Source organism: Rhipicephalus microplus, chromosome 2 (genome assembly GCF_043290135.1).
Source record: "Rhipicephalus microplus isolate Deutch F79 chromosome 2, USDA_Rmic, whole genome shotgun sequence".
NCBI classification, from domain to species: domain Eukaryota; kingdom Metazoa; phylum Arthropoda; class Arachnida; order Ixodida; family Ixodidae; genus Rhipicephalus; species Rhipicephalus microplus.
Genome location: NC_134701.1, coordinates 190,630,659 through 190,774,837, shown reverse-complemented (window position 1 = coordinate 190,774,837; position 144,179 = coordinate 190,630,659). Strand labels below are relative to the sequence as shown.

Below are 144,179 nucleotides of genomic sequence, written 5' to 3'. Positions count from 1 at the left end.
GAAAGCACTGCAAGGGCTTGCTGGGCGCTATTCTAAAACTCCCTAATATCCAGCAGGTACACTTACGCTGCGTCACAATAGTCAATTCCAGGAACTGGATGCATACCTCACTAAGAATTTCGAAAGCCAAGCTCAAACCTCACCACTTCCCGTTCAGAATACATGTTGTCTGTCGTTTCCATTTCTCTAAAAATGGGATAAAAGGTCTTAGGGCAAGCTGCTTTCCGACGCAGTTTTTCTATGGCGTAGGGGAGCAGCAACACCCTTCCTTACATGCACGGCTTCGGGCTGGCCACCGTATAGTGCCGTAAATGCTGGCCTATCAAAAAAATATCTCAAAACCTTACATGCTTCTCCCCTACTCAAGCTTCCGCTGAAACAACTAGTGTTACATCGTTCACCATTTCCCTCTTTATCTTCTTATGACCGCTTTAATTAACGGTGGAAATTCTTTCAGCTAAATGCACATTTCAAGTCATTGAGCTCTTCTACTTTTCATGTTCATTGTTCTACATTTGACGTAAACGTAGCACAGCGACCCAACTCGCTTCCGCGTCGCTGTTGCAAACACCGCTTACGCTACAAAGCCAATGCATGCATCGCTGCCCTTGCACGCTAAAACTTGTTCTCGCGTACCCTCACTAGTGGCAGGGCAAAATTTACCGCTCTGCATTGCCGAAAACTGATGCACATTATCGATTGTGAACGTGCCTAGGGGACACTAAAACTGCAACTCGATCTCTGATGCAATTTATAGCGTGACCGCACTGTACGGGGTACGACGTGGTGCGTACGTGTTTTCCTGGTAAAGCTAACTGAACGCTCTCCGCTGCTGAAACAATTAATCAAATGATATTTTAAATCGAACGCAGCATTTGCTGTCTGCGAATTGTCATTCCAGATTTTTTTTTCAAAGTTACACATGCATTGCTGCAAGTCAGTTCTATCTGTGGAAATCACAAAAGTGTTAGAAACGCATGTAGTAAGCGAAAGTGCTCCGTGTCCTCTGTTCGAGCATTTGCTTTGCCAGTGGAAGCGAGGCCGACGCCTTCAGCTTACAGAAGCAATTTACCAAAGCTGAAAACAGCAGAGGCTGTGATAGTAGTTCATAAGCATTTGGTGTGAAAGGTTAGCCAGTGTGAGCCGAATCGACCATTAAAAGTCGCTTGCCCTTTTGCAGTGGCGCATGCAACTGGTTCTTATATATTTAATAGGTCTACTTTAATAACTTACCTACAGAAATGTCGCTGAGTTTGCCGGAGCGTTTCGCTAAGTTAAACGTCCGGGCAGTTTACTTTCACTAATAGGCGCAAAGAGACTGTCATCACCGTTGGCATAACATCTTGTATTGCATGCACTCTCAAAACGTGTCCCCGTTTAAATAAAAAGAGAGAGAGAAAAAAAAGAGAGAGAGATTGCCAGGTACAGTTCAAATTATTTTTTAAACACAAGAATATTTCACAGCGCACGCAAACACATAAACACGCGCACGCGCCCACATGTACACATAAGCAGAAGTTACATAAACTTGATCGGCATATGTCATTGTAAGTAGATGTAGGGCTGCTTGGAGTAAAATGTCACAAAAATTTTAAAATTTTATATATACTTATTTTACTCCTTACAATTAAACATCCGTGCAGAAACTTTTCTTTGCTTACAAGGTGTTTCCTACACAAATATTGCCATGTTGCCATCGTTCAAAACATTATTTTAAAAAAAGTTTTCTTGGCGTCTCATTTTTCCACAACCTGCTGGTCAAAACAAGACGTTGCGCGAGAGCAAAACAAGACATAGTGAAAAAAATTTATTCCTTCAATTTTTGGCAGTAAAAAGACATGAAATTATTTTTGAAGCTTAAACGCACTTTTAAAAAACCCAGTTTTTGGGCTCCACGCATTAAATTTAGACAGAACACGGTGTTTTGTTGCTCCGAAACTCCTTAAAGATGAAACACTACCAGTCTTTTTGTGTGCTAATCTTGTCTCTTGCTGAACGCTTGCACCTCATTAAATTATTAAACAAATGGAGGCTAGATATGTTTTGACATATATTCATCTCTTTTTGCCGTTTTAATGTAGAACTTCTCAGGCATTTATTTGTTTTTAACTTCATTTCCAGGACTTCGGGAAGCAATGAATTTAAAAGTTTGTTAACCTTAGAATTCAAGCGCTTGTTTTTTTTTCTCAATTACGATATTGGACAAACATCGTTGAAATTCAAACCCCAGACGTGTTTGTGAGTGGCTTGACTTTGTTATTTCGCCATTTTTGAAGCGCCTCTTGGGAGAATCCCGGCGAACACGGAAAAACCTCGAGGCAGCGCGATTGCAGGAATTTATAAACGACTATCAGTGCTTTTGAATACGAAGCATTGCTTAGCGAACCTTGGTGACTTTGAGCGTATCTATCTATCTATCTATCTATCTATCTATCTATCTATCTATCTATCTATCTATCTATCTATCTATCTATCTATCTATCTATCTATCTATCTAGCCACCTACGACTTTTAGATCCCCTGACCGTTTCGATGATTGTATCGATACCAAACTTGGCATGACATAACATGACTGTATGAAGAACATATTTGACTAGTAATAACATGAAAATTATGACATGAATGTCATAGTTTACATTTCATGGTCCTGCAGCTCTTGCGATGGTTTCCTTCGCATGACATGTTGAAAAACTGGTATGGTATGATATGATTGCATGGCGAACACAAGCGACAGACCCTAACATTAAAAACATGACATGCGTTTCATGTAACAACAAGACTACATGCCACGCTCATGATGTGCTCGCGACCATTTCGATAGCGTCACTAATACCAAAATTGGTATTACGATACGTGAATGGTTGACGAAGTTATGTGACTGGTGCTAACACGATAGTCATTATATGCGTGTCATGTAACAACATGAACACATACCATGCTCGTGATGTGCTGGCGGCCGTTTCGCTAGCTTCACTTGTACCAAATTTGGTCTTACGGGACGTGAATGAATGACGAAGATATGATACTGGTGTAAACATGATAAACGTGAAATGCGTGTCATGTATCAACATGACTAAATGCTACGCTCATGAAGCACTCATGGCCATTTCACTAGCTTCACATGTACCAAAGTCAGTATTACGTGACGCGAACAGACGACATAGGTAAATCACACATTCAAACATGATAATCACGACATGCGTGTTATGTAACAACATGACTACATGCCACACTCATGATGCACTCGCGGCCGTTTCGCTAGCTTCACATATGCCAAATTTGGTATTACTTGACGTCAATGAATGACGAAGTTATGTGACTGGTGCAAACAAGATAATCATGAGATGCGTGTCATGTGAGAACATGAGTACAAGCCACAGTCAACGCGCCAATACACTTCGACGTGACCGGGCGTGCGTGTGTGCCGGCGTTCGTTTTGTTGCGTAACGCCGGCTTTGCAACGCCAGGCGGTGGTCCTGCCATCTACTCGCAGGTGCGCGCTGCGTTGCCTTGACGCATGCGCGATTGAGCGCGTCCGGCGTCCCCCCATCTTGAGATGAGGCAGACGCAGTGCTGTCTGAGTAACCCAGCGGCACGAAATGCAGCATGTCGCATTTCCCACCAGTTCCCGCCGGGCCGCGCCGACAGACGCTGGTCGCACTGGTCGCACCTGGCGTCAGACTATAGAGTGCTCACGTTTTACTGACGTGGCGTCGCTGTGCCAAGCGTGCGCGCGGGACAACACTACATTGGAGTATATTGGGCCCTTCATGATGCGCTCGTGGCTGTTTTGCTAGCTCTGTATATACCGAATTTGGTGTTATGTGACGTCATTGGATGACGAAGGTATATGATTGGTGCAAATATGACAATCATGAGACACATGTCATGTAAAAAGATGACAACATACCATGCCGATAGCGTGCTCGCGGCCGTTTCGCTAGCTCCACATACACTAAATTTGGTATGACGTGACGTGAATAGATGAAGAAGGTAAACGACACATTCAAACATGATAATCATGACATGGAAGTTATGTACGGCATTATTTACCTCCACCTCGTAAAGTTGTGCTGATTTTAATATGACATATCAACCTTTCTCATTCGCGCTTCGCATATCATCTATTCAGACTGTACGTGAGATTTGCCAATTTTTTTCACGTCATTTTGCCCCCAGGAAGTGGTATATGATATTATCTCGCATGTGCGAACCCTTCTAAAGAAATCGATATATTACATAATAAGTAAAACTTAATGATTCTATCAATACGACAGTCTCAAAGGTAATCGAATGCTTTTTTGTCGTGTTTTGCTCCTTTGGCATGCCAGAATGAATTTCCGCTGTGTCCCCGGCCACCAAACGAACTAGATCTTTGGTGTTATAGTCGAATTCACTGTTGCGCTAGTTGGTACATGTCTGAAATAAATTGTCTACTTCACGCCAAATCACAACCGCACATATATGCATTTTCTCCTTTTGTGTGGTTCTGATTTTGGCGCTAGGTTGACTATGTAATTTTTGTGTTACGTATATCTCGTAGTTTAAAGTAACAAAATAAATATTTACGTTTCTGTACGAGCTCAAAGTAGCTTCATGCATGGATATGAACATTTGGCCGAGAAAAATTTCGCCCTTTTTTGATGGGTCACGAACACACTGACACCAGCCGCGGAATTTTTCCCATGTGAACGCTGTGAGAAAGCATCATCTTTGCACACAAAAAGGAAGACAAGGACCAGCACTTATTGTTGGAAACGAGAAACAAAGAAAAGTAGTTTTTTGAATGCGAAACATTTCTTAGCGAACTTTGGCGAGCTTGAGCGTATCTATCTATCTATCTATCTATCTATCTATCTATCTATCTATCTATCTATCTATCTATCTATCTATCTATCTATCTATCTATCTATTTATCTATCTATCTATCTATTTATCTATCTATCTATCTATCTATCTATCTATCTATCTAGCCGCCTACGACATTTAGCTCTCCTGACCGTTTCGATAATTGTATCAATACCAAACTTGGTATGCCATAACATGACCGTATGAAGAACATATTTGACATGTCATAAGATGAAAATTATGAAATAGATGTCATGAATGTCATGATATACATGTCATGGTCCTGCAGCTCTTGCGGTAGTTTTGTTCACATGCCATGTCGCAAAACTTCTATGGTATGGCATGATTCAATGGCGAACACAAGTGACAGACTCTAACATGAAAATCATTACATGCGTGTCATGTAACAACATGAATACATGCCACGCTAATGATGCGCACACGGCCGTTTCGCTAACGTCACATGTACCAAATTTGGTATTATAGTACGTGAATGGATGACGAAGGTATGTGATTGGTGCAAACATGATGATCATGAGATGCGTGTCATGTAACAACATGACTATATGCTCCACTCATGATGCGCTGACAGCCGTTTCGCTGGCTTCACATGTACCAACCTCGGTATTACGTCACGCGATCGGACGACATAGGTAAATGACAAATCCAAGCATGATAATCATTACATGCGTGTCGTATAACAATACGAATACATGCCACACTGATGATGCGCTCGCGGCCGTTTCGCTAGCTTCACATATGCCACATTTGGTATTACGTGACGCCAATGGATGACGAAGGTATGTGACTGGGGCAAACATGATAATCATGAGGTGGTGGAGGTAAAAAACATTTATTAAAAAAAAGTCTACTAGAGAGTGCCGACGTGGCCCATCGGCGTGCTAGAGTGGCAAGACCCTATTCCGGGACGCCAGTGGAGCTGGAAGCTGCCCGTGCGCGCTCCACCAAGGAGCGTTGTGCAGCCAAGGTAGAGCAGCCGAGCAGGTGCTCCTCCCAAGCCTGTCTAGTTGGGATAGGAAAAGGGGATGAGAAAGGGACGGGATTAACTGGGCACGATGCTACGACGTGATATGTGTCGGCGAGCGCATGACAGGTCGAGCAGGTGCCATTGATTTCCGGCAAAAAGTGCCTGGCGACCGCCGGACTGATAAAGGTGTTCGTCTGCAGGTGGCGTAGCAGTCGTTCGTCCGCTTTCTCCAAACCGCGTGCGGGGTCCGGGTAGAGGCGGCGCGAAGCCCGGTAATAAGCCAAAATTTCGCGAAAGCGCGTCAAGTTGGTATTGCCAGATTCTGTCTTGGGACACGGAGGGGCAACGGCCCGGACAGGAGAAGCGCGGGCAGCGGCATTTGCCGCCTCGTTGCCGGGCAGGCCCGAGTGGCCTGGGGTCCACACTATACGAATGGGATGAGGGTTAAAGCGCCAAGAGGCTGCCTGTAGTAGGCTAGCCGCCAGCAGAGCAATGGAACCCTGAAGGTACTGAGAACAGGCCGAGCGCGAGTCCGTCAGGATGGTGCGTGAGGCAGGGTGAGAGGCGGCCAAAGCTATGGCAACCTCTACAGCGTGCGTTACTGTGTCTGCTCGAAAGGAGAGGCCATCTACGTGTTTGCCCTCTGTAATCACGGCAGCCGTGAAGTGACCCGAGGGGGAGGGACCCGAGACGTCCACGTAGAAAACACCAGGACGATCGGAGTGTCGCGTATGAAGGGCCGCGGCGCGTGCTAGTCTACGGCCAGGATGGAGGTCAGGGTTCATATTACGGGGTAGAGGTTCCACCCATAGCTTTTGACGCCAGAGCTCTGGTACCGGCTGCAGAGGGTCTTGGTCAGATATCGGGTTAAGGCCAAGTCTGTGTAGAAGACGGCGCCCTGAAGGCGTCTGCGACAGTCGATTGATTTGGTTAACGCGATGAGCTTCGCGCATCTCTGCAAAGGTGTTGTGTACCCCAAAAGCCGTCAATCGGCTGTTGGAAGTTGCAATAGGTAGGTCCAGAGCGCGTTTGTATACTGAACGAAGAAGGACGTCCAGCTGGTGCTCGTGTCGACGACGCAGGCGAAGGTAAGGCAAGGCGTAGAGGACGCGACTGGTCACAAACGCGTGGGCCAATCGGAGGGACTGAGACCCACGGAGGCCGCCGCACTTGGTAGAAACTCGCCGTATCATGCGGCTCACCTGTTCGCTGGTGCGTCTGAGGCCTGCTATTGTGCCCTTTGGATCTAAGGACGATGTGAGGTGAAGGCCAAGAACGCGAATATTTTGCACTGACGGGACGGGCCCGGACGGAAGAAAAATTTGAGGCGGCGGTAGCGGAGAGACTGAAAGAAGAGCCGATTTAGCTGGAGAGCACTCCAGGCCGCATGAACCTGCGTAGGTGTCCACCAGAAGGGCAGCCTTTTGCAGGCGTTCTTCGATTTGCGCTAAGGAGCCGGTGTTGGTCCAGATTGTGATATCGTCCGCATATAGTGCGTGTTGTATTCCCTCGACCTCGCTTAGAAGAGAGGGGAGGTTCATCATCGCCAGGTTAAAAATCAGAGGAGACAGGACTGCCCCTTGAGGTGTACCCCGCGTGCCTAATAAGTACGGGCCGTGTTCGGTAGAATTAAGGCGAATGAAGGCGGTGCGATGTGATAGAAAGGCGCGAATGCAGTTGAAAGTCTTCTGCCCGCAGTTTGTGGTAGACAGGTTAGTGAGTATAGTGCTGTGTTTGACGTTGTCGAACGCCCCGCGGAGATCGAGAGCGAGCACGGCTTTATCGTTATTGCGCATAGTAGTCGGCTCTATAATATCGTGTTGAAGCTGGAGCAGGACGTCCTGCGCCGACAGATGCGGGCAAAAGCCAAACATCGTGTCGGCAAAGGTCCTCCTGGCCTCCAAGTAGGCGGAAAGGCGTTCGCGAACCATGGTTTCCATGAGTTTGCCTGCGCAAGACGTAAGTGAGATGGGTCTCAGTGCCTCAATACTAACGGACTTTGCCGATTTGGGAATGAATGTCACGACCGGTGTGGTCCATTACGTTGGAAGCGGAGAACCGTCCCATATCGAATTTATAAGCTGGAGTAGCGAGAGGTGTGCTTGGTCGGGAAGATTTGCCATGAGCGATACTGTGATTCCGTCGCGTCCAGGGGCCGTGCCCCGTCGCATTTTCGTGAGTGCAAATCGTAAATCAGAAAGCGTGTATGGGGCGTCGAGGTCGGTGTTAGGGGCGCCGGAATACGTATATGCTGGGCCTGCGGGATCAATTGTGCAGCAGATGACGCGGTCACAAAGTTCTCGCGCGAGTTCATCCGTAGTGCCCTGAAAGGCATGCAGAACATGGTGGAGCTGGCGTTGCGTTTCTCCCCTGGTGGTGGAGGGATCGAGAAGGCTTCTAAAGAGTCGCCACGCACTCTTAGAGCTCATCTGGTTTGCAGCCTTCGAACAGGTGTCTGCCCAGTTAGCATCGGAAAGTTGTGCGGAGTATGCGGCCGCCTCTGCAGTGAGCGCCTCAATGCGAGCGCGAAGTTTCCGATTAAGTTTGTTGCGTTTCCAGCGCCTTATGAGCCCGCGGCGAGCGTGCCAAAGATGTAGGAGGTGTGGATCGATTGCAGGAGTCAAATTAGAGGATGCAAGGGTGCGAGTGTTCGCTTGTTTCATATGTAGAGCGTATGATGCCCACGCTGCATATTCGGTCGAGGAGAGGCCGGCGGGGAATGGTTGCATTCTGAACTGAGTCCAATTGGTGAGACGGGCTTGGCCCCAGTGTTGGCGCATTTTCTGCCGCGGTGTGAACGAAATGCGGAGTAAAAAGTGATCGCTGCCTAGGGTTTCGCCTAAATTTTCCCATGTAGCATCGCGGATGTGACGGGTGAGGGAGAGGTCGGGGCATGTGTCTCGCGTGACCGAGTTACCGGAACGTGTGGGTTGTGCCGGATCGGTAAGAAGCGTCAGGCTCAGCGTTGAAATGAGCTCCTTGAGCTCTCTGCCCCGGGCCTTCTCGTAGTGGTAACCCCAGTGAGGGCTGGGGCATTAAAGTCCCCGACAATCACCAGTGGTTGTCGGGCCGCTATACCCAGCGCCCGATGGAAGAGATGCGCAAACGAAGCCCTCGCAAGGCGAGGGGACAGTACACGTTTAAGATATTGTTACGACCTCAGTAGGCGTCTGGGGGTTTATTGATACACGGTTCGAGGGACGAGCCGTATCGGCGCAGGCAGATGATGATGATCTTCTTCTTCCACACCCCTTGCTTCTTTTTCCTTCTTCGTCCGGCACATACGTGGCGTAACATTTCCCCCCTCGCAGACAAAGCGCGCCGCGCGTTTCATGCAGTGTCGCGTTGACTGAAAGGCTTCAGGCGAGCGACATGCGTGACCTCTGTCTTTCTGGAACGTCTCCCGCTAGCTGTAAGACGTGCGATGCGGTAGTCGACTGCGCTCAGGCGGTCAAGGATAACAAAAGGTCCGATGTAGTGCGCGAGCAGTTTTTGGCACAAGCCACGTTTGCGTAAAGGCTTCCACACCAACACGAGATCTCCCGGAATATATGTGGCCTGCCGGTGCTTGCTGTCATAACGAACTTTCGATCTGTCTTGCGAGGCTATTGTACGTAAACGAGCAAGACGACGAGCTTCTTCGGCGAGACAAAGAGTTTCTGCTAGGGAGATTTCTGATTGGTCCCGATCAGAGAAGGAAAATATTGTATCCAGAGTATAACGGGGGGGTCGAACATAGAGGAGGAAGAACGGGCTGTAGCCGGTGGTCTCATGTTGGGAAGTATTAAACGCGTATGTGACGAACGGCAAGACATCGTCCCAGTTCTTGTGGTTCGAAGCAACGTACATAGAAAGCATATTCACCAGTGTTCGAATTGTTCGCTCGACGAGACCATTCGTCTGCGGGTGATAAGGCGTCGAGTGTCTGAGCTCTGAGCCACACATACGGAGAAGTTGTTCGACAACGTCTGCCGTGAATTGACGTCCACGGTCACTTATGATGACGCGAGGGGGCCCATGACGCAGTATGATAGAATGGAGAAGGAAGGACGACACTTGACCAGCAGTCGCGGATGGCAGGGCAGCAGTCTCGCAGTACCGAGTAAGATGGTCAGCACATACCACAATCCATCTGTTGCCTTTCGATGAACGCGGAAAAGGGCCCACCAGGTCAATGCCAATTTGTTCGAACGGAGAACTGGGAGGCGTCACAGGTTGTAGATGTCCGGCCGGAGCTGCTGAGAGAGATTTGTGCGCCTGGCATTGCGCACAACTGGCCACGTACAACTCAACTGACTGGCGCATACGTGGCCAGTAGAAGCGTTCCTGGGTACGATGAAGAGTGCGCGTCGTTCCGAGGTGACCTGAAGTGGCGTCATCATGCATGGCGTACAAAACAGATGACCGTAGTGCCTCTGGAACCACCAGCAGGAAGCGGGAACCGGTGCCGGAGATGGATTTCTTGTACAGTAGACCATCACGGACGCAAAAGCGGCTTTCCGGAGTGGATGCTTGTGCGATCACGAATAACGGATTCAAACTCACGTCCTTCCGCTGCTCAGTTTCAAAGGTGGCCTTATCCGGGAACGCTGGTGCTACGGACGCAATCAGATGATCGAAATCGTCAGCGTCGCAAACTGTAGCATCAACTGGCATCCTTGAAAGGCAGTCTGCGTCCGCGTGTTTCCTGCCGCTCTTGTACGATACCGTGAAGTTGTACTCTTGCAGCCGGAGGGCCCAGCGTGCTAGACGGCCTGACGGATCCCGAAGGTTGATAAGCCAGCACAAAGAATGATGATCCGTAACTACTTGGAAAGGACGACCGTATAGGTATGAGCGGAATCGCTGCACAGCGAAGACGAGTGCAAGGCATTCTTGTTCGGTCACAGTGTAATTGCGTTCCGGCTTACTTAAAGTACGACTGGCATATGCGATTACGTGTTCCACTTGATTACATCGCTGTATCAGGACTGCACCTATGCCAATGCCGCTTGCGTCGGTGTGAACTTCAGTCGCCGCAGAAGGATCGAAGTGCCGCAGGATAGGCTGCGACGTGAGCAAGAACTTCAGTTGGTTGAAAGAAGTTTCACAATCAGGAGTCCATTCAAAACTAGCACCTTGGCGGAGAAGACAGGTCAGTGGAAAGGCAACTTCTGCAAAGGCGGGAATAAATCGGCGAAAGTAAGAGCAGAGGCCCAAGAAGCTCCGAAGCTCCTTCACTGAGCCAGGTGGTTTAAAAGCTCTAACAGCCGCCGTCTTATTCGGGTCGGGCCTGATGCCATCCTTGTTGACGAGATGTCCCAGCACCAGTGTTTGTCGAGCTCCGAAATGACACTTCTTTGCATTAAGAACCAAGCCAGCATTTCGAATACATTTCAAAACCAGCTCTACCCTTTCGTTATGTTCACTGAATGTACGCCCGAAGATAACAACGTCGTCAAGATAACACATACAGATGTTCCACTTCAGGCCGCGCAGAATGGTGTCCATGAATCTTTCAAATGTAGCGGGCGCGTTACATAGACCAAAAGGCATCACGTTAAATTCATATAGTCCATCCGGAGTAACGAAAGCCGTCTTTTCTTTGTCCATTGAATGCACAGGTATTTGCCAATAGCCTGAGCGTAAGTCTATGGACGAAAAGTAGGATGCTGAATGGAGGCAGTCTAGAGCGTCATCAATGCGTGGGAGAGGGTAGACATCTCTCTTTGTGACGGAGTTTAGACGGCGATAGTCCACACAGAATCTCCAGGTACCATCCTTCTTTTTGACCAGAATCACGGGAGCCGCCCAAGGACTCGATGATTCTCGAATGACACCCTTCTGCAGCATATCACGCACTTGTTCATCAATTATCTTGCGCTCAGACGGCGACACTCGGTAGGGTTTCTGGCGGATGGGCTGTGCTGTTCCCGTGTTTATCCTGTGGAGAATCCGAGACGCGGGAATCGAGGGCGCATGGTCATGGGAAAAATCGAAAATCGCCACGTATTTCGACAAAACGTCCAGAAGCATGCGGCGTTTGTCAGTAGTAAGTGACTTGTCGATCATAGGTAAAAGTTTTGAATCGGCCGTAGAAGTATTGGCTGAGGCCCCACCTGGAGCATCACTGAGGGCAGCCACTGCCATCGGTGAGTATGTTTTGAACTTGGCAAGCTTCAGTCCTCCTGGTAGAACCACCGACTCAGCTGAACAGTTTACCGCCCATAGTCCTGTGCGTCCTTGAACGAGTGACACTATGCAATGCGGCACCAATGTGTTCTTCTTAATGCAACTGAGATGAAAGGGCTCCACTAATGCGTCGAACGCACTGTCACTGTTTTCAATGCGTGAAGAGTATACAGGAACACAGACTGCAGAGAATGCCGGCACAATGCTATCTTCACTGACCCGGAGCGCACCGTGCTCCCTGTCTGAATTCTCTAATAGTTCTCCAGGGGCAGCATCACATATGTACACCTCTCCATTTCTACAATCAACAGTGGCGCCACACATTCGAAGGAAGTCAATCCCCAGGATTATGTCGTGTGTGCTCCTTGGAAGAATCGTAAACTCTGTGACAAACACTTGATCACCCAAGCACACTTCTGCGGTACAGACACCAATGGGACACAGCGAGTTACCACCAACGCCACAGAATGTTGTTGCCTTCTCCCACAAAAACATCACCTTTTGTCCTAAACGGTGTTTAAAAGCAGCACTCATAATCGAAACTGTAGCACCAGTATCCACCAAAGCCATCGTACACACACCATCAACAAAAACTTCTACCTTGTTCTTGAACATCAACACAGACGGGGGTATTTCGTTTTGCAGCAAGTCACCAGCGACCTCACCCCCATCGGCCGCACTGTTTAGTTTTCCTGATGTGGTGACGATGGGCGGCGCCGTGGCGATGGAGACCGGTGGGATCGAGGCGCAGGAGGTGGCGTCACACTTCGATCAGAGGCAGGGGAGTTGTTGCGCCAGTGTCCGTGCCAGAAGCTGCCGCCGGGTCTTGAGTCGGTGGGCCAGTGTCCTTGAAAAGGTGGGACAGCAGGTTTATCGGTCAAGCTTGTCCACTGATCATAGCGTGGTATGCGCGAACGATCGCAATACCTCGATATGTGACCAGTCAGACCACAGTTGTAGCACACAGGCGCAGGACGAGGTCGTCGCCGTTCTTCGAAGTGTTCACGTCTGCGAGCGTTCGCGTAAGCCCGAGATTCAATGAAATCAGTTGTCGGTGGGTGGTATGGGCGTACGGAACGGAAACGTTGAGGGTACTGTGATCGCTCGTAAAAAACCGGACTTGACTGCTGAATACGCCGAGGCCCTGCAACCTCCGTTGCGTTGACGGATGGATGTTCATAAACTGTAAGCTGTGGGGCAGTGGTGTCCTGCGGGAAATAGGATGGAGACGTGGCAGCTGCCCGTTCACGTGTCATTTCGCCATGTCTGAGTAACTCTTCCCGAACAATTTGGCGGATGGTTGCCGAAAGGTCACCAGTTGAGGCCGCTTCTATGCTGGCTACTGAGGTGACATTTGCCAGACGACCAAACTTAGGCGCTATTCTGCGCTGCTTCAGGGTTTCAAACGTGCGGCAGTGCCGTACAACGTCAGACACTGAAGTCAGGCTTTCCCTGCTAATAAGGAAGTTGTAAACATCTTCTGCAATTCCCTTCAGCAAATGCCCCACCTTGTCCTCTTCCGACATGCTGGAATCGACTTCCCTACACAGCCTCAAAATCTCTTCAGTATACACGGTGCAGGTCTCACCGGATAGCTGGGCCCTCTGTGCAAGACTCTGCTCGGCAAGCTTCTTTTTTGCAGCTGAGTTGCCGAAACACTTCTTGATTTCTTCAACAAAGCGTTCCCATGTTGTCAGAATATCTTCATGGTTCTCATACCAAACGAGGGCAACATCAGTGAGGTAGAAAACAACGCGTGACAGTTGGGAGGCAGCATCCCATTTGTTGCAGTTGCTTACTCGCTTGAAATGTTTGAGCCATGAGTCCACGTCGTCATTGGCCCTCCCGGAGAAGGTTCGTGGCTCTCTGTGATACGGCCAAGAACTGCTGGGGACTGGTTCCCGAGCTTCTGTTTCGTCAGGCATGATGGCCAAAGAAGGAGGCAGGCCGGCGAGGCGACGACTCCGGCGAAATCCGAGGGGTAGCGGTCCCGTCGTTGGTTCCTATACCCAGCACCTTCCACCACTCTGTTACGACCTCAGTAGGCGTCTGGGGGTTTATTGATACACGGTTCGAGGGACGAGCCGTATCGGCGCAGGCAGATGATAATGATCTTCTTCTTCCACACCCCTTGCTTCTTTTTCCTTCTTCGTCCGGCACATACGTGGCGTAACAATATGTATTGATGGTTGGCCCCTCCGCTGAGACAGCACTGATATCATGCAGTAGTCGTAAGGAAGATCCAGATCGAGGTCAACCTGTATCGCCGTGTAAGCTTTATGCACGAGGAGGCATGTGGTGGTGCCGCCTACATAGGAGCAGTATCCAGAAAGGGATGGAGCAGGGCCAGATTCTTGGAGCGCCAAGACGGCCGGCTGAAAGCCAAGTGAGCTGAGAAAAAGAGAAAGATGTGAACGTTTTCGCCTGTTCCCAAAGCCTCCGGGGTTCCACTGTATGATCTCGAATTTAGACGCAATGTTTGAACGGGACGTACGATTGGTAGCCATCGTGACTGTCCTAGGTTTTATATTTGGTCCTCCATATCCCGCTCGGAATCCTCAGAGGCAGGGAGGGGCACGGAGGCCGGATTGTCCGACGGCGGGGTGGTGGTAGCCACCTTACGACGACGCCGTGGAGCTGTACCCTCACTGCTCATCGAGCAGGAGCGGGAACGCGATGCCTTGGGTTGAAACTGGGTGATTGCCCAGGCTTGAATAGCCTGGGTAACCTCTACTACTATGCGTTGGACCGAGAAGCTGGTGAGGAGGTGAAAAATCGAAGCTTCGACGCGCGTGAGGCGTTCCTCTACGCGCGGGGTGCGCTCTTCGCTAGGGAGAGTTTGGTTAGCGGGCAAGAGAACCTGGGCTGCCCCAGGAGCCTCAAGAGCTTCTGGAGTAGATGTGGCACCAGTTCCGAGTGCTGGAGTACACATGGCTGCTTGAACCGGCGGTTCAATGGGAGTGGACTTAGCGCGAGGACTAAGCTTGGGCGTAGCTGGCGTAGCCGCCTGGACAGAGGAGGCAATACCGGATGGCCTTGCAGTACACTGTTGTTGGGGTTGAAGTCGCTTATTTAAGAGTTTGAGTTGTTTAGTTAAAAGAGAATTTTGCTTTTGAAGTGCCGCAACTTGCTGGCGAAGGGCCACAAGTTCGGGAGAAGGAGGATCGACAGAAGGGGGTGAGAGAGGGTTAGAAACAGCTTTCCCTGCCCAACTGCTCACCTGAGGTACCGCCGCTGGTGCTTCGAGCGGTGGGAATGCTTGAGTGTCGGCGTGGAGTGGTGGAGCCGAATGATGCAGGTTGGTGCTGCTGTCTGGCTGTGACGAACATGAGGTGGTCCCTCGAGATGTTGAGGGCTGCTTGTGTTTCCGATATTTTCGATATTTTGCCGTGCAGCCACTGGTACCAGTCTCATGGGCACCGTGGCAGAGGAGGCACTTGGGGTGGCAGTCATGGGAATTGAGACCTGCAGGTGCGGGGGTTACACATTTGGCACACTGCGTTGGAGCGGGGTGAGGACACTGAGGTGGTCGATGGCCGATGGTACCGCACTTGGTGCAAACAGGGACCGTTTTCTTGTAGGCGCAGATATACGTCGCTATGCAGTGGTAGAAGAGGAAGCGGGGTAACTTCGTGCCCTCGAAAGTCACCACCGCCGCCGCGGAATCTCCGAGTTTGCGGACCGCAAGGATAGTACCTCGAGGCCAATACAGTTCAGACTTTATCTGCTCCGGACTTTCAGCAGGGTTTACGTTGATGACGCCCTTGCATGTATCCCCTGGTGCCTTGGCGTGGCCTCGAACGGGCAGCTGCTGATCCCCCACTTGCAGCTGGAAGTCCCCGAGGAGTCGCTGTGCCATAGGCAAAATGGTGGTGCTACAGACCAAGATGTTCTGTTCCCAGATTGGCCACACTTGAATTTGCGTGGTAGTCCGGTCGCCGAGGTAGCTGCAGATGGCGTCGCCCGCGCGATCGGCCGGGACAAATGTGCGTAGCTCGCAGGGAACGCGAGGTTTAACTACTACGATGTAGTCGTCGCGAGAGAGGCGAGGAGTCTGACGCGGACGCCACTTGCGTTGCTTCGCTGGCTGCGAGGACGGAGCAGATGTAGGCACACCACCGGAGGGATGGCACGCCGGCGTTCCTTGCAAGGCTGGGGAATGGCGGCCAGCTGTGGCGTCTCGTTGTTGTTGAGACGCAGACTTTGATTTGGCTTGCTTGCGTCGCCACAGTATCACCATGTCGTCGAGGTATTCATCTTCTGTTGGCATAGTGTTTACGGAGGATGAAATCTCCATGGACAGCACTTGGCTTGAGGTAGGATCATAGCCCGTAACCACGTTGGCGGCCGCCATCGCCGGGCTGAGAGCCCTTAGCGAGGCAGCATTGTAGCCGGGAGTGAAGGATGTCCCTCAAGTTGTCAAAACTGGACCCACCTGGACGAAGGTGTTGTCTAGGCGAAGCGGAGAACTTGGCGGTGACGATAAATCCAAGTTTCAGGGGTACCAAGGTGGATGCCCGCAGAAATAGCAGAAAATCTACGGAGGCGATGCGGAGTGCGTCCGTCACCATCGAGCGCTCGCAGCGCCCCCCCGAGTGGCCTTGCCTCGGGTATGCTGTAAGGGTACGCTGGTGGCGTCTGTTCGTGAGCGCGTGCTCGCGAAAGTGGACAAACAATATGGCGTTTGCGATACCTTCACAAAAGGTAGTGCACCATGCTGTAGATTCTTAGCACCGCCGAGTTTACACAGACAGCAGTGGCGTTGCCATCGAGAGCGTCACCGCTGAGCGCGTCTTCAGGCAAACAGTGGGCTATCGCGTTGAGTAGTGCATGCTTGTGGTGATGTTTTTTTAGGGGCGAAACTCCTTATAGCGGCACCCGTTCGTCCCCCGTAGTATGTAACAAGTATAACATTTTGACCTCCAAGGTAGTGCCGGTGAGAGACTTCTTCTGTGCGTTGTTGAACAATAAAAAATAGTGCTCAATGTACATGTCAATGTCAATGGCTGCTAATGGGGAATGAGAGACAGGAGCATTCGGCTTTTAATTGATTGATATGTGGGGTTTAACGTCCCAAAACCACTTCATGATTATGAGAGACGCCGTAGTGGAGGGCTCCGGAAATTTCGACCACCTGGGGTTCTTTAACGTGCACCCAAATCTGAGTACACGGGCCTACAACATTTCCGCCTCCATCGGAAATGCAGCCGCCACAGCCGGGATTTGAACCCGTGCCCTGCGGGTCAGCAGCCGAGTACCTTAGCCACTAGACCACCGTGGCGGGGCCATTCGGCTTTTAGTTAACGCGCAGGCTGCGATCACCATTAGCAGCCATTGGCATGTACATTGAGCACTATCTGACAAGAAAGGGTTGCTACGTTATACTCGCTGGGTGTAACCTCCTTAGCTTTAGAAAGGTTTAGCGAGCGTTGAGCCGCAGTGCCATGAATACAATGAACTTGTATATACCATGAATGAACTCGAGGTGGGTAAAAATGGGAAGTAGATACGAAGCGCAAGCCGTAAGAAAGTAAAAGCTGAATTCTCCGTCTCTCAATTCCCATTAGCAGCCATTGGCATGTACATTGAGCACTATCATAGCCTCCTTTATTTTCTGTGCCTGCGCTTTGACGCCGGGATCAAAGGGAGCCGACCGTCAGGCTGAGTTCCCGCAATCACCACCAGGCGGCACTGCCTTCCCAGAATCGCCGAGCTCGATTCGTTTCAAAAGAGCGTCCAGGGGATCTCCCCGGTGAGTAAAAGTGTGGCGGAGAAAGCAACAGGGGAAGAGCTAGTACTTGATAATTTCAACTGGAAAAAGGCCGAAGGAAAAATTCCAAAGCGCACTGCCGCGGGTTTAGATGGGATTCCCGTTAGCCTCATTAACGAACTAGGACATAACACTAAAGAAGCATTGTTAAAAGCAGTAGAAAAAAGCTTAAAGGACGGACAAATACCGGACAGTTGGCGACAAAGTAGAATGAACTTAATCTATAAAGGCAAGGGAGAAAAGGACAAGATTCGCTCGTATAGACCACTAACCATTACATCGGTACTATACAGGATGGCGATGCAAGCAGTAAAAATGAAAATAGAAACATGGGCCGAACATAACGATATTTTGGGAGAACTTCAGAACGGATTTCGAGTCGACAGGCGGTTAGACGATAACCTGTTTGTTCTCACTCAGTGTATAGAAATATCCAAAATAGAGAATAGGCCCTTGTACGTGGCTTTTCTAGACATCACTGGGGCATACGACAACGTTAATCAGGAAATTTTGTGGGATATATTGAAAGGAATGGGCATGGGCGACGACTGTATACAGCTTTTGAGGGAGATATACCGAGAAAATACAGTTTGCATAGAGTGGGAAGGAATGCGTAGCAAAGAGAACGTTGAGGTTAGCAGGGGTCTGAGACAGGGATGTCCTTTGTCCCCGCTGTTATTCATGCTGTACATGGTGAGTATGGAAAAAGCGCTAGAAGGTAGCAACATTGGTTTTAATCTGTCACACAAACAGGGCGGCATGATGATTGAGCAGAAGCTTCCAGGTTTATTTTATGCGGACGATATCGTCTTATTTGCGGACAGTCGAGATGATATACAGCAGCTGGCGAATATATGCGGAAGGGAAGGTGAAGCTCTTGGACTAGGATTCAGTGTAACGAAGTGTGGATTGATGGTATTCAATGATCCCTGTGATCAGACGGTGTCCATACAAGGCCAAGAAATACCGAGGGTAAGTGAATACAAGTACCTTGGAGTATGGGTAAATGAGAGTGATAGATACATGGAGGTACAGGAAAAAGCCTCGGCAGCAAAAGGAAAGAGGAATGCGGCAATAATGAAGCACAGAGCGTTGTGGGGATACAATAGGTATGAGGTGCTTCGAGGTCTGTGGAAGGGTGTAATGGTTCCAGGGCTTACTTTTGGGAACTCAGTGGTGTGCATGAGGGCAGAGGTGCAAGCGGGAATGGATGTAAATCAAAGGACTGTGGGACGCCTCGCGTTGGGTGCTCACGGGAAGACGACAAACGAGGCTGTAAAGGGCGATATGGGGTGGGCAGGTTTTGAGGCGAGGGAAGCGCAGAGCAAAATAAGGTTCGAAGAAAGGCTAAGAAATATGAAGGAGAGTAGATGGGCAGAGAAGGTGTTCCGTTATTTGTATAGGAAGAGCGTGGACACACAGTGGAGAAAAAGAACTAGAAGACTCACTAGTAAGTATACGGCTGGTATTGTAAGACGTATGTCAACAAAGAGCGTTAAGGGAAAAGTCAGGGAGGCGGAGAGGATTTACTGGATGGCAGCTATGGAGAAAAAACCGGCTTTGAGTAACTACCGAAAGGGCAAAAATGAAATAAGGAGGGAGGCATTTTACGATAATTCAAGGAGAAGCGCTTTACTGTTTGAAGCGAGATCGGGTTGCCTTAGAATGCGTAGTTATAAAGCAAGATTCAGTAAAGAAGAAGAACAATGCACATGCTGCGGGAAAGATAAGGAAACGGCGGAGCATGTTCTGATTGAATGTGGAGATATCCACCCAGGTGTACGTTTGGGCACGAGCCTACAGGAAGCCTTGGGTTTTAGGGACAACAATGGAAAGCTGAACACACCCGCGATTGAAATAAGTAAGAGACGGTTAGAGTATTGGTGGCAGAAAATTAGAGAGAAAGGACAAAAATAAATATTGGAAAAATAAAATATGGACAGTGTGCCGTAAATGGCAGAGAACTTAAGCTGAAAATTTACCTTTTTTTCCATTAAGATAGAATTTATCGAAGTAGAGGCATTAGGCCAACATAAAAAGAAAAAAAGGTTTTTTTTTTCTTTTTTTTTGTCGAGCCTGGTGGCATACTTGTCACCACCCCGTTATAAAGGGGACGCTCATAGCATCCATCCATCCATCCGTTCAGTTCAGGCTGTCAGTTCAGGCTGTCAAGGTGGATGGACGTGTTTTTTGAGCGCTCCGGATCGACTGCGCAGATAAGTGTTTTTGCATGTTTTGAGATTGTCTTTATAATTATAAGGCAGCGGTTGAAATCTTCGTAGTACTTATTTTATGGTACGGCTTTTTCGGGACCAGACACCAGGTATTTATTAGTTAGTGCGGGTGTGTGTGTTTGAAATTTTTTGTTTTTTTTTGCCACCCCGTGGGGGAGGTGCGCGTACATTGAACACGCAAATTTTTGTAGTAGAGCTTAGACTTTCCTTTTTTTTCTCTTCGAAGTGCAGGGCTCGAGTTTAGTAGTTATTGAGCATAGGGACGATTGGTGTCAGAAAGGTATGGTTAAAAAGACCGTAAAGTGTTCAGGATGTGGAGTGGGTTTGAAAGTGGACCCAAGCGTAGAAGCGGATGGAGAAGAGGCCGGCGCGAAGTGTAGGCAATGTGAGGCCGAGGAAAAAATGGAGAAAATGATGGTTGCCCAGAGTGAACTGCTGAGGAGAATCGCCGAGCTCGAGACTGCGGTGGCGACAGAGCAAGAAAAAACGAGGGCAATGGGAGAAAGACTGAAGTCCGCCGAGGAAGCGCTAGCGAAGCTGAACAAAGAAGCGACCTACCGAGAGAACAGTAAGGAACCGGCAACGAGAACGGTGGAGATGGAAAAGCAAGCAAGCTTGGAAAAAACAGGTTTAGCCGGTTCAACTGTCGCAAGGCCCAGCTTCAGCGAGGTAGTGGTGGGGCAGGAAGGGAACAAATCAGCCGGCGTCACAGTTGCAAGTAGCCCCCAGGTGCAGAACGCTCCAGCTGAAAAGTCACAGCATGTGATAATAGCCGGGGACTCGAATTTAAATCGATGCACAGAAGCCATCAAAGAGAGGGTAAGAGGTGACAAGAGGGTTGTGGTAGGGGCGTTCCCAGGACGCAAGCTGGAAGCAGTCATGAGGCAAGCGAGCGCGAAGCTCAAAACGACAGCTGATAGACGAAACCTCGTGATAATTTCAGGCGGTTTAAACGATGTCCTCAATGAAGATGCAGAAGGACTAGCAGCCACACTGGCGAAAGGCGTCGATGACATGCGCGCCACTTCTCCTAAGGTACAGGTAGTTATATGCACGATACCGGAGGTACCGGTGCGTGATAGGAACCTGCAAAGAGTGGTGGTCAACGCAAACCAAGAGATATGGCGGATGAGTCGAGAGAAAGGCTTTGAGGTGGTGGAAATAAACAGAGAAGTGCATAGGTGGGGGGGGGGGGGTTTCAACGAGACAGAATTCACTTCGATGGGCGGCTAGGTCATGAGGTGGGTTGGCGACTTGCAGGACGCGCAGTAGCTTTTTTGGGGGGCAAGCGAGCCCTTCGGGGTGCAGGATAGCTAGTAACGAGGAAAACAACCAGGGAGACTCTTCGACAGCTGGTATGGACAGATACGATTCCAAAGTGGCACCAATATCTAAGATAGGTAGAGTCCGGGGCATAAATAGACGTAGCCACGAGCGCCGAGCCAATTCAGACATAGGGTATATTAACATGCAGGGTGGTAGGAACAGGCTGAAGTGGGAAGAGATAGAAGAACAGCTAAGGAAAGAGAGGCCGATGGTATACGGTTTTGTAGAAACACATCTCAGGGACATGCAACAACCTCCGAACAATCCGGACTACGCGTGGGAATATTGTAACAGAACAGAAGGCAGCAGAAAGGGGGGTGGTATTGGGGCATTCATTCATAAAAGTACAGACTGGCAAAGGGTCAAGCAGGAGTGCAAGGAACATTTATGGCTAAAAGGGAAAGTGGCAGGTCAAATGACACTCCTTGGTTTTGTGTACTTGTGGACGGGAGCAAAGGCCAGAGAGGAAAACCAGGCAATGGTAGAGTGTATATCAAAGTACATTCAGGAGTTAGGAAGAGAGTGCGAGATAATTATACTAGGAGACATGAATGCGCACATAGAAGATATAGATGGGTATACCGACCCGACAGGCAAAATTATCGTGGATATGTGTGAAAGGCTTGATTTGATCATTTGCAACAGTACCGAAAAGTGTGAAGGGCAAATAACATGGGAGGTAGGAAGGCTTCAGTCGACAATAGATTATGCACTGATGTCACATAGAATGTATGATAAGCTCAGGGGAATGCACATAGATGAAGGTGGCTCCAGAAGTCTGGGTAGCGATCACAAACGTATCAAGCTAAGTTTTGGAAGAGCAGTGAAAGTGGGAAGGAGACAAGATGAGCAACTACAGAAAAATTTTTACCCAGAAAGGCAAATTGAAATAGCCACTAAACAAATTGAGAAAGTAATCACGGAGGATAACAAGACAGTGTGGACATACACGAATCTAATTAGACTCTTTGAGCTAGAGCTTGTTAAGACGCGTGACAAATCACCCCGGAAAAGAAGACACAAACCCAAAAGTTGGTGGGATGAGGAAGTTAAGAGAGCCATAGCAAAACGTCAGGAAGCCTCTAGGGAACACAGATATGCTAAGCAGCGGGGTGAACCGACAGATGATGTTGAAAGAAAATGGGCAACCTTTCTGAGCTGTAGAAGGGATGCATCCCTTCTGATCAATCAAAAGATTAGAAGGAAGGGAGCTCAGTGGCTGGCAGAAGTACATAAAAAAGATAGAAAGGCAGCTGCGAAATTTTGAAACCATCTAAACTCCCTAAGAAATGAGACGAGCCTAGAGCAGAGTTTTATAACTACAGCCCAAGGTGCTAGGCTAGAAGGGGACGAAGCTATTGAATATATAAGAACAAGGGAGACAGAAAAATTTCAACAAAGAAGTACTTTATGCACCACAATAGACAAGGACGAATCAAGGGGTGCAATGGCTCCATTTTCACAACAAGAGTGGGAAAGGGCTGAGAAAAGGGTTCCTGGTAGTACATCAACAGGCCCAGATGGCATTCCAATTAGGCTGATAAAGACATTAGGTCCGATGTCTAAGCAGGCTTTGAGAGAGGCAGTGAGCAAAATAATAATCGATGGTGAAGTTCCCAATGGATGGAAACTTAGCAGGATGAGCATGATCTATAAAGGAAAGGAGGAAAAAGCTGACATAAACAACTACCGTCCTATAACAGTGACATCAGTGGTCTACAGGCTGGCGATGCAAATTATAAAGGAAAGACTGCAGGCGTGGATAGAGGATAAGGGGGTGCTGGGGGAACTGCAGAATGGGTTTCGGAAACGCAGGAGGTTGGAAGACAATCTGTTCTCACTGACGCAGTGCATCGAAACAGCAGAAAAGGAACACAGGCCCCTGTGGCTAGCATTTTTGGATATCAAGGGAGCATACGATAGCGTGGTTCAAGAGGAATTGTGGGGAATACTGGACACACTAGGCGTGGAACATGTAGTCACTAATCTTTTAAAGAGTATCTATAAAGGTAACAAGGTAGTTATAAAGTGGGAAAAACAGGTATCCAAGCCTGCAGAGGTAAAACGGGGGCTTAGGCAGGGGTGCCCCCTGTCACCCTTATTATTCATTATGTACCTACAAGGATTAGAGGCAAAATTAGAGGGAAGTGGACTGGGCTTCAACCTCTCTTTAGTCAAACGAGGAAAACTTATTGATCAGGCACTACCAGCATTAATGTACGCAGATGATATAGTGCTAATGGCCAACAACAAGGAAGATTTGCAGAGATTGATGGACATCTGCGGTAATGAGGGAGATAGGTTAGATTTTAGATTCAGTAAGGAAAAATCAGCAGTCATGATTTTCAATGACAACGAAGGTAGTGAGCTTAGAATACAGGAGGTCACGCTAGAGATAACAGATAAATACAAATATCTGGGCGTATGGATAAGCAATGGGACCGAGTATCTGAGGGAACACGAAATATACGTGACGACTAAAGGTAACAGGAATGCCGCAGTCATGAAAAATAGGGCACTGTGGAATTACAATAGGTATGATGTTGTGAGAGGAATATGGAAAGGGGTCATGGTTCCTGGGCTGACGTTCGGCAATGCGGTCTTGTGCATGAGATCAGAAGTTCAAGCAAGATTAGAAATTAAGCAACGTGGAATAGGTAGGCTTGCTTTAGGAGCTCACGGGAATACACCAAATCAGGGAGTACAAGGTGATATGGGATGGACATCATGTGAGGGCAGGGAAGCTAGCAGCAAGATAAAATTTGAGAAACGATTGAGAGAAATGGGGGAAGAGCGTTGGGCTAGGAAGGTTTTCAGCTACTTGTACATGAAGAATGTCGATACAAAATGGAGAAAGCGAACCAGGAAGTTGACTGGTAAATACTTGGAAAACAGCAGGTGGCCAAACCAAAAAGAACTATCGGTTAAGAAGAAAGTGAAGGAAACGGAGACTGACATGTGGAGAATGGGCATGATTAAGAAGTCCGCACTAGAGATCTATCGAACTTTTAAGCAGGAAATTGCCAAGGAAAGGATCTATGATAATACACGGGGTAGTTCTCTACTGTTTGAGGCCAGGACGGGAGTACTGCGAACCAAGACATATCGGGCCAAATACGAAGGGGTAGACACAGTATGCAGTGCGTGTGAAGAGGAAGAAGAAACTGCCGAACACTTGATAATGTTCTTTAAAGGGCTTCACCCTATAGTTCAGGATGATGGCGCAGAGTTTTTCAAAGCACTGGGGTTTAGGGACCGGGAGTGCAAAATAAACTTTAAGCGGGTAGACTTAACCAGAAGGAGGTTATCTGATTGGTGGCTAAAGTCAAGACACGAGTGAAAATTAAACTCTTCACTGCAAAGTACGAATCCTCAAACTCACTTTTTAAGGAAAAAAAAATAAATATAGTTTTTGGTTCATTAGGTGTTACGGCTTGGTGGCGCTAGCCACCGCCCGATCTAAAGGGTACAGCCATATCCATCCATCCATCCATCCATCGGCAGAGCCTGTTCACTGACTCCGGTGCTACCGCCGGCACTGACGGGTGGGTCCTTCGTTGCGCGTTTGTAAGCGCGGCAAGCTTAAAAAACAAAAGTGTGATACCACCCCGTGTGCCACTTAAATATTTAGGAGAGAACATATGCAAGAGAGAAAGAATAAGTACGCAAGATAGCACATTGAACAGAACACCATACCTTCAAGGAAACGGTAGAGAAACTTGTTTATTGCGTATTAATTCATTCGCAACCTGCGGAAACAAACAAGAGGGCGTCGATCGAAACGTTCCTCACACGCACACAGTCTGACGAGCTTTAGTACCCTCGTTGACACTGTTCACAAGCAGCAATCACAATTTTAGCAATCATAATTTTTTTTTCTGATCGCCGCGTCACTTCTCGGGGCTTTTGTCGAAGGCTGCAAGTAGCGCGGATATTCTTCGAATACGCTAGGCACCACACCTTTCATAAGCCTTCGTGTTTTACATCCTTGCTTAAAAGCAGAAGCAGCGAAATGACGACTGCACACGGTTGAGTAGCAGGAAGTGGTGTTCGGCGTCCAATTGTCTCGTGAAATGACTTTTATCCACTTTTGCCGCAACTCCTCGTCGCTTGGAATTTCGTGGAATGAAATTCCTACTTCCTTCTTTTTGCTTGAAGACTTGCAACCGGGCACGCAACAGTACGCCATCGCACCTGACGCGGGTCATCACAGCCGAATGAAACACGGAGACTTGTGTGCGTAGGCCGCTGCACGATACAGAAACGAGAGAAACCGTAAACTAACATTCCTGATTACTTAGCGAAATTCGCTGATAGGTGCGCGGAAAAGCCTCACGAGAAAGAAGCGCGAAAAATGATAGCAAAGCATAAAACCGGCCCTGCAAACACGAGGTGCAAACGACGTTGTTTGTTTACACGCACTCACTTACTGCCGCGTGTCATCTGTTCACGCAACACAATGAAGCAACAGTTAAATATCATACTTGCTGAAAGTACTACGCTGCGAAGATAGGTGCGCGGAAAAGTATTGCCAGAAAGAAGCGCGAAAAATGATAGCCGCGCTTGACAACGGCCGTGCAAACGCGGGGTACAAACGACGTTGTTTGTTTATACGCACTCAGTTAATGCCGCGTGTCATCTGCTCACGCAACACAATGAAGCAACAGTTACAATTATACCTGCTGAGAGTACTACGTACCGTTTTGGTCGTAAATAATTGGTGTTGCAAACGTATGCAACACGAACAAAGGTTTCCTGGAGATGCGTCGCCGCGGCTGAATGCGCCGACTCGATTCTGGGATGCGAGCGCCCCTGGCGGACAGCAGACGCAAAAAGAGAGGAGGATGCGGGAGGCGGCTGAACGGGCCCAGCGAACTGACTGCGCGGGCACAGAAAATAAAGGAGGCTATGGCACTATCTGACTGAAAAAGTTTGCTACGTCATACTCGCTGGGCGTAACCTCCTTGGTTTTCGAAACGTTTAGCGAGCGTTCGGCCGCAGTGCCATGAATACAGTGAACTAGTATATACCATGAACTCGAGGTGGTTAAAGGTGGGAAGTGGACCCGAAGAGCAAGCCGTAAGAAAGTGTGCATGTGCCACCTCTTGTTTAGTCCTTGGAATGTCCGCTGGATGGCGGTGCTTCTGTATGGCGAATATATGATGAAAAGATGCGAGATGGTGATACTTGGAGTGTTGAATAGATGAACGAAAGGACACATAGACAGATGCATGGATGGACGCATGAACGGACGCAGGGGCGGCTACATGGACGAACGCAGGAACGGACGCACGAACAGACGCACACACGGACGTGCTGATGGACGCATGGACGGTCACACTGACGGACGCATGGACGGACAGAAGCAAGAACGAATGGACGGACGAATTCTTCGCCCCACTCTCCATCATTCACTCCGTGGATATGCTGCCATTTTTTTTCATTCATTCATTCGTTCATTGCAATGCATATCAGAGCTCCTTTTTGTAGACCCTGTTGCTCGTTCAGGGAAGAATTTCCAGCATAGATTTAAGAAGCATCATTGCAAGCATTTCGGTGTTGCAGTCACCCGCTTAAATCATATTGTGTGAGCGTAATTTATTTTCGAAATACGTTAAACTGTACAGGTTAGAGGTAAATATATCTTGAATAGACAGCCGTACTCTAAAATATAACCAGAGCTAGCACGGAGTTTTTGATGATGTATTAAGCTAAACGTATCCTTATACATTGCATTTCAAAGAGCAGTACCTTCTTTGAACATTTTTTGGGGACGGCTTTAAGCTCTCCCGTAGTAGAGTACCTGGTACTCTAAATCGTTCCCACTTTTTCTAACCCCCCCTTAGGGGGGCGCCCATCATGGCAAGCTAGACACCGAAAAAGGCATTAGCCTTCGACGTAGAAAAAAAAATTGGCAGATCCCACGTACAATGGGAATCGATTATATGCGAAGCACGAATGATAAATGTTGATACGTCACTTCAGAATCAGCCCAACGTTACGAGGTAGATGTAAATGATACCGTACATGACTTTCGTGTCATAATTATCATGTTTGCATGTGTCGTTTACCTTAGTCATCTATTTACGTCACGTGATACCAAATTTAGTATAGGTGGATCCAGCGAGACGGCCGCGTGCACGCTATGAGCATGGTATGTTGTCATGTTCTTACTAGACACTCATGTCAGGAATATCATGTTTGTCCAAGTCATTTATTTTGTCATCCATTGACGTCACGTAACACCCAATTCGGTCAATGCAGTGCTAGCAAAAGGGCCGCGAGTGCATCAAGAAGGGCAAAATATACTCCAATGTAGCGTTGACTCGCACACACGCTGGGTACAGCGACGCTGCATTAGCAAAACGCGAGCACTTTGTAGCCCGACGCCAGGCGCGACCAGCGTCCGTCGGCGCGGCCTGACGGCAACAGGCGTGAAATGCGACATGCTGCATTTCGCGCCGATGCGATACCCAAACCAACGCCTCCCAGACAACACTGCATCTCGCTCTTTTCGTGACGGAGGGACGCCGGAGGCGCTGAAACGCGCAATGCGTCAAAGCAACGCAGTGCGGCGCGCGCCTGCGAGTATAGGCAGGATGGCACCATGCAGCGCAACACCAGTGTGACGCGACGAAATAAACGCCGCCGAGAACGAGCACCACGTCACCTCAAAATGTATTGGCGCGTTGACTGTGGCGTGTAGTCATGTTCTCACATGACACGCATCCCATGATTATCATGTTTGCACCTGTCACATACCTTCGTGATCCATTGGCGTCACGTAATAACAAATTTGGCATATGTGAAGCTAGCGATACGGCCACGAGCGTATAGTCAATACGTGTGGGATGTAGTCATGTTGTTACATATGACACGCATGCCGTGATTATCACGTTTGGATGTGTCACTTACCAATGTCGTCCATTCGCGTCACGTAAGACCGAGTTTGGTACATGTGAAGCTAGCGAAACGGCTGCGAGCGCATCATTAACGTAGCATGTGATCAGGTTGTTACATGACACGCATCTCATGTTTATCATGTTTGCATCAGTTCATACATTCGTCATACATTCACGTCCCGTAGTACCGAATTTGGTAAAAGTGAAGCTAGCGACACGGCCGCCAGTGCGTCATTAGCGTGGCATGTAGTCATATTGTTACATGACACGCATCTCATAATTATTATGTTTGCACCAGTCACATGCCTTCATCATCCATTTACATACCGTAGAACCAAATTTGGTATATGTGACGCTAGCGAAACAGCTGCGAGCGCATCATCAGCTTGGTATCTAGTAATGTTGTTACATGACACACATGTCATGATTTTCATGTTAGAGCCTGTCAATTGTGTTCGCCATGCAATCATGCTATGCCATACCAGTTTTCAACATGTCATGTGAACTAAACCACTGCAAGAGCTGCTGGACCTAGAAATGTAATTCATGACTTTCATGACATACTAATCATGATTTTCATGCTATGACTAGTTAAATTGTTCTTCATATAGTCCTGTTATGTCGTACCAAGTTTGGTATCGATACCCTATCGAAACGGCCAGGAGAACGGAAGTCATAGGCGGATAGATAGATAGATAGATAGATAGATAGATAGATTGATATATTGATAGATAGATAGATAGATAGATAGATAGATAGATAGATAGATAGATAGATAGATAGATAGATAGATAGATAGATAGATAGATAGATAGATAGATAGATAGATAGATAGATAGATAGATAGATAGATAGATAGATAGATAGATACGCTCAAAGTCGCTGAAGTTCGCTAAGAAATGCTTTGCATTTAAAACAGTGAAGCTGCTCTGGCTGAAATCGTCGACGCGTCACTCCTCATCATTAGAGGAGAGCGCGTTGCTGTCGTGCCCTTGGGACCCCAAGTCACTCAAGTCACCATTCTGTTCCTGCCGTGCCGCGTCTCTAGCGAGGTTCTCGCACAAGCATTCTCCCCCTACGGGAAGGTGCTGCACATCAGCAGAGGACTCATGGGGTCGCGCCCAACCGTGACCACTGGGACGCGATTCGTCCGGATGGAAATGAAGACAACGTCGCCGGTGCCCAACTACCTCAAGGTCGCAGGTTATCGAGTGACCTGTGACTATAAAGGGATCCAGCGAGTGTGCTGTCGATGTGGAGACAGCGGGCACTTCCGCATGAACTGCACAGCTCCGTTTTGTGGAAAGTACGGCGTTTATGGCCATGACGGGAAGGGCTGCTCGCTGCCGTGTCGCTGTTGTGTTGACCCGCATGCCACCGTCACCCGCACTATCAGGCCGTCGTATTCTGAGGTGGCCTCCAAGAATTACCCGCCACTTCAACCAGAGACGCAATCCAAGAACAAGGACGTCGTATTATAAGCGCCAGACCCGGATATTTGCCAGGACGAAGTTGGGTGGATTGCGACGCCACACCAGACGTCACACCAGACGCCCACAGTGTCTCCAACCAGCACGGAGCGGGCAGCCCCTCAAGGTGCAGATGATCCATTCAGCGGCCCGCAACCAGTGGTGTTTCCCACATAACCACCGGTCGAGCCAACGCCAGGGGAGGCGTCTCTCAGTGAACGCGTCGTAGATGATGACGGGATATCTGATGCTCACCCCATGACTGCAATGTCTTGTGTTAGTGCTTCCATCATTGAATAGGCTTTGTCCCATGGTGACTAGGTTTCCATTAACGAGGACACAAACAACACTAGGAGTGATATGGCCCTGCAGATAGACACCGACAGCAGTCCAAGCGACATCAGCTGGGACAGTTTAGACGCGTTTATACCATCTTCACTCAAGAGCCTAGGCACCAAGCGCCACCGAATATCCAGTAGCGACTCGGAGGACCCCAGCAGAGACAGAAGTCCCCTGCGGATTGCGATGCGGCCCCGAATGCCGGGCGCTTCAGGTGGGTCACCTGGTCGTAAAAAGTGATTGAGCGGCTTGTGGGGCACCTGTTCTCGCGTCTGTCAGAACTGTGAGTTTAGTATCGAATTAGTTTTTATTCTTTCAGATGGCTACTTCATTGAATATTCTTTCATTTAACGTAAAAGGTTTTCGCAGTCCGGTAAAGCAGGCCGAGGTGATTAGTGTAGCCATTGCTGCAAATTGTGATGTTTTGTGCCTACAGGAAACTAATTTATTTTCATTATTCGACGATAGGGCTTTAAAACAAAAGTTTAACTTGGATTGCTTTTCTCTCTCGCTACATCTCGTTTGAGTAGAAGCATCATTATATTGAATCTGGCTGTATTGAGAGGTCACCATTTTGTTTATTACAGCGTCGGTTGAATTCTGGCTCTGGATCGTGCCTACCTTTCTTTTCAAATGAGGATACTGTCGGTGTTTGCGCCTGCAGAAGCCCGAACGTGCAATAACTTTTTTTATTAGCTACCGAGGCCGGCAAAGTCACAATGTCGCGTTTTACCCCGTGTCTCCTTTTACCCCACCTTATCTCACATCAACGCACCATGCGACACATTTCTAATATTTCGTAAATTGTATTCCACAGCCACTGATTACAAATTGTGAATGGCATACTTATAGCAAAAATTGATGATAATAACACTTTTTGATGTTTTCGCCATTGTAACATGACACGGATGATGACACATGTCACTTGAGAAGAAAGTAAGTAAATTGTGTGTTCATGAAAGGAACAAAAGTCCCCTGCTTTTGGCCACACGATATACAAAGGCCATGAATAGTAACCATTTAGTTAACGTATATCAAATGTAATTGGTGACCAGAAAGGCATGGTTACGTGAAGAAAAACAATAGCAGTATTATAATAATAATATTAGCAATAAATATTTCGTCGCAGCAAAAGTTGATACTGGCATTGTGACACAAAACCTTTCAGCATATGATGTATTATATGGTACGAAGTGCTAGAAATGAATTGCGTAGAATTCAAAATTCGAGCTTTGGAAGTTGTAAAAAAAGAAAAAAAAGGAAGAGAAGAAAGCAGTATCTTCAGTTCAATTCTCTCAGAAGCAAAGTAACGGTCGTTTCTGTTTTTATTTAAAAGAGACGGCGCAGCTGGCAAGAAAAGCAGTTACATAAAAAGACAGTGAAATTCTGAAAAACACAACGGTCGTTTTTTTCCACGTCGACGGCGCATGGACAAGCGGCTGCGTTCGCGTCATTACACTGATGGCCTTCATGCGATTTCTAGACGCCTTGTGTTTCCATGGTCGTTGTCATCGCAGGCGCTGTCATTGTTTTGTGCGTGCGCGCGTTTCTACACATTGTCATTGTTTAGTGCGTGTGCTTGTGTGTGTGTGTTTTTATGGCGCGGGCCCAAGAATTTTGCTGATCACCATTCCTCGCTTTTACTTGCTAATACATTGCTCACTTTTACTTACTTACCATTTCCCGCATTCACTTACAAGTGTTCCTTGTCCGGTGAAATTTGTAGCCGGCCTTTGTCACTTTAATGGAGCAAAAAGCGAGTTTCAGCCGGAAACTCGACACGCTCACTTCCCTTTCGGAGAGTGAAAAACGGAAACCATCCAAAAAAAAAAGTGTGGCAACACTGGAGGGCGGTCTCTAGGCCCGCGGTCACGAGCGTTGGGTGGGAATGTCCACAACATTTACGCCGTTCATTTCGCCTCCTTCTTTCTAAATGTCCCTCGTCTGGTGCACAAGATATCTCCGTACTAGAGTGCTTTTCTTGAATGCGGAGCCATTGAGAAAATAATTAGTGACAGATGGATATATATAGTTACCTAAAGATGTGTTTGTTTAAGTATAATCTGTGGTCGCGTGGTCTAAACGTTACATTGTTTAACGTATACACATAAATCTAAATACACGAGAGCCCTACCCTTAAATCTCCACCAAAACGACTTTGCGAAACACTTTTTTGATCACTGCTACAAGCGAAACCCTGAACAACCACTATGCCATAAACAATTATAATATTTGTGTAGTAGGCCAGCATTCACAAGGCTACCCTTTATCATTCTTCGATTCTTCGGAGAAGCATGGTATTCGCCGCAGACTTGCTAGGATTATTGTGCAATATTTTTATGCAGTGGCTGACGACGATGACAAATTATGCCTTAAGTCGGTATGCGCCACAGTTAATAGGAGAACAAAAACAAGCTTCTGCATTGAGTTGGAGCATTGCACGACGAATTCAATACGCGATTCAGCTTGTGCGACACCTGGCTGTTTCGTTGCTGTTCTACAATGATTTATTCATTGCTCGCTTAGAGGGGAGATCCCATGTCCTGACCCTCGCTCGTCTTTCCTTACTTCCCTTATTTCCTCTATGTCGCCTCTTCCCGAAGGAGCAGGCAGGTGTTGTGCCCCTATAGGTGGCAGTTGTAAGCCTGTTCCCTCCGTATTTCCTTGGTCTTCGTGTTTACTATGTACTCAAATAAATAAATAAATAAATAAATAAATGATTAAAAATAAATAAACAAATAAATGAAACGATTTATTACTCATATTACCACGATTCTTTTTCCGACGTCAAGCTTGCCAGGGCCAGTTAAGAAATGAGTTCCAAGCACTGCAATGTCTCAGTATAAGAGAATACTGGGCTGGCACGCAGCGTACCCGGGCTCGAATCTCATTGTGTCATTAGTGTTTTTTACGGACAGCGGTGGAGGCAGCGGCAGACAACTACACCACCGCGCGTGCCCCGCGCGTTCAGATATCATAAAACTTTCGCTGTAATAAGCAGGCTTTTATAGCGGTAGCATATCTTACAGTGGAAGGAGCATGCGTTGGTTGCCGTTGAATTTTCACCTTTAAGGCCTTATTTGACGCTAAATTTTACTGCATTAGAGCTTCTGTCAATTTCCTTGAAGTTAAAGTCACTCTGAAGACGTAACTAACCTTCACTGGGGAATTTACTCACTGTTCACAGTTCGTGCGCGTGCCGTACAATTCCAGCGCCGGACAGACACCCAGGTGCCATCGCGGGCGAGGGCGCCCCTAGCGATATCTCCTGTCTCTATATCAAACTTCCTCCGAAGCTTCATGACAAGTAAACGTATTGAAGGACTCTGGTTTTATTTTAAGGCCATTTTTAGTGTATTCAACACTTCATGACCAAACTCCATCAAACAGTAAAGGCACGATAAACTTGTAAAAAGTTAATTCGAGCGCAACCACCCGACATATTACGACACACACACCCAAAACGGCTCGTCTGTTTGTACGCAAATTGTTATTCTGAAATGTTCTACCAACTAGCCCAACAAGTTCTTTTACAAAGACGACAAACTGGGCCCCTAAACTTCAACGCACTTGACAGTGCTGAGTTTAAGCTGGAAAAGTGCGTGAGCTTCAGCACTTTCAAGTGCTGAACACAAATTTGCAAAGGACGCATCTATGTGTATATATTCACAGGTATTTCAGGTCTTAATTGCCTAAATACTGCCGTAGTCTATCAATACTTGCTTGAGGAACACACTTTTCAGCACCTATTAGGCTGCATGTCGAGTAAATGAGCATGGCCACAAGATCCATCCACAATTTAATGCATTTTGAGTGTTGATCGTTTCATGCGAGGTTATAGAAAAATATATCTACACAGCGACAACTAAATCTGGTTCGTGTCGAACTACGACTGAAAAAAAATCACAGCACATTGATTGATTTGATTGATTTGTGGGGTTTTAACGTCCCAAAACCACTATTTGATTATGAGAGACGCCGTAGTGGAGGGCTCCGGAAATTTTGACCACCTGGGGTTCTTCAACGTGCACCCAAATCTGAGTACACGGGCCTACAACATTTCCGCCTCCATCGGAAATGCAGCCGCCACAGCCGGGATTTGATCCCGCGACCTGCGGGTCAGCAGCCGAGTACCTTAGGCACTAGACCACCGTGGCGGGGCCACAGCACATTGATGGAGTGAAGGATGATGAGTGGGACAAAGCGTCCATCTGTCCATCTTTCCATCCGTCCATCTGTTCGTGCGTGCGTCTGTCTGTCTGTTCATTACTCCGTCCGTTCTTCCGTCTGTCTGTCCGCCCATCCCTGTGCACTGCATGTGGCCTGTGCACTATCAGTATCGTTTCTCCTTTTTTTTCCCTTATGGGCCCTGCTGTTCCCTTGTGTATGAGCATCGAGTCGACGCTCTAATGGGAGGGGGACTATTACCACCTATAGTTGTGAGCCGGAAAGCCCTAGCGAGCCGAAAAGGGCAAAGAGAACGAAGAAGAGGTGCGTGCTAGCGCTTCGTTTGAAGATAATGTTCGTGTATGTCTTTCTGCCCCGCTGTTCCTGTCTTGTCTTTGCGGCTCTCGATGCGTTACAATATATATATATATATATATATATATATATATATATATATATATATATATATATATATATATATATATATATATATATATATATATATATATATATATATATATACTTGCATAAGCAATAAGCATCATACCGTTACGAGGCAAGCAACAACTGTACTGCCGAATAATCTCCGATAGCTAGGATTCTTCTTGCTTGCTGACCTGCTGAGTGAGTCATCAAACTAGGTGGTTCTGAACCACGATGATCTAGGAGGGACAAACCCACGGCTTAAAGAGACTCGCCCTTAAAAAATATCATGGCTACTTTAACCTTCCAGTTCGTAATGCTACTTCTGTATAAAATGGAAGAGAAGCAGCAACACTGAAGGTACCTATTTTTCTCCGTTTTACTTTCGAAAGTGATGACGCAGTCAATTGAAACATAAAAACTAAAGTTTTTCAAGGACGCACTCCACTGTACGTAAACACCGAACATGGCGCGAAGTAGTAAGAAGAGGAAGAAAGATTATTGTGCACAGCATCCTGTGTTGCTTGATTAATAGTTCGCCGTGGTAATATTTTTTTTTTCGTGACTCTGTCAAATCTCGCAAGACATCGAAGATTTAAGAAACGAGTGAGTTCCAGCTCAAATCCATCAAAACAATGGCACACAATGGCTGAACGTTTCACCTTTACTGCTGTTATGTAGCCACGCAAAACCTTGTCATTTTTCTTTCCCCCGGCCAACGTATCCCAATAGGAACAATTTCCTTTCGACAGTTAGCCATGATGCTGGGGATCTTGATTTATTTTCGTGATCCATGACACCCAGCAATAACTCTGAGAAAGTTCTGAAGGCCGGATAAAGGGAACGGTTCACTGACTTTCCAATACATCTAGCTGCGTTCGCGATTCAGCGTGAAGTTCACTTGGCGCTTCGCTGATCCTCATGGAGGCGTGACTGTCGTTGTTCGGCAAGGCAGTAAATCAAACAAGCGTGTTCTTAGTTGAACGAGATTGGAAAGATGCCATGGCTTAGACTCGTAGCCACTCCACGGGTACGCGGAACTGTGATATTCACCTAAATAAAAAAAGAGAACATTATGCAGTCTAATACAAGCAGAGGGGTACGATACTGGCGTACGATAAAGCGTATTCTATGGGCAGAACAGTATGATGCCAGATACAGTTCAGACGCATGTCTGTGTCGACATATATCGTCCTCATGTGTGCTGCGTACTGCATTCTCCCCAAGCGTAGCAATTTAGCGTCGTCTAAGCAGTGGAACTGCTGAAAGCAAAGGCATGAATTCAATTGTTGGCCACAGCGGCCGCATGTTGATGGCGGCTAATTGCAAAAATCCAAAGCGAAAGAAACAGTGTATTGAGCTTAGGTTCACGAGCAAAAATCCCAGCTACTGGAGATAATTCTGAAGTACAATTGTTGCGTGCCTCATAACCGTATCATGCTTTTGCAAGTAAAACTTCAGAAGTGAATTACACTCACATACACACTATATATATATATATCAAGTTGCGACCTTAAATCATCATCACCAGGCACCAGTACGCACTCTCTTCTTACTCTTCACTCCCAGAAATCATGCGCCGATTTCACAAAGCGAAGGAGAGGTGTGAGTTGAGGAGGATGACGAAAAAAGAAAGAGAAAAAGAAACAAAGATACCGAAAGAACAATACAAAGAAAGAGAAGATCTTGGTGAAAAAAAAGTGTCTCGTGAGATGGCGGTATTTGAACCCGCCTACAAATGACTCTATGGCACGCGTCGTAACTACTTGGCTATCCAGGCGTGCTGGCCGAACATAGCATACCTTTGCAGAGTATTGTACAGCAAGGGCCTAGAAGAAGGAAGAGAAGGTGAGTAGAGATGTTAAGATGAGGAGGAAAGAAAAGAGAACGGGTGGACAAAAATATAGCCTATAAGAATTGAGAAAGAGAAAGTAGTGTAAAAACATTGCATAATGAGTCAAATGAATGCAGAAGAGAGAATCAAGGAAAAAGAAAGGCAGAAATGAAATGAAATGGAAGTAAAAAATGAGACAGAAAGAACTGGAAATAACTAAGCTAATGAGAAAAAGAGAGAAACAGAGAGAATATAGATAAGTAAGACAACAAGCAACTATAGAAAAACAAAGAAGGCCCCCTGCTCTACAGAGAGGTTTAGAGGAATATAGATGTCGTTTGCCCAGCGAGTGGAGATGGGTGCGTGCTTCGCTCTACGAAGTTTTGTGCGCCTTGGAACAGTATTACCGAAGTATTTTAAACAAATTTTCACCAATTTTCTGAAAATTTAAATATAATCAAATTGTATGTGCTCTCATAGATAGAACATCGGAAATAGCGAGAAGAATAAAGATCGATACCATTTTTTTCGGCCACGTTGCTTTTTTTTCTCTGTTCACGTACATTTTTTTTCAAATGTCAATACAGCGGCTGAAATACATTGCAAAAGCGGACGAGAAGCCGCAGAAGAGGAACGCGTGTTTGTTCCTGAATCCACGATTACAACATGGAGGTCGATCGAGCTCTGCCTTCAGGAGAAGAACGGGATTGCGCAATCGGGCCCCGTCCACATCGCCTTCGACCACGCCTCAAGGAAAGTGACGTTTCTGCGTGTCACATTCACCGCTTCAAACTATCTTAGAATGTCTTATGGATATACAGTTTGATAAGTGCCCACTATGCCATAAGTTTTCATTTCGCAATTTGGCGAAGTATTACCTGCTCGTCCGTAAAGGAGCACGTGCAGTTGCTGAGCTGCCTGCTTTGTAATGAGTGAGCAGCTCAAAACCAGCCTACTCGTTGCGCAGTTCAATTGCTTTGACGCTTGTTGAGACTTTAGGATCGTGCTCCGCAATATTAGCTTCGTTAAGAAGACTTATTTTACTACATTACATTCATATAGTGTGTATCTGGGTCTTCAACCCGAAATATACGAGTGGTATAAGCATCGCTATAGAAAGCTGGAGAGGAGTGCGCTCCCGGCAGCGAAGTTTTCAGCTACTGGATTTAATTCTGCAGACAAACACTGCGTAAGCCAAATAAATGCGAGTCACAAAAAATTTAATGACGATAACGTATTAAGAAGCTAGGAAGAGCTGAGTAAGCCAGATAAAATAGGAAAGGATGGGAACGTCATAGAGATTAACCAGATAGCCACCAGAAATAGCCCCTAGAGATAACCACCAGCTTATGGTTGCATGCTTTTACTCTATAAAATAAGCGAAAACTGTGATTACTAGGAAGTGAAGGAAGCGCAAGCAAAACTTTGGCGTGGAAAGATGATGGGCAGTGTGACACTAATTAGGAAATATCTCATATCTCTGCAAAGACGACACTCGTTCAAGTTGCAATTAGGACACTCTTCTCTTTCTGCTTTCTTTTTTTTTTCATGAATTTATCTTGTTCGGGTCTACCACGTCGGTTTTTCTTTTATATTTTCCCCGCATTTAGGTTTGATGGCAGCAAACTCTACACACGATGTAGTGTCAGTTTGTACTTCGAGCAGCATGGGGGTTCAAGTAATTAGTTTTCACGCGTCGATTCCGTGAGCTCCCTTCCAAGGCACGACATTCTTTGTTGGTTTCTTATCGCTTGACTTCAACCTAATTTCTGCCTAATTTTTTACAATGGCTTATTCTAAGCAGTTCATAACAAAGGAGGCTGATCGGAGTAATGAGAAAACCATTACAACGTTTGCACATACTTGCGTCTGATAGCATCACTTAATCCACTCGTCAAGATTGGTCGTTCTTATATTGTTGGATTGGCCGGCTGACAATTACGTATGGCGTTGCAAACAAAACTAATAATTTTTGCTGTTTTGCGCAGCGAAAAAGCAATTTTTATTGTGATTATGAGGCATGCCGCACTCTGTCATGCAAGCTTCCAGACATTTCAACTATCTACTGTTGTTTAACCATCAATTCAATCGCATACTTGAGGGATCACGTTGAACTTCAAGGCGATCCATAAACCTTGAAGTAAAGGAGACTTATTTATGAATATGTAGGGTTCAACGTCCCAAAACCACCATTCGAGTATCGAGAATCTGTACAAGATGGCTACGGAAATTAAGACCTCCTGGTGTTCTTTAACCTACACCCAAATCTGAGCACACGGGCCTACATTATTTTCGCCTTCACCGAAAATGCAGCCGCCACGGTCAAGATTCGATCCCGCGACCTGTGGGTGAGCAGCCGGGTACCTCAGCCACTCAGCCACCGTGGAAGCACGGATATAACAAAGCAAAGACAAGGCTATACAAAGGCACACCGTTTAGCGTAAACACACAAGAAAGGAAACATAAGGCTATGCAAAGGCACATGGAGCAACGTATACATGAGACTCCTTGGATGAGTATAACCTTTGAATTCACTCTCTGTTGCAGCTGCCTAGACTTCTGATTTGTTCCATGGCCCTAACATCTCTCATATATTCCTGACGTGCAGCGAAGAAAAGAGAGAGATATGAGTCGAAGGAGAGTGAAATATTTTGGCTTTATATTTACTTTCTTACGTTTACGTCTTTGTCTTTACAACAATCAATATTTTTTTTATCTTGGCTCAAGGAAAGCTCCTGTCTCAGTTTTCACGCTTTCACTCTGCGGATGCAGTATGTACCTTAAGGTATCGACTGCAGTAGTAAAGAAAACTGATTTATGAATCAGTTTTCTTTACTACGCGTTGGAAGAATATTGCTGAAACAAAGGTGTCGACAGCATCCGAGCGCGAAACGATTACAAAATGAAACCAGATTTTACCTGGAGCAAACATCACATATACATTAGTAGAAATTGAAACATTGGTGAAAATTTATTTCAGTAATTTAGACTGAGAAGACCCAAGAAATAACAGATTCCTAGGTATGTATGACATCCAATGATTTTTTCTCTGAGATTTGAAGCATTCATTGTTTAATTTATTAATTCATTCAGTACTGCAGACAAAGAAATGGGCGAAGCAAGTGGTAGCGTCGCAGAAAAAACACACGTGACGATTTCAGAATATATTACAAGGGAATAGAGAAACGTGCTAGCCGTATGTATAAAAGATAGCATGACAAAGTATTACATGAAATAGAAACATGACCAAAATTAACAGTGCATATTGAAGCTCACGTGGTCTGCATATTCTCTACGACAGTGCTGTTCGAGCCCTTTCGATGAATAAATCTGATTGCAACCCGCCTTTTGCATTGTCAGAAAGAGTATGTTCGTCATATTTAGCGAAAAAGTGTCCCAGCCGGCGGAAATGGGAGCCTACGTGGCATGAATGTAGCTTGACTCAATTAATCTGCGACCAACCATTGTCGTATCGGATCTTTGCTTTCCTAACGGCAATTTCGTTTTCGTTCTGTGCAGAGATAAATACAGCAACCTTGTGCTTCACACATATTACCCTGTATTCCACTATCTAAACAGTGTTGTGTCAACCCTGTAAAGAAAGAGAGAGAGAGAGAGAGAAAATGCATTTTCGCCTTCTATCAAACTGGTTAGACCATGTTCAGGTGAGACATATACTAAAATTTGATCAACAAGCTAAACATTTAGACTACTAAGCCCAGAAGTACCATTATTAACACTTGTTATAGGTATACATAGGCATAACACAAATTCCAGTAGTTTTCGGTAGCTCTCAAATTCTGCGATGAATTTGCACATTTTGTTTAAGTGCTTTCAACTCGAATAGTTGGAAAATTTCACATTCAGTAGTCATAGCAAAAGATGCTGCAGAATACCTGTCAATTTTTTTCTTCGCACAGGGCTCACTGCGCTAGCTCTTGCCGTTTTATTTAAAATTTGAAGAAATACAAAAGTGACCGCTGGATGTTTAGGCCATTACACTTCTGCCAACGTCTGCCTCCATTTCAATGCTCATTAGCATCAGGAAATATGGACGTTCCTAATTACGCTGTGAACGTCCCTTATAATATGTGCCCTGATGACAAGCTCTAGAGACTGAATAAATCAGCGCGACTTCGGGAAAATTGCCACATTTTCACTATAGGTCAATATTGATTCAGTTGTCTAATCTCTGCCGTTAATAAGTGGACGACGGCTTCACAGATGGGGCTGTGAGACATCTGTGCTCCCTTCGCCAGAATTTGGATATGCGTCTTCACAATTTTTTTTGCCATGTTTCGTGACCTGGACAAGCACAAGCACACCATTACATATTTTGTAATATTCGTGGTGACTCCTGTCAGGCAAATTGGGGAAATTATGCTCTTTTGACTAAAGTGAAAAGTGAAAAGACATACTTTAAATAGCTGTGTATCTCACTGCTCAACATGAGGATAAGTAAGACACAAGAGTATGTATATGCTAAAAAAAACGTCCAGAAATGTTTTATACGCGCGAATTTAAAGAATATCTGTTTAGCAGGTGGACGAAATTTTATGATTGATATGTGGGGTTTAACGTCCCAAAACCACTCTATGATTATGAGAGACGCCGTAGTGGAGGGCTCCGGAAATTTCGACCACCTGGGGTTCTTTAACGTGCACCCAAATCTGAGCACACGGGCCTACAACATTTCCGCCTCCATCGGAAATGCAGCCGCCGCAGCCGGGATTCGAACCCGCGCCCTGCGGGTCAGCAGCCGAGTACCTTAGCCACTGGACCACCGCGGCGGGGCTGGACGAAATTTCGGATGAAACTACACAGTTATCATTGTTGTGGGTGCAAGTGAGGGGGGGGGGGAAGTGAACAAAGTTTCACAATGATGCTCAAGACAATCTATGGCTGCGCATATATTTTCAGACGTCTCGACGTGCCACTCCCTTGGTTTGACTGGCAAGTTCACGAGAAAGCCCCTACTATATATATGTGTTTTTTCTTGCCTTTTTAACGTTGCGTTGCTATTAAAGAAACAGCCTATACTCATATTTCCAGCATACTGCTATATTTGCTGTATTACCAAGAGGCTGCCAAATAAGTCAATTGGCATTAAAAGAATCAATGAGGGCACGAGGTTGCATTTAAATACACCTTAAACACAAGACAAAAGAAGTTAGCGCACTATAGAAGAGTTTTTTCCACTTATGTTTTGTTCTCTAAGTTGATTGATGTGTGGGGTTTAACGTCCCGAAACCACCAAATGATTATGAGAGACGCCGTAGTGGAGGGCTCCGGAAATTTTGACCACCTGGGGTTCTTTAACGTGCACCCAAATCTGAGCACACGGGCCTACAACATTTCCGCCTCCATCGGAAATGCAGCCGCCGCAGCCGGGATTCGAACCCGCGCCCTGCGGGTCAGCAGCCGAGTACCTTAGCCACTGGACCACCGCGGCGGGGCTGGACGAAATTTCGGATGAAACTACACAGTTATCATTGTTGTGGGTGCAAGTGAGGGGGGGGGGGGAAGTGAACAAAGTTTCACAATGATGCTCAAGACAATCTATGGCTGCGCATATATTTTCAGACGTCTCGACGTGCCACTCCCTTGGTTTGACTGGCAAGTTCACGAGAAAGCCCCTACTATATATATGTGTTTTTTCTTGCCTTTTTAACGTTGCGTTGCTATTAAAGAAACAGCCTATACTCATATTTCCAGCATACTGCTATATTTGCTGTATTACCAAGAGGCTGCCAAATAAGTCAATTGGCATTAAAAGAATCAATGAGGGCACGAGGTTGCATTTAAATACACCTTAAACACAAGACAAAAGAAGTTAGCGCACTATAGAAGAGTTTTTTCCACTTATGTTTTGTTCTCTAAGTTGATTGATGTGTGGGGTTTAACGTCCCGAAACCACCAAATGATTATGAGAGACGCCGTAGTGGAGGGCTCCGGAAATTTTGACCACCTGGGGTTCTTTAACGTGCACCCAAATCTGAGCACACGGGCCTACATCATTCCAGCCTCCATCGGAAATGCAGCCGGCGCAGCCAGCATTTGGTCAGCAGCTTGTTATCTAAGTTCACTAAGGTAATCCACGTCAATAACCAATTAATCTAATACACGTTATTTTGTGCAATACTCCAATGGCTCACCTTCAAGAATAGTGAATAGGCATTTTAGTCTTGGTAAAATGTACTTTTGCGCAACAAAACTAGTTTAGTTGTCTCTCTAAGAAGCTTTTCACAAATTTTTCTTGGTACTATAAACAACCACGAATAAAATTCTTAACGAATCATGTCTATACGAAAGAACACCGTTTCCGAAAGAAACGGGAACACTATGCTCTTAGTCGTTGTCCTTAATGCTGGTGTTTACATGGCGGTTCTTTTGGAAGGAAATTCAGCTTTTAATTCACATGTATCGTTGACAACCCTGCATAATGCCAACACAGCACTATTTCGTAAAGCAATAACCATATTTGTGATTAACGCAGATTTCTCCTTTGTCGTAGACGACCGAAACAAAACTTTATTTCTTTAGGATACGCATTCTGCTTGCTTAAGAAGCTCCAGGTGCAATCTCCATAGAAGTAGTCCCGACATCTTTTGTAGGAACGATGTCTGAAATATCGTTTTACAGCCAAAGCTGGTATGAGGGCACAACTCGGGTCTCGCGCAGTGTCATAATAGTTTTCCGCCGTTGCCGCTTCCGCCATCACCGCCGGTGTCAGTAACCACATCACGCTATATTAGAAAAAAAATTAGTACCAATGACACAGTGGGGCTCGAGCCCGGGTCCGCTGAGTGGCAGCCCAGTATTCTACCACTTAGCCACGCCGTTTTTTTTTTTTTTTTTTGCCTTATCGCCTGTTTTCAGACACTATGTACATGAACAATTCCGTAAACGTCGCGAAACAAGTGGTGGCTGTCCTACTGAATAGACACTAGTTTTAAAAGTCCTTGAAAGCTGTCAAGAGTTCCACCCTCAACAACCACTCCGGAACAGACTCCTGCGTTTTCTTAAGTTGTACAAATTTCTCCATGCACTCTCGAAAGTACATTCTTGTGGGTCGTGCATCTGAATCACAGTGAAACTCTGCCAAACTGGCCCGCCATAAACAGCATGGGCCAGTCGTCATTATTAGGTCAAATGGCAAACCATCCCTAATTTCCATCGGCAGATATCTGATACCGTATGGGTTTAGAAGGAATTCCTTTTTGATTGTCTTCAGCAATACATCCCAAAAATACACTCTCTCCCAGCAATGCAAAAAAAAGAAAACGTGTTCAATAGTTTCTGGCTTATTACAAATGAGACAGTCTGACCTCCGAAGTAGAAATTCACCCCGCTCTTCTTGAAACACCTTGACGTGCAAAGTGCCGCAGTGAAGCCTTAAAAATAAGGTCTTTATGCCAGAAGCAACTTGCATTATTTTACCCCTTTTAGCACGTCCTGCCCTTGACCTCCACTGTATATGGCCCTGAACATTGGAACGGGTAAAATTGTATCACAAACATCTCTGCACAGCTTCTTGCGTTACACTAAAAATAAGTACTCATTAGAAAATCTGACAAACAAAAAGTTGATACTTAAGATCACCTCCTTGAGATATCCATGAACAGCGCCATTTATGTGGTCTGTGCACACTACATATCAAGGTAAAGCTTTCGTGAGCCTCAGTTGGCACCCCGTACGCATGAATGGATCACTCACGTTAAGAAAAAAGAAGAACATGTTTATGAGTAGCCTTATGAATGGGTGTGTTAGTTCCAAACCACTTTTCTTTACATGCCTAAATAAATTAGTTCGACTGCATTGTTCCCAACTTGAGGCCCACACAAAAACCGCGATGCCAAGATGGAATTTCTGTATATTGGCCCGTGAACAACGCAACACCTGCGTCACGAACCACAGTTTTGAGACAAAGAACAAATTGCAAACTGCAGCTCTCGAGAACATGGATAGGCGATTCCCCTTTGACCTACTCACCTTCAACTGAATTTCTCTTGCCTGTTCTTGCCAATAGTCCTCATTGTCTTTGTAGTGTTCTAGTGGTACCCCTAGGTATTTGACAGATGACGTCCCCCACTTCATATTGGCAAAAAATTCTGGTATGAATGACCAGTCTCCGTACCAAGAACCCAAGCCCTTTCCTCAGTTCACCCGATTAACAGTGGCATTGCTGTAACTCTTCACTACAGTAATAACCTCTGTCACACTTTCTTTGTCTGTGCAACAAACTGCGACATAATCCGTATATGCTAACTTCCGATTGATGCAACCTAAAACCATGAATGCTGCTGTTTTTTTTTTTGCTAAGTATCACGTTTCTATATAGATGCTGAACAAAAGAGGATTAAGCGGGCATTCCTGACGGACGCAACGCCTATTGCTAATAGGGGCCCCTAATGAAATATTAACTACTAAACGTGTCAGGCAGTTGAGATATGCCAAAGCCACACCATCTCTGATTACCGAACTAACATTGACGGTCTAGTATGGAAGAAGTTTTGATATGACAAAACTAGTTTTACCCTGTCTATCTCTTCGGTCTTTGTTATCAAAATAGTGTGAGCCTCACTAAAAGACCGAGGCAGACTATCTAGTTTATATGACTCGTTAAAGACTTCAGTAAGCAGTCCGGATAATTCACTCTTAAACGTTTTATAAAACGCAGCACTCAGGCCGTCAGGCCCCGGTGACATACCAGGATTAAGCTTATCTATGGCCTTTTCTACTTCCGCTTGTGATACAGGCTGTTCTGACACTGCTCTTGTGTCGTCAAACAACCACGGCATTCTGAGGAAGGACTCTTTTTGAGCATCTCCTCCTCAACTGGTCTAGTAGCGAAAAGAGCCTCATAGTGCTTGAAAAAAAAAAAAGCCCGTTAAATGATATTGTCTGCCGCATCTACGTCATTGCAGTCGATAGTTTTTAGATGGTTCCACCTTGCGTGACTTTTCTCGAGTCCTAGTGCCCGTTTCATTAGATTTTCATATAAGCTCATTTGCATTACCCTGACTCGTACTAGGTCCCCTCGATGGCGCTCTTCATTATAGATCTCTAGCTTCTTTTTGATATTGTGCGAATCCTCGGAATACACACACCAGGCTTTACCCATTCCAGTGCTGTCAGTTTCTGCAGCAACAGTTTAGGCTATCTCTCTTTCTTTTTCAATTCGAAAGCAAGTACACGTGATCACTCAATCACTATCATTTTGATCCGCTGTTTGAAAAGGTCTCATTCTTCTCCTGTTTTCTCCACAAGAGCTTCCTGACTTACTTTGGTTTCATTCATCATAGCTATGTTAAAATACTAGTTACTTATAAGCTTGATATTAAATATGCACTGATCCTACAAAAATCTATTATATTCTTTCTTCACAACTATCTGTTCCGCTACCATAAGTAATGATCAGAAAAGTCAATCAGAACAACGTTATAGCAACTACATTGTCCAAATATGCCAACTTATATGTACAGATGGTCTAGTCGGGCATTGCTTACACCTTGAAAGTGGGTAAACTTAGCTGCCCGGTAACTTTCCAGGCATTCTGCAACATCCACCAACTCAAAGTCTACAATAACTTGCACCAGCACATCACTGCTTTTGTCTTTGAACCTGCGACTGCTCAATCTATCTCTTTCTATCAATACACAATTAAAATCTCTCACCAATATGAGCTTTTTTTTATTCCACATGTACTGTCGCAAATGATCAAAAAACTTTACCGTTCCTGCAACGTAGCTGGAGTATAGAAGCCAAGAACTAGCCCCGCCGCGGTGGTCTAGTGGCTATGGTACTCGGCTGCTGACCCGCAGGGCGCGGGTTCGAATCCCGGCTGCGGCGGCTGCATTTCCAATGGAGGCGGAAATGTTGTAGGCCCGTGTGCTCAGATTTGGGTGCACGTTAAAGAACCCCAGGTGGTCTAAATTTCCGGAGCCCTCCACTACGGCGTCTCTCATAATCATATAGTGGTTTTGGGACGTTAAACCCCACATATCAATCAATCAATCAGAAGCCAAGAACTCGCCATTCACTGTCACGATAAACATTGTCGCACATTACTAATCAGACTGACGGACACGCCAATACATTCTCCATTGCCAAACCAGGCAATTTTCTAACAAAAAGAACGCATTCCCCTGATCTACCCGCTGCATGGCTCACAATGACAAAATACCGCACCGTGAATTTTCGCACCATGCGCTCTGTCCCCTGCTCACCCTCCACTTTCGTATCCTGCACAGCCAATATATCCGAATTTTTCTCCAAGAACAACTCATCCACTTGGCCTTGTTTCTTCCTGGAAGCTAGGCCTTTAACACGCAGAGTAGCTAATCTAAAGAATACGGCAGGAGCCATTTTAGTGTTGCGGGTGAAGTGGGCCCGGGGCATGGCGCTTACCTGGCACGTCTAACGTAACGCTAGACGCCTCCGGGACCGCCCGATGGACCAGTCTCACTGCCCACTGAGAACGGATTGTTTACATCTTTCCTCTCCATAGCACTACCAGGTCTTACTGAGCCACGCCGACGCTTGGGACTCGTTGGCAAACTTTCCTTAGGCAGGCTTGATGTGGGGAAAGCAATCACGTTCATACGACTTATAACGCGTTTCAAAACAGCGAAATAACGACCAGTAGTCGCACAATGCGAATAGCGAGTGGGTCGTCCAATTCTACAACTCATTACAAAAGCTTGTTTTTGTTCAGCTATTAACTGTGACGCATACCCACTTCAAGCATGATTCCCCATCGTCGTCAGCCACTGCATGAACAATTGGCACAAAATTTTTTGGAATAGTTTAAAATATACCACGCTTCTCAGAATAATTACAAAAATATAGCATACTGATTGCCGGCCTACTACCCTAAATTTTTTATTTTTGATGCCATAGTGGGCATGAAGCAAGTGTAATTGCAACAGTTACCCAGTGAGCAGTAAAAAAAAGACTCTGAAAGGCCACTCTCCTAGCTTTCGCTGTGAATGTGCTGCGCTTTCCGCGCAGGCCTGGCGTTTTTTTAGTTAGTGGCAATAAACTTTTCACCAACTATTGGCCGATGCTTTCGCATGGCTTACTCATTCACATTATTAGGTACTGTTTTGGCGCTTTCAAGAAACATCGAACGCTTAGAACGTTGGAGAAATGTTCAGTAAAATCCGCAAAACTGTATTACAGGCATGGATTTGTTTCTTAGAAACAGTAAAATAATCTAAAGCTCATATGCGGAGAAGTCCTGTGAAGAAATCAAGCTTCTGCTTTGTTCGTCGCGGCCATTAATTTCGCTTAGCGTAAGCACCAATAAAAATATTTAGAAAATATTGTAATCACCGTTTCATCTTACAATAATATTTATGACCACACCTTTGCTAATATACCTCACTTCTCTAAAGTGAAAAGTTAAGCCAACAACAGAAACAAAAAACATCAGAATGGAGAGTGCTTTAATGTATTGACGGGAATACATTTTTTGCATGAGGGTTCGCTAATGAGGGCAAGTGGCTTTCCGCCTTTTAGCTTCAACATAAAAAAAAGTGCTGCGTGTGCTTTTTTTTCGCAGCGCTTCTCTTGAGCATATATTTAAAAATTATTTCTGCCGGCATTTGGCTAGGGATTCACCGTTCCCCGTATTACTTTCAGCTCGCGAACCCTAATTAAGTCAAACGAGTTTCTTTTTCGTCATGGGTAATTAAAGCTCATACACGAGCACAACGGTGAGCCAGAACAATGACGCCTGTGAATTCCTTCGGTAAATGCAATTCACAAAAGTATAGGCGAACTTTGTAATGAAAAGAACACTGAAAGAGATGTGTGTATATGTATATAAAAATACATTTTTTTTCACTGCCGCTATAAAATCATGAATATACAAGATTTCTGTTTAATCTTGAACGTTCCTAGCGTAAGCTCAGTTTTGTTTCGAACTACACAACACGGTTCATTGTACTTGAGAGTTTTAATATCTTCGAACTTAAACTATGCATAACACATTTGCATGTGAATGATCCTCTCAAGCGTACCTACTCGATAGTACTTGCACAATTTGAATATAAATTTTAAATGTACCAGTGAGTGAATGAAAAATTTCTGTTTCCGTTTTTGCCTAATGAAATTCCCAATCGTACTCTCTTTCAAGAGATGTGTTGAAAATTCTCTAACGTCCTACAGTGGTCCTTTTGTAAACTCCACAAGACTTTATTATTAGGAAAGGCAGGGAGGTTAATGAAGTTATATAAAGTAAGTTTACTCGAAGGCTATATTACAGTAAATTTTTTCACTGTCATTACTCATGAATGCTGTTGTATCAGTTAGATCCAGTGCGCTATGATAACACTTATATCCCTCATTTTCTCTGGCCATATAGGACAAAGTCATGGAAACCTTGAATAAATTCGTCCGTTCGTACGGACTTGATTGTGTCCATAGAAATGTCGTGAGGTTAAAACAGACATTTTTATTGAATATATCTCGTGTATATTCAGTTCACGGATACTTAGGTGAGCATGTATATAGAGCACAGTAACTTCCAAAAAATACTTTTGCATTGACAGACATCACACCTTCAGCTGTTATATGAACATATACAAATTAATTTTGCTACATTGTGGAAGGCGAGACGGGAAGGTTGCAGACACAGAACTGGAATCTCGTAAAATAATTCATTTCACTACAACCAGCAATAAATTTCACAACGAAGCCTTGTTCGCCCAACTAAACGTGTAATAGTGAATAACCATTGTTTTCTTCATCATATCTTTATGGCGAGATACGTCTCAAGAGAGCCTTCACGTTTTACGTGACTACTGTGTTACCTCTGGAGTGAGAAAGAGAATAAAACATATTCAGTTCAGAAGAGAGCTGCTCCATTTTATTTCGTGAAGGTCGGTGACCAATGTAGCCACTTATCTTACGACGGAGAGGTTACACAAAATATAGAGAGATAGCTGATCGCACACCCCGCAACTAAATCCGCAATAACTGTTCAGAAAGCCCCTTCTGAATTTAGGGCAGGCCCCTTGAAATTTTCTCTTTTCAGTGGCATTGTACCTGCTTCTTTTTCCGCGTGCTCCTCTTCGCGCTATGCGTCGTCTTTACTTGCTCGCTGAACGACGTTTCGTGCACCATGTTATTAGATGCGAAGCAGCTTATGGAGGAGTTCAAGACGTTGTGTGGCGTGGCCACTCGTGCTGCGCATGCGCAACAGCTGGCCCAAGCACCGCCAGAACGTGCTTACGCGCTAGCGCGTTCCGGCCTACGTAAGGGGCTGGGTAAGACGCTGTGGCCTCTCCCCCTTACACTCTGGCGACAGTCAGGCGATGGCGTTGGGGAATGGGATTCCTGCGTGATGAAATGAACCAACGCGTCTAATTCTAGTCGGAACGCGCTGGCTCACGTTAGTGTAATCGGGCCTCCGTAAGAGGCTGTGTAAGAGGCTGTTGCCTCTCCCCTTTACACTCTCTCAACAATCACGTGATGGCATCAGGGACTCTCCCCTTCCCCCCCTTATATTTACTTTTCTCTATATTTACGGCAGACACAACTGCGTATCTGCTCGAGGTATTGATGTCCACGTTTGGACCACACTAGACCAGAAACCGATAGTTTTCGTAGCGTGCTGTGGAGTAGGTGCACGTGGGACAGCTGCCTCGAAATTTCTGTTAGGTGTCGTCGAAGCGCAACCGAGCACGTTTAGAATATGAAATAGTATGAATGCGTTCTTCCCTTTGTGTAGGATAACAACAATGCATCTGGTAGGCATCCCAACCTTTTTTACTCGTTTCTCTCCCGGCCGGTGACGTAAGTCGGCATTTATTTTATATAAGTAGAGAAGTTCATGGCAATCAACATAAACCATAGCGTTCCATCTTTTTTTCGAAACACGGAGGTTCCCTAAATCATATATATGCACTATTTCTAGCTCTCATTAAGTATGTTTACTAATTATGCACGTCCGACTGCTCGAGGACATAGTCCTTATAATAATTAGTGAGCAAGAAGGAAAATATCCGAAATGTGAGGGCCATTACAAACTAAATTTTGTAATGGTCACGGCCAAGATGCGTCTTCGGCTTTAAGCGGAAACGCTAGATTTACATTTTTCTCCAGTAGTTTTCAGGCACCCCTATTGTTCTAGATTGTACCGTTTTTCTCAAATATTTTTATGAACTTCGAGTTCCTACAGCGCACAAACTGTTCGCAAACAGTGTTTTATTTGTAAAGTTTTAAGAGTTAACGTGGCTGTTTTTTTTGAAATTCAGTCTTTATTACCTCTTAATCTCATCGCGACGCTTGTCACGTGCCAGCCATTCACACCGTGCCAGCTGCCAGCACCGAGCTCATGTGATAGCAGGACCCTCGTTTTTTAGAGCACGTCTAAATACTTATGCCTAAAAAGCGCCCATTTTCTGAAGCCGTAATGGTTCTTTTTTTTCTTTTAACTGTCAGCTCGCCTTCGTGCAGCATCACCGTTAAAATCTTGCAGGGCTATTTCCACTTGAACGCTGTAATTTTGTTGAGTCGCAAAGGCAAAACGAGGACACTTGTGGACCTTGCATGTACGTAGCGCACTTAAACGAAAACTTGGATTGTGCTTCTGTTTTCATGCGAACTACCGAAAACCAATGCTCTAATTAGCATTAAGTCTTCGTGGTGCGGAATTTGTTTATTTGTTTATTCATTTATTTATTGATTGATTGATTCATTCATTTATTTATTTATTGCTCTTTGAGTCACTCTCTGAGCCTCAAGCCACTAAAAAAAAGCAGTAAGACAGTCCAGACAGGAGGACCCCCGGAAGCGCCTCAAGAGAGCGAATGGTAAAAGGGAAAAAAAATTAAAACTGCCTTAGAAGTATGGCAGCTTGGGCTAGTTAGTATGACATGACGATAGTTATAGCGCGAGAACAGAACGACGACAAAGAGACAAGAAGTGTTCTTTGTGTTCTTCTTGTCTCTTTGTCGTCGTTCTGTTCTCGTGCTATAACTATCGTTAAAACTGCCACCTGCGAGGCAGGCCTATCATTCTTGAAGTAACTTACGCGTTGTGGATTGATTGAAAAACTTGACCCGTGATTACGTCCGCATTGAACGCCAGTGTAATGCAATTTTTGCCATATTCAGTTTGGGGAAGTGAAAATGAGCTTAATAATAACATAACTTTGAATATAATATCCACGTAGGACAATCGTATAGTCTACCAGCATTGCGGGGATTGGGGTGCTGTTACACCCTTCAGTGTTGTGTGCGGCTCGTAGCGCACGCCTGTTCTGCGGATTAGTCATGGCTAGGTTTAACATCCACCTAGCGAGAAGTGGTGACACTGTCAAAATAATTGACTGCTGGACAAGTTGGTGTTTTGACATAGAAACCATCATGAGGGCGTCACTAAACACTACAACCAGGAAGAAACAGACGAGAACAGGCACAAACTATGAACTGGCTTTATTCAAGTAAAATCCACACTTCTGTACATCAACACCCTGCGCAGGGGCACCACCCCTACAACCAAGAAAATTCAAACCAGGCAAAAAACAAATTGTAATTCAGTATTCACCAATGCTTATTTCTAATTTCTTTTCGCCTGGTTTGAAATTTCTTAATGCTGAATTCCATTTTTTTTTCGCTTGTTTGAATTTTCTTGGTTAGATGGGTGGTGCCCCTGCGCAGGGTGTTGTTGTACAAAAGTGTGGATTTTACTTGAATAAAGCCAGTTCCTAGTTTGCGCCTGTTCTCGTCTGTTTCTACTTGTGTGTTGTGTTTAATGCACCCTCACGATAGTTTCTATGTAAGTGGTACTATATTCGTGCTGGTTATGGATAGCGTGGAGGCGCCAACAGCGCCGCATGGGTGGAAACTTACTGCCGGCAGGGAGAGAACTGCAAGATTGAAATAGTGCTTTCGATGTTATACCAATATATCTAAGACAGCGGTCATCATTCTGTCCACCGTATAAGCTCTGTTCATTTAAGCCTGAGAGTCTTACTGAGGAAAAATAGATTTCTCTTGATCCGTTAGATGAAATTAGGGTATCTACAAGATATGTGACTTTGCAATAGACAATGCGTATAGGAGGGGTGATAAAACATAGAAGGTGCCGTAAGGTCCTGGGTCATAGGGTTACTGTCGCCCATGATGTGGTAATTGTAGTTTCGGCAGGATGGTTGCGATAGTAAAGCCTTCGTAAGTATGAGAGCACGACAACAGGCTTTCCTCTCAGCAGCATACGCGTACTCGCGGCGAGAGTCACTGAGTCACGATTAGCCGAAGCAGTCCTGTGATGTGATTTCTATACCTTACTTGTTACTGAATTATCAATAAAAATGCAGACATAAACTACATTCAAGAAAGCTATGAGACCCCCCAAAGTGTAAAAAAGAAAGAAAATGCCTTTCGTATCGACGAGGAGGAAACTGCCAACTTCGTTTTGTGCTTCCTTATTGGTGTTTCTAACCCACTCAGACGTCCACTCGATCCGATAAAGAGGAATTGAATAATACCACAAGGAATGTCATGGTCCCGAAATGAAACTGACAGCCAGTGAAAGTACTGGTTCAATGGAAACGACAAGACAGACAGTCAGCCAAAAGCGCTTGATTGATATTCACTTAGCGTTCATCTGAGTCTATTTTGCTTTTTTGGTTCCAACTCTAGAAGCCTGTTTTCCACCCGGGTCTCTCATCTTCTTACGAGGTGAAATTTGAAGATATATTACGCATCATCCTGACACTTACATTAGGGCTGTCTGCACCTGCCATTTGGCGTTTGCCATCTCGTCGTGGCGTGCACCATTTGCTACCAATCAGCAATATCTTTTTCTGTGATAGTAACAAATATTGGTAAGGAGACTAATTCTTCGAAGAGATGCACGGGTTTTACAGGCCACGTACGCGACCTATAACAAGTTCCGTTTTTGTATGTCTTTCTTTCTTGTAGCGGAGCAGAGAAATAAGGGACAAATGGACCTTCAGTCCACCATAAACAGTAGGCTTTATTACGCTTTCTTAGTAGTCTCTCTTTTTCTGACGCTGAGCTATTCACCTCTCCATTTACAAAAACACGGCAATCCACTTCGTAAAGCTTGGCTAAAAAAATTCAGTACATGCAAATTATTTACCATTTTACTTCGCATGAAACCCATTCTCAGAAGGCGTGCAATATTAAGATTTTTTTCTTATTATGCTGTATGTCAATTCTTTTTAAAAGGCACGCGCAGGTAGCAGCACTGGGAAACTGAAGAGTAACAAATTGAAACGGAAGCATTTACAAACAGCCTAGTTTCTACTGTATTTGGTGGAATACGTGCGTAGCGACAAAACCTTTCGATTATATCATGACTGGTTTAATCGGCGGAGTTTACGGTCTTCATAAAAAACAAAAAATAGCATCAGTTACATTTAAAGCATGTACTGTCTTGAGCTTTTATCCCTGTCGTGCAATGCTTATTCAATTGGCCCATTCTTATAGCAAACGTCTGAAAAACAACACACCTTCGCAACAATGACGTCCTCAATGGCTACGATATGTGCGTGTGATGCAGGGTTCTTGTTGCTGATTTGTTTTTCTCCCGGGCTGAGCCTCAGAGAGTTTTGTTAATAAGGACAAAGCCGTTCGGTTTCCAAGAAACACACAAAAAGTTTAATCGAAAAGTAAAAAGGCAAAGATTCCTCACAAAACAAAACACTTAATAAACAGTTGACTGGACATGACGAAACACATCTGTAAACACCCAACAAGAACGTTCAAAGTCAGTAACTAAACCTAACGTTCGAAAGGGGCTGAGTGATGGGAGTAGCGCAAGAATATCGGTGCAGTCTCACCCACAAGTTGGTTTTCGGCGGGGATGAGAAACCGGAACGCCGTGACTCCGGCGTCAGTGCGTGGGCTGGACGAGGACGAGGGAACGCTGGCTGCTGGCGACACGTCGAAAAGCCCTACCAAATCGTGATGGTTTCGGCTTGAGGAGCGTGGACACGTCGGAGACGGGAGAACGCAGGCTGGTGGCGACGCGTCCGGGAACTAGGGTCGACCTAGTCAAGCAGCTGGGCGCACAGCTCGGGCCCGGAGCCCGACGGCTGTAGCTCGCCTGCCGGAACCAAAGTCCGCAGGCCCTGGAAAGGAGTTCAGGACCGGATGGCCACGGTCCTTTGGAGCGGGAACCCGACAGCAGGAGGCCCCGGCCGGTGGAAGTCCTGTAGGCTCGGGTCCGGAACCCAACGGCCCATCTTCAGCGCCCGGTCCGGTGACGACCTTCCGCTTGCACTGCCTGCCTCGAATTCCCCTTGCTCTGGTCTCCCCAGGCTCCTGCTTCAGCTCTCGCCCACTTGTCTCGTTCTCATTGGAGATACTGCTGTTTCGTGGTGTCAAGCCATTGGGCCTTGAAATCTCCGTGTTCGCTGCCCATTGGATGTTTTACCTTTTGTTTACTTCACGTCCTGCCACGCATCCTCGTGCTTGACGCTCTTTAACGTCGTCATTCTTGTTTAAGCAGCACCGCACGTGCACTCTGGTATTTCTCCTTTTGTTTTTTTTTTTTCCGTGACGCGCACTTTTCGAAGGCGCGCACTTTGAACGCGCACCACACATCACATACGCCCCCCTTTTATTCAAGTTTTTTTTTTTTTAGAAAAAAAAACTGCCGATGAGTGCGCGTTCTGCACTACGTCACAATTAAACCACATATTTGCACCACGCAGTTCAACACATCACCGGGCTACAGTTCGCTACATCGTCCAAATGTCCACACTTAAACTTTAGATTCACCCAATTGCATTTAAAAGTTCTGAAACCCGGAATAAACCTTTTTACTACAAAATCGACTATGGACAAAGCTACTTGTGTCCGCATCTAAAAGTCGAAGTCCACTAGTGTTAGTATATATCGATTACCCATGTGTGATATTGGCTTTAAAGGCCCGATAATGTCCACTGCCACTCTTTCGAATGGGGTGTCTATCAAAGGCATTCGACCTAGTGGTGCCTTACCAACTCTGCTCTTGGGGTAGGTTCGTTGGCATGCGTCACAAGAGCGCACGTATCTCCTCACTGCCTCTTGAACTCCTGGCCAGTAAAATGATTGTAGAACACGATCAATCGTTCTTTTTATTCCTTGATGCCCCGACATCAGGGTTTCGTGCGCCAAAGTAAGCACTTGGCTGCGCAATCTTTGGGGCACTACTACTTGTTGAATCACCTTACCAGATGGTAGGTGATAGTAGCGGTATAGCAGCCCCTTTTCTATCTCGAACGAATAGGACTTTGATCCTCCCTGTAGCCCTTGACCTACTTTACTCCTGCAAGAATCTAGGGTCTTGTCCTGTTTTTGAGCGGCACTAAGATCCTTTCGGGTCGTCTTCAAGGTGGGTACATCGATTTCAGATGAGATTGACCGTTGCTCTCGGATTTTGATACCAACCACTGAAGACTTCAGGGTACCATCCTCTCTATCTGCTCCTTTTCCACTCGCTATATAGTTGGGGTAGGTTTTTACCGGAATCCTTTCCTCCCACTTGGTATCGGGGTCATGGACTTCACGTGAACCTGGTACATTTCCGACGATAAGGTCGTAGAGTGGGTTTGTCATGCATTTGACAATAGATGTACCAGAAAAATAAGGTGAATGAATTTCCACCTCCGCCTCAGGAACGATGATGCTACTGCCATCGGCTAAGAATAGCGTAGCGGTAGTACCTATGAGGGCTTCATCGGGTACCAGAGAACGACGCACCACCAGTGTATTGCTACCCGTATCCCGCAACACTGAGACGGTTCGGCCAAAGATTCGGCCCTGTAACACGGGCATTTTGTGTGTGGCAAACTTCGGGTGAGTATTCACGGCGCCCGCCATGTCCTCTTCTTTGTCCGGTGAAAGCTTCACTTCCGTTGAGTGCTCCTCTGGCGACAAAAGACATGACGTCTTGTTGGCTGAACCGTTCTTCTTTGAGCAAGTTTTGGAATCATGCCCCGCCTTCTGACAATATCCACAGAAAGGTTGTTTTGGCCTTGATCGGCACTCCGATGCCCTGTGACCCATTTTGCCACATACAAAACAACGTACTGCTCCTCTCTCCGAGTAACTACCACTTTTTTCCGTATTGCTTTTAGATTCCACTTTTTCTCGGAAAACTAACAGGTTGACTTGCCTCTGAGCTTCTAAAAAGTTATCTGAGGCCTCGGCCATGTCCTCTAGCTTGTTGAAGTTCTTTTCTCGCAGGAAAAGTGCCAAACGGTGATGACAGTTTCTTAAGAACTGTTCTGTAACTATCAAGTTACGAAGAGCCGAATATTCTTTTCCGGTCCTCGACATTTCGACCCAACGATCGAAAAAACTCAGTAGCCTAGTTGCGTACTGCTTGCCTGTTTCGCCGTCCTGTGGCTTGCTTTGTCGGAACTTTTCCCGATACCCTTCGGCCGTAAAACGGAAACGCTGGAGCAACGCCAACTTGGCTTTATCATAATCGAGTGAATCCTCCGGCGAAAGTCTTCCAAACACCTTTAAGGCTTCTCCGCTCAAACATAAACTTAAAGCTGTGGCCCATTTGTCCCTAGGCCATTCTTGACCGATGGCGACTCTCTCGAACCTTTTTAAATAGGCGTCCAAGTCGTCCCGGCTTTCATTAAATCCCGGTATCAACTTATGAGGATTCACGCTGCATGAAACACTCCTTTCTTGTGCTGAGCCTGGTGCTGAGTCAACAGTTCTTGTCTCTACACGGCTATTCTCAGCTTCGGCAAGTCTAAGACGCAGTTGCAGGTTTTGGTTCTCTAATTCCAGCTGCTCCTTCTTTGCGCGTGTCTCCAGTTCGAGCTGTTTTTCTTTTTCGCGCGTCTCGAGCTCAAGCTGCTCCTTCTTGGCCTGCGTCTCCCGTTCCAACTGTTCCTTTCGAGCTTCTCGTTCCGCAGCCCGTTCCTCTCGTGCTCGTGCCTCCTTCTCCTCGTACCATGCTTTAAAATCCGCCCCATCAATTCCCATGCGATCCGCCAAGGCCATTAGCTCTCGCATATTCGACATGATGTCAACCGCGTCAATAAATGAAGGTGTCAAACCAACGGCTTTGTCCTGTCGCGGACGCCAATTTGTGATGCAGGGTTCTTGTTGCTGATTTGTTTTTCTCCCGGGCTGAGCCTCAGAGAGTTTTGTTAATAAGGACAAAGCCGTTCGGTTTCCAAGAAACACACAAAAAATTTAATCGAAAAGTAAAAAGGCAAAGATTCCTCACAAAACAAAACACTTAATAAACAGTTGACTGGACATGACGAAACACATCTGTAAACACCCAACAAGAACGTTCAAAGTCAGTAACTAAACCTAACGTTCGAAAGGGGCTGAGTGATGGGAGTAGCGCAAGAATATCGGTGCAGTCTCACCCACAAGTTGGTTTTCGGCGGGGATGAGAAACCGGAACGCCGTGACTCCGGCGTCAGTGCGTGGGCTGGACGAGGACGAGGGAACGCTGGCTGCTGGCGACACGTCGAAAAGCCCTACCAAATCGTGATGGTTTCGGCTTGAGGAGCGTGGACACGTCGGAGACGGGAGAACGCAGGCTGGTGGCGACGCGTCCGGGAACTAGGGTCGACCTAGTCAAGCAGCTGGGCGCACAGCTCGGGCCCGGAGCCCGACGGCTGTAGCTCGCCTGCCGGAACCAAAGTCCGCAGGCCCTGGAAAGGAGTTCAGGACCGGATGGCCACGGTCCTTTGGAGCGGGAACCCGACAGCAGGAGGCCCCGGCCGGTGGAAGTCCTGTAGGCTCGGGTCCGGAACCCAACGGCCCATCTTCAGCGCCCGGTCCGGTGACGACCTTCCGCTTGCACTGCCTGCCTCGAATTCCCCTTGCTCTGGTCTCCCCAGGCTCCTGCTTCAGCTCTCGCCCACTTGTCTCGTTCTCATTGGAGATACTGCTGTTTCGTGGTGTCAAGCCATTGGGCCTTGAAATCTCCGTGTTCGCTGCCCATTGGATGTTTTACCTTTTGTTTACTTCACGTCCTGCCACGCATCCTCGTGCTTGACGCTCTTTAACGTCGTCATTCTTGTTTAAGCAGCACCGCACGTGCACTCTGGTATTTCTCCTTTTGTTTTTTTTTTTCCGTGACGCGCACTTTTCGAAGGCGCGCACTTTGAACGCGCACCACACATCACAGTGCGCAGTAACAAAACATTTTAGCACAAAAGTACTAGCCTGCATTACGTGAAGATGCAATCCTACTCGAAATCACGCGTTTGGCTTGTGTAATTAAACTTTCGCAGTGAGTTATTCGTCTTCCTGTAGCATTACTTCACTGAAGTGATGTTCTATTGTGAAGATTTTATAGGGACACTTGAAGCGCAAGAGTTAATGGTGTCGCCGTAGCGTCCCGTAAGAAGTCCGAATTCCATGTGATCGGGTCGAGTTTCACGTGCCTTTTGCTATGAGTGCGATGGGGAGCAGCGAAACAGGCTGAATTGATAGTTACTGTAAACCCGCTCGTCGACTAAGTACTTTCTGATGATACTGACAAGCAAAGTCGGCTTTTTGCAAGTTTGCTTGGGCATTATGAGCCATGTCACTTCAAAAAGCACAACCATCCCGGATCAAGTAATGGTCCTGGTTAGTGCACTACAGTCGGGAGAGGAGTTTATTTCATTAGTATCAATATGAAACTTAGCAAGAAATGCGGAGCAAATAATGTGTAAGGTGCCCATGTATCTTGAAAATAAAAACGCTTATCACTGTTATTCCCGACACTCAACTTCATTCATGCAGATGTTAACACACGAAGAAAATGGGCAGCTGTAACTTAAACGCACAGTTTTCGAGCCGGACAGTACAAGCCTCCGTTACGAATAAACGGGAAAAACGACCAATTGCTAACTATCTTGTTTGGTATTCTGAAAACTGAAGAAAAAAATTGGGGGTCCCTTAAGCTTCGCATTTAGGAGTTGAACGCATGGCGAAATCCCGCCCCTAGTGCGCTCATCAATCGCTAAGTGCCTACATATAATTATGTTTTGTTACACACACACACACACACACACACACACACACACACACACACACACACACGCACGCACGCACGCACGCACGCACGTGCGCACACAGTAGATTGTACCAGTGCGTGTGCGCGAATGCTACATACAGGTTTTTGATCTAAGCCAAGAGTCGCATGGCCTCCAAAATATACGCCGCGCGCTTGCCATCTCGGAGGCCTTAAGAGTCTCACAATGCCTCACAGAAAGCAGCTTATTATCTAGCGTTTGCTGTTTGCTTGACTGACGCCTCTGGAAAGGCATGATATGTGTTCTGCAAGATGGACGTAGTTGTCCATTTTTAGAGCTGCTTGGAAATTCCTGCATGTTTTTAGACCTGACTGCTGCGCTATCCCGGCATTTTTGACGAAGTTTGAGGCCTCCCAACTGCGCCTACAAATCGCTGAATGGGCTCGTTTTCGTCGTGACACTTGTCGAACAAAATGCGCTAAAGGGGCCCTGATACACTTTTTCACGTAACCATGGAAAGAATTCACTGGAAGAGCTTATTGCCTCACGAATTCATCGCCGCAAAAATGTTAAGAATCCGTCCAGTGCCAGTGGAGTTACAAAAGTTTGTCGCATGCTGCAATTTTATTATCTCTTCTCTCGTCCCGACGAAAGCGCTGGAAGCTAAGCAGAGAGGGGCGGCGGGGCCAAAGGAATTACGTCACCCACGCCTCGTGACCTTGAGCACTTTTTTTTTCTTAGATTGCGCGGCTTTATCAGCGTCATCACGCTCGCACGCCTGGAAAAGTAGCAGCCTCCCGCGGCAATCTCTGTAAGTTGATTTTTCCCTCATGGACGACTTCTAGCTCACACGTAACGGTGCGAACGCCGACGGCAGTATTTCTGCGACACAAACTCTCTAATGCTATCGCTTTGGCAATTTCGACCGCCAAAGCGATATTCCCTCAGACAGCGGGAAAAGTTCTCCATGGAGCAGGTGGCTTATTCGGCAATGGTAACGCAAACACTCTGGCTTCACAACTTATTCGTGCGAGACAGTGGGAATAAGAACAGTCACTATATTTTTCACATGCTTGGATCATCAAAGAAGGGTTAATGAGGCATTTAGACCTTCTCTCAACATGGTCAAATAAGCGCTCCCTATTGGTAGCCCGGGTTTCAGACGACCTGTGATTCAGACACTAGATTACTCGAGACCACCTGGCATTTGAAATGATTTCTCAAACTTAGGTAGTAATTGCTCGCCCTTCTCTAGATAAATCATTACAAAACAAAATATTGCCTTGAGCCCAGTGTCTTCGGCCATTAGCTGATTTGAGCATCCTGAGTAGCGTAGTTACTTTGACGACCAAAATAAGGCGTCACGTGCCTCTGCGCACACTAAATTTATTTATTTATTTATTTATTTATTTATTTATTTAATTATTTATTTATTTATTGTACCCTCAGGGCCCGAGGGCATTACAGTGAGGAGTGTGGATATACATAACGGAAGCAATGTAAAACAGCAAGAAAAAAAAGGCCGCACGTTCGCAGATAGGCCACACGTTCGCAGAAAAAAAAAACAGCAATAGTGCCGCAAAGCTGGAGCCTACTACGGAGCTATTGTTTAACCTAGCTTCTCAATTGTTGCTAGTAAGGCCAAGTCTTTGCTAAAGGTACAAATTTTTGCTACATCGCAATATAGTAGACAAACAGATTGTTCGCATATTCACTCAACACTCTCGTTCTTAATAAAGAATTCTCCAGTGAGTTCACGTGTCAATTTGTCTATATACTTCATAATAATAACAGTGTTACTAAAAAACGGTCCCTATACGTAGTGTATGTGGAGTGAATACCAGCAATCATGCCACATAGGCACAACCACACTGAAAGCCGAGACACAAAAAATGCTTCTGTGCCTTTAGCTGTGCCTTCCTTGCTTGATGTTCAACAGTACCAATACAAAACGACTAGCACGCTCTTCATTTTACAGTAATTATGGAAGCAGTTCAACAATAAACGTCGTCATTTCTGAAAGTTGCCTTCATGAGTTATGAAAGGCCACTCACAGTGGAAAACTATCTAAAAGAAATTTCTCAAGCCAAATGAATTCCCAACTAAAAGAAAGTTTTACTCAACCATTTCGAGAAAAGAGCGCCGAATAGTGAAATGAATATTCTACGCAGCTAGTGTACTGACAGAAGTTTAGCAGATGGTGAATACTTGAAGGGATAAATAAAAAAAATCCTTCAACACAGGAGAAGGGGGGGGGGCAACATGCGGGTCGACGTTTTGAAAAGCCGTGCAAAATAATATGTGTATTTAGGATAAGCCACGGTTTTATGTGCTCAACGAGTAAAAACTCTTTTTATGAAAAGCGTTAGTTAACAATGGAGCAACTTTTAATCGACTATTGCAGAGATGTTACAGGTGACTTAAAAGGAAGGAATACTTACAGATATCGTCAAAGCTTCTCGTTGCCTTCGTCTCTACACGTACCGTACTCCAAGCGCCAAAGATCTCTAGTAATGGGAGTCTGGTGCCTCTGTTCGATCTGTATTGAATTGGCTCACTGACATTTGCTTCCGCCTTTCTTCCCTTCACCATGATTGAGCAAAGCCACGTTGAAAAGAAAAATTTACAGTACCCATTTTGTCCTTGGCTGAGATGACCCAAATGTGAAAGCCATCTTTGATACCTTTGCGAAGGATTCTAATAATAATAATAATAATAATAATAATAATAATAATAATAATAATAATAATAATAATAATAATAATAATAATAATAATAATAATAATAATAATAATAATAATAATAATAATAATAATGATAATAATAATAATAATAATAATAATAATAATAATAATAATATGAATAATAATAATTATATTAATAATAAAGTAATAGTAATAAATTATTATCAATGCCAAATGAGATCAAAGAAGTACGACTAAACGCAAGACAAAACATCTTGGCAATCGATGTGCTGAACCCACGTGCGCTGAACGCGCTTCAGAAAGTAACGCAACTGGGTAGCATCAATGTCAAGTCTGTAATACCAGCTGATAGTACCACTTCAACAGAAGTCATTTATGACATCGCCACTGATGTTCTAAACTCGGATCTCTCAGTGCTGATAAAACCGGCAAATGAAGATAACGTCATTGTGAATGTCGGCCGCCTCGGTAACAAACATTGTATGAGAATTACAATCAAAGGGGACTGTCTCCCCTCCCATGTGAAGGTTGACCACTTTCGTCACCAGGTCCGACCATTTATTCCAAAACCTATGCGATGTCATAAGTGCCAGAAGATCGGCCATGTGCAGGGTGCCTGCAGGAACTCCGAAGTGTTCCCCGATGCTCAGAACCACACTCCGAGGACAAATGCAGCGCAACCATACTAAAGTGCCCTAATTGTCAAGGTGCCCAAAGGGCATCTTCCAAAGACTGTCCACGCATAAAGAAGGAGTTTACTATTCTTCGACAAATGGTGCGAGACAGCTCTACCCACAAAGAGGCCACGGAAAAAGTCCGGCGAAGACGACGACGTCAACGAAGGTCTTCGCGAAGAACACAGTCAACTCCAAGAAGTAAGTCAACGCATCTGGGAACGGCACCCACTGCAGGGTACACCACGGCGAACGCAGACGATGAAAGAGAGAAAACAAGTAGATCTCTCTCTATTGAAGAGTGGCCGCCACTTGCGCGCACGCGACGTGTGGAAGAACTGCATCAGAAACTGCCTTCATCAGAGCAAGCTGCGACAACAGAGGAGCAGCGGAACTTGGATAAGCAAGTGATTGCTCTTGTACGACCCATAATTATTGCCATTCGCACGGTGGTAAACAACATGCGCACAACGTCACCCAGAAGTGCACTTCAAGTACTGGACGCCCGGAGTCCAGTACTGGCAGCTCTTGAGTAGATAATGGCCACCAGCCACTGTCTTTCAGGGAAGAGGTCAAAAAAGCAACAATTTTTCAGTGGAATGCACGGGGACTGAAATCACACATTGCAGATTTCCGTCGGTTCGTTTTACCAATAGGATTCCCGTCATCGTCATCTGCGAGCCAAATTTATCGATCGCTATCAGACTCTCCAGATACGAATCATTTATGTAGGATTGTTATAGTGGAAACAGCAAGGTCCTGCGGTTTATTCGCCGTGACCTGACTTACATTCTTCGGTCTGTGCCATCTGACAACGATAACCAATATATAAGCTTAACATTGAAGAAGAAGGGTCTTACTGTCACTGTTGTCGGTGCATACCTGTCACCATCAAGCAGATTTGACCATAGAAGACTAGGACACATCCTATTATCCACTTCTGGCCCATGGGTCATCATTGAAGGCTTTAACGCCCACCATACGCTACGGGGGAGCCCGAAGATCAGCGCAAAGCTAGAAGTCTGATAACGTTTGCTTCAGGCAACGAGCTGTGCTTGTTAAATGATGGCAGCCCAACATTTCTACGTGGCCCTGGATACAACAGCTGCCTTGACTTGGCTTTTGTTTCTCGAAGTCTCGTCAGATGTGCCGGATGGTTTGTGGACATAGAAACACATGGGAGCGACCACATTCCCACATATGTCAAGATCAGAGGATTATCACCTTGCAAGGCACGCGAAACTATCCAAAGAGTGAACTGGACTAAGTTTGAATCTCTCATGGAAGAACGCTGTCAAGGGAACACCTCACTTGACTTAGAAGATGTGATCAAGTCCACACTGCAAGACACGATGTGCACCCTCACATGCTCTTCGAGAGTAACCGAATTTGATATGGAATTAAAGCGACTCAGGACTCTCCGAAGGCGTGCGGAATGAAGGTACCGACGCACGAAAGCAATCGACTATTTAGGAATCGCTAGACTCTTCAGAAGAAGATACAACACCGCATAGACAAGCTTGAGTCACAACGTTGGGCAGCCTTCTGCGCATCGTTACGACCCCCCCCCCCAAACTTTTATCACACTTGTGGAGGACAATAAAAGAGCTCCGGGCAGCTCCCATTCAGCGGTCTCCATTCAAGGCTCTAGCCCTCTCTCAACAGAGATCGGAGGTCGACGTTGCAGAAGAGTTCTGTGCCAAATTATCTGGTCGGCTCGCAGATCCCAACATCTCCACGCTCTTACGTGGGGGCACGACATCACGAGATCACCACATGGGCCAATGTTTTTTCTCTCCATGAGCTTAAAGCAGCACTGGCTTTGTGTAGACGGACATCAGCACCCGGGCCTGATGGAATATCATACAGAGCACTGTGTCACCTTGGTGAGTGTGCGAGGAGTGCCCTCCTCGAGATATACAATGATTCGTGGCGAGAGTGCACCCTCCCAGTTAACTGGAAGACCAGCCATTTGGTTCCATTACTGAAGACTGAAGACATTACTGAAGACATCGTACCGCCCGATTGCACTGGCTAGTTGCTTGGGCAAAGTGATGGAGAGGATGGTACTAGGATGACTAGAATGGTTCTTGGAGCATCACAGCATCTACCCGGACGCTATGACAGGTTTTCGCCGTGGCCTGTGATCAATTGATAGCGTCATAGACCTGGTCATCTACGTGCAACACGAAAAAGGCCGATAGCGTCTCTGCGCTTCTTTATTTCTTGGTGTTAAAGGGGCATACGATAACGTCACAAGGGGCATACGATAACGTCACACATGAAGCTGTCCTCACCGCTCTCAATGAGGTAGGAGTGGGCGGTCGGATGTTTCAGTGTCTACGCAGCTATCTCTCTGAGCGATACTTTTTTGTGAGAACCGAGGATGGTGACACTTCGCTACATTACAGCCACCATGGTGTTCCCCAGGGTGGTATACTTAGCCCTTTACTATTCAACCTGAGGCTAATAGCTCTCAATGAGCCTCTTCCAAGTACTGTCAGGTTGTCAATGTACGCGAACGACATGTGCGTTTGGACGTCTGCAGTAACACGTCTACAGTTGCGAGCGCGAATTCAGAGAGCTGCCACTCAAGTTGCTTTTTACCTCCGTCAACGAGGTCTGGAAATTTCCTCTGAGAAATGTGCACTTGTGGCATTTACGCGCAAACCAATGCAGAACTACAACGTTCTGATAAACAGCGAAAGAATACGTCACCTCCGATCATACAAGTTCCTAGGCGTTATAATTGACAGAGACCTCTCATGGAGCCCACATGTACCATACATTAAAAGGTGATTGACAGGCATCTGTCATATGTACAAGTTCTTCGCACGAAAGAACTGGGGAATGCCCACAGCTGCTATGTTGCGACTATACAGGATTTTTTTTCTTTGGATTCCTTCGGTACAGCCTACCTGCGTTAACTAACGCAAGTAAAACAAGCATCCGAATGCTTCAAAGTGTTCAGGCTCAAGCACCCCCATTTGTTTAGGCTTGCCCCAAAGTGCATCAACAGCGGCAACTATCGCCATCGCAAGGGACCACCTCATCAAGACCCACATTAATGTTAAAGTGCTGAGGACACATATACGACACCTTGCTCGAACTCCTCGACATCATCTAGCCTCTCTACCAGTGGACCGACCATGCACATCTTACTGCAAAACAGTGACCGCACATGGCGAGCCGATCCCAACTTCGTTCTCTCCTGCCGCTAGACCTGTGACTCCGCCATGGTGCCTCGCTCAAATAATGAATAATATTACCATACCTGGCTTCCAGAAAAATGCCAATTTGTCGTCACCGGCTCCTAAACAGCTCGCACTACTTCTCTTGTATGAGAAATACCAAGACTCCTCACATATATACACTGACGGATCGGTTCAGCCGGACAGCTCTACAGTAGCAGTAGTGAGACCAAGGTTGGCCACGACAATTAAATTCAAGACATCTTACGCAACAACATCAACGGCAGCAGAATTGGCAGCACTTTGTGCCGCGTTGCATTTTGTCGTTGATCAACCTACACGCAAGCGGACTATTTTCTGCGACTTGAAGGCGGCACTGCAGTCTCTACTATCAGCCTTAGGCTGTGGACCCCACGAGCAGCTGGTACAAGAGATAGCAGAGGTTATAAACCACCTGACTGAGAAAGGGCACCAAATTACATTTGAGTGGTTACCCAGTCACTGCTAAATCATCGGCAATGAACGGGCCGATCAAGCTGCCCGCTCAGCCCACACAGAAGATCATGAACTACGACTACCGCTTTCTAGTGCAGATGCTACATGAAAGCTCCGCAGGCTCGCTCGCCAGCAAACCACATCACAATAGAATCAGCCACAGTTCAAGCATGCCCGACTGTACTCACTTGACCCCACGCTAAGTCTTCAAGTCCCGTCGAGGCTTTGCCGAGCAGACCAGACCCTGTTATGTAGGCTGTGGTTGGGCGTTGTGTTTACCGACGCCTAAGCTTTCCGCATTGGGATGGCCGACACCGCAGCCTGTGGCCACTGTGGCAAAGAAGAAACGATCCAACATATTTTTTGTGACTGCCTAATTAGTGTTGAACCTTGCTCTTGGAGTAAACAACGACTATGCCTTCGCAAAGAACTCAGCAAATTAGATAATCAACCTCTGTCGGAGCAAGGAATTCTACAATATCGACAAGATGCAACTTCACAGAAGAAGGCCCTAAAAGCGCTGCTACACTTTTTGCGATCGACCGGCCTTACTGAACGGTTGTAGCTAGGACGCCTTTCCTGTGAGTGTTTTCGTTTTCACATGAGTGCGCGTGCGTTTTTTTTTATCTACCCTCTCTTTCTTGCCCCTATTTCCCCGCCCCCAGCGCTGGGTAGCAAACCAAATGCCAATATCTGGTTTACCTCCCAGCCTTTCTCTCTCTCTCTCTCTCTCTCTCTCTCTTTCTCATTCAAAAGTTACGTCAATAAACATACCTTTACGGGCAAATTAGAAAAATACTGGAAATAGCGTGACCGCACTCTAGATTATCCCAAGCAGCATGCTTTGGTCGCATCATCGTACAGTGCATTGGCGTAATTTTAAACTCTGGTTAAATATAGACGCCATATACTGTATGTGCACTCACACATAAAAAGGAGAGCACTGTTGTGTTCAAAGAAATTATAACAGATTTTAACACGTGGGCCTTTACGTCCCAAAACCAAGATGGTATTACGAGACGCCATAGTGGAGGGCTCCAGAAAGTTTCACCATCTGGTGTTCTTTTACGCGCACTCACGTCTCGTAGTACGGGGGCCTCTACTAATCGCCTCCGTCTAAATGCCAACGCCACGGCCGGGATCGCACCCGCCACTTTTGGGTCAACAGCTGAGCACCTTAGCCACTGATGCACCGAGGCAGACAACATGCACAAAGTAGCCAATCCACGGAGGTCTCTGGGGTTGCTGCTAAACTGCTAACACAAATATTGTGGGATAGAACGCCTGCTGCGGCACCTGAGTTAGCGCTAGAGGCAAAAATATCTGAGGCCCGTTTGTATAGATTTAGGCGCACGTTAAACGACAGCCGCTGGTCCACGTCACCAGGCCTTCACAAGGGCGTCTCTAATTATCATATCGTGGTTTTGGGACGTTAAACACAAGATATCGGAACTATTATTATGCGTAGAGAACAGTTTACCCCACCTCCTACCCAACCCCCCCCCTCCTCCAGAAACATCACAGCATATCCACGGAGTGAATCATATTCAGTGGGGCGAAGCGTCCGTCAGCCCGTTCGTGCTTCCGTCCGTCCGCGCTACCATCCGTGCGTCCGTCCGTCTGTTCGTGCGTCCATCCGTCCGTAAATCCGCGCGACCATTCATCTGTCCACCGGTCTTCTAGTCTGTCTGTCCGTCCGCCCGTGCGTCCATCTAGTGAACACTCCAAGTACCCCTATCTCCCGCCCCAGTGGCACATACGCGCTCCGCGCGTCGATCCATCCGTCCATCCCTCTGCTAGTCTGTCTATCCGTTCGTCCAAGCGTCCGTCAGTGCGTCCATCTGAGGAAAGCTCCAAGTACCGCCATCTCCCATCTCGCATCCCGGTGACTACGTACCACAATGACGGAGGATGGACAGACGTACACCTTAAGGAGCTCCAACCCTAAAAAAAGTTTTGAATACGCTGCTGAAACTGGGTGATGTGACAGGCGCAAGCGCGTCTGCCTTCCCTTGCGGTCCTTGTTGCGGTCCTTGCGGTCCCGAAAGATAGTTGGTGGGCGCAGCCACAACTTCACCACATGAGCTTTTTATCTGTTTTCATGAAACGCAATCGTTACACGTGCAACCACTGCCTAGCTCCCCACACACCCATACGTCTAACATACCTTATTAATATAGGTTGTTCTTATAAGCTTGAGAGCGCAATGTGAACAGTACAGTTTATTCCGGAACTAACCCGACCATCACCGATAAAGCTGCAATTTTCGATGCCACGTGTGAAAATGCCAACTTATATTAGAGCTGAACAGATTACCGCCGGCCAACTGTCATTGCTGTTATCAGAGTACAGCATACAGCAGGCACATCGACTTTTGCATTCCCAGGCACCAGTTCACAAAATAAACAGTTTCGTATTTATTAGCCCCACAACAGTCTTCCTCACAGCCTTGACCACGTGACAGTGTCATTGCATCAGTCAGACCTCTAGACCAATCACCGGAGATTTGTGGCGGCGACGATCATGTTTATCCGCGTGGCAGAACACTTTCTGGTGTGAATGATGCATAAAAGCTGGGATTTATGGGCAATGAGTTTTTTTTTTCTTTTGAGCAAAACCAAGGGTTCGTCTACACTCGATAAGGAAGCCGCAGGTCTTGAGTCCCAGCGGGAGTACGCTCAAGTGTGCTTCTTTCTGTAGATATCTGTTACGACGTGCAATCAGCGTGACTTTTGTTAGCAATTATTTTCTCTATACTCTTCATCGAACTGGGTGAATATATGTGCAAAACATGTCTTGCAGTAATTAGTGTTAAACCTTGCTCTTAGAGCTGCATGGAGTCGTGCCACTATACATTGAGGCATCGGCGTGTTATTGAAGTACCATAAGAAATCTTTCAATTGCACGAGCAAAAAATAGCGTATTTTCTGTCTCACATATTGTGTTTCTACTCGCATGTTTCTTGCTGTTTTGACTAGGTAGCACATTTACGCACAAATCACTTGCAAGTGTCACGAGGACGTCCTTGCCCCCCGTGAAATAATTATGCTTAAGAAATATGCACTGCGTGTGCTCGATGCAGGGGAATTGGTGTGACCGAGTACCCTACTATTTTATTAATTATATCTGTTTTCTCTCAGGTAGAAGTAACGATAACTTGTAACTGGATACTGCGAGTGCCGGTTAAATTGATCATCCCTGCAACGCTTTTGTGTCACATGTGCTGGGGAATTATTTTCCAAGGGGCGAATACTTGGCATGGCTGGAACACTATCGAATGCAAAAAAGCAAGGTGGGCGCGTAGCAAATAAAAAGAACTAGCGGAGAACTTTGTAACTACTACTGTTTTCCTGAGACTCGTCTCTAAAAAATCAGTTCCTCACATTCGAGAAGATGGGCGCAAATGTTGTCTTTTCCAGTGCGAGTTTACAACGATACACGACCACCTCCCGAACAAACTCAGCAAAAAAAAAACAAGAAGAAAAAAAGAGAACAAGACTGGACCAGTGCAGTGGCAAGCGACCCGATCCATAAATAGTGCAAGGTTCACCCCCCCCCCCCCTCCGAAGATCCGGTCGGAAACACACGCAGCCGAATTTCGGAAATCTGCGTGACCGACCCAAGCCACACGCTAGCAAGTCGATATGACGATAGTTATAGCGCGAGAACAAAACGACGACACAGAGACAAGAAGGACACTCTCGTGTTCTTCTTGTCTCTGTGTCGTCGTTTTGTTCTCGCGCTATAACTATCGTCATGCCATACCAACTAGCCCAAGCTGCCACACTTCTAGCAAGTCGCTTGGTTTCACATATACTCGCAAGCGCGGGCTAGGAGCGTGTCGCGGTGGTCAGAAAGACACCGTTCTCTCAAAAAGACGTATTGGGGCTGCTCATCGATCCGTGGTTTTGGAAATCGTTAAGTAAAAACGGAACGGCACTTTTTCAAAAGGCGCAGAGAGCATGATACTGGATACTGCGAGTGCGTAGGTGTGCGTACTGCGAGTGCCTAGTGATACGTGCGTAGGCACGTGCGTTATTGCTTAAAGCTCGGTGAGCGATGAAAGGTTGGCGTGCAGATACGAAGCGTTGCTGTTTCCGGTAAAAGAGAATGAGAGCGTTCGAAAACAAAACAAAAAGAAAGCTAGTGAAGCAGCGCCTAACTTCCGCCTTTAGCGCTGTCCGGAAGTGAACAGCAGCTTGAAACGCTTACAAGTTTTTTTTTTTTTTTGTCTTCCGGTTCATGAAAATGGAATTGAAACGCCCGGGTTTAACTAGAAGGACCTTCAGGAACGACCGTAATTGGATTCGCTTGCTAACGGCGAAGCAACTCCGAAGTGCAGATGTTCGTTTGATAGTTGCTATTTATCAGAATCAGAATAATTTATATTCTTCACGTCAAACAAAAGAGAAAATAGATTATTAGTATATACAGAAGGAGGTCGCATAGTACGAACTGAATTGGGACCTCCTGTACATGATAACATAGTGAATAACACAAGTAAATTCGCAATTCATAGATATAGTATTAATAATATAATAATAATAATAATAATAATGATAATAATAATGACTAATTTGAATCAAATAAGAAAATAACTTATACACAACGTTAACAAAGAGCATTGAACAACTACTGTGCCATAGTCATGAGAGTAAGGACAGTGTGGGAAACATTTCACAAATAATTAACTGTAATGCAGCATAAAACATCGTAAAGCTCAAGTCAATAAACGAAATACAAAGTAATATAAGGAAATCGTAGAAAAGGCATATGAGAATGAGGAAAGATGACAAGGTAGACAAAAACTACTGAACGAGAACACCTAAAGCACTGTAGAACCGGAATCAGACAAATCAAACAGAAAATTCTTAATTTCAGATTGGAACCTATGAGCATTTAATGATTTTAAAGTAGACGGTAGCGAACTTCAAAAAGCAAGTGCTGATAGGAGTAGCGACTGCTTGCCGCAACTCATGCAAACGATGGGTAATGAAATTACTGTTTGCAGCGAATCTAGTATTGTTAGTATTAACGAGGGATGCCCTTGGTATTATGCACACCAGAATGTCATTCTGTAGTGCCCTTAAAACAAAAATGACTTTATTATATTTATTAAAATCGCACACACTCAGAATATTGTAAAAGTGCAATAATTGATACGCGTTAGCATAACGCAATGAAAACGTTATTAGACGAATGACCCGGTTTTGAGTGGTCTGCAATGATGCCATGTGACTGCTGTATGTGGTACCCCATGATTCAATGTTGTAGTTAATGTGAGAATAAACAAAAGCATAACAAAGGGATAAGAGAGTAGAAAAGAAGAAATTCAAACGCGCTTTGATAAGAACGCGTATACCGTAAGCCATTTTTTTTTTACATTAGACGCGTGAAGATGAAATCGAAGGTGGTAGTCGAGTTCCACACCTAAAAATGTACAGTGACTGTTGATGGAAATGGATTGAAAAGGGTCGTCTGCACGACGGCACGAGGAAAATATTGCGAAATTGGTCGTATTGTGGTTGATTTGCAGCTTGTTCTGTGTACACCAAGAGCAGAGTTTTCAAAAGATCTTTATTTAGCATACTATATAGTGTGGATAGGCAGCTGCTAAAATTAAATATTGCAATGTCGTCCGCGTATATAATACACTTAGATGAGGAAAGGCTAGTCGGCAAGTCATTGATATAAATAAAAAGAGTAGGTGGCCTAAAGTGGACACCTACGGTACACCTATGTTAGTAGCTGTTTCTTTAGAGTAAGATCCAGAAATATCAACTATGTGTTTTCTGTCCTGTATATAACTTTTGATTAGGACCACAGGCGGACTAGTTATTCAAATAGCTTCTAACTTACTACAAAGAATGGGATGATTAACAAAGTCGAAGGCCTAAGGTAGGTCTATAAATACTGATACTGCAAATTCACCTCTATCAATCGCCTTTATGAGGTAATCGGTAAGCGCTGGATTTGTCGAAATTTCCGAGCGAAAGCCGAATTGGTAGGGGGAAAGAATATTGAATTTATTTAAATATTTTGTAATGCGCTTCTCAATTAATTTTTCGATTACTTCACTTTGAAATGGCAGAACGCAAATAGGTTTCTTGCGTAGCTTTGTTTTCCGAGATCGCGATTTTATTGAGAGACCACTTGTGATATATGAAAATTTATAAAGCCTAACACAGCTAATACGTCCATCATGCATGCATTATGTTCCTTTCGATAGAGCGTCCAATCTTTAGAACCCATGTGATGCCCTCGCGTGTCAGTTTAGACCGAATTAGGCAAACAAAAGTCACAGGACAATAAAGGGCGACGAAACAATTTGGTATTCAAATTGAGTTGTGGCAACTGCAGTGAAAAAAAGATGCATGGTCTCGTATGCAACCTGCTTAGACAACTCGAAGGAGTCAACCATTTCCTTTTGCTGCTTGAAAGATCTGATTGAACGACTCTAGTGAGAAGTGTCATTTGATCCAAAAGAGAGTGAACGTATCTCTAGAAATCATAAACGTGGCATGTAAGCACTTTTTGAAGATAATATCACATACACTGAAACTCCAATATAACAAACCGAGATGGAATGAAATGTCGGTTATAACGAAGTAAATGAAGAATATTCTTGTAAAATAAGCAGTGCTGGGACTATACCTTTATTACTAATTTTTAGAAATAACTAACTTATTTTTTGTGTAAGATGCAACTTCGTTTAATGAGATTCCAGTGTTACTTTTTCTATTTTGCTAGCGAAGCTTTTATTGGGTGACTAGCGAGGACAAAAGAAGCCGTCGTCGTACGAAACAAAAACAAAGAAGTAGTCAATCTCGCTCAAAAGCGACATGTTCTGCTCAGAAGGAACTGGTGGCTGGGAATCATTCGCTTTTGCAATCGGTGCACCGCATCACAGCACAGTTCTATAATAACCAGCGTTCCCTTCTTTTGAAGAAGGGGAAAAATGGTTGGCCAGCTCCACCTGTTATTTGTGCTAAGTTCTAAGTCAGCTGCGCAAAGTGGATACCATGCTTGGTCCACTTCGTCTCTTGTTTCCAGCATGGGAAAGACGACAATATTTTTTGTTAGAGTGTGGCTCATCTGCAGGTATTCATTATAAAATAGTAGTAGTAGTAGTAATAGACTTTTATTCAGCCAAATTTACAGGCCGAGCATTTCGACCGCCTGTGCGATCAGTCGACGCTGTTCTTCTTCCCCTTCGGCGCCGATCCAGTCGAGCCAGGAGGTGATGGAAAGGGATGGGGGAGGGTAGTAGCTGGATTGCTGAGCAGTTGGGCAGTAAAACAGGCAGTGTGACAGGTCAGCGTATGGGGAGGGACAATTAGGACAGCAGGGGTTAGACCTATATTTATAAAGGAAAAGGCGAGAGGGGGTTATCAAGCAGTTCATTTGGATGTGCCGTAGAGTTCGAGCCTCGAGCGCCGTGAGTGATGGATGAGGGGGAGGGTAAAGACGCTTGTCGAGCCGGAGCTGGAGATATACCTCCTTGATAGTGTGACGCAAGGATATCTGCCCATCGTTATTCGCGGAGCTCTCACTGTCTTCCGAAGGTGTGGGCCAGGGAATGAACGGTGCCCGGTGCAATATATCGCGGGCAAGCTGATGAGCTAGCTCATTGCCGTTAATACCCGAATGCCCAGGAACCCAGCGGAGGAAGACAGTGGAGGGTTGAAGAGCAGAGGCCACTCGCTCGACCTCCTGTTGAAGAGCAGGGGGCAACGTGTTGTTCTGTATGTGACGGATGGCGGCGTGAGAGTCGCAGTAAATCGTGTACTCGGGGAGAGAAGGGAGGGAGGAAAATGACTGCATGGCGTGGACCATTGAAAGGACCTCGAGCGAAAGTACATTTGGCGGGTGTAAGTATGGCCCGCTGGTGTGCGTGTCAGGTGCCGAAAGGTGTGGATGGTAGATAACGTAGCCACACGAGCCCCGAGGAGCCATGTATGAGGCATCTGTGTAGGCAACTCCCTGTGTAGAGAGAGGAGGAGAATGATGCTGTGCTGCCGCATGACGCCGGCCGGCGTGAAGAACGGGAGACATATTGGATGGGAGGGGAAGGATGCGAAGGTTAGAAGCAGCGGTGCTAGCGGCAGAAGGCAAGGTGGGAACGGAAACGGGAATGTGAGGGATACCAGCTTGGGCTAATAGCCATTGGCCTTGACGAGTGAGAGAAAGACGGGCAATCTGAGAGTCGTGGTGCAGAGAAATAAGAGAACGTAATGGATGGAAGAGGCCTGTGGCAAAGAGCTTAGTGGTAGAGGTAGTGAGAGGGAGGTTTAGAGCTGCCTTGTAGAGACCTAATAGAGCTCTTTCGAGTGTGTTGAGTTGCGTTTCGGTGAAATGAACGTAGGGTACAAAGTACAAGAACTTGTTAAGGGCAAGCGCATGTGCAACCCGGCACGCATGAGCCTCGTGGAGCCCCGACTGCCGAGTGACAACGCGTCGCAGGAGGTGGGTCACCGAATGGCAAGTCCTCACAGCGTGATGTAGGGCCTGCGCGTTCTTTGTCGCGTGCAAAGGGAAGCCAAGAACTTTGCATTGCTGAACAGTGGGGATGAGAGAGCTAGAAAGATGTAGGGAGATGAGGGTATTGTGAGAGCGCTGGTACGCAGACCGGTTTAGCAAAAGTAGTTCACATTTCTCCGGTGCAGGGGACAGGCCAGCAGTAGCGAGAAAGGAAGCGATAAGGTCCAGGCCACGTTGCAAAGTATCCTGCACGTGGCCGGGACATCCAGACGTACACCAGAGAGTGATGTCGTCTGCATAAAAAATATGGTGGAGGTCAGGTATTTGGGACAGTTGGGAGGCAAGGGGGGCCATAGCCATAATAAATAGAGTAGGAGATAGTACGGCACCTTGAGGAGTGCCGCGGGTGAGGGAGTGTGGGTTAGACAAATGAGTATCGACTCTGAAGCGAGCAACTCGATTGGAAAGAAATGATCGGATGTAAGAATACATGCGGGAGCCACATGACAGGGAGGAGAGCTGAGCGAGTATGTGGTCATGACTCACGCCATCGAATGCCTTCCGTACATCGACGGTTACAAGCGCATGGATCTGACTACGAGAAGGTGAAAGAAAAGTATGCTGAAGAACAAGGAACATGTCCTGCGCACAAACGTGGCGTCGGAAGCCAATAAGAGAAGGAGGGAAAAACTCTTTCGCCTCAATAAAATCAGACAGTCGAGTCAAGGCCATTCGTTCAAGAGTCTTGCCAACGCATGACGTCAAAGAGATAGGGCGAAGGTTAGAGAGAGATGGAGGTTTGCCGGGCTTCGGAATCATGCAAATTAGAGATGATGTCCAAGAGCTTGGAAGACAACCGCTGTTCCATGCTTCGTTGAATGTGTGTAAGAGAAATTCCTTCGCGTTGTCGGGGAGATTACGTAATGTAGTATATGTTATCTTATCCTCACCGGGTGCCGAGCGGGTAGATTGAGTGGCTAAGGCAGCTTCCAGCTCCCTGAGCGTGAATGGGCGGTCCAGGTCTGGGTTAGCTTCGCCACAGTAATCTGGGTAGGAAGGTGTGAGGGGGGGTGGGAGATACAGAGATTTTAAATTTTCAAACACATCAGATGGAGTCCCTTGAGTGAGAGCTTTAGCTAGGGTGGGAGCAACGGCAGGCTTGGTACCTAAGAGAGACCTAAACAGAGACCATGTAGAGCGCGAGTGCAGTGCGGAGTCAAGGCCGTCACACAGCGTGTTCCAACGAGAGTGCTCGAGAGAAGTGCCGTAAGCGATAATTTCAGCCCGCAGAGCATCAATTCGGAAGGAAAGTTGGAAGTTGTGTGGCTGCGAGCGGAGAGCGCGTTTCAAACGTTTATGACGTCGCCATAATCGGAGGAAGTGAGGATCAGGGTCAGGAATGGGGAGTTGAAAACGAGCGCGGCGACTACAGGATGTCATTGCTGCGGAGATCCGCGACGTCCACTCGTCGTAAGTTTTAAATGAGTGAGACAAAAGGTTATCACGGAATGCTTCCCAGTCAGTGTGAGCGACTCGTTGTTTCCACCTATTGTGGGAAAGAGGGGTGGTGATGTGTATGTGAAAGTGATCACTGAAAAAATTTTCAGCAGAGACCTGCCAGTGAAAAGGAAGGGAACTCCGAGAGAACGTGAGATCGGGTGTAGTGGAACGCTGTGAAACAGTGCCCGCTCGAGTAGGGGTGTCAGGAGTATTAAGAAGGGTGAGATGGCGTTCCTGGGCGAGGCAGTGTAGAAGGCGACCTGGTTTGAGTGTTTGGGGGTAACCCCAGAGCCTATGAGGAGCATTAAAGTCACCCCCAAGGAGGATATGGGTGGTCGATGGAAGGGAGTGCAGGAATTTGCCAAGAGCACTAAACAAAGAGGACGTGACAGGGGGGTTATAAAATGACATCAGAGCGAGAGAAATACGGGTAGATGGTTGGTAATAGACCACACCAACTAAATGTTTCAGGAGGGGGGAGGGTACGTCTAGTGGTTCAACGAGAACGTCATTGCGTACATAAATGGACGCAAGTGGCTTTCCCGTCGTAGCGTGATATGCACGGTAACCTGGGACCGCAAGGGCCGCCCGAGTCTCCTGTATAAGGAGAAAATGGGGTAATGTTTGGCGGGTGAGAAGATATTGGTGGAGAGGGGTCCTATTATGACGAAAGTTGCGGCAGTTCCACTGCAAAATATCGAGGTCCTTTTCACGCGCCATCTAGGTCTTTGGAGTAGAGGAAGCGCCTACGCGTGCGCGTTCCTTCTTTTTTGCCGGGGGAAGTGACTCCTGCAGGGAGTTAAGCATATAGGTGAAAGATTCCAGTTGCTTAGATTGGGTTTCGAGGGTCGTAAGAATCCGGACAATTGAATTTTCCAGCTGGACCAAACGAGTGTGATGCGCAGTGGTGGTGGTTTCGACCATGTCGGCCAATTTGGTTACATGGGAGCTGGAGGTCGGGGCGGTGAGTGTGGTGAGTTGCTTATTTAGCTCCGTGAGTTGAGAGGTAAGAGAGGATGTGGTAGTTGCGAGTGTGTGTGTCAGTGCAAGTATTTTTTGTTGTAGCTCATCTGAGACGCGTTGTTGCTCGCGCTGGTTGCGCTCCAACATAGCCAGTCGCAGATCGAAGGAGCGGCTCTCGTTACTTGAAGATAATGAAGGTGTGTTTGATGAAGAAGTGCACATGGGAGGTGTTCCCTTAACCTTAGCGGCGTATGAGCCCGGGGGGGATGTTGCGGGAGGCGATAGGAGCTCATGCGCTGAAGAGGAGGGCGGCGAAGGCTGAGTGGCTCGGCGCATGGCTGTGCGACGGAGAAAAGCTGCTTTGGCGCAGTCGCGTTGCTTAGCTAGAAGGTAGGGGCAGGTGGAGTCGAGAGATGAGTGGGTGTTTACTTGGCAATGGATGCACCAGGGTTGGGCGCAAACGTGAGCATCGGGATCTGCCGGTAGAGGAGACGCACAGCGGCGGCACTTGGCCGGAACGCTGTGTTGGGGGCATTGATGAGCACGGTGCCCTATAGCAAGGCACCGAGTGCAAGTAGGGGGCTTGGGTTTATGTGGACGGCATCGGAAAGAGACGCGTTTGAAGTACACAAAGCGAGGGATGATGGTTCCAGCAAATGTTATGAGGACGGATTCAGTGGAACCCATCATACGTGCAGCGAGTATATCTGAAGTAAAGGATTCGAGGTCATGCAAGAGCTGAGATGTTGTGAAGTGACCACCGACGTTGTGTATGACGCCGAGACATGATATTGGAGGACTGAGGGCATAGGGCTTAATGGTGATCGGCTTACCATTAAGTTCCAGACTTGTGAGGGAGAGTAGGAGGTGGGCAGTGAGAGGTGAGTGCGTTTTCAGAAACACAAGGCTCTGAGCAGGTTTGGCTTGAAGGGTGACCTCCGCACTGGTCTTGGGAGAGAGATTTGCGGCGGCTGTGATGGTAGAAAGCAGGTCATAGAGAGGCAGTTTCGGCGTGAGTGTTCCGGGTGGAAGTTGTATTCCGACGGTGATGAGCTCGGAGCGGGGGCGGGCGGTCGAGGCAGGTTTTCGATTGGCACTAACGGTGTTCCAGCTGCCTTCAGGGGATGGCGTATTGTCTTCGTTGATTTGCGATGCCGTGAAGTCCATTTCCGTCGATAAGTCGTCAGCTGAAGTGATGGAAGGCAAAACTTCGGCGATGGAAGGAACGACGCTCGTCGAAACGCGCTTGTCGACAGACTCGGAATTTCCAATGGGTAGGCCAGACGCAGATAAGGTGGGGAGAGCAGCAGGCGTGGTTGATTGCAATGCCAACGCTGCATTACGGCTCTCGGGCTCCGGCGTTTGCGTGGCTATCAAGCTGAGAGTAGCAGAGACGCCACCAGCGTTGCACGTTGCTGGACCGTGCGCGCTGTTGAGGAACGCTGCCTGTTGCTGTATTGTTGTCGGCGCGGGGCTGGTGACATTGCCAGATGGTGACAGCGGAGGCACGGCTGTATCAGGCGTACGACCGGAGGAGGCTGGGCTCACCGACAGGGCGTAAGTTGTCGTTGGTGTCGAGTGCTGGCCGGGACTCTGCATCGTGGAGGTGCAGGCGCGGCGCGTTAGGGTTAGCGCGGCACCGCGCCGCTTCGTACTTTTGAAGGGGCCTGGGGGGCCAGCCTGGGGTCGGACCGGGGCCCGGATGTTGTCGGCGTGTCCCGGAAGTCTTCCAGAAGGAATAGTGAGCTTGTCCAGACACGGGCGGGGCCCGGTAACGGGCCAAGAACACGTGAAAGTGGAGCACTGTATGCGGCCAGCCAAACAAAACGGCGCCACCTGGCGGTCCTTTATAAAATATAATATCAATATTATATGAGAATTTCCGTTCAGACCCCCATATGATTACGGAAAGCGCTGTAGTGAAGGGCTTCGAAAGCTTTGGCTATCTCCTGTTCTTTAACTTGCACTAACATCACACAATATATGAGCATCTACCATTTCGCCTTCATAAAAATGCAACCGCCATGGCCGGGATCCAGCCCGTGACCTTTGTACTAGCAGCTCAGCACTCTAGCCGCTGATTCACCGAAGTAGACGCTTAATCACGGCTACGATAAGTTTAATTGAACGTTCTCTGACATACCAATGTTAACGGATTCACGCAAGCACACTGGGAGCAAGAAGAGATACACAAGAAAAAATTGGCCCTGTATCTGCATGTTACATGGCAAATGTCGCCGAAAAACGATAGTGTTGCTTCTGGAGAGAGTGAACAAAACGTTTATCTGAAGTTCCGCGCAAGAAACTTGGTGAATAATATTCCGGAGGCGCTGCGCTAGAGTGCCTCGAGCGTGCAGTAGAGGTGAGCGAGCGCATCACGTCCCGTCACACATGAGACATGAGTGCCATCTGGCAGTTTTTTTTTTTTGGAAAACAAAGCGTGCGTGCCCTGCGCGCCCGTCTCGGAGGTGATAAGGTGTAGAATGCAAAGCGACAGGTAGGTGCCGTCACCGTGTCGTCTAAGCAAAGAGTTGGAAACACTTGCCTTTTCGTGCAAGCGTTGCATGGTCAGCACAACGTGATAACTGTTACAGTCCTCAGAATTACTTATGTATGCCTTGTCTAGTAAGAGACAGTCATACAGAATATTGACGTGTGGTTATGATGTCTCAGATATGCGCAGTAATCGCTTTTTAATTCACAATCGCACAAGTCTGAACGCTGAAACATGAGCAATATAGGTGGGTGCTGCGGATAGGGTCAGCCGTTTTGAGTATTGGTTTGCCACTTTGGTGCTGTTTAGGGTACCATTAAGGGCAGACACAGAAACAAATGTACGGACAGACAGAGCAAGATTTTTGCGTTGAACGTCCTCAAGAAAGACCATCGTCTTTAAAATATGTTGCAACCAGCGCAAGGAGCAGCATTGCTCTGATGTACTTTGTCATTGTTTGCCTCGTCATATCAGCAAATAAGTCAAGTAGCAACCATTTTATTCGCTTCAATTTTCTCAAGGCCCGTTGTACGCGTCCCTCAAAGTCTGTAGAAAGGAAGTCTGCACGTTACAGAAACGTGCACCAGCGTACAAGGCTCATGACAGACGTAGTAAATAAATAATTAAATGATTACAGACACACACCGAATCTATTCGAGTGCTTAACAAAAAGACTTCCTCTGGAACTAATTTCCAATAAAATTGTGAAGAATTGGTTTTGAGCAAACACGTTCTCACGTGGCTTTATTTTTCAAGCTCCCGGCTTTGATCGCCATCTTCATGGCCTAAAAAAACTTATCCGAATTAATGGGCATGTCAATAAAACATCCAAGAAAATAATTATTTTACCAATTTGTGTGTGTATGCTGATGGCTGAGAAACATTTAGCAGCTTATAATCACTAAATAGATGTTGCTGTCTCTTTAGAGAATAAAACAAAAAGAATAAAAGAAAAAGATAGCTTATCAGACGGTTGAGTTGGATATACAAAGTAGAGAAAATTTTATTCTCTGGCAATCCTGAAAATAACGAAGATGTATAGTGCGCGTAGCAGTCAGTAAGTAACAAAAACAAAAGAAATCAATGTAGAGAGCATCGTATCCCGAATAATAGAATTGAAGACCTTTGGGAACACATTTACTTTGACAAGGCAGAAAGTGAAGAAAGCAGGGAAGGTTAACAGCTTTGTAAAGTGCGGGCGATAGATGCGTTACGTGAAAATACAGTTTCTAAACCCACTAGAAAGCACCGACATTCTTTCGAAACCTGGAGAAGAACATTGCAACAATGCGGCGGCAAGAGCCAGCCAGGAAAAATCACGTTTGACTTTGCAACAGAAAGCAGCATGTACGACGGAGAAATTGAATAAAGAATGTCTAGCGGTAGTAGAAGGATGCGAGAAACGAATAAACAAAAAAACCTTTCAATTTGATTTGTCCACCTTTTCCTCTGATGCCAAGGTACTCGAGCCACATCGCAATGGAAGCCTCTCGACGATGCTGTGCGACAGGGCACCACTCGGCATGGAGGCTACAAGAGATTTGTTGCCTATAACACGAGCGTTATTCTTCCTCGACGCGATTACAGTCTTATCGCAGCATTTTCACTGAAATTGACAATACAATGAAGCTCAAAACTGAATCACGCTGTGTCATTGGATCAAAGAAAAAAAAGTCACCACTGTATGAATCAGAAAGCTACACGTACAGTACCCTGCCTACGCTAAAGGAAAGACTGAAAAATCCCAAACTTCCTAGAATTGAGTACGACGGGTGGTTCTTCAAGAAGTCAGAAACTCGGGAAATATCAGCTTATACAAGTCCTGACTCGCGGAAGTGTCGAGAACGCATTTTTAAGGATACTATCGGCGTTAGTTTGTTTACATCTCGGAGTGGAGATGTAAACAGCATCTTAGTTCTGCAAGGATTAAGGGTGGAGCGGGAATAGAGAGAGAAAAGGATGGCGTAGAAGCATGCGCTGCTCCATTGAGCCACTGTGAACTTCGTAGAATTAAGGATATCAAGGAAAATGATAGCTGCGCTATAACTTGGAATTTGAAGATATTCCAGAAAAAAAAGAGAGCCAACGAGAGTTTGATAAAAATACATAAATACTTGACTTCGAGTGCAGAAATGTGTTGGTGTGTTTAAAAGATGTAATTCAATACGAATGGGCTGTTTTCTTCGGCAGGAAACGGTTGAATGTTAGGGATGCTCTCTACGTGGCAAAACAGTACGACATTACACAAAGAAAAAAAACGTTGTTGTGTACGTTAGTGAGCTCGAAGTTAGGTTTTCAGTTCTTGGCACCTTCTCAGAATGTCCGTGGACCACCACGTGGTAGTTGGATACAGTGCAATGTAACTAGGTAAAGTTCATGCAGGAAATCTGTTTTTGATAATCAGACGTGATCAGTATAACAAGCGAAGACATAGGTATTCTTACTTCGTAATATTACACCGAAAGCTGTTATTGTTGTTGTTGTTCTCCTATCGTTAGTGGCGCATACCTACTGTGGGAAAGCTGTTATGAGATCATTACTCGGGTCACGCGCAGTTGAGTGTCCCTAACCACATCGCACGAAATTAGAAAAAAAAACCTAGCACCGATGACGCAGTGTGGCTCGAATCCGCGGGCCAACCTACTATTCTACCACTGAGTTAGGTCGGTGCTTGTAACTTGCCAAATTTGCGTTAGAAGGCCTCATGTCGGGAAAGCAATCGCATTAATACGACCTGTAAAGCGTTTTAGAACAGCGAAAGAACAATCACTCATCGCACAATGCAAATAGCGTAAGGAGTGGGCCGTCCAATGCCCCAACTTATTACAAAAGCTTGTTCTTGTTCCCCTATTAATTGTGGCAAATACCCACTTCAGCCATCATTCTTCATCGTTATCAGCCACTGTATGAATATTTGGCACAAATTCCTTGCAAGTCTTTCGCGGATACCACGCTTTTCAGAAGGACTACGAAAAATAGCAAAGCAAATGCGGGGCTACTATCCAGATAAATTTATTAAGAATGACCTAGTAGGTATTGAGCAAGTGTGCTTGCAGCAGTTACCCAATAATCGTTTCTAAAATGCTCTGATAGACCACTCTTCTAGATTTCGCTGTGACTGTGCTGTGCCTTCCGCGCAAGCCTGGCGTTTTATTTAACTTATCAATTTTTTCGACTAGCTGCGACTACAGTGACTCTTGTTAAAACACTGTGAATGATAAGCGATTTATGCATAACTGATGATCACATTAGTAACAGTTCTCTATCATGCGCTCTACTTCACAATTCTAACTGTCCTAACTACATTATGTTCGAGGTCTTCATAAAAAACGCATAAATCACTGGATGATGCCTTTCAAAAGTGACTAGAATAAAGACTTCCCTTGAGCTATTCATTACCTAATAATACAAACTCACTTTAACTGTCTGTAGGACTGCTGGTGATATTGTTTTAGCGTGTTAGAAAGTGTTTGCGGGGGCCACAAATGCAGTAGACCGACAATGACTACATCTGAAGTTCTCCCTCACTGCTCTCTGCTCTAGTGGTTCTAACGCTTGTGATGACGTGGTTGGTATTTTGAGACACGTATGACCTACCGACCGCTCCAAGTCATTATAACGAACAAAAACCTTTGCACAAGATGCGAGAACGGGCCTCGTTCTTACTTCACGAAAACTCTTAACACAATGGTGGTTAAAGAAGCTGCTTGGCTAATTTTCTTCTACCACTTTACAACCACTAATCTACAGGTGTCACATGTACTAATAAAATAGCTGAAAGTACGCTCACAAACACGAAGAATAAACTTCCTATAGAAAAGCAACGTTCTGTGGCGTCGTATATGATATTCCTTGCGTATACTAATCATGTGTACATCAGTAAGACCACTGATTTTCAAAGACGCCTGAAGGAACCCTTTCACGACGTTAAAAACAAAAATGTCTAGGGACCTAGGGACAATGACAAAGTGGGCCTCGAACACAGGTCCACTGGGTGCCAGCCCAGTATTCTACCACTGAGCTACTCCAGTGCTTTTTTTCTGGTATTTATTAAAGTACTTGGGCAATAAAGAGAAAATCGAGCGAACAAAAGTACAATCAAATCGCAAAAGTAAGCGTTCAAGCGTTACTCATAAACACTAAATGGCTAACACAGCGCGAGTTCCTCACATGGAGAGTTCTTCACATCGTGTTATACAAACAAAAATGGGGTGAGGTCAAACAGTTCTCTAAGACGAAGTACCAGTCCGGTCTGAAGTCTAGCTCGTCGTAAATGTTTTTTTTAGGTGGATAGCCATTTGAATGAAGTGTGCGCTTGAAGAGATGGTGGGCTCTGCATTGCGGTCTTGCATTCGTGTCTTCCACAAGCTGTGCATACCCATGAGGAAAAACATATCATATGGTACTTCAGCACGCGTTGCTGGTAGAAGATAACGTATTGTGTGCGAATTAATGACGAAACGCTTTTTCAGTGCTCGCTAAAGGACATCCCAAAATAGTATGGCATCTTTGCAGCTAACAGAGCAATGTTCAATCGTTTCCGGCACATCACATAGACGGCAGTTAACAGACGGAATGAAAATACCTTTTCTTTCTAACCATGTGTTGACCGCCAACGTTTCAGAGTGGAGTTTATAGAAGAATGTTTTAGAATTCGGTCGAATGTACATTTTGCGCACTCGCTTCAACACATCGTGACCTGGAAGATTGGAGTACAATGAACGGTACAATGGAGGTGGGCAGAGTGTACTCAGTAGGTCCTTATACAGCGCCTTGCGCGATATTGTGTACAAGTATTCCACAGAAAAGCGAGCTTTAAGGAACTGAACTGCGAGGTAAACTTCCTGCATGAATCCCCACAAGCATGGGCGTTCGGAGAAGTTGGATGAAACAATTAAATCTGGTAAGCAATCAACAAGTGTAACCTGCAAGAAGGAACGGATTACAGGATGGGAATTGCCTCGAAAAAAGAAGAATCGGGACACTATTTGCCATAGATAAAGGTGTTTCAGTCCTAACACACCCTCACTAACTGGCTTGAATATATTATCACGACGCATGGGCTCAAATGTCGAAGGCCATATGAAAGTAGCGAAAATCCGATGAAAGCGTTGTATATAGAATCTTGCGCAATGAATAAGTTGCAATACATAGTAAAGCTTTGTAGCTAAGAAAGTATTGCAAGCTTCAGCTCTACCAAATATCGAAAGTCGATAGGGCACAAATGTCTGGGCCCGTCGTGCAAGCTTAGGGACGCGTTCCTTCCAGTAATGCGCACTGAATCTATATGCATGCATTGGTACACCGAGGTATGTTGGAGGAGTTCTTGTCCAATTAATCCCTGCAAAGTGGTTCGGTGTGCTACCCCACAAGCCAAACCACAGTCCTAAACTTTTAGAGGCATTTAAACGAGCTCCTGATACTACGCCAAACTTTTCAATAGTATATACCACAATTTCGACACTTGGTTTATTTGTGCAAAAGACCGCGACATCGTCTGCATAACCCAATACTTTAACCTCACTGCCTAATATTCTAAAGCCACGAATGCAACTCGACTGTATTATGCTTAAGCACAGTGGTTCTAGGTAAAGTGCAAGTAAAAGAGGTGACATCGGGCATCCCTGTTTTACAGACGAGCGAATAGAAACTGGCTTGAAGAATTGACCATTAACTATCAGACGAGTTGAGCATTCATTACAGCATAATTTAAAGCCTTTAAGAACAACTTTGCCAACATTAGCTTGTTCGAGAAGAGAAAAAAGGAAGGAATGACGAACACGATCAAAAGCTTTTACAAGGTCTACCTGTAGCATTGCAAGTTGTTTTTGAGAACCATGACAGTATTGAAGCACTGTTCGAGCGACATGTATATTGGTTTGTATGGATTGAGCTCTGATCCCACATGTCTGATGAGACCCAATGAGGATCGACATAGCAAATGGCAACCTATTTGCAAATACTTTTGCAAAAATTTTGTAGTCCACGTTTGACAACGATATTGTTCTGTAGCCCTCGACGAAGCGAAGTTTTTCCTTGTCAGTTGTTTTCGGTATTAACACAGTGTGACTTTTGCAAAAAGATTGTGGGAGTGTATCCATGTCATAACTCACCTGAAAAATATTCAGCAATATAGGAGCAAGCGTTTTCTTGAAAGCTTTGTAAAATTCGCCTTAGATGCCATCAGGGCCCGGTGTTTTCAATAAAGGCAAGTTGTCGATTGTTTGCTCGATTTCCTGTATAGTAATGGCCCCATTAATGACTGCACAATCATTGTCCTTCAAGGGGTTCACAAGAGAAACAAAACTAGCCTTGAGGTGAGCGTCAACATCATCAGAGGTAAAGCTAAATAAGCTGTTATAGTACGTTTCGAACGCCAAAGTAATGTCTCCGTTATCTTTTATGAGCACATCGTTAAAGTACAAGTCTGGAATAACTTTAGGAATCGCATGTCGTTGCTCATCAAGTAAAGCTTGGCGCGTCGGTTGCTCAGAATTTAAAGTGCGCTGGTTCCGAGATCTAATACGTGCCCCTTGGTAGCGAGCAGCATCATACCTCTGTAGTTGGCACTTAATATTCTCAATGTCCTTGATGTACTTTCCCGGCATTTCGCATTCCATTTAATAAAGATTGCAAAGACTTTTAACAAGTATCTTTTCATCATTCTTTCTATAGAAAGACTTAACAGCCCCAATTTCTAAAGCTATAGCACGAACTTCTTGTTTAAAAAGCTCCCAAGCAGCGAAGATATGAAAACCAATCGAAAAAGATTGCCTCAATGCCATCTGGACGCGATTCATGAAATCCTGATCACAGAGGAGCTTCGCATTCATTTTCCAAAGGGCCCACTGGGGACGGAATTGTTTGTGACGATTTTCACCAATTTGCGCTATGACAACACAATGGTCTGAGAATGATACAACTTCGGTGCTGCAGGAAACTTTACGAGATAGGAGTGATGAGGACACGTAAATCCGGTCAACGCGAGCATGAGAACTGCCTTGTACTCTTCTATACGCTGTTGCCCGATTCGAGACCCCGATGTCAATTAGTCCTGCATTATCTACAATACCGGGTAAAAGCTCACCACTCCTGTCTTTCTTTCCAGATGAATTATAACGATCAATAGCTTCACATACGCAGCTGAAATCTCCCATAAGTACCGTGCATCTGTCGACGTCAATTAAATTACGCACTTTTTCAAATAACTCAAGTCGTTTCGGATCATCTATAAACACATATAGATTGATAATTCTCCATGGCACTCCTTGCAACAAAAAATCACAGCATATATACCTGCCCTCTTCATCAACACTAGGGCAGATTGCTGAACAGGGTAGGCTTTTTCTCAGAAACAACCAACAGCCCGCAAATAAACCTTTAGCATGTGAGACACACACATTAAACTGAGACAGAAAAGGCCGCAGGGCCTTCTCGGTCTCTTCCTCGCTCTCGATCTTTGTCTCTTGGATGGCGACAAAGTCGAGACGCTTCCGATTGAGACGTCTACGGAGCTGTGCTTGTTTCTGCGAAGACCTAAGGCCGCGTACGTTCAAGGTGGCAAATGTGAGTCGCTCAGACTGCGCCATGGTGACTACCTTCCAATTCGCTTATGGTCCCACTTGATCAGTCCCAAGAGTTGGCGCTGAGGCTTCCCGTGAACCCCCAGCGGGCCTCCTAGATCGGGATCAGCGACACTTCCCCTTTGGCATGGACTTTCGGTGAAGGCGTGACTCCCTAGTCACTGATGCTGGGTCACTCCCTTTGCTTGAATCCGAGCCGGACTATGCGTGACGTTTCAGTATTGCTGAATCCGTAGAGATCTGCATATCATCTTCCGACACTGCTCTACGATGAAAAAGCTGCTGCGGAGCTGCAGCGCAAGCAGGTGATGAACTTTCTGCGGCATCCAGCCCAGAGTCTCTATCTTGTACTGGTGGTTCTTCGGCATCTTTATGGGTCAGCGCAACAGCACTCTTCATAGGAACTCCTGCTTGTGCGGAGTCATTTTGGGTATGCTGCTTGCATGATTCACTTGGCTCTTTGCGCGCAGAAGTTTCAACTGGGTCAACAGCGAGTGACTTTCTTTCCTCTTCTGGATTCCTTGTGGTAGAGCCTGCAGCATATGACATTGACGGAGTGTCTCCCGTTGCGTCCAAAACCTCGGTGGCATCCATAATATGCTCTTGTAGGTTATCATCTGGCTGTTTTGTGTGCTGTCGCAGCTTGTTGGCGTATGTCATAACACAATCTTCGGCCGAATGACCGAAGCGTCGACAGTTGTCACAGCGAGTGGTCCTGCAGTTTCGACGGATGTGTCTAACCTTACTGCACCGAAGGCAAAGTGGTGGGCGGCCAGGTATCAGGACAAGGCTTTGCACTCCGCAGACAACAAGAATATGAGGAATATCCGCAATGCGAACTCCATCAGCAAGGGACAAAACAACATCCCTATTTAGCGTCCGCATTCGTTCCAAGTCCGCTACTTTCCAGCTTTCTTGTGATATTGTCTTGACCATCCCAAAAGCTTGCAGTGCCTCGCACACATAGGCGTCCTCCAAGCGCTCAGGAAGCCATATAAGCTTCAACTTCACTTCCGTGGGCTCCGGGTTTATAACGAGGCATCGACGACTTTTGACGAAAAATTTGCCTCTTGTGACCAACTTTGTTTTCGTCAGCGTTGACTTGCATGTGACCATCCAAACATGAGACATTTAAAATTGACCTATGGAGCTTATTTCCTTCAAGTCATTGATGTCCCGAAGAGCATCTCTAAAATCTTGAGCCCGGTAGGGGCGACCAGCTTAGTGCGCATGTATAAAAACAGAGTCCACAACAAGCTTAACGGTGGGAAGGCGAGGAAGTACAACACGGTAGTCATTGCCGCTGGCCGAAGCGTGAGCCGCACCTCGGCCCAAGGCCGATAAATCCTTCGAAGCGGAGAACATGAAAAACGCGTCCGTTCAGAACGTCGTCTTCGTCTTTCTCCTGAGCTACTCCAGTGCTTGGAACTTGTTGGCAAACTTGCCTTGGGCAGGCTGTATGTCGGGAAACCGATCACGATAATATGAGATAAAGCGTTTCAAACCAGCGAAAGAACAACCTGTCGTCGCACTGTGCGATTGGAGTAACGAGTGGGACGTCCAATGCTCCAACCCATTACAGAAGCTTGTTCTTGTTCGCCTATTAATTGTGGCGCCTACCCACTTGACGCATAATTCGTCATCGTCGTCAGCCATTGCATGAACAATTGGCACAAAATTCCTTGCAAGTGTTTTGTGGACACCACACTTCTCAGAAGAATGGCGAAAAATAGCATAGTGAATGCCGGCCTTTTACGAAAATTTTTATTAATAACGCCGTATTGGGTATCAAGCAAGTGTGCTTGCAGTAGTTATCCGATGAGTGTTGAGAAAAGGCTCTGAAAGGCTGCTTTTCTAGCTTTCGCTGTGACCATGCTGCGCCTTACGCGCAGGCCTGGTGTTTTTTTTTTTTTTGATGCAGCATGGATCATAATGTGCACGTGATAATAAAACGTTGTTCGTTCTCAATCGTCTAATAAAACTCCTCCAAAGCTACTGAGGCTCGGTTCGATTCATGGCGAATACAATTGCAATGTATACAGGCGAGTAAAGATGCTAAAGTATAAACAGGCTGTGAAAAGCTTGGTAGTGTGGTGGTGGCAACACTGGCGTAACGAAATACTTAGAACAAAATGACATTAAATACCGTCTTCACTTTGAAGTAAGCACATGAATATCCCGTCATTCACGGCTCCCGTAATGACGCGTCAACTCGTTACTTGCATTTACTCAGAACGTTTGGCATAGAGAATATATTATTATACTCGTCCTGGTTACATCCGGGTGGCCTCGCGTAAGGGGGCGTGGTCACTGACGGATAACGTCGCCGAAGAGCCAGTCGCATTCCTTGGAGCCATGTCATTGCCGATGCCATCTCTTTGACCAGTGTTCATGAACCGGAAGTGCGGGCCGGCTGCTTCCGTGACGAATATTTACTGCCTGGCTACTATGGCGAATGTGTCGTTGACACCACCGCCTCCGTGGATCTCGTTTGACGTGGGAATTCCCGCATTCACCACCTGCCGCCCCGTCCCTGCTGCCAGCGGGATGACAGTCTTGACGCTGACCGATCGATTATCAACAGAGGAAACACGAATATCGCCGACAGCCATCTGATTATCGCCTCTATGCCGGTCGGCAGTCTTCGCCGTGGGCGCGATGTAGTTGCGCACCTCTTCGGCGTTCCGCTTCAGCTTGGCGTAGTTGGTGAACGAATACGTCAGCACACCCCCGCAGCCCAGAATGGAGACAGCGAGCACGGCGATGATGACGTAGAGACCCCTGCGGCTGATGAGCACAACTGGAAAGTTGACGCTCGTGTGAGGTTCGGCATCCATGGTTGACTTCGACGACGTCGAGGGGGAGCCGAGAAAAAGATGTACACGTTGCCGCTGGGTGAAATTTCAAGCGGTCGTTGTTGTAATGTTTCTTGCTTACTTGCTTGTTCGTATACGATTTGGCTCGTACCCACTATGGAAGATTGGCCATTGCACCGGCGGTTATTGTAGTGGTTAAAACGAATTGTTAAATTTTGAACGAAAATAATTATTGCATCATCTAGGTAACATAAGAGAGGATAAACATAACGTGACTTACGAATCAAGTAGGTAAATAAGTAATATTTGAACGGAATCAATGAATGGTAATTTCAAAGAACTTTGAACAATCACTTGAGGATGCGTGTATCGTTATCTTCTTCCACTGTCCCTAGTTTGTTGCAATGCACCTATGTTAAAATATATGAGGAGCAAAATCCAGGTTCTTTCCATTGTTGAGAAACCAACTCTCATCACTCAGCGCCCGAGACGCACCCCCCGAAGTAGTATAGCTAGTGGGAGACGAAACGTGCTGCCGCTATTTCAATAGCGGCGATTGACTTGCATGTCTCTTGAAAATGAAGCAGAAACGTTAGAGAAGCTCACGTAAGCTGAAACAAACTTGTATTTACAGACTTTACAAAAGTTACATAAGTATGGACATGAACGTTACAAAAAAACACACTTTGGAAATGAACAGTCTTCTGCAGGGTGACCCTACGGGATTCGGCAGAGCCGATAGCGCCTAACACCACAAGCCCGGTTCAGAACACTTGGCGGAACTTCGGGGCCTCTTCCTATTCGCTCGGTGCTCCGCCCTTACACAACTCTCGGCGAATGGTCGCCTGCTTGTCCACTGATAGGCCAGTACTCGGTCGATCAAAAACCCCGCCACGAGGACGCCACCATCGCGCACGTGTGGGCTCATGCCCCCTTCCCAAATAACACAACTAAAATGCAAATAAAACACAACTAGCAAATGTCATAGAGACAAAAGCCAGCTCAGCGGCGCACAATTATCAAGACAGCGCTACACGTACTGGTGTTTTTGGCCATAGGACGGCTTCCCTGTAACACGTTAACTTGATGACGACGGGGCAACAAAGCGCCTGTCCCATGTGCGCTGTCAGAGGAACCGCTAGCTGACCGCACGTGGTTATACTTACGAGCTCATTTGTCAAGATAAACGTGGAAGCAGTCAAAGACATGCCGATTCAACAATAGGCACCCCAGGCGCCGACCTGTCGCGAGCCCGTCCGCTTCCGATGGCTACCTCACCGGACCGGAACGAAAGGTTCACGGCGATTCCTGTGATATCGCAATGCGCGCCACCAATTTTGCAGGCGCACAAACAGTACATGGCCCATAACCCGAACCGACGTGTGGACTCGCCACGGTGCACTGGGCCTCGGAAGAGGCCCATTGATGCGGCGGCTGCCGGCGCCGCGAGGCAATAAGAGAGCCGTCACAATGACGTTGATAATGCCACCCTTTTGTTACCCACGTGATGGTTGGTTTCATTTTTCTTAGTTAACAGTAACTGGAAACGCTCGACCGTCTCTGGCGCTGCCGAACTACGTGGCGAACCATGCTGGCACCCTACTGTCTGCGTGGTCACGGCAAATCATGTTGGACATGCTCCGACTGAGTACCATTAAAGTAATGCTGCCTGCCAATGGTTGACCTGCCTCCCCAAGCTTATGGCACAAACAAAAAACTAACTGCCACGCAACAAATTCTAACCACGATCCTACAGGAGGAAAGGTCATGAATTTCATCCCCCGAATATTGAACATCAATACTAAAAATCTACTTTTCTTCTAGTTGAACTATAACAACATTTCAAATTATTGGTGCATAATGACATTTCCATAATGCGACCATTTTGTGTGTAGGAATGAAAGTGTTTCAGCGAGGGCGTTGATAGGAGTGGTGGTGACAAATACAATTGTAGCGGTCATAACGTCGGAATATAGCGCAGTGGTATATATGAATTTACAGTGGCTCCACAAAATAGTGTTCTTCAACATGGAAGCATGAAATCATGTCGAACGAAAAGTCTTCCTGACACATCAATGTTGGAGTTTAGGAAGTATTCTGAACAAATAGAGTATAGTGGACAGACCCAGATGAGTTGTGTCAGGTCCGCTCTACTCTATTTGTTTGCAATAGTTCCTACACTTTCACATTGACGTGGTGGGGGTTTGCTCTGGAACCAGGTAATGAGCCATTGCCACGATCCCGCTGGAATGGCTCCCGACTTCATTCCGGGCCTGGGCGCAGCCCGGCTGCAACGCCGGGACCACCGCCAAGGAGCTATGGCGGTCGCTGCTCGAGTAACTGAACTATCTCAAGGCTACAGTCATTGGCACACTATTCCGTCTTAGACCCGATAGCCAGAACGTTAACTCACCGGACGCTCATTAGGACAGCAGTTTTTGTGCCCAACTTTTCCTTTCATTTTAGTTTTTTTTCTTTTATTTAATTACACCTCTCCCCGTACATTTGACGCAGCCCCCCAAGGGTATCAAATATGAATAAGACGTACGAACAACAACCATGCATGCGTCCGGCAGTGCATAAAAACCGCGAGCGTATCATGGGCATAGCATGTAATTTCGTTATATTACACGCATCTCATGTGTAGCATACTTACACCAGTATCATACCTTTGTCATCCATTCACGTCCCGTAACACCAAATTTGGTATAAGTGAAGTTAGCGAAACTGCCGCCAGAGCATCATGAGCGTGGCATGTAGTCAAGTTACATAACACGCATCTCATGATTATCATATTTGCACCAGTCACATACCTTCGCCATCCCTTCACGTATACCGTAATAACAAATTCAGTATATGTGACGCTAGCGAAATGCCCGCGAGCGCATCATGAGCTTGGCATGTAGTCGTGTTGTTACATGACACAAATGTTATGATTTTCATGTTAGGTTCTGTCACTTGTGTTCGCCATGCAATCATGTATACCATACAAGTTTTGCAACATGCCATGTGAAAGCAACCACCGCAGGAGCTTAAGGACCATGACATGTAAATTATGGCAACCATGACATCCATGTTATGACTAGTCAAACATCCATGTTATGACTAGTCAAATATGTTTTTCCTACAGTAATGTCATGCCATACAAAACTTGGTATCGATGCCATCATCGAAACGGCCAGGAGAGCTAAAAGTCGTAGGCGGCTAGATAGATAGATAGATAGATAGATAGATAGATAGATAGATAGATAGATAGATAGATAGATAGATAGATAGATAGATAGATAGATAGATAGATAGATAGATAGATAGATAGATAGATAGATAGATAGATAGATAGATACGCGCAAAGTCGCCGAAGTTCACTGAAAAATGCTTCGCATTTAAAAAGCGCTGGCCTATCATAATTATCTCATATGCGCCAGTGATCTGCGTCAGTGTTGCTCTCTGTAATTTTTAATGTTCACCGGCGAAGAAGACAATGTGGCAGGCTCCCACGCGCACGCGCGAGCGTGCAAGGCGCGCAACGCGTCACCTCACGCAGATTCTTCTGTGATTTTGCCGCATTCCTTCGATGGGGACCTGAAGGAGTTCCCTATACGTTCATCCCCCGTCCCCCTCGTTCACCTTTATCGGAAAACTCAGCATATAGAGGTAAGACCAGCCTCTCTTTTTGTTTACCAGGGAATCTCCAAGAAAACGCTGGTAATGATGTGATTATCTATAGCGCCTGATTTCTTATGTTGCCTCGTCTAGCAACAGTCGCACTAGTGGCATGGCATATTAAATTACGTGCAGGTCGTTACGCGTTAAACAGATAATACATGCCTAACCATGATGACATATCGTCACGAACATTCATAAAACAATCATGAGCTCCCTGTGAAAACGTTAAGATTTACGAAACTTCACAAGCATTCAAACGCGTCTCAAAGTCAATAAATCACTTTGTATAACCTAAACCGATTGAGCAGTCTCTTTTGCCAACCATACCATGCTTATCAACCGCTCTTGCAAAGCACGTTAACCAGTGATACTTTTTTGCTAGGAAACGCTTTTTTGAGTGAATGGAGGAGGTGGAGCATGCTATATACTGGTTCAGAACATTTGGAGCTGACAGTCAGGACTATTCCGGATTTTCTGGGCTGCTGAAGCTTTAGCATGCTTAATGACTAATAGCTAGCGTGTATATCGCGATGGTTATTTTTAGTGTGTTGGTTGGTGTTATATCCATTTTACGTCCGGAAACCTCGCCAAAATGAGCCTCAGAAGCACGAATTTCAACTCAGGTTGACATTCTGCTACATTCTAAAGACTGGCCATGAGTGATTCCGGTCTCGTAGGGACACTCCTCCGCTCGTGGCAGCTTATGTACGTGGTAGCCGTGCCATTGCTGCTGCTACCTCTGCCGTTTTACATGCAGAATAAGGTAAGCCTGACACTACTCGCAAGTACTTTTTATGTTACTAGAGCCTGATCGTAGCATGTACGAGGGTATTTTGCGTGCTACGGCGTTCTTATTGTTTGGCTCGTGTATCTACTCTATAAAATCATGATCACGAAAATAGAAGTTGAAATGGGGAACCACAAACGAAGCCTTCGAGAAACTGTTATTGAGCACTGTAGAACTAAACATCTGTAAAGGTACCTTAGCACAAAATTAACAACACGGAGTGTGATAACGTTTATGTATAGCGTACCAGGCACAACGGTTAATTGATAAAACGTTTATTTGTCACATGGGTTTACACATAATATGAAACGTTACAGAAGTGATTTAGCGCGTGGATTCTTTTATTGAATAATGGTTTGTAGCGTGTTCGTTAAGCTGTATCGTGGGACAACACCCATAAGGCACGCGTGCGCCTGATGTGACGCAAGTATCCTGTTCGATCATGTATCCGGCGAGGTGACTTTCCTGAAACCAAAAGTACCTGCATGTAAAGCACTGTGAACATAAAACATTTTGGCCATGTTGTAACATAATGTATAAAGATATTCATAACGGGTTCAAAGCACAGTGTTCTGTTCAGTGCAGGTACGAGGCAGTCATTGTGCGTGTTCATATCCAATCGCTGTCCTTCACAGGCCGGCCTAAGTGCGTATGCGATGCTCTGGATGGCCTTCTACTGGACGGCGGAACCCATTCCGCTTCCGGTGACGGCGCTCATGCCTCTCGTGCTGTTCCCACTCTTCGGTGTGCTCACCACTGCTGAAACTACGAAGATGTATTTCAATGTAAGTGAAGGTGTTGCGCTTGCAGTCAGTTCTTAAATAACACTGTATCGGAGATGGTTGTGTAAAATACCCTTGCATGCTTCTGTTATGGAGTGCGCTCCGGGCCCTTAAGGGTCTGCAAATGAAGCTAAAAGAAACGAAGACCCGAGTCAATTTGCTAAGATCAAATTTATATCAGCCATCGGTATCCATAGATAAGCATTATACGCCAAATGTACCATTGATACATTACCACCTAACCCAACTCTAGTTCAACACCGGCATTGTTATGAGAAAAACAATGATGTGATTTTAGCTCCAAAAATCATGTCTGTATTTTAAGTAAAACCCACATTTTAACGTGTCGAAACTTCTAGGGTACACATTTTAATTCATTCAGTACTACTTTGCTTAGTTTAGTAAATGGCATATTAGCGCCCGAGCTTTCGGCTTCCTCCTACTTTTTCTTTATCTGTATTTTTCTACTTTGTACTATTATGTACCCGATTTACTAAATTTAGTATTTGTTCTGTATGAATTCACTTACTAGGTTAAGATGCATTAGTTGATTGATTGACTGATTGATTGATATGTGGGATTTAACTTCCCAAAACCACTATATGATTATGAGAGACGCCGTAGTGGAGGGCTTCGGAAATTTTGACCGCCTGGGGTTCTTTAGCATGCACCCAAATCTGAGTACACTAAACTACAACATTTTCGCCTCCATCGGAAATGTAGCCGTCGAAGCCGGGATTCCATCCCATGACCTGTAAGATTCATTAGTTACCAACAATAAGCCCACATGCGTAAATGCAAAGGCTTTGCAACGCGATCTTCAATTTTCCGTTTCTCTGGCACCCATTATGTGGTTTCAGAACATAGGCTTTGTCATGTTTGGATCGCTGGTGGTGGCAGCTGCTGTGGAAGTGAGCAACTTGCATCGGCGCTTGGCAATCGGGACACTTCTGACCGTCGGCACCAGCAACCGCAGGTAGGCAGGGGCAATCGTCAATTTTTTTTAACAACAGACCATTGTTAGTTTCGTTGCTTAACATTGAATAAAATCTGGTCATTTTATCTATCTTCAAATTATAACGAATGTTTGTCACAAACATTGAACGTCTTTCCCAGGCTACTATTTGGTTTCATGCTGGTCACGATGTTCTTGTCGATGTGGATTCCGAACACAGCGTCTGCCTCCATTATGGTTCCCATTGTCGTGGCTGTATTAGATCAGGTACAGGCCCTGACCAAAGAGGCCGAAGGTAACTGATTCTCAATCATATATTTCAATGTTTTCTCTCATGGCATCAGGCAAATGAACAATAATGTTGAGCGACCTGATATACATGACTGCAAACATTCGTGGCTAGTATGTGTGCATGTGATTGCACACATGCTTGATTAGTAGGAAACCTCATGACCTCGTAGGACATAGATACTGTTAACTTTATCAATTTCCTGGCGAGCATGGCGAGAGCGAACGCAGTTTTTTTTCTCTTGATAAGTGATCGGACAAAGCGACTAAACAGCTAGTCTTTAGCAATGTAACTCTCGTGAATTAAATGGCAGATTTATATCAGAGGAATGTGATAATTCAGGTTGAGCTCTTCTTCAAATAATAACCCACTTCTTTACTTATTTTTACGACGATGCTAAGCTGCATAAAAGGGAAGCTTCGTTGATACTAAACTACGTTCTGGTTGCATGTACAAAGCTACAATTAGAACGCAAACAGTTCTTTGTGGCTCTATACTATAAAAAAAGACAATTTTGTCCTGCTTTGTGTAGAGGATAGAATGCTAAATATTACTGAAAAATCTCTGCAGATACCTAACAGCCATAAAATTACTAGACTAACTCTAGAAACGTCTGGCAAAATTTTTTAGAAGAGAACTTCTGGCAAAATTTGTTGTCCATATACTCTTCCATGTACACGTAAAATACTTTGCGTTTGGTGCAACATAGTCATATTTTTTTTGCGTGATGAAAACCGACACAACTACTCGATTGATCAGTGAGACGTGTGCTAATATTGTGACCTTGTTCCCTTGTGCCTGCTTAGTTTGGTTAGATATTAAAATTAACATCATTGCTTGGCTACAATTCACCTATGACAATTTTCACTATATACCTAATTTCAGGCTGTATTGCAAAAAAAATATTGATATGCAAAGTTTCTACACGACCAGTCATTTTCTCGAAACAGTTTTACATGTGTATAGTTTATCTTGTTTGCCATTTTCAGATTCTCATAACTCGGCGATGTCGTTAGGATGTCAAATCTTTGTTCTTTAGTCTATATATTTGTTAACTAACGAAAAATTTGTTTGATAGCCCGCTTCAAATGCTCCACCAGCTGATTTTACCAAACATTGTCACCTGTGTACGTCAAGAAAAAGAGTTCATTCTCGCACTACCCTACACATTAAAATGTAGGTAACTTCCGGCAAAAGGTGAGTGCTTTCCCTGCAGCACAATGAGGTGCCTGAATAACTCTATGTATAACTACGCCGTCATAGGAATCATTGCTCGCTACGCCAGAAAAATGTACTTTGCTGGTCGGCTTTTTTGCGCTTAAGTGCACTGGGTCACCGTTTGATTATTATCGACAACATTTATCAACATTTTGAGTTTATATCCGTGCCTTTCTCCTTCTTTCATTACACTCAGTAACAGTTGTTTGTCCCGTGAAGTCTCCAGGCCAGCCGGCTTCTGTTCCCGTTGTGGAGGAGGCACTTCAGTAAGCATCCGATTTTGTTCTCACCAAACTGTTTAGTACGCGTATAACTACAACCTCACTGTAAAAATAAATTCACTCAGAATTTGCTATATTTCTCGAAGTTAGCGGTAGCCTGAACACCTGTCCCAGAAGCCTTGAGCGAAACATCTTGACACCAACTTAAGTAATGTCTTTTGGCCAAGGCAATAGCGTGACCTAGAGCAGGAAGGTGTGTCCAACAAAAAGACCGCACACTCGCAAACACCTAGCTTCGGCTTGACACAGCGATAGAGCTGAAGTTTGAACAAGTGAGAGTTGTGAAGAACATACTTCTCATCGAAACGCTGGTTCAAGTAGCATCTCCTTATTGCACGACGTCGTACTGAGGCTAGAGCTCAACGTGAGAAAGCTACACCAAGTATCTTCCTTAAATCTCATTTCTCTTCATTTGTTGATGGTTCCTTAAGAGTGACAATTCTTTCTGCATTGAAAGGCGGATGGTTTTCGAACTCGTGGTGTCACTGCACACAACGTCTGCTTGTCATCCATATCTTCATTTCATGTGTGCCTTGACTACAGCATTTAATGATGACCTTGAGATCTCTCATATACCAAGAGACATGGACACAAAACATTTCACCCCTGTTCTTGCCATCACCGGCGCTGAAACGCCCGTCTCCTTTTTGTTTGCTACGTTGTATACCTCCACTTTCTTCCTTTCCGATAAAGTTACGTCTTTGTCTCCAACTTCAATCAGTATTTTCTCTTACAGAGCCGAGAATGAGTTGCACGTGTTCCAGATGCGCAAAGTGATGCTTCTGTCAGTCGCCTATGCCGCGAACATTGGCGGCACGGGATCGGTGATTGGCACTCCACCCAATCTGATTCTACAGGCACTGTACATCAAGTGAGTGAGCTACACGCTACGCAGCGATAGAATGAATATTAAACAGCTAACAAAAGATTCATGTTATATTTGATCATCTGACACCAACTGATACTCTATTAGATGCGTAGACCAGCCAATACCACGGCAGCTAGAAACCATTCGTTGGAGCCATTCACGATTGGCCAGAATATAGTGGGCCACAAATGAAGCACATTTCATTAATTTCAAGGTAACGGAGCTAATGTAAATAGTATGTAAGGGGTGGTCGATGAGAATCGTCACCCTGTTTCACTACTCTAATGTGCGTTGTAATGGTAATTTTCTCCAAAGCTGCTTTTTTTAAGCAAATGCATGAAAGCACCCAAGCTCACAAACGATGTCTGTGCTTTGATGCTTTGGTGGCCGCTTTGTATCGGTTGTCAAACGCAGCCAGAGTTAATGTGGTCTTTCATGGAGCTTTGATCGTTCAATGTGATTACAAATTGGTACTCATAAGAATATCAGCAGTCTCCTCCTCATCTTCTTGAAGACTGCTCTGAGCAGTCACAGACGGTTTATTGCCAAAACAAATTTAACTATTAGTTCAAATGAGGCGCTAAATATAGCAAGTGGAATCCCCAGGTAGACATCTCCGAAACAATCTGATTAATCTTTCTAATATAACGTTGTCTTCTAACACAAGAGTTTTAAAATGCGAACATTTGCGCAATAGCTAAATTGTTTGTTCACAAACATTGTATCCTGCAGCGATTGTATAAAAAGCGTAAAATTTATGTAGTCAACACTGAATTTTTAGTAAACATAGTGGCAAGTTTATTTCCGGAACTTGCTGAGCCACTTTAGCGGCGAAGCTCCTTATGACGTGGCTTGTGCTTTCCGATGTCGTAGTACGTAAAGTGTGGCAGATACCCGCATAACCGTGGCACGTACCAGCACTAGGGCACATGTCCACATGTTCACATGTTAAAAAACATGTATCACGGCGTTGTTATCACGCTCTCGGTGTTAATAAAGCGCTCACAGCAGAAATGTTGTACATACTCTCGTCGGAATACTTTTTAAGGTGGGGGGGTTTAAAGATTTTTAGATATGTTGACGATTGTTCATTTCTTTTAAACAAACGGGTGCCTTATACACCCCCCAGTCACTTTTTAGACTTTCAAGAAGATGCTTGTACTTCGATGAGTGTGTGTGCCAAAGATGTCTCATACGAAGTTGACCGTTCTAATTGGGAGGATGTGCTTAGTGTTTTTAAAGATTATGTACGCGGACTTAGGTTCACTACCGAGGTACCCACAGAGACTTGTCTACAGTTTTTAGACCTCAAGCTACTGTGGAATAGCGAACACATTTGTTGGTATTACCATCCTCGACTGAAAAAGGGGCTGTTGCCGTATGGTTCCGCGCAGTCTAAAATGGTTAAAAAAGGAATTGCTCACTTTGTCTAGAATCCTCGTTGACTAAGTCGTGCCCACACCACATGCGTGTTTGTTTTTATGATCAGATCAGCCTACTGACGGTGGCGGGATTCCCTTCATTGTTCATAAACACAGTTGCCGAATCAATACTGCAAAAGATGAAGCGTAGTCCTCGGATTGTCTGCGGGATGGTGGTACTCGTATATAATGAATATATGATAAAAAGAAGCGAGATGGCGGTAATTTAAGTGTTCACTAGATGAACGGACGCACGCACGGACGGACAGACGGACAGGCGCACGAACTGACAGACACATGAACGGGTGCACATTTGGATGGACTGACGCACAGACGCACGGATGGAGTGACGGACGCATGAATGGGCGCACATTTGGATGGACTGACGCACACACGCACGGACGTACGGACGCACGAGCGCGCGCACGTATGGGCGCATGGACGCAAGGACGGAAGCACGGTCGGTTTGATGGACGCTCCGCTCCACTCATTACTATTCAATCCGTGGATATGCTGCGATTTTATTTTGTTACCTATTGTTTTTTCTAAAACTGATTATTAACTCGGATGCTTAGCAGAACGACATGTTCACACTCGCAGGCAGTTCAATCAAGACGACCTCACCTTCCTCGCGTGGATGCTGTACAACGTGCCGCCGATGCTGGTCTGCACTTCTCTGGCGTGGCTCTACACACAGTGGATCGTGGCCAAGCTGACGTAAGCAAACATTGCCAAGTTCTTATATCGTGAAATGTGGACTCTTTTCAAAGAATACGTCCGCCTTTAGAAATCTCGATGAAATCTTTCATCACGACTTCTTCATTGGGAAGCGAAGCTCTATATTGCTGCCTGACAGCGCTATTTCTCCATCATTTCTATGGAATAATTTTCAGTGCGTATTTTTCGCAAGAATAGGCCAAGCGCTGCTTGTCACTATACTTATAAAATCTGCCAAGTAAGCGTTTTCCGAAGATATTAGACCAATCTCAGTACTAACCACCACTTTATTATGATGAAGCAGGAAACACACAAGAGTAAAAGACGAATTAGGACTTTCGGACAATCAATACTGAGAAAGGGTTTAAATAACATCAGAAATTCAAGGAGTTAGAACGCTAGCGCCCCATATTTCGTTGGCGTATCTATGTGGGACGTACTTATTCTACGGAGCAGAAGTTTTACAAAGAGGGTTCAGCTTAACTTCAGTGCGACGCAGCGAGCGATGGAAAGGAAAATGATATGTGTAACTCAAAGAGACAAGAAGAGAGCAGAGTATATCATGGAACGAACAGGTGTCAAGGACATCATAGAGTCCAAATCAAGAAGAAATGGTCATGGTGAAGGCACGTTGCACGAAGGCAAGAAAACCATTGGTCATTAAGGATCATAGACTTCAATTTAAATAAAATGGCAGATCACACGTACACTGGGAATCGATGCTATGCGAAGCATGAATGTAAAATGTTGTTATGTCACTTTCAAATCAGCACAACGTTACGAGGTGAAGGTAAATGATGCCGCACATGACTTCCGTGCCATGATTTTGATGTTTGAATGTGTCCTTTGCTTTCGTTATCTATTCACGTCACGTGATACCAAGTTTAGGTTATGTGGTGCTAGCGAAATGGCCGCGATCACGCTATGATCGTGGTATGTTGGCATGTTCTTACATGACACACACGTAAAAATCATTATGTTTGCACAAGTCATATATTTTGTAATCCATTGACGTCATGTAAAACCAAATTTGGTTAACATAGAGCCAGCCAAACGGCCGTGAGCGGATCATGAAGGGCCCAATATACTCCGATGTAGCGTTGACGCGTGCGCACGCTGGGCACAACGACGTTACGTTAGCAAAACGCGAGCACTCAATAGTCTGACGCCAGACGCTACCAGCGTCCGTTGGCGCGGCCCGACGGCAACCGGCACAAAATGCGACATGCTCCTTTTCGCGCCAATGCGTTACCCACAGAACACTGCGTCTCCCTCTTTTCGTGACGGAGGGACGCTGAAAGCGCTGAAACGCGCATGCGTCAAAGCAACGCAGCGCGGCGCGTGCCTGCGAGTATATGGAAGAACCGGCGTGACGTGACGAAATGAACGCTAGCGAGCACGCGCACCGCGTCACGTCGAAATGTATTGGCGCCTTAGCTGTGACATGTAGTCAAGACACATGACACGCATTTCATTATTATCATGTTTGCACCAGTCGCATACCTTCGTCATCGAATTGCGTCACGTAATACCAAATATCGCATATGTGAAGCTAGTGAAACAGCCGCGAGTGCATCATCAGTGTGGCATGTAGTCATGTTGTTACATGACACGCATGTCGTGATTATCATGTTTGGATGTGTCATTTACCTATGTCGTCTGTTCGCGTCGCGTAATACCGAGTTTGGTACATGTGAAGGTAGGGAAACGGCCGCGAGCGCATCATGAGCGTAGCTTGTACTCATGTTGTTACTTGACACGCATCTCATGATTATCAAGTTTGCACCAGTCACATACCTTCATTATCTATTCACGTCCCGTAATACCAAATTTGTTATAAGTGAAGCTAGCGAAACGGCCGCGAGCTCATCATGAGCATGGCATGTAGTCATTATGTTACATGACACGCATATCATGATTTTCATGTTAGGGTCTGTCGCTTGTGTTCACCATGCAATCATGCCCATACCATACCAGTTTTGCAACATATCATGTGAACAAAACCACAGCAAGAGCTGCAGGACCATGAAATGTAAATCATGACATTCATGACGTAAATGTCATGATTTTCATGTTATGACTAGTCAAGTATGTTTTTCATACAGTCATGTTATGCCGTACCAAGTTCGGTATTGCTACCATTATCGAAACAAGCAGGAGAGCTAAAAGTCGTAGGCGGCGAGATAGATAGATAGATAGATAGATAGATAGATAGATAGATAGATAGATAGATAGATAGATAGATAGATAGATAGATAGATAGATAGATAGATAGATAGATGCTGCTGCTGCTGCTGCTGATGATGATGATGATGATGATGATGATGATGATGACGACGACGACGACGACGACGGTGACGACGACGAACCAACTGTGCGGAGCGCTTGGGCGAAAATATTTTTCACTGAGTGATAATACTTCGAAAGAACGTGTACGAAAGTACTCACGAGGAAAATAACCTCAGCTAAGCATTTTTCAGGGATGTTGTTTATGCTTTCCGAAGAAAATCCGTTAAAAGTTTTCGTCTCATATATCACACGTCCAAATACACGCAGTTCATGTTGATTGCTGCTCTGTTGTCGTAGGATGCCTAAATATGCAGTACTCAATCGTTCATTGTAACAGTTCACACTATTGCGTGCTTTATTTGTCGCTCTCTAAGAATACCCTATCGTTTCTCTCTACTGACCCTCTTTAACGCATACATGATGTGCTTGGTCGACGATTTCGGCCTAGAAACTTGAAGGAGTATTGGCACGAAAGTTTTCAGTTTTTCTGCGTCAAATGAAAAGTTGAGCTTTCAAGGGTCTAAGAAGTCTGCTGCTAGCTTTGAGTGTATCCTAATAGGGTTAATAAGATATGTTTTTAAAGGCTAGTTTTTGTTGCTGCTGTACTATGATGTCGCAACAGGGCAGGAGCTTGACGTCGCCTGCTCACGCAAGATGGCGTTGCATTTTCACAGCAGTTTTGTAGCAGGTTTGTAAAGTAGAAGCAGCCATTTTGAATATTTTGCTGACGCTCGAGCAGCCATCGTGGATGTTTTGGCACCTGGGGTCCTCAGAAGTGAGCAGCATGCTGCGTGAAGTCACCATTTTCAATACTGTCGCGAAACGTAAAGCTAGTGCCGATGTCGCTAGATGCACCACAGCAAAAATGACCTAATATCATAATAAGGCATGTTATCAGCATTATTTTCAGGTTTATACTTACTCAGAGCCATATTCACTTACAGTATAATTCTATGGCACAGTAAACTCACCTCCGAAAAAAGGTGTGAGTCCCCCCCCCCCCCTTAACATTAAGGATTTTTGGTGCACCCCAATTGAAGGGACGTAGTCACCACGTTATCAATATAATGTGATGGGGACTGAGTACTTACAGATTTCCCTCCTTGTAATATTAACCAACCACACATATGAGTGCTAATGTTAAGGGGGGTGGGGGGTATATGTGATATGGAACATAACACGTGCTGTTGCCTAGTGATTTCGTCAAAAAGGCAGAATAAGGAGTGAAAAAATTTTGCTTTCATCATTACATGCGGCTCGCTCTAACTGGTAACAGTGAGCTAAAATTGTATGAATATGCGCTAATGTTTCAAAAAGTAGTTGGTTAATATTTATTCTAAAAGACGGGGCTTGTGCATGCAGTTGAGTTTTCGTGACTACTTTCTTTTTCGCCGTTGTGGACCCATGTTGTTGTTAGTCACCATTTGTGTTGTCTTGAATTCTCTTTCGCGTCAGCGTCTGCGCTGCCAGTCTTTTAGAATGATGACGCGCAACTCCATGGAAGTAGGCGTTAACGTCGGTACTTTGACGACTCTCAAGTGATGATATTGTGATAAGAACACGCTGTACGCAACTGTTCGAAACTCGATATCATATACGAAAATACGTATGACACCATGATTTGCCTGCCTCGAAATTAGAGGCGCATGACTCAACCTGGCCATTGAAAATATCAGATACAACTGTGGAACTCTGGCATTGTTGCCTCGAGCGTAAGCCAACAGATCATTTGCGCAATGTCGCTCAAGTCGAAAGATTTTGTTATTCTAATGCTGTAGTGTAGTAAACATTGATCGAAATCCCTCCATCGAATGTACACCACCGGAACTTTAAAGTAAACAACGCAGTGCCAATGAACGATGTGTAGAAACAACCTGCACGCGTACAAAGTGATAGTGCTGGCCATAAGACACGTACGACAAGTTATGCAGGCAGCCATTTGCTTGATTTTACCGGGCACTTGACCTTAGTATCTGACAAGAAATAACAATTGACACCACTTTGAAGTGTTTGTACATCCATGCTTGTATTCTGCTCGCAATGCAATATTGATTCATTAGGTCTACAAGGTAAAGTCGTATTGAGCTTCCATAATGTCACATTTGGTTGTACACCGAGAAAGCTTTGTATTTCGTGTGCTCTTCTCATTTACTCCATTCCAGACCGAAAGGCACGGAAAGGGAAAGTCGCGAGAAGATCAAGCTGGAACTCGAACGCCGTTACAGCAGCCTTGGACCCATGAAGTGAGCTGAAGAATATTTGTATTTCGTTGTTCTGGAGAAGAGACACATTTTGCAAACAACGCCTGCATTGCGCGAAAACCGACCCCTGCGTGGTGTATTCACGTGACCGACACAATCTCGTTCACATTCGCGGGGCCGTCGCGGCATCGTAGAAGTAAATTGAATTGATTAATTGATTGATTTATTGATTGATTGAACGAGCCATCGACCAATTACTCAGCTAGAATGTTACTCAGTTTCAATAAGAGCGGTATAATCCTGCCCATGGATGTTTGTAACTTACACAGAAAAAACATCGAACATGAACACAAAACGTGTTACACTTGCGTGTATTGTTAGTGACAAGTTTAATTCTTAGCGAAAAGGCTGCTGTGCTATTTGCGCATCTTATAAGAAGCGAAATAAGAAATACGCGAATAATGGGTCGGAATCAGATATATTCGTTAGTATGTATGGCTCGTACAGACATTTATTGAGTTATAATGTTTAAAATAATGTTTAAGTTTAATGAGTATTTATTGAGTTAAAAGCCACAACTCGTAATAAAGGTACTTATTCTCGCAATAAAAAATGAGTTTGTAAAAGTGACCAAACCCTTAACGAACTTTCAAACTTGCTTCCTTTGCTAGACAGCGTTAAAAGGATGTTTCACTGTTGCACATTTTGTACAGACTACGGTTGAAAATAAGGAATAAACATCTGCTCAGTGTTATTACATTATAAAACTGAATTTCAAGAAGCGAGTTGGTATTTTTAGTATAGTGCTCGCTAATGCATTTAGTCGAAATTCAAGTGAAAAAAAAGAAGGTGGTGGTGTAAAAAGTGTTTAACGAGTCAGAATACCTTGTATCTACTAGAGCACCATGACTATGGGATAGCAGGAGCAATTCTAGTGTATAATGGGGCGGGGGTAAAAAAAGTGGGTAAGGATTTATAGTACTTGGTACTCTACTATGAGAGAGCTTAAAGCCGTCCCGTGGGGCTCAATGCAACACTCCCGGACTTAATGGTGATTTGACGAACCTAAGCGAAATCATCAATGGTGACCGATACATTGCACGCCAAGGGACTTGGCGCAGCGGATTTGTACAGCTGGCCATCGAAGGTGCTCAGGTTAAATGCGCATTTGTAACGTCCCGTTTTTCTTTACTTTACGCTTTTTGGTGATGGGTTTGTGGTTTTCAGCCATTGGCGATTTGGTATTGTGATATTATATTGAGGTCAATTGTCATTTCCCATTGCCACCTCAAATTGTGGCCTGGATATGAACGCACGACCGCTGTTGTTGACTGTAGGAGCGGAAGTGTTGCACTGCTAAGGTCGTGGGCGAATGTCTGATACCTGGCCTGGAGAAAGCACTGTGCCATGCGCATGATAGAAGGAAACATAAAGAAAAAAAGAAAGAAAAAGAAGGAAGGAAGGAAAGAAACGAAGAAATAGACAGAGAAAGAAAGAAAGGAAGAAAGAAAGAATGTGTAGCGGAAGCTGCTAAGCACCACCGCATTCTTTTCTATCCCGTCTGCAGCCGGCCGTCGACAGCGCGCCTACTCGCGGCGCCAGCTCCTCCTCCTCCGTGTTCGGGGAACAACGTGTTGTCGGGGCCGGCTCCGGGGATTAGACCGGCGGCATGCTACGTCTGCTCGCTTGGTGGCCCCCGTTTCCTCTTTCTTGTAGAAGAACGCGGGGGTGCCTCCTTCTCTCCCTCGTCGAGGGGAGCTCTCGTCACTCGCACGGAGTGGAAATAAACAGTCTTGCCCTGCAACTCCAAACCTGCTTCACGTCTCCTTTCTCGCTGCCTCCGGCAGCCGACATTCCCGGCCGCTACAAAATTGGTGACCCGAACGCTTCAACGAACACGCCGCGATGAGCTCCGACGACAACGCTGCTGCCTCCACGCCTGCGGTCATCGCCACAGAACTGAAGCTACCAAATTTTTGGCCGAAAAATCCAAGAGTTTGGTTCAGCCAAGTGGAGGCCCGCTTTCAACTCCGGCACATCACCTCGCAGTCGACAAAATACCTTCACGTCGTCGCAGCCCTGCCCCCCGAAATCGCCGACGCTATCGACGACATTTTGGTTTCACCCCCCGCGCAAGAAGAATATGACACCCTCAAAAAGACGGTGCTGGACCGCCTCGAGGCGCCTGAAGAAAGCAGACTGCAGCAGCTCTTGTGTCGCGAAGAGCTGGGCGACCAACGACCTTCCCAACTGCTGCACCGTATGCGGCAACCACTCGGCGTGCACGCGCGTCAGGACGGCCAGCTCCCACTTCTTCGTGAACTTTTCCTGCAACGGCTCCCCCAGTCGGTGCGCGTGGTTCTCGCGGGTTCAAATGAGACGTCCCTTGATCGACTCGCGCAACTTGCCGATCGCATCACGGAATACTCAACTCCAACCTTTGCGCCCATAGCTGCTGCAAGAACACATGAGCAACCAGATCGACTGTCGCGCCTTGAGGAGAAACTGCAACACCTTACCGAGACCATGCAGAAACTTGTGCTATCTGGCGCTCCCCAACAGGACGAGCAACGACGCAACCGATCCCCTTCAAGACACCCAAGCTCTTCCCAGAGAAGCCATGCACGAGATACACAGGACGGAGTTTGCTGGTACCACCGTCGTTTCGGCACGGGTGCTAGCCGCTGCACTCAACCTTGCTCGTTTCCGGGAAACGCTCCGGCCAGTCGTTAACGGCGGCTTACGACATCGGCCCTCCACCCAGCCGCCTGTTTTTCGTAGTCGACCGCGTAAGCAACTCGCGCCTGCTAGTCGACACGGGAGCCGAAATCTCTATTGTCCCGGCAACCCCCGAGGATCGCCGACGTAGCAAGAACACATCGTCGCTGCAGGCAGTGAACAACACTGCCATCGCTACGTACGGCTTCCGTTCGCTGACAATAGACGTCGGACTCAGGCGCCTGTTTCGCTGGGTCTTCGTGGTGGCGGATGTTAATTTCGCCATACTCGGAGCAGATTTTCTCAGCCACTTCAACCTGGATGTGAGCGTACGTGACCGTTGCCTCAAGGATAACAACACATCTCTCAAAGTACGTGGTTTGGAGTCAAACATCTGCTCATCTGGCATCTGCGCCTTCCAGCCAGTATCAGCCTACCACCACGTCCTGGCCGAATTCCCCTCGCTCACCAAGCCCCGCAACACGGAACAGCCGGTGAAACATAACGTGACTCACCACATCGTCACCACCGGGCCGCCAGTCACCGCCCGGCCACGACGGCTGTCCAGCAAAAGGCTTCAAGCTGCACGCAGGGAGTTCGAGCATATGCTGCAGCTGGGAATTGTTCGCCCTTCGTCTAGCAACCATTCATCGCCGCTACACATGGTGCCTAAGGACGACGATTGGCGCCCGTGTGGTGATTACAGAGCCTTGAACGCATCGACAACGCCGGACCAGTATCCTCTGCCACACATTCACGATTTCAGCGCGCGGCTGGCAGGTACGAAAATATACAGCAAGATCGACCTTGTAGCGGCATACCACCAAATCCCCGTCGAACCGCAGGACATACCAAAAACAGCCATAACAACTCCGTTCGGCCTGTTTGAGTTTGTCCGCATACCCTACGGCTTGAAAAATGCCGCACAGACCTTTCAAAGGTTCATGGATGAGGTCACCCGGGGTCTTCCTTTCATCTTTGTCTACTTGGATGACATTTTGGTGGCCAGCAGAACGCCTGCGGAGGACGAAGAGCACCTCCGCCAGCTTTTTCAGCGTTTGGATGAGCACGGTCTGGTGTTGAAACCTCAAAAGTGCGTGTTTGCAGTAGAGGCGCTACACTTCCTCGGCCACCACATCACTGCTGAAGGCATTATGCCATTGGAATCGAGGGTGGAATCCGTCAAGAAGTTTCCAGCTCCAACATCTTTTCGCAAGCTGAGGGAGTTCCTCGGGCTCTTAAACTTCCACCGGCGCTTCATTCCGTCTTGTGCTCGAGTGATCCAGCCATTGACCGACCTGCTGCGCCGAGACGACCAAAAGGCACCAGAATTTTGTTGGTCTGACGAACACCAGAACGCTTTCCAGAAAGCTAAGGACGAGCTAGCCGCGGCTACCCTCCTCATTCATCCACGGCCTGAAGCTCCTACACGCCTCATGGTGGACGCTTCCTCCACATCGGTCGGAGCAGTGCTGCAGCAACAGGAGGGCGCCCAGTGGAAGCCACTGGGCTTCTTTTCGAAACGTCTGAAGCCTGCAGAAGCACGGTACAGCACTTTTGGAAGGGAGATGCTCGCAATATATTGTTCCATTAAGCATTTCCGCTACTTCCTCGAAGGCCGTGAGTTCTACATCTTGACAGACCACAAGCCCCTCACCTACGTATTCAAAAACAACAGTTCCTCCTACTCAGAACGAGAGATCCGTCAGCTCTCATTCATCTCCGAGTTTTCTACAGACATCCGCCACGTTCCCGGGGTCGAAAACGAAGCAGCTGACGCCTCGTCTCGCGTCAATGCTTCCAGCACAGAAGTCCTGGACTTCGAAGCTATGGCCGCAGCTCAGCGGGACGACCCCGAGTTGACAAGTCTGAAGGGAGGGGGATCTTCACTCGTGCTCTCGGAGGTTGCACTTCCCTACTTCCAGAGCACGATAACCTGCGATACCTCCCAGGCAGCACCACGACCTTTTGTCCCACTGAACTTTCGCCGAGTGGTATTCAACACTTTCCACTCCATCAGCCACCCAGGTGTCCGTGCCACCCAGCGGCTGATAACGCAACGCTTCGTTTGGCCCGGAGTCAACGCGGACGTGCGACGATGGGCTCGGACATGTGAAACGTGTCAGCAAGTGAAAGTGACTCGCCACAATCGGGCTGCACTACAGGAATTTCGGACTCCTGAGTCGCGGTTTGACCACGTTCACCTTGACCTCGTCGGACCACTACCGCCCTGCCAAGGATTTAGGTACCTGCTCACATGCATCGACAGGTACAGCCGGTGGCCCGAAGCTATACCAATTGCGGACATATCAGCTGAGACCTTCGCGCAGGCCTTCATTCAAACATGGGTGTCCCGCTTTGGCTGCCCCGCCCGCATAACAACTGACCGGGGACGGCAATTCCAGAGCAACCTCTTTTCCGCACTTTCAACGCTCCTCGGCACGAAGCTGCAGCATACAACCGCCTACCACCCCGCCAGCAACGGAATGGTTGAGCGCTTCCACCGGCAACTCAAAGCCGCACTGGCAGCGAAACTCGACCGCCAGCACTGGGTGCAGAAGCTCCCGCTCGTTCTTCTTGGCCTACGCTCAACGGTGAAGGAAGACCTCGGCTTCAGCGCAGCGGAAATGGTCTACGGCTCAACAGTGCGCCTCCCGGGAGAATTCTTCTCTGACCACACACCTTCCGCCCCAACAGCCTCCGATCACATCGAGAAGCTGCGCGCATGGCTCGCGCAACTCAGGCCAACAGCACCTCGCATCGCCCGCAACAGGAAAGTTTTCACTTTTCCTGACATGGACTCTGCTACCCATGGGTTCGTGCGACACGACGCAACGAAGCCGCCCCTTACTCCGCCGTACGATGGCCCATTCAAAGTTTTGGGACGTACTAACAAAACCATCGCAATCGACGTGCGGGGGAAACGAGAAGTCGTCGCCGTTGACCGCGCCAAGCCTGCTCATATTGAAGTTTCCATTCAAGCAGCCTCTCACGTACGATTTCAGTGCTAACCATTGGACTGTGACCTTCCACTATTCAGCCAGTAACTGCTGTCCTTCTTTAAAAGCTCCGCAATCTAGGGGGGGAGCCTTTGTAGCGGAAGCTGCTAAGCACCACTGCATTCTTTTCTATCCCGTCTGCAGCCGGCCGTCGACAGCGCGCCTACTCGCGGCGCCAGCTCCTCCTCCTCCGTGTTCTGGGAACAACGTGTTGTCGGGGCCGGCTCCGGGGATTAGACCGGCGGCATGCTACGTCTGCTCGCTTGGTGGCCCCCGTTTCCTCTTTCTTGTAGAAGAACGCGGGGGTGCCTCCTTCTCTCCCTCGTCTAGGGGAGCTCTCGTCACTCGCACGGAGTGGAAATAAACAGTCTTGCCCTGCAACTCCAAACCTGCTTCACGTCTCCTTTCTCGCTGCCTCCGGCAGCCGACATTCCCGGCCGCTACAAATGAAAGAAAGAAAGAAAGAAGGAAGGACAGAAAGAAACAAAGAAAGAAAGAGAGAAAGAAAGAAAGAAAGAAAGAAAGAAAGAAAGAAAGAAAGAAAAGAAAGACACATGCCAAGCTTAGGCCCCTAACATCAAAAATTAACCGGCGCTGGGTATAGGACGCCAAAGCATACGTATAAGCAGGACGAACTCACAGTAATGATTTATTGAAGACACACGACCTTGCCGACTTGCAAAACGCTTGCGCGAAATAGGTCATGGCAGCATGACGATAGTGAACCACCCATCAAGGCCCTTTATATCTACTCAAAAATTTCGAGACCTTTATTAAAGAGACGTACGCATGATTCCCTCACGCGTCTATATGGACCACGTCTAGCTATCCTTGAACCACGCTGGATTTCACGTGAACTTTGCACCTTCACTCGCCCTGACACTATCATCCCGGCAAAAATCGGCTTGCCTTCTTGGCACATGTCCTCCAATAAATTGGTGTTTCGGACTGTCCTGGGCAACCAAATACCTAGTGGGAGAATGGCTTATAATGGTAATTTATAATAGTTCAAACGAATAGCGCATTTTCTCTTGATGTAGCATAACCATGGTGTTGTTCAGAACTTCTTGTGTACGGTGGAAAATTTGGCTCTTGAGCTCAGTGCAGTTCGTAATGCAGATTTGCTATATACTAAATACTTATGGATAGTTTATGCATAGTTATTCGTATTTGAACTGTAGTAATTGCTGCCTCCATCCCAAAAGAAAACTAGGTAGTTTTAATTAGGTTCCTTAGAACAACAAATATTGCACTTCATTCATTATTTGCAGACATATACTGTAGCACGGTTCTCAAAGACAGGGTTCTCAAAGCCCCGTGGCCTTATCATCGCCTCATATTTTTATTAATTTTAGGGTCAAAGCTCCTTATAGCAACACTCGTTTGTCCCTCGTAGTCGCAGTAGTAGTCGTAGTGTGTAACCAGTCTTATATTTTCATTTCCAAGGTGGTGCCGATGAGAGATTTTTTCTGTGCGTTGTTGAACAATAAAAATTCGCAGCGTGCGCGTTAACTAAAAGCCGAATTCTCCTTTCTTTCATTCCCGCTTAGCAGCCATATGCAAGTACATCGAGCACTATCTGACAAGAAAGGGTTGCTACGTTATACTCGCTGGGCATAACTTCCTTGGTTTTAGAAAGGTTTAGTGAGTGTTGGGCCGCAGTGCCATGAATACAGCGAACTAGTATGTATTATGAACTGATTGATTTGTGGGGTTTAACGTCCCAAAACCACCATATGATTATAAGAGACGCCGTAGTGGAGGGCTCCGGAAATTTTGACCACCTGGGGTTCTTTAACGTGCACCCAAATCTGAGCACACGGGCCTACAACATTTCCGCCTCCATCGGAAATGCAGCCGCCACAGCCGGGATTTGATCCCACGACCTGCGGGTCAGCAGCCGAGTACCTTAGCCACTAGACCACCGTGGCGGGGCTGTATTATGAACTCGAGGTGGTTAAAGGTGGGGAGTAGACGTGAAGCGCAAGCCGTAAGAAAAAGTGCGTGTGCCACCTCTCGTTTAGTCCTTGGAATGTCCGCGGGTGCTTCTATATGAAGAATAAATGATGAAAAGATGCGGAGATGGTGGTACTTGGAGTGTTGACTAGATGGACGAACGGACACGCAGACAGATGCACGGACGGAGTCACAGATGGCTCCACCAATGGATGGGCGCGTGGACGGACGCAGGGGCGGATACATGGACGAACGCAGGGACGGGCGCACAGATGTACGTGTGGACGCATGAACTGACGCACGCACGGACGGGCGAATGGACGCACGGACGGTCACACAGACGAACGAATGGACGGACGGATGATTCGCCCCACTCTCCATCATTCACTTCGTGGATATGCTGCCATTTTTTATACAAGTATATTCGTGAGCTACGAAGATGTGATGGCTCTGAAGCATTGCTTTAGTGTGTTAACCCTGAAACAACCGTGAAACAAAAACTACACACCCTTAAAAAAGAGGTTACTAAGTTCGGTTTACTAGCTGCTTGTCACATGGGTTACTGACCGGTTAGTAAATGAGGTTAGTAACTGTTACTACCTCCAACTTTACTAACGCAGTTGGTAATGGTTACTAACGTAAGTAGCCATGGTTGGTAACAAAAAAATGTACTAGACGTGATCCTTTTGCCTCACGAATCACCGGTTCTATAGCGGTCTCATTAGCGAGCATCAACATTTCGATGTATCACTGAGTAATTGCGCACATAATGTAATAAAGTAGAACAGCACACATAAACAAGTCCGCACGAGAAGTACAGTGTCTAAGCAGTTCCAGTTGTACTTATAATGTGGGAGCTCAGTACACCAATCCTCTTCATCTGTACATTATCATCATTATCATATGTTGCTCATGTACCCTCACCGTTATCACGCAGGATCATCATCTTGGTTAATTCATCGTAGCTGTCGGGTGCCGGTTCCTCGGGTCTAATAAAGGTCTTCCAAACCAAGACTTCATACGTGTAAGAGATTGCTGTTCGATTTCCCGTCGTCATCTTGACTGCTTTACCCCCTGGAGCTACGTTCAGGTTGCCGTTTAAGCCAGGTGTCCGGAAATATGTCTCAGAAAGATTAGGTCGGTGCTGCAGCCGTTCCCACTCCGCTCTCGCGTGCCATGTCTTCTCACGTCATTAACAGCGTCCAGCGTGAGCCCCATTCCTTCGCTGGTATGCGCGGGAAAGATGTGGAGGAATAGCTGGACGATTTCGAACGTCTCGGTGCTGATAACCGGTGGGATAACACCTACAAACTCTCTCACGTCTCGTTCTACCTCACGGGTGTCGCGAAGATTCAACAACCTCCTCAACATCCCCGACTGGCCAGCCTGCAAACATCAGCTTCGCCATGCCTTTGGCACAGCGACTGTTTGTTCGGCTTTCGCAAAGAAAGCTCTCGAATATCAGAACAGCACATCGGGGAGTCGTATAAATCCTACATGGAAGATGTTCTTTCACTTTGCCGCCGGCTGGATACATCGATGACAGAGTCAGACAAGGTACTCCAGCTTAAGGGGATTTCACCTGTCGCATTCAATACCCTTGCAATCCAGAATCTGGCTACCATTGCTGACGTTGCGACACCTGTCAGCGCCTCGACAAACTTGAGTCTATGCGCCTACAACCGGACAGTGACGCAGCCCAAATTGCCGCGCGGATCCAAACCCACGAGACATGATAAGGGTGATTATGCGTGAAGCAATCAATGTGATTCTAACTACCTTCAGTGTGTCCCAATAAGTATTCTTCAACGTCATTGCGGGATGTCATCAGACAGGAGCTCACGTCCATGACCAACATGGCACGCTGCTGCCCACTGCCGCTCGCACTCTCTCATCATTCTCGCATGGCGCCACCACGCCATCAGGCACCGTCCGCTCTACGTCGCCGCCACGAACGTACGCGTCGGTTGCTGCCGCACCTCCCACGAGCTCTCCCACGAGCTTTCCGTCACCACCACCTGAGCTCTCATCTGTCCATCTCATTGCTCTCTCTTCCGGTGTGTTAACGCAAGCTACTACCCTCCCTGGCAATGGACTCGCCCTACGTGCTTATATTGCGGCTATCGCGGCCGCATTTCACGCTTTTGCCGCAAGCGCCAGCAAGAAGAGCATCGAGGGTACATCATACGCGAACAGGACTATACCGGAAGAGCCTTGCACCAGGACTGCCGTGATTCGTCAACGCCGCGTCGGTCTCTGTCTTCGCCAGCATCAGGTGAACTGCACAGTAGTCATCGATCAACTCGACGCCGTTAACTGTCGCTATACCATCGCTCGTCTTCTCCGTTTCAGCCTGCCTTCCTCGCTTCTGAACGCCGTCCGGAAAACTAAGCGATGCAGTTTTTGGAGGACAAACTGCATTCCAACACAAGACCCAATACCAGGACTACCACCACCGTTTTCCTCCGCCATGCAAAGTACTCAGGATGGCAGACGAGAGAATTCTTCTCCGGCTATTTATCAATACTTTACAGTGCCCGGCAGTGCTTAAACACTTTGACTCTTACTTTTCCGGCCTCTACCAGTACTGTGCGGAAGTGGCTGACACTTACCACATGGTATGGTTATGCCAGCTCAATACGTCTTTACTCGCGAACCCAAATCTGACAAGAGAGGAATGCGAGGCGGCCCTGCTGAGTTGCCAAGACCTTGCGGCCCAACAAGCCATGGTCTAGCGTGCCAGACGGGCGGCCGCGACCAATGGGGTCTCTGACTGAAGACTCCACCTAGTACTGCAGGGAGGCTGAGCCACTAGAGGCTAGTCTCCCTGGCAATATCTGTTTTTTTAATGCTTACTACTACTACTACTCGAGCGCGACCTTACAATTAGATTTCAGTCACAGTTGAGGGAATGGACATTGATGCTTTGGTGGACATTGGGTCTACGTTTTCTATTATTCGTGCTGATTTGTGTACTCGTTTGAAACATCACGACGCCTTATGATGTATCAACACTGGTTACATCCCACGAAACAACAATTCACCCTTCCGCTCTCTGCACTGTTTGTGTGCTGATAAACGACATTCTTCACCATATAGAATTTGCTGTGATATCCCCGTGCTCCCGCCAACTCATTTTAGGCGGGGACGTTCTTCTGCTGCCACGGCTATTTGTTGTGCAGAACGTGTTGTTCATTTCAGTGACACAGACCACTTGTTCAGCGACGAAACCTACAGGCCACTTTGACTGATCGCTACTGAGACATCGAGCTACTACAACACGAACAGCAATTAGCCTCCGTTTTGTTCAGAGCCCTCGACACTTGTGACATTTTGGTCACCCCGTCACCCCGTTGCCTTAATAAAGGCATAGCTCTCGCATCAGGTGTGGCTCACTTCATCAATGGATCAGATGTCCTCGCTGCTACGAACATCACACCAAAAAAAAAGTTTACTGCCGCAAGGCACTACTCTCGCCTGCGATGCCGACCTGGAGCCTGTGTGCGTCGTGCTTCTTACCTCTGTCTCCTCTAAAGGCCATTCTGCTGATCATGCTGCTTCCTCGGCCTTTACAGCAGCGATCAGCAGAATCTTGAAAGACTCATAGAAGCAGCATCTGCTTGATTTGTTGGAAAAGCATGCAAACTCTTTTGACCTCTATTCATCCACCGCTACACCACGTCATATTCAGACCGACAGAATATTCATTGTGCACCGCCGTCCATACCGCGCCTTTTTAGCCTAACGAAAATTTATAGAGTAAAACATAGACGATATGCTGAAACGGGAGGTAACCCGACCTTCAACCAGTCCTTGGTCATCTCTCATCGCTCTGGTGCGTAAAAAAGACGGTTCAGTACGATTTTGCGTCAATTAGCGGGCACTCAATAAGATCACTAGAAAGGACGTATACCACATTCCACGCATCTACGAGGTCCTCAATTTTTTACAAGGTGCTGCATTCTTTTCGAGACTCAACTTGTGTTCCGGCTATTGGCGAATTCCCATGCACGAAGATGATAAATAAAAAGCTGCGTTTGTAACCCTGGACGGCCTATACCATTTCAATGTTATGCCATTCGGTCTATGCAATGCGCCCACGACTTTTGAGCGCATGATTCACACCATGCTGCGTGGCCTAAAATAGAAGACTTGTCCATCTTAACTCGATGACATTGTCTTTTCATCGACGTCTTCTCAACGTCTGCAACTTTTGACGAGATCCTGACTTGATGCAGGCGCTGGAATTCAAATGAACACTAAGGAGTGTCATGTCGCCAGCAGATCTATCAAGGTGCTCGGTAATGTCGTGAGCAAGGACGGGATTCGTCCAGACCCTAATAAAACTGTGGCGGTGCCTTGCTTCCTTCGTTCTGACAAGCCAAAAGATTTGCGAAGTTTTTTGGTCTCGCCTCTTACTTTCGGAGATTCATAACAAAACTTTGCCCTCATAGCCGCAGCACTTCATAAGCTACTTGCTTCCGGTATGCCCTTTGAGTGGTCTTAGGAATATGAATCGGCTTTGGACATGTTGAAGAGTGCGACCGACCCTGTACTTTCCTATTTTCGCGATGATGCACCGACCTTTCTGCAAACAGACGCTAGAGCCGCGGTTAAGGAGCCGTGCTTCTGCAAATACACCACTCTTCGTGAGAGCGAGTCGTTGCATACGCCAGCCGTGTCCTCTCCGCAGCCAGGAAGAACTACATGATCACTGAGCAGGAGCGCTTCACCATTGTTTGGTCAGTGCACAAATTTCGTCCCTATCTGCACGGCCTCGATTTCGCCATTGGGACCGATCATTGCGCTTTACGTTGGCTTTCGACACTCAAGAACTCGTCGGCACGCCTCGGCCGCTGGATACTACGCCTCCAAGAGTATGATTTTGACATCATATACAAGTGCGGCAGAAAGCACAGTGACGCCGACGCTCTTTCTCGCTGCCAACTACTAGCGGCTCCCCTCGGAGTTTCTGCAATCACTTTGCACAACAAATCCTTGGAGTCCACGTCTACGGCGGTTCCCTCTCTTGCCTTTGTAGACCAGCCGCCTTCGGATGACCACCACGATTTTCCTTCTCGACAGCTGGCTGACCCATACTGTCGGCGTTTTATAGGCTACCTCACTGGCGATAGCCGTCCACCTAATGCGAGGCGCCGTCGCCAACTCTCGCAGGACAACTCGGTGCTGTACCGCCTTACTTATCATCCTGATGGTCTGCGCTGGGTTCCTGTTCTATCCCGATCACTTCGGTCCGAATTCCTCAGAGCGCTTCAGAACACCCGACTGCTGGTCACCTTGGTTATCATAAAATCTACGATCGCCTTTGAAGTCGCTTTTATTGGCCAGGGTTTACCACTAGCGTAGCTCGGTACGTCGGGTCCTGCACTACCTGCCAATGTAGAAAACTACCATCTTCTCCCGCCGGTACACTACAGCCTCTGCCGTGCTCAGCCACACCATTCGAAGTCGCACGTGTCCATCTTTATGACCTTTTCTAGTCAGTGCTGCTGGAAACCGGTGGATAGTAACACCCGTTGACCATTTGACGCGCTACGCCGAGACGGCATATGTTACTATACCGGTTCAACTTCTGAAATTGCTGATTTCATCCTCCGAGCCATTATACTGCGTCATGATGCTTCACGTGTATTGCTCAGTGACCATGAAAGGGCCTTCCTTTCACAACTAGTGAACGAACTTCTTCACGCCTCCGGCACAACTCACAAGACTGCCCCTAGTTATCATCCCCAGACAAATGGCCTCATTGAGCAATTCCACCGCACTCTTGCTGACATGATCGCTGCCTATATTCGACCAGACTACGAAAACTGGGAAGTTGTTCTACCATTCGTCACTTTTGCCTACAATATGGCCATTCAGCGGACAACCGTCTACTCACAATTTTACCTAGTTTATGGGCGCTCCCTTACTTCCTTTCTGGACGTCTCTTTCTTAACCTCCCACACGAATTCATATCCATCCGCTTCAGAAGAATCCGTTTTACTACTCGCCCAGTGTCGCCAACGTGCTCGTATAAATACTTAAGCAAGATAGCAAGAGAGAAAGCTAGTTTACGATGAATCACATTGTGCTGTATCCTTTCAACCTGACCACGAAGTGCTACTCTTGACGCCTATTCGCACACATGGTTTGTGCGACTAATTTCAACCACGGTTTATCGGGCCGTACACAGTTCTTGAAAAAACTTCACCAGGGAATATCGCGTGACGCCACTTGTAGCCCCAACAGATCAACGTTATCGAACTACTGAGGTCGACCATGTCTCCTGTATGAAGCCCTTCATGCGACGTTTTTTGTCCCTTTGATTGGCCGTGGCCAGGCTGGCCGCTTTCACTTGTGGTGAATTAGTGTGGGCATTTAGTATACCAATCCCATTAATCTGTACATTATCATCACTATCATTTGTTGCTTATGCATCCTCATCGTTGTCGCGTAGGATTATCATCTTGGTTCGTTCATCATGTGTTTAGTTCATCGTAGCTGTCGGCTCCCAGTTCCTCGAGCCTTATAACGTTTTTACAATCCAAGACTTCATAACAGCCCTAACTTTGAGGAATGCAGCTGATGCTGGTGGGTGGCAATGCTGTAGGATGTATAATTTCAGTTAGTCGCCTTTATTTGTACAACATTCAGTTTTTTTAGGTCAGCAAGGTAACGTAGCGTAGGACTTTTCTTCAAGCATATTAGGAAAAACAATTAGTTATGTTCATTTTGCATATTACCGCCTCAACACGGCTTAATATACAAGACATAGGACTGGGTAGTAAGCTCACATTTATTGCCTCAATTAACTTTAATGCATTCCCGTGCTACTAAATAGGCTGTAAGATGCTCATAGTAATAACTGTGTGTTTAGAGAAACAATTAACATTTTAGAGTACTAGGCACTCTACTATGGGAGAGCATAAAACCGTCCCGTAAGCCGCTGTTCAACTGCTTCACACGAAAGCAAAAATAATTATGAAACCACTATACTCCAAAGTTCCTTTAACAAGTTCATTAAATACGTGCATGACGAAAAGTTACCAACAGTGTGCGAAATGTAGTGACGACTGCAATTTTCAGGCATTTGCTGACGTGGGTAATAAACTTGTCGTAAAAGGTTAGTAGTGGCCGAAGAAGGTTAGTAACAGCTGCTGTAGCTAATATTTTGCTCGTGGTTACTAGCTTTTTACTCGCTTATTTTTAAGAGTGCATTTCAGAATTGGCGTCCAGGTATATCCCTCGTATATCGGTATGAACAATTTGTTGAAATCCTAACGCCAAGTGTCCTTCAGAGATGATCTGTATACGAGTTATGGGAAAATTTTTCTTTCGAATCACGACGTTTGTCAACAGTTTGTCCACACAAACACTCCTCCTCCTTCTCATTTATCCACCCCCCCCCTCCTCATGCTATAAAGTTTTACAATATACAGCCGACGCGAGATTAAACTGCGTAACGGCGGTACCTATACGCCTGCCACCGGCTATATAATAGGCTTGACGAAGTTTACATATTAGCAGCGTTGTAAAAATGATCACGTAAAATTTTCATGCGAAAAAAAAAGCACGTTTTGAAAATTTGTCGTGCACCGTTTCTCGCACCAAATCAGCCTCGTTCTATGTGACGTCTTCAGCGTCGTTTCCTGCACAATCTATTCTTGTGTTTCGCCAGGTTTCAAGAGGCAGCTGTGCTGTTCCTCACGTGTATGTTGATCATTCTCTGGCTCACCCAGAACCCCCGCATTATTCCTGGTTGGGCTGCTCTGTTCCCGTACGGCAGGTATGTCGTGCTTAGTTTTATTTTTCACCACACCTGTTTTAGTCTAGCCGTCACCGCCATCGTCGTCGTTGTAGAAGCAGTAATACTGAAGTGCATTGTAGTAGTAGTAGTAGTAGTAGTATTTGTAGTAGTAGTATTTGTAGTAGTAGTAGTAGTAATAGTAGTAGTAGTAGTAGCAGCAGCAGTAGTAGTAGTAGCATAGTAGTAGTTCCCTTGTCTACACGTCGGCTCCAGCACCCACCCCCTGTTTATGAATTTGTCATCAGTAGCAGTATTAATAATAGTAGTAGTAATAATAGTAGTAGTAGTAGTAGTAGTAGTAGTAGTAGTAGTAGTAGTAGTAGTAGTAGTAGTAGTAGGTCTGTTAGTAGTTGAAGCAGCGGCAGGAGTACGCAGGTCACGTGAGCAGAGAGAAAGTGAAAGAAGCAAAAACACAAATCATAAATACAATTATACTAATGATGGCTCTTCCTTAATTAACGGCAATGAAATGGTAGTGGTGACACTTGAAGTAATGACTCGCGGTGGCTTCACGAAACGCCGTGATCTCGCTAGCAAATCACAATCCCGCGCCTGCCACTTCACTGTCCGGCAGTGCTTACGGCGTGAAACCGGCTGAATTTTTTCTTTTTGAAATAGTTCTGGTCCGCCTCCTAGTGGCGGAGTTATTTACCTTAATCAAGCGAAATTTCCCGGTCGGGCAACTTTCAGGCCTGTGTCACTTATTCGCGTTGCGTGTGATGAGGCGCTCTACTTCGTTTAGAAACGAGTGCACTGCAATCGGCGCTGGCCCTGGCAACTATACAGTCTTCGAGAAAAGTTGTTAGAGGACAAATTTTTTTCTGGCTGTGAAATAGAGCTATAATCGTGAATCGATATTTAATACATTTTAAAAACGTGCGAATTTGTGCTTATCTGTACATATATATTCACTTTAACAAATAACTACGATACAATGAAGTCCAGTTGGTTCTTCCTCATATTTGTTTTGTTGTGGTGTTTTGCGCTATGTTCAATTCATCAATTTGTCTAATTATTGTTTTGTTGTTCAAGTACCCCGATTTTGTACTTAAATCACATTCTTGTTCATTATACATGCAGTGGTCATTAACATATCGGAACACACTGTTCGAGTAGTTCGCTGTCCACGAACGCGAATAGAATAAGCGCTAACAATTGATAAGCATAAACAAGGAGGTCAGACAAAGAACATAAGACCAGTCCTATGTTTGCTTTCGTCTTTTGTGGCCGTTCATTTTTAGCACCCATTCAGTTGTTTAGTTGATGTGAGCACGCTTGCAGGATTGTTAGGTGATTATTACTCTATGGTGGGGCATTAATAAAAGCGACACAAACACAATGTATCGTTTATTACCGCCTACTTTAAAAGCACCACAGTCGTTTCAGTCGACCACGATGAATCTCGGGCCAAATTATGTAATCAGCAACATTTACCCACCGACTGGTAGATACCATGCATATTGAAATTTCCTGCTGCCTAGCCACTTCCTCTTAACTTTTCTCAAAACATTTATTAGTAATAATAAACTTAACGTTACAGAGCCTACGTTATCAGAGCATAGCGTTACTCACAAGTATATAGGTCTCCAAATTGTGCGAAATTCAATGTGGCAGAAATAAATAACTTTTAAGGTGTTACGCGCCACACGCTTAAAAGCACAATAATATCATCGGGCATGCATTAGCGGGGAGCTCGTTGTTTTCACCAGCCTCTGTTGAATAACCTGCGCTTAATCATAGCGTTTTTTCCCCATTTCGTGCCCCTTGAAGCGTGACGTCTGTTACCGAGAAATAACCAGGGTCGGAACTTTAGCCGACTTAGCAGCACAAGGCGTTACATGCCAAGCTAACCAGGTGGTACGTGTGCAGAAACAAGATTCCGTATTATCTCACAACATAGAAATATAGCATATTTCGAAGCAATCTTTCAACATTAAAAAGTACCTTCTGCGGATTCACTGCAGTAGGAAAAACATTATTTTCTTCTGTGGGACAGGAACCTCACGTCGTGCGTTCCCGCGGTGCTTGTCACCGTACTGATGTTCGTGGTGCCCAAGGACCCCTTACGCGGCTCCGAAAGTCTGGGCCTGCTCACCTGGGAAGAGGCCAATTCCAAAGTTCATTGGGGCGTCGTGCTCATCATCTGTGGTGGCATGACGTTCGCCGAGGCTTCGAAGGTGAGCGCTGTCACCTCTACAATGTCAATTTAACTTGAAAAGCCGGATGTGTCTCGAATGCCGTCAAGCAAATATACGATACTGAAGTCTCTGTGTGTGATGCTTCACTCCACGCTGTAAACATTTGGCCAGGAACTTGATTGATCTAGCCGAACAAGACCTATCGCTGAACCAATAGTTTCAGTGTAGCCAATGTTTTGACAAAGGTCCGGATGAATGTATACATGAAAAGGGCATTCAATTTCCGTTATTCTTGAACTACTCTGCCCAGCATTATAGTTGATTGAGATTAGCACTACATTTGTAGTAATATGTGTTCACTTCTGCACTCCATCCGCACTAAAATCAGCAAATCAGCTCTGGTTTTCATGGACAATTATGAAGTGTATATATATTAACACACTGCGGATCACTATCTCAAGAGGCGTGCTGTCGAAAGACTGCACATCTACCTTCAACACTGTCTTCGAAGTTTGTACAAAACATAGACGGAAGCCATAATAGTATCACGGTCGTGCGAGTGGCCTTAAGCGTTAGTGAAGATCTGAGCCTCAATTTATCATGGTATATTGCATAGCATCTGTAAATAAGCTGACAGTAGAGTGCGACCACTAATATTGCCAACATTTGTAGGGAGGGATGAACTGATTTCCCGACGGTTTTGCTGCTGAATGTGAGTAACTATAAAGAAGACAAAATTGACATAGCGGAAAAGTGAGCGCTGCCTTTTATAGCGAGAACATTGTGCCATTCGCGAATTCACGAGACTATCGTAGACGCCCCATCTCGTCTTATTTTCTACACCACTAAAAGATCTTGACAAACTGAGATATACATGTGTCGTATATAGGTGTCAGGTCTGTCTGCGATTCTGGTGGACCACCTGCGCGCCCTGAATGTGATGCCGAGCTACGTGGTGGTGTCCATACTGTGTTTCTCTGCGTCTATGCTCACCGAATTCACGAGCAACACGGCAATCAGCGCCATCATGCTGCCCATCGTATTCGAAATGGTAAGTTGTCCTGCTTTTGGCCATCTCGTAAGCAACAATCCTTCGTTTTTTTTTTACATTCAAGTAACAGATAGGCGCCTAATTTTCTATATATATTGCAGGCATTCAATACCACATTGTCTGCACTACCAGTGACGCTTTACATCAGTCAACAAATACCACGATTCCCAAAAACTCTTAATTGGTAACCGTACTAAAAATAAAATGGGTCTTATACTCTACCAAAATCTCAAAGACGAAATACTTGCGCTGCTACAGCAACATATACATTCAATATACGCTCGTGAATGAGTAAGGGTGTGTGTTTGTGCGTGCGTTTAAAACAGCTTCGGCATAGATCACAGTTGCGAGTCATTTTAGCGTGAGTAATCCTAAACAATAATCAGACACGTCTATTTTTTTTTCTTTTTGCTTTACACTGCCTCTCAGTTTTAGTCAGTTGCAGCTTGTGGTAGGGGTTAACATAAGACACTGCCACGATCACAAACCCTATTCGAAAAATTATGCATAAGCTATTCATGGTGCCGAGGTGCATGGTGTCACACGCTTTTGTTTAGTGTATCGATGCACCTTTCGATACCACACGTGTGCGTATAGTAAATTTACAGACAAAAAGTTGAAAGTGTGTGTGTCTCAGTTCTGTTTCCCACCATTTATGTTCTGATTGCGCCGACTCAACGTGACTGTGCGCAGGCCGTGGCGCTTGAAGTGCACCCACTGTATTTCGCCATACCGGTGACCATCGCCTGTTCGTTCTCGTTCATGCTTCCGGCGGCCACACCACCCAATGCCATCGTCTTCGAGATGGGCAACTTCAAAATCTCAGACATGGTGCGTGGGCGTCACGGGACGCCAAGAAGGTAGTATGAAATAAGTGATAATCAGAGCCGATCTTGGTGCTCAACTTAAGTATCGAGACAAAGCTACCAGTCAATCCCTAAGTAATTCAAGATCGGAATCTGACTCTTTACATGTTTCAACGTATGCGCTGGGCGCCAGCCAGGAAGCTGTGGCACGCACCTTGAGTGGGCCAAAAGGCGCTCTCATGCATGAATAAATAAGAGCTAAATGCATGTATTTAGAACCAACGTGCGACGACATACAGTTCTATGTACTCTACTATGGGAGAGAACAGAGCTGTCCCGGTCGAAAATATATAATATTTGCCTATAATAAGCATGTGCGTTGAGAAAAATGTTCAAGGTTTTCAAGCAGCATGTTTTAAAAAAAATGGCAGCATATCCACGGAGTGAATGATGGAGAGTGGGGCGAAGCATCCGTCCGTCTATTCGTTCTTGTTTCCGTCCGTCCATGCGTCGGTCTGTGTGACCGTCCATGCGTCCATCCGCCCATCCTTGCGTGCGTCAGTTCATGCGCCCAAACGGACATCCGTGCGTCCATCCCTGCGTTCGTCCATGCATTTGCCCCTGCGTCCGTCCATGCGTCCATCCGTCCGTGCAGCCATCCGCGCGTTCGTCCATTCATCTGTCTGTGTGTCCCTTCGTCCCTCTAGTCAACACTCTAAGTACCACCATCTCGCATCTTTTCATCATATATTCCTCTTATAGAAGCACCGCCATCCAGCGGACATTCCAAAGACTGAATGAGAGGAGGCACACGCACACTTTCTTACGGCTTGCGCTTCGTGTCTACTTCCCACCTTTAACCACCTCGAGTTCATGGTATATACTAGTTCACTGCATTCGTGGCACTGCGGCCCAACGCTCACTAAACCATTCTAAAACCAAGGAGGTTACTCCCAGCGAGTGTGACGTAGCAACCCTTTCTTGTCAGATAGTGCTCAATGTACATGCCAATGGCTGCTAATGGGGAATGAGAGACAGGAGGATTCGGCTTTAGTTAACGTGCATGCTGCGAATTTATTGTCCAACAGCGCACAGGAGAAATCTCCCACCGGCACCACCTTGCTGGTCAAGGCGTTAGACATGTTATGCACTACTACGAGGTACTAGCGGGTGCTGCTTTAAGGAGCTTCGCTCCTATAGAAGGGGTCAAGGATTTAGAGTACTTCATGTTATAGCATGGTAGAGCTGAAAGCTGTCCTGTTGAAATAAAATACTGTGTTTAGAAAAAGCCAAGTGTTTAACAACTTCTAGCACTTCATACTTGGCTATGGGACATCAGTGAGCAGTCTCTATATGGCCCTCATACGGCGTGTGTTTAGAAAGTATGTTTAACGATTTAGAGTAATTGGTACTCTACTATGAAATAGCATAAAGCCGTCCCGTCAGAAAACAGCACACAGTCACCGCTAGTGGCATAATGCAACCAGACAGACTTACGTCGACACTGTTAACGTATGTCATCCTTCAAAGCCTTTGTCGTGTCATAAGTTAGATTAAAGATAACGTCGTTATGTATTGTTATACTTTCTAGTATTTCTTGTGTGATTTCCCTTGCACAAGAATGTTTCCTTTTTTTTCCTGGCTTTTATGCTATCGTTTTTCAACGGAACAGGAATATTAAAGTTTTGCGCTTCTCCTGTTCTAGTAAGTGGTCGCTACTTAGATTCCAAAACACCATGGTGCGATGTTTACGACTGGTAGGAATAAGGAAAATTAAGCGTTCACATTGGTCAAACTTCCGTGCGCAAAGGCTTGTCAGCAGCACAGTCGGATTTTTCAAACTGATAGGCATTTGTTTATGTGATTCTTATGTGATTCTTAAAAAGAAAACAAGAGAAAAGTGAGCCCCATAACCGTCGGCATCAGAGTGCGACACCTCAAGAGTAGGTCATGAGAGATGGGCGTAAGGAGGCATTGAAAAGAGAGGATTAAAGGTATATCAATAAGAGGGGGGGGGGGAGGAGAGATCGTGGCTCAGGGACAGCGATACCAAGAAGGGGAAGATAGGAAAGATGGACACGGTCGCAGGAGTCTGAGGACGAGACACCACTCAGCGAGAGCTCTTGTCGGCGGCAGGAGATGCCGTAGGGTGAACCAGTCGGCCAGAGCTGCGCGGTCGGCGGAGATCAGGGGGGCCCAACAGGGAGCGAGTCTCAAAAGACGTTTGCTGCACTGGTTTCATGCGAAGCCATACATATTTCCTATCTGCTCTCCCAGTCAGATTTATTTCACGGTCTTTCATTTTTCTTCTCATTTTAGGTTTTCCTTTTTTAAGGTTTCTTCTTTTTCTATTTTTGTCTTCTCATTCTTACTCTGGCTGAGCCACATACGCTTTTTCGCGCGGACTTTGTGGTGGTCAAGTGGTAACTATAGTGAAATTTAGTCCGACACGCGTGGCGCATATCCGCTCTAAAGTGTGTTAGGCTTCCTGAAAAAAAAAATGATCTTGACCTTGAACAGCTTCACCAATATACCATGCAGAGGCCACAGGACGGATGTCGCGTCGCATTTATTGTTTCGCGCTCGTGTACACCTTACACTTTTTCCTGTCTCGGGTGGAACTAACTTGCCCGCTTAGAGAAGCTTGGCCTGACTTATCACCTGTCAGTGCAGCCAGTGCGTGGACCACCGACTTTGTAGCGTAATGAGCTCACAGAAACCAACTTTAGCAGCAAGCACGCAATCAGGACAGGCCACATGCTGTAGTGGTTTTTCGGTACATAGTTTTCTGCAACATTTATTACATGTATGTCCGGCTCTTCAATCATTCGGCGATCATGGGAATGTTGCGCAATACGTGGATTTGCTTCGTGCTTGGTCTTACTGTTTGTAACGCACTTTCCGCTTATTGTTGTGTTTCCGCTTTCATGTGAAATGAAATTTTGACATTTTTGAAATTCAAAAGGTTTGAATTAGCCAGTCTAACGTCGTCAAAGTAGTAAAGTGCGATAGAACACCTTTGTAAACTTCACCTCATGACGAAGCCACTACATGACGTACAGAGCCAACTGAAGCAGAAAAAAAAGGAGTTTAGAGCAAATGCGTGCATTATTCCCCACTCACATGCTGGATTAAGCGTCCTGCGATGCAGCTCGTGAAGACAAGCCAAATGTTCTTGCAGTTCTTCATTACGAAACTTTATAATTCATTCTACGTTACCCTGATCTCATGGCCAAAGTTGACTGCGCCCTATGAAACTTCTGCTCTACAAGTTTCCGCCTCCAGTTTATTCGATTATGACTCACCTCCATCTAGCTAAACGTTTTCTCGAAGGAACGTTATTTTGCATTAAATCTATTTTGACTCTGCCCGTAATTTTGCTGTCGCGTCAAATAAATATCGAGATTGTAAACGCGGCAATAAAAATTTGGTACGTCTGCGCATACTTGGGGCTGATGAAATGCATGTTAGCCATGTCGTACTAAACCTGTATTGAACCTTCAAAAGTGCATTCAGTGGCAGAGCGTATTGAAGTGGGTATACAATGCGCAGGTTGATGATATAAAGATATGTGGGGTTTAACGTCCAAAAACCACCATATGATTATGAGAGACGCCGGAGTGGAGGGCTCCAGAAATTTCGACCACCTGGGGTTCTTTAATGTGCACACAAATCTGAGCACACGGGCCTACTACAGCATTTCCGCCTTCATCGGAAATGCAGCCGCCACAGCCGGGATTCGATCCCGCGACGTGCGGGTCAGCAGCCGAGAACTTAGCCACTAGACCACCATGGCGGGGCTGGGCAGGTTAAGTATATAGTTTAAGAAGGCGTATGCTACGGATTGCTATGTGTAGACATAAATTGTCAGTGCAACAAAACCTACATTAGGCTTCCTTAAGTAAGGGTCCCGGGGCTCTATGCAGGGTAAGCTGAGTTTTGCAAAACTCGGGATATTCCCGAGCTCTGGTGACACACCCTTATGAACGAGCAAACAGAACGAAAAAGTCAAATCCACCCTTCAGCACGCTGCGTTTGATTGGTTACGATGAAACCAGTCACCGCTTCAAGGACGGTCGACTAAGTTGGGCTGTGTTTGCAAACTAGATGCATCATCTTTCATTTGTTTGTCGTTCCACCGAGTGCAGATGTGCACTCATGCAATAAAAGTGCCAGAAACCTTTTGTGATGGTATGTTTTAAAGGCAGGGGTGTTTAAATTTATTTTGAAGCTTTTGTATGTTGTACTAAGTCTGTTTTTGAAAAATCGGCATGGTGGCCTTTGAGATCAGTACTGGCCGAGCGTCTTAAAACATCGCTACTGCAGCTAAATCCGGGGCCACTTGTTGGTCTGCACATTCTAGCGGGGTCACGTGTCACCGTGTACGTTCAAGCACGCTGATCAGCCGGTGCACGTCATCTTTTTTGTCATTGCCTGCTAGCACCCGAGCACGTGCGCCCGTTTAAATAGCTATTTGGCTTAACGGTATACTTCGCAAGTTAGACCAGGGCATGCTATGACCAAGCTAACTACGCCAAGTCATGGTAAGGCCCAGGTAATTACGCCACAGTTTAAGAAAACCATGCTGACGAAGCCATGTGAAGCTAGAACTGTGCAAACTAATGCATGCTAGTTGATGAGCTAACTAAACTATGCTAGCACGTTTAAAAACCCCCGCTGGTCGAAATTTCCGGAGCTCTCTACTACGGCATCCTTTATAATCATATGGTGATTTTGGGACGTTAAACCCCTCGTGTCTATCTAACGTAACTATGCTAATTACCTTAACGGTAATTATGAGCACGCTAAGTTATGCTAATGACATCTTACTAACTGATTGACAATTAGTATCCTGCTGATCAATATTACGTTTATTAGCTACATACTATTCATTGCCTCATTAATTGCGTCCGGAATAATTGCATTTTAATTGAAGCCTTATCATTGAAGACAAGACAGCTCAGTGTAATTGTCATTAAGCCTCAGTCAATTAGTTCAATCAAAATACAGACAGAGCTGATGCGGTCTTCACTTCGAAGCCGATGACGCACATGAGTAGACGGCCAACTTAAAAAGCTGCAAGAAGCTAGGCTATCATAAGTTCCTCCATGGCTCCAGCCTTGCACAAGTAGTGTAAGCTCCCCAAATTATTTATTTACAAAAACATTGACGGCAGATCCACGAGGTGAATGATGATGAGATTGGGCGAAGCTCCTGGAAGTAATACTGTGAAATTTTCTTCCGTTAATTCGCCTGGCGATATGCGCGCTTCCTAGCCGCTTCCCAATGTCGAACGTTTTCAATAACTGCTTCGCGACGTTGACGTGCTGTCTCAGCCTCTTGTTCCCGTACGGAAGGATCTTGCCGACGCTGACGTGCCACTGCAGCTTCTTGTTCACGTACGGTGGGATCTTGCCGACGCTACCTTGTTGATGTGGCTTCTTGTTTCCGTACAGCAGGATTTTGCCGACGCTATCGTGCCGCTGCAGTTTCTCGTTCACGTACGGCGGTATCTTGCCGACGCTGCCTTGCTGATGTGGCTTCTTGTTCCCGTACAGCAGGATCTTGCCGACGCTGCCTTGCTGATGTGGCCTCTCGTTCCCGTACGGAAGGATTTTGCCGACGCTGACGTCCCGCTGCAGTTTCTTGTTCACGTACGGCGGGATGTTGTCGACGCTGCCTTGCTGATGTGGCTTCTTGTTCCCGTACAGCAGGATCTTGGCGGCAACTTCGCGCAGCTTCCCGGCGCGCTTCTTCCTCGCGTGCTCTCACTTCAGGGTTCTGTCTGCGAGCGCGCCTTTCGGAATCCTTATCCATACCAGCACACACCGACGGCAACGAGCATCGGCAACTACAAACCTGTATTGATATGGTTTTGATTATAAAACCATTGCTTTAGAAAACACCTGGCGTCTTTCGCTAAGCAGCTGGAGTCTTCTTTTTGTTTTGCTTTAGAACCATCTGGCGTCTTTTCGTTTTCTTTTTAGAAAACATCTGGCGTCTTTCACTGGTTTATTTCATTATTCAACGGCGTTTTGGACAAAAAATTTTTATTGTTTAATCACGCACAGGAGAAATCTAGGCAGGCACTACCTTGGAGGTAAACAATGGCTGCTACTGGAAATGAGAGACAGCAGAAGTCGGCCTTTAACACTTCTACTTCTACTAACGTTTCCTACTGGAACATGCCAATGGCTGCTAATGGGGAATGAGAGACAGGAGAATTCGGCTTTTAGTTGATGCGCACGCTGCGAATTTTTTTTTTAAGTGTGAATACACTTTATAAGCGACCCCAAACCATCCACTGCCGTCGGCGGCGTCCGCAGTATTCTCTCTATCTTTAAAAGAAAGAGGACTTGGCGGGCCACAGCGCTGACGCTCTACTGTAGCGCGACGCTCTACCGAATAAGCCGCGGACGCGACGCTGATATTAGTGTCAGTAACGCGCATTATACCCCCTCCCCCTTCGCTCGCTCCTCCGCTCTCTTCGCTCGCCACAGCTGCGCGCGCACCCCTCTCTCTCGCGCGCCCGCCTTCTCTCTCAGTCTCCCGTCGAGAGCGGGTTGTGCAATGGATGTCCCGGAGGCAACGCTACCATCTGGATATAAGGCGCGTTACTGACACCGATATCAGCGTCGCCAACGGATTTTAACTTTACTCCCCCTCATAGCATCACCCCGTGCATTCGCACTTAGCCATGTTCACCCTCGGGGAAATGCTTGGGAGTTTTATTGTTCGACAACGCACAGGAGAAATCTCCCACCGGCACCACCTTGGAGGTCAAAACGTGAGACCGGTTACACACTACGACTACGGCTACGACTACGAGGGACGAACGGTTGCCGCTATAACCCTTACGGAAACGCCATACATGGCCCATATATAAGTTATATCTGGCCATATATAAGCATATATGGCAGCATATGTGGCCATATATAGGCATATATGGCAGCATATGTGGCCACATATAAGCATATATGGATGTATATCTGGCGGAGTCGGTTCATGTATGGGGTTATATACGGCCATATATGACGCGGTTGGCCCATATAAGGAGTCAAATCTGGCTAAATAAGGCACGGCCACACCATAGATAACATATCAAGTGGATCCTTATATGTGGAAGTGCTCTCTTATTTGGGATGAACCACGTATATATTTAGCAACGTGATCACACTTTTATGCGAATTGTAATATATAACAATTTGTACACAAAGCTGACCTGCTTGTTTTTCATAACAATAGGAGTATTAAATATACATGTTGTTTCTGCCTTGCAAAAAAACCGAAATTTCAGGTCAGCTTTGTGTACGTGATAGTTGCAACTCAGTTGAATACATATATGCATGCATTCGTGTAATTTAACTCGTGCATTTTTCATAGCATTTAGGTTTGAAACAATAAGTTGCAATTAATACGACGTAAATAATGTATACAAGAGCATACATGTTTTACGAGGAAGGAATCGTGTCAAGTCACAAAACGTAATGAAGCTTCCGAACCTCGCTATTATTATAGAGCAATCCTATATAGTATTATGTAAAGACAAAATGCATGCAACTTATATTGTTCACATTAATGCATTGTTTAAAGTGGCAGCAAGAAAGAGTAATTTCAATGCACTTTTAGCTTCCACATCGGTGGACAAAATTTCTGATTATTTGAAAGTTTTGATGGCTATATGCTCCCTTCATATAACAAGATTTCTCTTAATCCTGTTGACCCCTCATATGCGATTGCTTTCAGCAGCCATTTACTATAATTGCATGCGCAGTGCAATGTTTAAGAAGTATTTTCAAAAACAAAAAGAACTTACGTGAATGCAACTTGCAGGCACTATTATGATTACATTCCAAGATGGAAGTTGTACTAATTTATTGCAAAAATACATCTTGCGTTTCCTTTGGCTACGTATAATGTTCCTGGCTGTGCACATAGTAAATTTATCGAAAATTTTATGATTGCACAAGTGTACAAATAATTTAGTGTAATGTTTGCAAGCGTCAAATAAATCTCACGTCATAGACATGTACGTTAAGAAAGGTGCAACTGACTCACACGTGATACATATTTAATGGACCATGTAATGAAATGCTGGAGCTTTATAGCAACATTTAACGTAGGCTGCCGAATTCACAAAACTTCTATTTTGTGTCGGTGTGTCATTACTTAGTCGAGGTCACTAAAGCGCATGTGTCATCATCAGGATTAGCCTAAACATTGCCTTGTGAATACAATTAGTATGACACATTTTTTGCGGGCTGGCGTGATACCTAAGCCAAACTCTACATTATGTAAACAGCCCCTTGTTGTGCAGGCGCGTAACGATTCAAACTGCTTGCGAACATATCCTTTCAACACCAACACGGTAGTGCACTTACTTATAAGATATGTATGCCGGTACATACCCACCAAACTGCGCAAGTGCACACTCACGTATAGAGATTCATGGGCACCCGGACACTGGCATTTCATTCAATGTGGCTAGATATTTTCGGCCATGTCAGAATGATATGAGTGTATTATTATTATTATTATTATTATTATTATTATTATTATTATTATTATTATTATTATTATTATTATTATTGTTGTTGTTGTTGTTGTTGTTGTTGTTGTTGTTGCTGCTGTCTTTCGCAAAACGCCCAACAGCAAATCCATATGCTGTCATACTGCGTCGTTATGTAAGTTTTCTTAGATCAGTTATCTTGGTGTTCTTTTTGATAGCATGCTGAATTTTTTCTACTTGCATTAAATGTGCTGCCATGCGAGGCCTTCATTCTCTTCCTGTTGGCTCAACATCTCGCGAGAATCCGGTTCTTTTACAGCCTTCTACAAATTGTACACCGCGATATGTCGTGGTCAACTTGACTACATATGCATATTTGATTTGGAATGGCCTTGCTAAATCCAGCAGTAGCGCCACTGAGTGAGTCCAGAAAAATTTCATAAGTATTTACCCTCATCGTTTCACTAGAATCCTTTCAACACTGCTAGAATATTATATTTGCCATCAGTTAACGGCCGGCAAAATCGCGCTGAGCTGTTATTTCTTTACAAGCTAGTTCAGGGTGAGATATTCTGCCCTTCTCGGTTGTAATAATTTTGAAACTCCGCGTAAGTTATCGAGAGAGAATCGACCGTTGCATGTACCTGCCAGCTTCTTTCAACACTCTATCCTTTACAGAATACAGAGTCTATCTAACGTCAACTTTCTCAATTCGTTATGTTTTTCATAGTCTACAGTCATTTTTTTTTGTCAGTGAGGGCTGCCCTGTCCTAACGTAGCTTTGCACATGCACAGGTTCTTCCCTTTTCCGTCTTTCAGGAAGCCTTCGCCACGGTTATGTATATTCTACATTATTTTTCAGTCCTATTCCATGAATATCTACTCTTTTATTTGTTGTTTCCATTGTGCGTTGATTTCTTTTCGACTGCTCGTTTTCGCTCTTTTTTTGCATTTCTGTCGACAGTCTGTAATGTATTGTTTGTTTTTGTTTTCTTTTCGCGCGCGCCAGCATGAAAGACCCTATGGTTGTTCTTGGGTAGGTTAAAAAATGATTGATTGATTATTGGTTGATTGAATATTATTATTATCATTTTAAATGCTTCCGAAATAAGATGAAAATTCCGCTGAAACGCGTCTTCGTAGCCAGCGTACACGAAGCAGCGATTTCAGCTCCACGGAATGCCTGTCTCAAAGGTCTTGCAGGTGCAGCTTTCAGGGCCCGCGGGAGGAAGTTGAAGTCCATTGTTCGAAAAAACTCGCCTGACTGCATTGGTTGCAAGGGGTGCGCACAGTAAAAAAAATACAAAAAAGGGCGCCCGTCGGATGAGTGGACACTTCGAAGAAAGTTGTTCGAAGAAGCGTGGCGCGTAGGCACCATGTAGCCCTGCCGTACGTGGCATACAACAGTCTGCCGACAGTCGACACAGCAGAAAAGAGAGTGCCGCGGCCCATTTCAAGTAACGACGAAGAAAATAGTTTGCACAAACATTCAGTCGTATGGTAATAACATTGCGTCAATAATAGTTAAAAAATGAAACGTCGTTCACGAATAAGCTCAGGAAAATTTAGTTCTAGTGAAAAGTGCGTAAATCGTTGATCTCAAGGAGTAATGTAGTATCCATTGCAATATTCATTGTCAAGCCTGCGTGCACTGTATCCGTCCGCGTCATTGTTGTTTTTTTGCTCGCCGGAGTGGGTGCCGTGCTGATCGAGTTTGTTAATTTTCATTCATTTTGCTCTTATTTCGTGTTCAACTACTGCTCCAATTTACACAAGATATTCGCGCAGCTCTCAGGAATCTACTTCGCTGTACGTGGCGAAATTGTGGACGGACGTGGAAGTGTTTTTGTGTGCGTGTGCGTCTGTACGCTGCTGGATTGGCGATCGTCAACTTTTCGTGCGAAAAGAAAATGGATACCCACGCTTGCGGGCAAGCGTTGCTTCAAAACTTCTTCCTAAAGCAGTACGAATGCACGTGGTGGCTTTAAGGTGTGAATAGGTTATCAGGATTAACAGGCTCCTTGAAAGACAAGTCTCGGTTAAATGTTAAGGTAAGTTCATCATTTTCATTACCTTCGCACGTTGTTCATAAATATTATGATAACTCGAAAACATACCACATTGCATGCTTGCTGAGTAAATAACTTTATGCTAATCGTGGTTACGTCATTAGGCTGTTTTGTTTAAGCGATACGACAACACTTTCTTTTTTTTTCACTTGATCCAGACAGTGCTCTATTTAATCAAAAAATCTACGCCAGGAAAATGTTGGTTTCGTGCCATTGTACTTTTTATAAATATATTGATGTAAATATACTGGTGTCTTATTTTTCTCATTTTAACGCTTGAGGAAAAACCAAGGATAAATTACAACTTGCGCAATTACAAATAAAAAAGAGTTGCATATCTCAAACTCCAAGGGTGTCATGAGATTTATGAGCCCACGTTTGAATTTGTCTTGCGTTTGAATTTATCTTTCTTCGTCTACGTTCTACTTGTTTTTATATTTACGTGTGTTTTGATAAGGACGCGCAGTTAAAATTTTGTTGCTAGTTTGATTCTTCAAAGCAGGGTGCTATGTCACGGATCCAAATGGAAAAACTTAAGAATAGCCCGTAATTTAGTTTCCGCCATCTACAACCAGGGTGATATAAGTGTAAATTTGACTGCAATGCGTATATCACAGGCGACATTATCGTTACTGATGTCGCAAAATCGCGTGGTTATCTTGAGGAACTGCGCATACCCGCATACATAGTTACACAAAATAATGTGATGCCACGTTTTAATCCGTGAGCACTGTAGATAGTTTTACGCAAGCCGACAAATAAACTGGTATGATGCGTTAGGGCTTGCAATGTGTGAAAAAACTGGGGGACCGTTAAGCTCCGTTTTTCACAGTTGAACGTGATAGCAGTATCGATCCTGTTTCTTGTGCGTAATTCAATCACTTAGTGTGTACTCTTTATTGCATGATGCTACTTGAACAAATTTAATTGTGGAATAGTACTGTGTAATTGAGAAGGTTGAAAGTGTCTCAATGAAGGTTTCGCACATGGCTGCATTTTGTGTAAAAAAGGGGTAACATAGTTTAAAGAACAAGAAATATTATGTAATTACTAAGTTGCGCCAAAAAATTGAAATACAAAAGGAAGACACCTAGACGCAGCACCCACTGACAACTGAAACATTGTTGGAGAAAACAGACATACGTATATATGCGGTTACGAGAACACGTGCGGTGAAAGAAAAGGATTAGATGAGCAGACAGATTATATAAATGATGCGCTTCCAGGAAAGCTACCTCAGTAGCAAGCAACATAAGTGAGAGTTACGTGACACATGAATCCCCAGCTTTGTTTATAAAATACGCCTCTCCGATTTCCCGCGCTATACCGTGCCACTGAATTTAGCTTTAACTACCGTATTCCAAACAAGGGCGCGCAGCCACACTCTCTACAATATGATGATTGGTTAAAGAATGGTTGTTAATTCCTTTAAAGAAGCTTTGTGATCTACAATTATATAAATAAATTCTAAATAATACTTCCCACACGACAGCGCAGTGCCGTCCACCACACGATATCCACACTGTGAAAGAAAATGATCAGATGTCTGCTCATCTAATCATTTTTTTCCACCTCACGTGTTGTCGTAACCGCATACATATGTCTGTTTTCTTCAATAAAGTTTCAGTTGTTAGTGTGCGCTGTGTCCAGGTGTCTTCCTTTCGCACTTCAAATTTTTTCGCGCAACTAAGTTAAGATCAAGTACCAACTCGCCCAGCAGAACGTGCTTCTCAATATAATGTGTGTAAAATGTTTTAGAACTTTATGCACCCACTACGCAGTCGTGAGGAAATACGTGCAGTAACCAGTGTGCCTTTTGTAATGGTTGGCTGTCTTTAGACCGCGAAGTCACGTTGGTAATAACGTGTTGTGATGCTTGATGACAATGCACGCTTGTATCATGCAATATAGCTGCGATATTAAAGGTGTTGTGAAACCTGCATGCAGGATACATGTATTTATTAAGCATGACAGTTATTTTCCTTGCATTTACAACAAGAGGAAGTTATTCATGCTTTATTTCCAAGCAGATGCATAGCTGTGTTGTAGAGCACTTGCATGCCATGCAAATTGCCTGCATGATTTCGATCATCACTCAAACCCGAAAATTTATAATATTTGTTTTATTTGCATTCTCTCAATTTTCGATCATTGACAAGACGATTTTTCATGGAGAGCCACCGATGCCTACACCGGAATTTCTGCAGAATGAGCTCTTTACAACTGTTACGTTAATGACGCATTATTGGCAAAATGGAAAGCGGATTACGTTTACAAAGTACATTTTTAGTGTCCCGTTGGCAAGAAATATTGTTAAATGCCTCCGTTCCCACGCGCACAGAGACCTATAGACACCAGTTTTAGCAGTCGTTCTATAGGTCATTAGTCACAATACTTGTACATAACAAGCTTGCATGCCAATCACTTTCGACCGAACTTCTTAAAAGTTGATTATCAACTCATTTAAGTTATTCAATGCACACGCAGTTCATACGGTCAATAGCAAGTCATATTTCGTTTTGACTAACTATGGACGCTCCATTGACACACGAGAAAAGTTTTAAACATAACACACTGTGAAATATATCTTTACGAAACTCAAATTGGGTTCTTTTATGCTATTTATTTTTGTCAAGTCGGAATCGATAAAGCGGAATATTTACTTGCACCGTACTATGTCTCAGACCGTGTTGACCATAGGTTCAAGATAAGAATAATCGCATGCAAGACTGACGTGTTTCAAAATCATTTGTTACCAAAAAAAAATTACAAGATGGAACCAGCTGCCTTCTAGCATTGCCTCTACACTCCCAAATATTTGTTTTATTTCATGTTAGAATTGTTCCGATTTATATGTTAGAACATGTTCCGATTTATATATGAATTTCTCTTGCAGATTGTGATTCAGGTGACTTTGATTATTTGTTTGGCTGACTATGTATTTTTTGTATTCTACTTTTCGTAAATGCTCCCCCAATGTAATGCCAATTGGTGCTGTGGGTAATGAAATAAATAGGTAAATAAAAAAGTGTCGATAAGTAAGCAATAAATTTAAGCACAAAGAATGTATCTCTTCAGGAAAAGTGGACTAACAGTGACATGTGCCCACCACAAACTTTAAATATGATGCCAAGTTACATTTTAGCAAATTGTTGTTGAGAATAACTTGAGATATATTGAGGATAACTTAATTGAACAAGAATGTTCTGGGGTATGTACTGCCTTTGTTTTGGAGATGATAGTGACTGCATGCAGACCTTTCAACAAACAGGTATATTTCTAGCTGAAGAATGATTTGAGCAGCTATATTTTTTGCCGGTGACACAGGCTGAACTAATATAGATGAATCATTTGATTGGCTTTATATAAAGGTATCCATATAAGGCCATATATGAAAGCATCCATATAAGACCTTATATGGATGCCTCTATATATAGCCATATATGGCCATATACAGCAGCACCCATATATGGGGATATGAGGCCCATATATGGCTATATCAGGATTTCAACATATCAGTTTATATACGGCCCATATATGGGGATTCCGTATATGGGCCAGATATGCCCAATTCCTGATGTAGCCATATATGGGGATTTTTATATAAGTCCATATATAGGATTTTTGTAAGGGAAGGAGCTTCGCCCCTAAAAAGCTACCGTTTAGCGTTCATCGCAACAAATGCTTGACAGTCACACCAGCACCATCACAGTCCTGAGTTGAACTCGGGCCTTCTCAGAATCAACGAGTCTTTATCCAAGTTCACGCGTCAATCAGTTTGTGCGACAGACGCCTGCGGTGGAGAACGGGTACGCCCACCACGTTTGCTCTTTCCCAGGAGCAGTACTCACGCCCAGCGGCACGCTTTATTTATCAGCTTTATCGCGCAGACTATGCACGCACACACACGCAGAAGTATAAGTGATACCACCACGTGGCTACGATGTTTCGCATTCAATTTCAACGCGCTCACGACGTTGCGAATCACAGCCGCGTTGTCGTGATGATGCGAGCACCCCTGGCGGCCAGCCGTCTTTTAGGGGTGAAGTTCCTTCGAGCGGCACCCGTTGGTCCCTCGTAGTCGTAGTAGTAGTGTGTAACCAGTCTTACATTTTGACCTCCAAGGTGGTGCCGGTGGGAGATTTCTTCTGCCCGTTGTTGAACAGTAAAAAATTCACAGCGTGCGCGTAAACTAAAAGCCGAATTCTCCTGTCTCTCATTCCCCCTTAGCAGTCAATGGCATGTACATTGAGCACTATCTGACAAAAAAGGGTTGCTACGTTATAGTCGCTGGGCGTAACGTCCCTGGTTTTAGAAAGGTTTAGCAAGCGTTGGGCCGCAGTGCCATGAAAACAGTGACCTAGTATATACCATGAACTCGAGGCGGTTAAAGGTGGGAAGTAGACACGAAGCGCAAGCCGTAAGAAAGTGTGCGTATGCCTCCTCTCGTTCATTCCTTGGAATGTCCGCTGGATGGGGGTGCTTCTATATGAGGAATATATGATGAAAAGATGCGAGATGGTGGTACTTGGAGTGTTGACAAGATGGACGAATGGACACACAGACAGATGCATGGACGGACGCACGGATGGCTGCACGGACGGATGGACGCATGGAAGGACGCAGGAGTGGATGCATGGATGAACGCAGGGACGGGCGCATGGATGGGCGTGCGGAAGCACGAACAGGCGCACACACGGACGGGCGGACGGACGCATGGATGGTCACACAGACGCACGCATGGACGAACGTAAGCAAGAACGAATGGACGGACGGGTGCTTCACCCCGTTCTCCATCATTTACTCCGTGGATACGCTGCCATTTTTTTTTATTCATCTGCGATATTTGTTACAAGCGAAACGAGCAGCTCAAGAATGCTGCGTGTGCACCCGTGTTGCCTTTGTGAGTGGCAATTTCCTGTTCAAAAGAACCTGTTCGAAGGAAGACAAACGCCCACGAACACGCCTATGGGGGGCACATGTTCAGTTGACAAGAAGATAGCGCGGCTATCACACTGACGTCGCTGCACTGATGTTAACTGTGTGGCGACGCTGACGTGTTCGCACACGCTGTTTCTTTGATAACGGCCGCAAATGTCCCACATGCGTTTCCAACGCCACGTGCTTTCTTGTAGCCATTTTATCAACGCTGCTATTCACGCGCTTCGCACTGTCTTCATGCTATGGCCACTGCAGAGCAAGCTCGAAGCGAACTCGTCTGCCGAGAAGCTCGGGCCATCCTCCATCGCACCCCGGAAATGCACTTCACATAATACTTTTAGCCGTACGTCAGGCTCTATCATGATAGCTGTGAGAGATGGCTGTGTGGGACATCTTCACTATATCTTTATGATAATGACTTTCATTGCATAATAGGACTTAAACACAAATTCTATGTCATCTTCGAAGGAAGGGTAAAATTAAAGAGTTGCGTACAGATCATGTGGTTTAAGATTATCAAACTCTCTCGGTGTTAAAGCATACACACCCACATTGCACGTCTCTTAAATCTTCTCTGAGGAATGCATGACAGGACTTGTGCTTAATTGCGTTCATTCGCACTCGTGCGGGCTTTAATTCGCAGGCGTCTCCGGGCTTCCTCATGAACATGGTGTGCGTCACCGTGGAGCTCATCAGCATCCACACGCTGGGGCCGCTCGTATTTGGAGTGCACGATTTTCCGGCGTGGGCAACGCAGAATAACACTGAGACGCCGGCTTATTCCGCATGAGCTGAGCGCTCATTAACGACCACGCGTGGTTTATCGCGTGATTTCACGTTATACTTTGTTATCAAGATCGTAATTGTATTTCGTCATTTGACTTCGTGGGGTATCTCACTGTGTTCTCTCTTTGTTTATTTTTTTCCGCGTCTTCTAGATGTTATGGTTGTAGCCTGTCGTCGCAATTTCTCGGTCTTTTGAGTCAAATCATATCGTAGTACTTCAAGAATGAAACGAACGTGATTCATTTTGCGTAAATGTGCAATAATAAAAAAAATTTGAGTGAAGCGATCCCTGACTTGCTATAAGCCCCGCTCTGCACTTGACATTTCAAAAGGGGTGTAAGAACTTAATAATGAATTGCTTGGTTTATCTCGAATTCATTTACTCAATATATGAAGCTGACATCCATGCAACAGACAGATGCAAGGCGGCTGTCAGAAATAAAAAAAAGCATGCGAATTTGAAAGTTTTTTTTTCTTATGAGTCCCAATACGTTTTGGGTAAAGTAGTATCTTATTACGTGAAATATTTATAAACTTGGGCAAAGACGCTGTCTCTGTATAGCTGCTCTAATAGGGAAATTTAGCTGACCGCTTTTGCGCTTCATTCCCCGTTCCGGTCAAACGCTCAACGTTACCAGAGCGCAACGCACGGCCAAGCGTAATTCGTTCAACGCAATCGCGACGCCACCGGTGCATGAAAGTTGTTGTAGAGGAAAGTAAAGGTAGTTCTTATCTTGCAGAAAAATAGAAAATTGCAGATAGATCGCTTCAAAGCCTTCAAGACAGCCCAAACACGTTTCAAACGCCGTGCCCTAAGGGAGCGCATTCATCGCGTTGCATTTTGGCAAATCAAACTAAAAAGCAATTCTGAATAAGTTGAAGGGTGGCTGCTGTTAAATACTAAATTGTTACTATTGTTACGTAAAATTGCTTACTATCGAAGATTCGCGAAGTTCCTTTGATGGAAGTACCAATGAAGCATCTCGAGATGCTCCTTAATGGTCCCAAGTGTCAGCTCTAGATTGTTTCGTCGAACTTCACCCCATATACGCGGATTGTTGAAGGGATGGACTGCGACGGCTTCTCGGAGGAGGCAGATCTTTGTGTGTCTTGAAGTTCCGTTGGTGCTTGCGTGTTTGCCAAACAACCACTGCGTTTCCCAAGCAGCGCGGACTCGCGGCACAGGAGGCAGCCATTTTGGTAGTTTCTCCTCGCATCACGTGATCCTTCACTCGCTATGATAGTCCGCTCACACACTCAGCGCCTGACGGTATAACGCATGCGCAGTCTCGCAACAACCGACGTGCTGAGCGGAGCGGGAGGCAAAATACGGTCAGCTAAAAGTCCCTAATAACATCGAGGTCGCGGTAGTCTTTCACAAGTGTCAAATATGTGCTTTACGTCCGGCATCTTCTCTACCATTGGCTCGCGTTGCTAAAAAAAAACAACTAGCTTTCCCTGTTACCATCTGGGATGGCGTTCTGCTCTTCCATGGCGGACAGTATGAACGAGTAAACAAGCAAAGACAAATTCGATCCACTTAGCATACTCGAATTACAGCACCCGTCGAATGTTTGTTCGCGCAGAAAGGCGTCGAAGACAAATATCGTACGCAGGGTCGTCGTTGATCCCAGTGGCTCTTATCCATCTCAAAAAACGCCGCCCGGGAGTTGACAATGTACGCCAAATAGGGATTATTGATGATGCCCTCGGCGACTGCTCACGCAAAAGTGGAACGCTCTATACGAGCCTATATACTACGCATTTCTGTTGGCCAGCGCATACGACGGTGTTTTTCGGCAAACAATAAGGAAGACGGTGACTTCATTAGTGACCTCCGGTCCCCTGAACAGACTTTGAATACGCGTGTGCCGATGCCGTCGGTGCCACCAGAGTCTTTTGACTGGCTGCTGCGGGATGATGAAGAGCGTGCTCGCTGGCACCCACGCACATCACCCGATGAGCTTCACACAAACAAGTATCAGAGGCGTGATGGAGTAAATTTAGGAAAGGAATGAATAAATAATACTAAAGCGTGAGCACTCGCTGCGATACAAATCATGTGGGTGGCCTTTCAGGGTGTACGCACGTTTGAAGACATCACCCCACGCCTGGAGAAGTTCCAACGTTGAAAGCCGGCATGCTGTAGCCTTTCTTGCCAAATACTATCACACTGATTCGGAGGTGATAATTTCTCTGGTATGAGATAGCGAGCGCTTCTTTCGTTATCAGAAACATCAACTAAGAGAACATTTCAGTCAATCAATCAGTCCATCCATCAATCAATCAGTCAATCAATCGATTCATTTGGCATTCAGCAAAGCTTCAACATCATGACGAATACAAGAGAAAAACACACCCAGTTTTGCCGCCAGGGTGAAGCAATGAGTGCGACAGCGACAAATTCAAATGTGATACGAAGAAATGCTAGCTTCTCATGTCTATAGCAAAGGCAGACGATGCTGAGAGCAAATTTACTTTCATAGGGTTTGAATCAGTTGGCGAAGTAACAACTATTACTAAATGTTTTTTAGTGTAAGCGCCAAAAGTCCACAATACCTTTTTATACCCCCCCCC

General features: G+C 45.8%; 1 protein-coding gene across 1 annotated transcript; it reads left to right on the top strand.

The window, feature by feature from the left end:
* The first annotated feature begins 90,364 nt into the window (after window positions 1-90,364).
* On the top strand, window positions 90,365-141,606 carry LOC119169627 (solute carrier family 13 member 2-like). Its single transcript, XM_075882724.1, has 13 exons — window positions 90,365-90,407; window positions 95,384-95,583; window positions 96,441-96,556; window positions 96,697-96,830; window positions 98,239-98,308; window positions 99,060-99,194; window positions 101,213-101,329; window positions 105,781-105,861; window positions 121,174-121,281; window positions 123,299-123,479; window positions 124,330-124,491; window positions 125,185-125,322; window positions 141,460-141,606. Exons 1-13 carry the CDS (start codon window positions 90,365-90,367, stop codon window positions 141,604-141,606), a joined length of 1,632 nt encoding a protein of 543 aa, XP_075738839.1.
* Window positions 141,607-144,179: the final 2,573 nt, after the last annotated feature.

Bases quoted from the DNA above. Each gene is read 5' to 3' on its own strand.
- LOC119169627 (XM_075882724.1), top strand. From the start codon at position 90,365: ATGGTTGACTTCGACGACGTCGAGGGGGAGCCGAGAAAAAGAT. The intron at 98,309-99,059 runs GTAAGCATCCGA...TTTCTCTTACAG, and splicing joins GTTGTGGAGGAGGCACTTCA to AGCCGAGAATGAGTTGCACG. The intron at 101,330-105,780 runs GTAAGCAAACAT...ACTCCATTCCAG, and splicing joins TGGATCGTGGCCAAGCTGAC to ACCGAAAGGCACGGAAAGGG.